At 38.0% G+C, this 144,179-nt stretch overlaps 1 protein-coding gene and 1 pseudogene across 1 annotated transcript; both read right to left on the reverse strand.

Moving 5' to 3' along the window:
* Positions 1-3,585: 3,585 nt before the first annotated feature.
* LOC149192043 (uncharacterized) lies at positions 3,586-64,478 on the reverse strand. The gene is made up of 3 exons (XM_089404463.1): positions 63,693-64,478; positions 3,998-4,069; positions 3,586-3,823 (listed from the first exon to the last, which is right to left on the reverse strand). The coding sequence occupies exons 1-3, from the start codon at positions 64,311-64,313 to the stop codon at positions 3,821-3,823; spliced, it is 696 nt and encodes a 231-aa protein (XP_089260589.1). The 5' UTR covers positions 64,314-64,478; the 3' UTR covers positions 3,586-3,820.
* A 72,497-nt stretch (positions 64,479-136,975) lies between these two features.
* LOC149192044 (serine hydroxymethyltransferase 3, chloroplastic-like) lies at positions 136,976-139,083 on the reverse strand (annotated as a pseudogene).
* Positions 139,084-144,179: the final 5,096 nt, after the last annotated feature.

Consider the following 144,179-nt stretch of genomic DNA (forward strand, 5'->3'; position numbering starts at 1 on the left):
AGCTAGCAACCCCCTAAGATGTAAATACTTAAGCATTAAGAGTCTAGTCTTGTGCAACTCAAAAAAGCCACTCATTGTCACCATAGTAGGTCTCTCTCACTTTTGGTTGGCCAAGTAGAGTTTCCCTAAAAGGTAGGATTGCTAAGGCGATAGAGTGGAGGCACAAGGTAATTTATAAAAAGTGTTAACCTAAGTAAAATATGTGGATGTGGTATATATGGAATAATGAATGATGTTAGAAGGAAAGATGAAAACAAAACCCGAGACCAAGTGCCTAATCACACCTTGGCTAAACGGAAACAATTAAGCAGCAATAGGGGTGGCTACGCACACCAAAAATCAGCCTTGGCTTGTTGATTTTATGGCAAAAACTACTTGGGAAAGCTAAAGGTGCCACACCTAATCATTGCTATGAATGTGAAGTTATGTTAATTTAGCAAAAATTGGGTTTGTACATGCAAGGTTAACAAAACAACAATAGCAATAAGAGGGATAACATCCCTACATTGCTATATCCAAATGACACATAGTTCCCTACAAGGCATTCCTAATATACTACAAGGATCTCCTTCTACAAAAATCAATATATGAAATTAAAGAGCACAATGAAAGCCTCACATAAAATGATAATCACCTCCAATGCACCATAAGGTTCCAAGCATATGATATATAAATAAAGTCCAAGGGGACAACTCCTCAATCCCCAAAGTCCTAAGCATTACAATGGAGAGAAAGCTCCTCTTTATAAAGTGGTTTTTTTCTCTCATACAATAAAATATTATTTTCTACTAAATAACTCCATGACAACTCAAAGAAAAAATATAAAAATGTAGTTAGATCATTGATCAATGGTTGACCATGTCATGACATATGAACACAAGCCTCTCAAAGAGAACTCGCCATCTTCCCAAAATAATACAGAAGTTGCATCAAAGGTCTCCAAGAGAGGGTGTACAACTAAAACAGCATGAGAACTAGGTCAACATGCAAGTTGTCCATACAAAATGTTCCCTCGAAGAATGAATGCGTGTAAAATATAATTAAATAATGTTCAACCTAGGAGGATGTGCTCAAGGGACCACCTAATAAAGCTCATAAGAACACCCTCCAAGGTGCATGAGAGATAAAACAAAACAAAAAATCCTCCAAAGAGAATGCTACATAACCAACCTCAAAAAATAGCAAATGGCCCACGAAATGCTTGTAACCAATCCATGTATGAATCCCAAGACCACCAACTTCATGGATGAATGTGCAAGGTGTCAAGTAGATGGAGTGCTCCACAAAAAATGAAATAGACAAACCCCAAACTAGCAAGTGGGCCATATCTAACAAGACAACCAAGGATCTATGGGTGAATTAGAGTTTTGACACTAATAAAACTCCATGAAATAATAAAATATACACCTCCACGAATCACAAGTGTCTCCACAAGTTTGTCCTCTGAGGATATGACCAAATATAGTAAGATGACCAAGTAAATGCATGCAATGCACCACATGTGGCTCTCTGAATATGCCACACAACTCGTATAAAAACATACATATTCCAAGTCAAATAGGTGAAGGCACTCTCCAATGAAGTTCAAATGGTAAGTGTAGCTGAAATATCCAAGTAATAAAGATGATATAGCACCAAGAAGAAGTGCAGCCTACAAAAGTGTATCATATAATCACCCCAACCACCCAATAAATAATAAAATAGCTTCATGTAAAGTGTGCCCTAGGAAGAAGTGCCAAGGTAGTTAGAAGTTATCAATATCATGTCAAAACCATGTGTTGTTTTCAATACAATTAATTGATCCCACCAAACCATGTGCACAAGTGATAGTGTACCCTAGAAGAATATCCTCTCGAACAAAAAAATAATCATAAATGCCATGGAAACTATTCCCAAGAGAGGAGCACTCCATAATAAAGCCTCAAATAACTTCTAAATAACCCCTCCCAAGTGTGGAAATCACCAAGTTGAGTGGGGCACTCAAGCTATTAACCTCCAAAATAATAAAATAGATTAATTGACCATTAAATAATTAAATCAACATGTGTGCACAAAGATTAATTTTCAAATAAAGCCATAGTCTGACCTCCCAATAATCACCTATTGATTAAAACATGAACATGTGTGCCAATGATGGAGAGTGCACTACAAGTGTTGTACCATGAAAACATGACGTGTCTTCTAGCAAAGTCCACCATAATAACAACGTAATAACAAAATAGTAGCTCCACTTAGGTTTGTACCTAGGGCAGACCACCAAAGAACTATAACATGACAAAACCTCTTCAAGACTTTAGAAAAGACATAATCATCAACGAGGCATGCTTTGTTTTCCAAACTTTGTGTATTCACTGATCTGATTTTCAGCTTATGTTCTCCTAGTGTTTAGTTTCTACGTTGGTTATGCATGTTGATTTGGCATAACATGGCAAGGATTTTTCCAAACTTTGTGTATTTACTGATCTGATTTTCAGCTTATGTCCTCTTATGTCCTCATAGTGTTGAGTAGTTTCAGTGTTGGTTATGCATGTTGATTTGGCATAACATGGCATGGATTTGTTAAATAATTTGATAAATGCATAAAGCCCAACTGAGCATATTTATAGTTGTAATAAATCTATTGCAACAAGTTATTTTCAAATTTGTTTCATGTTGGTTAGTGTGCCCTGAGGGTGGAAATCTTTAATATTATGAAGTACACTTGTTTGGTATTTATTTCTTGTATTGATGTGTATTTGATTGAAAATAAGTGAAGTAAATACTATTGTAATTTCAGAGATTCAGTGATCAGGATGAATTTACAGAAAATAGATTAGGCAAACCTCAAAGTTGAGGTAAAATTTCCGACTCTGCATTAATGTAATGAAGGGAAATATCAACAAAACTTTAGTCAAAATGTTTTGGCTTTAAATATAATATTTTGATTTAAAAACTAATAAAAGAAATGCTCACCTCAAAAGCCAGTTAAAAAACAATGTTGCTGTAAATGATGTCAATAAAACACAAAATAAAAAAAAAATAAAAAATAAAAACAAAAAAAATAACCGCCAACGCTTATAATGCGTTTGTCGTAAAAATCATGTTCTAAAATTAATTTTAAAATATGTCTCAAAACCTATATTTGCTGAAAAACACTTGAATCCCATTCACCTCGTAAATACGGTAGGAGCTTTGTACCCTTAATGGTCACAGACTCCAACATACAAAAATTATCATACCATGTTACAAAAATTTGTAGAGAGGAAAACTGTCCTATGGTATCTTACAAAATATAAATAAATGTGAATATTGTTGAGAGACAAAAAGAACTATGAGAGATTTATTTAGTAGCAGGGAGATCGATAGGAGAAACTTTCGAGACAGATTTAGACATACTAATCTAACTTTAAAACATATCATAATCTGTCCTATTTTTAATAATTTAATTAACTTTCACCTTATTATTTTCACCACCATGGCAGATTACATTTACTTTATCCTAGACTTGAACACTTTACTCCCATTTATTTATTTAAGTTTAACACTGATATGTTCTTCAATCAATCTACATAGATAACAGTAGACAGATATGGCTAAGGGACGCAGTGAAACGCAGAATAATTTTAGTATCTCCATTTAATTTACAGATCATGTTTTAAATTGAGATACGCTGAATTTTACACATCTAAACATGTTTGCATTGGAACTAAGAAATATGTTCCGTCATATACATTCTTGTATAATTCAATGGAAGATTGAATCAAACTATTTTTAGTTAGTTACTTTCTCCAAGAGCCTGCTTAAGGAATTTGGATTTTGAACCAACCTGACTTCAGTATCATTACTGCAAAAAAAATTACAAGCCCGAATAAAGATAAAAATAAATGCTGCCATCTGCAAGTTAAACTAAAAATTACAGAGACTTCCACACAATAATAAGAATATACATGCATGAGAAGGATTCATGCAATAGATGTCATCCATGTCATTGATTAGAAAAAAGGATAAACACACTCACCCCAAGTTCGCATTCCTGTCTAAGAACGGTTTGTTCATTTGTATCCACGACTACTTCACAAGACATGATAGCCTGCAAGGTCATAAAGTTTATAAGTATAAATATTAAATATGTAATTTTCTTTCTCAAATCATGATAAACTGTGGCAATGCAAGCGTCAGTGAGAAACCAAAGCAAATATTGCTTCTCCCAAGCTTCAACGTTACAATAAACTTCCCAACAAAAAATGGTCCTCGTTTTGACAAATGGTTGCTTGAATATAGACCCAGGAAGATTAATAAATGGCGGTTTAGTTGCTTTACAAAAGCCGTAAAACCATGTCAGTCAAAAGTGATCAAATTACGAGATAGCAAAAGATATGTCATAAGAGGAATAATTTGTACATATACTCCGTTGCCGTTGACCTAACAATATTCACGCTATACACAGATAGATATAAAAGGAATTCTAACCTAAGTCACAGGACACGGCATTAGGGGTCACCTGTCCCGTATTTCATGTGTCGAACACAACACGGCACATAAAACGTGTCCTAAATTCAGAACACGTGTTTGGGCAGTGTCGGACACATGCCCTAACGTGTCCTGATTTTAGGACACGTGTCCCATTAAAATCCCAAAGTAAAAAGCATTGCGTCTTGATTTTTTTCATTTTTTTTTGTCAATTTCGTGTCTCTTGTCTCTTCATGAGGCATTACCCAACATGGATCTTAATCAACAAGTGCTAGAGCCAATCACTTTTCATGATGAGTATCATGAGGAGTCATCCTCCACACCAACAAATGCAGCAGAAGATCTTGGATTGGGCATAGCCAATCACTTTTGATGATGAGTCTCTTGAGGAGTCATCCTCCACACCAACAAATGCAGCAGGAGATCTTGGATTGGGCATAGAGGAGGATGGAGCAAAGTCAAATGGCAGTGGTAGTGATAGTGATAGTGACTATGACATGGAAGACGACCTGGACTATTGGTAGAGTCGTGACTACTCTGGAGTCATGACCAGTACCACTGACGAGCTATGATATTCCTATGTATTTTGTATCTACTCTATTTTGTATCTTCAAGTAGCATTCTGTCAGCATCTATGTAATACATTTTGATTTTGATGACTTAATGAAAAATCTGCAATTTATGGTTTTAATATCTAAGTTTTACTTCTAAATTTCTAGTTTTACTTTATCAATCATGATATCTCTAAATTTCTAGTTTCTTATGTGCTTAAACAATTGTTAATAACATGAGCAATGAACATTGAACAGTGAAAATCATTGATGTAGTAAATTAATAAACTAACTAGTTCTAAAATTGTAAAATTGTAAATACTAAATTAGTAAATTACTAAATAGATATCATCACGATTCATATTTGTAGATGTTCTAATTTCTAAAAAATATGGATTAAGCACTATATTTCGGTATTTTTTTTATATATATATATATATATATATATTATGTGTCCCACATGTCCTATTTTCAAGGTCGTTGTGTCTCATGTCGAATACTCGTATTTACGTGTCCTTCATGTCTCGTGTCATGTGAGTTGGACTGTAACTGTTCAACATTTGACTAATTTTGATTGTATATGGGTCCAAAAAGTAAAGCAATCTTCTTCCTACAAACCAATGGATAGGTAAACAATGAAAAATAACTGCATGAGCGACCTTGAAAATTCCATGTTCTGGCCATGACAAATGGAGATAACTTAGGTGTTCTTAAACTACAACAAAGTCAGTGAACTAATACCTTACATGCATAAGCGCACAAGCTTATCACCTAGTCAGTACTTGCATGCTGGCCTCTAAAAATCGTATGATGTTCACGTGAAGAACTTGAATTAAAAATGCATGACATTTTAAATATCTTGTGCTTCGATCATAAACTTAAGGCGAAAATAAAGAATCCCAATGAAAATATTTCATAGGAGCACCATATCCTCAAAAGACCAGGAATATCTATCCCTTGATAAATGCCCTCAGATAGATATAAAGCATTTGTGACAAATGGTGAGTGGAAAACCAAACATTCTTAACATGTCATAGCAAGTTATTAAAATTATTCAACGTCCGAAAATGACATTTTCAGATAACAACATGCATCGTTACAGCATATAAGAGATAACAGATAGACGCAACCTAAGAAATGCAGAAAATATGCTAACCATAAACAGGTATTGTAACCCGCCAAAAAGTGGGGTACCCCTAGGAGAAATTTTCTCCTAATCATCTCATCCAGCCAGTAGCCAGAAGCGCCTGACAGCGACCGAGTAGCTGATGTGATGTGTCATTCTTATCTCTGCCACTTGCATCAATTGTATGTTTCGTCGCCCATTTGTCGAGAGCACATGTTGAAGGCGAGCAATCCGACCCAAAAGGTACTTTATTCATTATGCAATTAGGTGCTTATGCTTGTTTGTATTTGGGCATTTTGGCATGAATTATGGGGTGACTTGGAAGAAAGAAGGGTCTTGGTCGTAGTCTTGTTCCCTCACCTTAAATGGGAGGTTAATTTTCTATCCCAGTCCAGTGGGACAGCCCCTAATGGGCTATCGCTTTAAGAAGGGGCACTACTTGGGAATCCATGATTGAGATAGTGTGTCCCATCTATACCTTTTCCATACTTGTCACTTCCTTCCATACATTACAAGCCCTTATTCCACCTCCCTTCTTCGGGTCAACTGACAATTGGTTTATTGGGATTCGATGTCCACGCATCCTCATACCTTGAGTAGGGCTTGGAAATGCACCCTGGGAGGTGTATGCAGCGAAAAGAACAATTAAACAACCAACAAAAAAAAAACATATGATGGCCACAAGAAAAACAAACGAAAAATCAAAATGCAAAATATGATCCAGACTTACAAATTAGCACGTGGGCAAAAGCCAAGCATGAGCTCTACCCCTTATCATTATGGCCATCACCCGGTTCCTGGGGCCAATGTTGCCCTACCACATCATGGAAAGGAACCCTTGCATGTCCCAACCCCTGGTGGGCGATGAACTGCCCCACCACTAAGGGGGTAACCACTGCTACACATCATTCAAAGCATGTTCTCATTTCCTAGATTTGCAAGCAGTAATACAAAGAAAAATCAAGAAAAAAAAGGAAATAAGAGGGGTGCAAAAACAAAGGCCAGGGCAACTCATGCATCCACAATTGCTCCCTCCTCACATATGTATGCCCAAAATGTGGAATTCCTCATCATTGCTACCCCTTTAACCGTGGCATTTGGCCCTGAGACCCATTTCTCTTTGTTCCATCATTATTCACATGAGACCTATCGATTGAAGGGGGGCTAAGGACATGTCACTTCCCTTTGGGGGTTGAAAACACCTAATAGGTTCGGTCATCTATTAGCCACTCCTACTTAGGGAGGTAACACCATTATGTGACTAAGTCCCCAATTTTGGAAGAGACGTGTCATTATGCCCATTTCTTTCAAGCTTGGTTCACTTAGATGCAAAAATAATTAAATGCACTTGATGATATAAATGCAGCACTATATATTGTGTGTGATTAGCAGGTGGTTTCATTATGGGTTGGACAACTTAACCGGGGCCCAAGTTCACCAAAGGATCATATTAACACCCATAGATGTTGCCTTGAGAGCCATGGGTCCCCGAACAGTCATAGAGCATCATTTGCATTCATGGGAACCTTCAACACCCCAGAGCTTTTGTACTTTGCCCTACATTATTCATAGGATGATGCACCTGGACCAACATGCCCTAGCCAGCTTAGCAGTGATCACATGGTTTGGCAGTTGATCCAGGGCCCAGATGAGGTTTGTCTCACCTTTGGAGACATGGGAGGGCTTGCACCATCTTCAGTGCCCTCAGTGTTGGAGCAGAGACAGAGATTTAGCCACATGGAAACCCATGAGACCTAGTTTTGTGCCCCAAACCATACTTGGGGGTCCACAGGATGATTTGCATCAAGATAAAGGGACCAACCCCTCCATCATGATTTTAGAGGCCCTCTACATCACACATGGCACCATTTGGCCTCAACGCCTTCCCTCTAGAGGCCTACGCATGCATGACATCAGCATTTCGGTCCTCCTTTAGGAGATTTATCATTTATTCACAATGATTACTAGGTCGGCCTATGACCTAGAGGTGTTTCTTGACCATCACTTGATGATTTTAAGGGCTTGTAGGTATAATAGCACATGTTAGGACTCATTTATATTAGAGAGATGTCATTTCACCTCTCATATCATCAACTTTTAGAGAGATGTCATTTCACCTCTCATATCATCAACTTTGTGTTACAGAACTTGCACTTGTTTCTTCTAGGTGAATTAGAGATCATAGGATGCACTTTGATGTTTGGAAGCTGATTTTTGGATATTCTTTGGAGCTATTCTTGGTTTAATGGAAGGATATATTGCATGTTATCTTGTAAGTGAATCCTATTGTTGAATATCTTTTCTTGAATGTCTAATGCATGGAACTATTGATTCTAGGTTAATTTTTGTGCCCTAATTTGTTGAAGATCAATTTATTGAAGAATATCTAGATGAATGTTGTATGCATTACTCATCATAACATGTAATGAATGTTCCTAGTGGTGATCTCCTTGTAGCTCTCCCATGAAACTCCATTTTTCCATTGAATGGGTAAATGTTGGAAATTTGATAGCTAGGGCATCAAATTTCGACCTCCTTGGGAACAAATTTGGCTTATCTTAAGCATCCTAGACTCCATATGCCCATAGGACAAGGCACTAGTCCTATCACTTGGTGATCATCTTGAAATTTCCTCCATAAATTTCTCTCCTTAAATTCAGTCCTTTTAAGGCTAGGAAGGAGAATCTAGGGCTTAGAGCGAAATTCTAGGGAGAAGGGTTTTGGGTGGTTTGAGAGCCTAAACATCAAGAGGTATGTCTTGACTACATGACCTATCATTTTGATCGGCATCCACTCAAATTTCTTCCATAAAATCTCTTGCCCCAGGTGTTTCCCTAAGAGGAAAACCCTAGTTTCTTCTCCCTCAACTTGAGGGCTTTCTTGAAGGTTTCATGAGCCTTGTAATTGTTGGAGTCCATCACAAGGAACCCTTTCTCATTGCCTTGACCCTTGGGAACTCCAATACTTGCATAATATATCAAACCCTATGTCTTGTGCACCCTTCCTTAGGTCTCTCCATAGAAAGCAAAATGCGTCCTTGGGAAGCCTTGAACACGAAATTAAGTCTTTCTTGAAGGGTTTCTAGCTCATCATTTTATAGCTTATCCTTAGAATATCTTTCATAGGTGACTTTATCCTACCGAGACTCCTCCCATCCGTGAAAGTCTGTAAAGAGCAGGGGACTTTGGCTGTGGTGACAATGGGTCATTGCCCCATTGTTAGCACCTTGTTTAGCTTTTGTATTATAGGGTTTCCCTCTCCAAGGCTTGCTAGATTTTGTGACAACAGGTATGACAAAGTATAGAAAAATACACTTGTATATGGAATTATAAATTTTGCCTAGAAGATCAATTTAAGAGCACCTAAGAAGTATTTCTCATAAGCTTTGGGAGCTTACTTTTTGTATTATTTATCTCTTGCACAATCATGCATAAGGCTGCACCCAAAACTTCTCATTTTCCCCAGAATAATTACCTTTTGAACTCATTTATAGTAATTGCCTACTACCTAAAACTCACTTACATCTAAAGAAAATTCCCTGCCATAACTCATTATTTTCTTCAATAAATATGTATTTGAAAAAATCTTTAATTAAACTTTGACCCTTATATGATTAAGGGTAAAGAAAATTTTCAACACAAATGGATAAGGTTTAGGGTTTGGGCAAAGGCATGTAACACAATAGTCTACATCCAAAACTGATATCATCACAGGATCTTGGAGGACAAGACAACAGAAGAGGCATTCACTAGTGTGAAGCAAAAGGTGAGTCATTTATCCATTTTTTATTGTCCAGTTGATATGCATTTATCAGTATAGAATAGGACCAACTTGGAGCCCTCCAACAAAAATGGTTTATTTGTGGATTACAATGAGACTTAATAGGCTTACAGAGTCTGTGTTCCAAAGCAAAGGAAGATAGCAGTGAGCAAGGATGTACATTGGGGGGATTTTGAGGTAAAAAACGGGCCTCCAAACAAAAAAATGTCTTAACTAAATCAACTTTAAAAGAATCAATACTATTCAAGATGATGATGTCATCCACAGGGGAAAATATTTTGGGCGAAAGAAAGGAAACTACTACTTTAATTGCATTTTTCGCTTATCTCCTTATAGGTTTGCTCAAATGTCAAGTGCAGGCATCCGTTGGGTGTGGAATTAAATTTTGCGTTTAATGAGTAACCACTCTGCATACTTTTGAGTAGGTCCACACCAAAAAAAATTGAAAATACATGAAAAAATGTGTTCACATGTATTTTCAAATTTTTTTGGTGTGGGCCTACTCAAAAGTATGCAAAGTGGTTACTCGTTGGATGTAGAATTGAATTCCACACCCAACAGGTGCCTGCACATGAAATTTGAGCAAACCTATAAGGAGATAGGAGAAAAATACACTGAAAAAAAGTAATTTTCTTTCCTTCTTTTAAAAAATCATAACTCTTACTTTATTATTTAACTATTTTTCTTAGGAGGCCCAGTTTAGACCTAAAAATTCCCCTAACGAAGTTTGAGAAAGACTTTGCATCCAGGAAGTCCCATAAGCCTATTCCAACGACAAAGGATGAGGAGTAAAAAGCTTTGAAGGTTAAGCCAAGGTTACCAATGATTTCATGTTAGGAGGAGATAATAGCCCTTCCCACTTCTTTCAAGAGATCTTGATGATTCATTGAGACATTAGGGGATGCTTAGGAGCATGTTGAGACTCCTAAGGGTGCATTTAGAGTGAAGACCTTCAAAAACATTTCCAAAATACATGGCATTGATGAGCTACATTCTAGATTCTGAGCCTTCTAACTTTCAGGAGGCAACAAACCAATGGGTATGGTATGATAACATGGTGGAAGAGTACACCTCCATCATGAAGAATGATGTTTGGAATGTAGTGCCAAGACTAGAGGGGAAGTTAGTAGTGAGTTCTAGGTGGCTCTACAAGATCAAGCATGTAGTAGTGGCAGCATTGGAGAGTTCAAAGCAAGGTTTGTGGCGAGAAATTTCTCCCAGAGAGTGGGACTGGACTACAAGGAGGCATTTGCTCTAGTGGCCAAGTAGTTATTTCCCTTAGTTTCATTTATGGGATGGAGGATACATCAAATGGATATGAAGGCAACTTTCCTAAATGGCATCGTTCAGGAAGAGGTGTACATAGAGCAACCTCAAGGCCTTGAGGTAAATGGGAAGGAGGCATATGTGTGTAGGCATAAGAAAGCCTTGTACAAACTCAAGCAAGCACTAAGTGTATGGTATTCCAAGATCGACAGTTATTTGTAGAGTATGGGATTCACCAAAAGCCAAAAGAAAATCTGAACTTACATTACATATTTGTTGGGATTGATCTACTTTCCTCGGTGTTGTATGAATATTGTAGATGACTTGTTTCTTACGGGTGCAAAGAAGCTTATTGGAGGGTACAAAGTAGACATGACAATTGAGTTCAAGATAAAGGACATCAGCACGATGCATACTTCTTGAGTTTGGAGGTTTGGCAAGGACCAAAGGAGATTTTTCTTGGGAAGGGTAAGAATCTAGGTGAGATCCTAAAGTGGGTTCAAATGGAGGACTGCAAAACCTATGGCCACACCCATGATCACTAATTTGAAGAAGGTGATAGCTTCAGACTTAAGGTTCATGGATTCCACAATGTACAAGCAACTAATAGGTTCCTTGATGTAGTTGGGCGACACTAGGCTAGATATATTCTTTTGTAGTGAACACCTCGAATTGGTGCATGGTGTACCCAAGGTAGGAATATTAGATAGTAGCAAAGCATGTGCTCAAGTATTTAAGGGGCTCAGGTTTGAGATATATTGGAGTTGGTGAAGTTGCAAGGGTATTTAAATTCAAATTGGTAGGTAGTGCAACAGATAGGAATTCAACCCCTTAGCTCAACAACTCGCATATAATGTCTTGACATGGATTAAATTTTTTTATACTCTTTGGACTCCAAAACCAACACTCTTAACTATTAGATTTTGACATAACTTTTTAGGATACAAGATGAAAATTACTTTCACAATGATACTAACGGTAAATATGAACAATTGGTTAAGAAGTTACAGAGAGGTTGATTTTGCCAACATCATGATGAGCTATATGCTTCTCTATCATTCTCGTCTTCCATGAACATTGTATCACTAGTACCTGCGACATTCTTTGCAGGCTAACCACAAATCTTACATAATCGGTTGCCTTTGATCTTGAACCAAGCCTCTACGCACCGCATCTTCTCCAAATTTCTTAATTGGGCCATCTTGGCTTCCTAGTTATTGCCATAGCTTATGGCTCCTCCTCATCTACATTAACCTCATATGGTAACAACGATAAAAATATGGTATTTGTAAATCATCATCACCCTTATGTAGAGAAGATCATTACTAGCAATCTCTCCCACATCCTAATTTCCCACGAACAACGACTCGACACTACTAGAACGGCCCCCATGCACATAGTACCCTAATGGCATGAATTTCCTAAAAGCACCCCTTAGTCGTTGGTTAGCAAAGGCATAGTGCTAACTTGGAAATAGTCCGTAGGCACTGTAAAGGCCTATGAGATCAATAGACAAGGAAAACGAGGAAAATGTGTGGGTCCCCTAACCATTCCCAATCTCTCCCATACATCTTCAATATGTTTTTATTTTTCTATGTACCTTAGAACAACTCTACTCGACCATTGCTAAACCCCAACTCACACGACCTCCACTTAGCCTGTCAAGTGTTTTTGTCCTTTTTTTCCTTTTCAACATGCTTGACATGGATTATAGTGTCACTAACATCAAGGAGTAAAATCATTGCAAAATCTCAACCTTAATACTTTCGAGAACTGAGGATCGGACCTACACTAAGCCTTCATTTTGTCCTTTCATACACATTTAATAAGTCTTTCCCTTAATAGTTCCTTTAATTTCTCCTTTTCTCCACTCTCAATGAGCTTGAAAATGATAATTACCTGAAGTGTGGACTCTGGTTGGTATCCTCATCATGGTTGGCTATTAACTGAAGCCCTCATATCATCTTTTGTAGGACTATAAATCAATCTGTCGTTGTAACTATGAATTTTGATGGATTAGACCTAAAATCAAGACACATGTTTGGGCCGTGTCAGACACATGCCCTAACTTTTCCTGATTTTAGGACACGTGTCCCGTTAAAATCCCAAAGTAAAAAGCATTACGTCTTTTGATTTTTTTTCATTTTTTTTGTGTCAATTTCGTGTTTGTTCATGAGGCGTTACCCAACATAAATCTTAATCAACAAGTGCTAGAGCCAGTCACTTTTGATGATGAGTCTCTTGAGGAGTCATCCTCCACACCAACAAATGCAGCAGGAGATCTTGGATTGAGCATAGAGGAGGAGGATGGAACAAAGTCAAAGAGCAGTGGTAGTGTTAAATTTGGACAACTAGGTCCAAACTCCATGTTCTGATGCTCAGATTAAGAGGCTAATATTTTTGTTGGATTCCTCTTTCTGAGAGGTGTAAAATCCATATAAAAATAGTCTTAATCCGATGAGCAGAACTTATATTTTGAATTTATTATTCTTAATAAATTATATGTGCAAGGTCAGCCAGTTTTGTAATGTAGGCTCACATGCCCAACAGATGTGTCACACACCCTCATTGATGGATATATATACAGGAAAAGTTGGAGAGAATTTCAACACAACTAAAACTCACATCTTAGGGTTGTTGTGTCACATGCTGGGCTGGCTGACCTAAGGAGACTTTGCTGGTTGAAGCACCCTGTTGACCGCCGAAACGATCACATACATTTTTCTTGTTTCTGATTTGTCTTCTGTAAGATCTGCTTATATGTTCTATCTGCATTTTGCTTATCTACTTGTATGATTGCTGTGAGAAAAGTGAAATTGCTCTTAGCATAGAACATCTACAAAACTTAACATGGTATCGGAGCCAAGTTGAAGACAAACTCTATCTATAACAATCATCTCTTGTGATCTCTCTCCACTTGTCTTTGGGTTTTGGTGGTGTGAGAGATCAAAAGGGATACGCTATCCTAAAGGATGCCCTAACTAATACGCGGTCAGGGAGGAAGGTTTCATAGCGCAGCAAGGGAGTGACCTAAACACAGGTCTAATGTTCCGTTGATTGGTTTGCATATCTACTTGTTCGTGGAATATATAAGTTCGCAAGACTGTCTCACATATGATATGACCGCAATCCCTTTTCGCATAAGGTATACCCGTGTATGTCACAATCTCTGGCCCGCATATGGAATAACCGATGACTCGCTGAAAAACACAGTCACGTTATCAAATTGCATTATATATTATCACCACATTGTGTATGGCAGGGTATGGCAAACAACGTATGGCAGACAATGTTTCTTTGACATGGCAGACAATGTCATGGTATGGAAAACATCATGTTGAAACATGATATGGCAGACAGTTCTTTGACATGGCAGACAATGTCATGGTATGGAAAACATCATGCTGAAACATGATATGGCAAACAGTTCTTTGACATGGCAGACAATGTCATGGTATGGAAAACATCATGTTGAAACATGATATGGCAGACAGTTCTTTGACATGGCAGACAATGTCATGGTATGGAAAACATCATGCTGAAACATGATATGGCAAACAGTTCTTTGACATGGCAGACAATGTCATGGTATGGCAAACATCATGTTAAAACATGATATGGCAAACAGTGCTTTGACATGGCAGACAGTGAACATCATATATATACACGGTATGGCTGACAGGATTTTGGTATGGCTAACAATATAAATATATATATATATATATATATATGACATGGCAAACATGGTATCCATGACAGGGTAGTCTCCCTTGTGACATGATATAGTGGACGCAGAAATAAAAGGACACAGTCAACCGCAATCTAAATTCCACAGTCCTGAGGTGTAGCTGGAGTTATGTATACGCTGTGCAATTATACGCTGGGCAGTCATGTCATACATTGCAGTTATGGTTATATACATTCGCTGGACAGTCCTGTACACATCACATGAGGATATATATATGCACGCAGAGATCCTGTACACGTCGCAGAAGTCTTGTACGCATTGCAGAGGAGTTATATCAGCCGCAGAAGTTTTATACAATATTATATAGGTCACAGAGGTCCTGTACACGTCGCAGAAGTCTTGTATGCATCGCAGGGGAGTGATATTAGCTGCGGAGGTTTTATACAATGTTCCTGTACACATCGCTGAGGTTATATATACACGCAGAAGATGCCAAAGACTTATATATACAAACAGAGTATGCAAATGTCCCTTATGTATATTCGCCGAGGCTGCGGAGGTTTCATACAATTGCATTGGTATATGGTCTCACATTCGTCTCTTTGATGTGGTATGACATTCGCATAATATCCCTGGTTATAATGGCAAATGATATGATCGCGATACTGTGATGATATGTGATATTGCTCTGGTGTGAAAATTGATACAAGATGTATGGCATCAGCGTTATATGACAGGGTCTCGATATATATGATCTTGCTCCAGCAGTATATAGGGTCTTAATATGTATCTGGTCTTGATGTGTATGGTCTTTATATATACGGTAGACTGTACTGACGATGGGCAGTAATCGCTGGACAATATACACTATAGTACATAAGTTATATATATATGCTGGACATGTATATACACCGGGCAGTCATGATTATATATACACTTGTCATGGTTATTAATACCAAGACCAGAAATACCAGGTATGAGGAGTCTAATGTTGTTGATAAAAGAAATAAGTTCAAAGACTTTTGCAGAGAAGCTGGCATTAAGAGGGAGATTACCACTGCATATACTCCTGAGCAGAATGGTGTTGTTGAACGCAAGAATAGGACTATTGTGGAAGCTGCCCGTGCCATGCTATGTGACCAGGGTCTTCCAAAGTTTCTGTGGGGAGAAGCTGCAAATACTGCTGTGTACATTCAAAACCGATGCCCTCATTCCGCTTTGGACTCCAAAACTCCCGAAGAGGTTTTCTCTGGTAAGAAACCTGATGTCTCACATTTTAGAATTTTTGGATGTCCTGTCTATTTTCATGTGCCGAAAGAAAAGAGAAGTAAGCTGGATGCTACTGGGAAGAAAGGAATGTTTGTGGGCTACAGTGAGACTTCTAAGGCATATAGAGTCTATGTACCTGGTCAAAGGGAAGTAGAGATAAGCCATGATGTCACTTTTGACGAAGATGCTTCCCTAAAGAAAGTAGTAGATCTTCCTAGATCTGAAGAAAACCATGAAGAAAGACCTGGAAATCTGGAAGAACCCCAGGATGAGACTATGCCTGATGTTGAAGGGCCAATGGATCCTATTGATCCTTCCCCTTCTCTAGGAAAGAGGCCATCATGGCTCAGGGTCACCCTCGAAGATGCTGAGGGTCATGCTGCCCCAAGGGGAACATTCCGAGAAAGCAAGAAGCTGTGTAGATACCAAGGGTATCTAGCTGCCATGAGTACTATTATACAATCTGAACCTGGATCTTTTGAGGAAGCCATCAAGCATCAAGTCTAGAAGGATGCTATGCATGAAGAATATGAGGCTATTATGAAGAATGATGTCTGAGATGTGGTCCCGAGACCGAAGGACAAATCTGTTGTCACCGCTAAATGGCTCTACAAGATTAAACATGGATCTGATGGGAGTGCTGAAAAGTTTAAGGCAAGATTTGTTGCCCGTGGCTTCCCTCAAAAGGAAGAAATTGACTATGACGATATATTTGCACCTGTGTCTCGATATACCACCATCCGATCCATCATAGCCCTTGCTGCTACGCAAGGATGGAGTCTTCATCAGATGGATGTCAAGACCGCTTTTCTGCATGATGCAATAAAGGAAGAGGTGTATGTAGAACAACCTCTGGGATTTGAAGTTCAAGATCGAGACACTTATGTCTGCAGGTTGAAGAAAGCCCTCTATGGGTTAAAGCAAGCACCCAGAGCTTGGTATGAGAGGATGGATAGTTACTTGATGAAGCTGGGCTTCACTCGAAGCAATGCTGATCCAAACCTTTACTTTAAGGTTGTGGAAGGAAAGCCTCTCATTCTAGTGTTGTATGTGGACGACCTCTTCCTGACAGGTGATGACCCTCTCATTCATCAATATAAGAGGGAGCTTGCTGCTAAGTTCGAGATGAAAGACCTAGGACTGATGCACTATTTCCTAGGCCTGGAGGTCTGGCAGAGACCTGGAGAGATTTTCCTTTCTCAAGGAAAGTATATTGTGAAGCTTCTGGAAAGATTTGGGATGGTGGACTGTAAGTCCGTGTCGACACCAATGGAACTCAACTTTAAGAAGTTGAGTGGCAGCGCTGCAGGGCCTATCTTGGCCAATCCTACTGAGTATCGTCAACTCATAGGAGCTTTGATGTTCTTAGTGAACACCCGTCCGGACATATGTTTTGCAGTGAATACTTTGAGTCAACAGATGGTTGAGCCTCATCATTTTCACTGGGTTGGTGCCAAGAATCTTTTGAGATATCTTCGGGGCACGATAAACCATGGGCTGAGATACACTGCCGGGAGTGTGATACTCCGGGGATATTCTGATGCCGATTGGGCTGGCAGTGTGGTGGATCGTAAGAGCACATCTGGATGCTGTTTCAATCTTGGTTCTGCTTCGATCTCATGGATGAGCACGAAGCAGAAGTCGGTGGCTTTGAGCACCGCGGAGGCCGAATACATTGCTGCTAGTATGGCCTGTTGTGAAGCAGTTTGGTTGAGGAAGCTCTTTAGTGAGCTGTTCCAACATGTGCTAGATACCACTGTAATACTCTGTGATAATCAGAGTGGGATTCGTATGACTGAGAATCCTGTGTTCCACGACCGATCCAAGCATATTGATATCAGGTACCACTTTATCCGGGATATGGTACAGCGAGGCGCCGTAAGGCTCGATCATATAGGAACTGATGAGCAGGTCGCGGATATTCTCACTAAGCCCCTGGGGAAGGTCAAGTTCCTAACCTTCCGTGAGAGTCTTGGTGTCGTGGAAAGACCCTATGATGTGGGTCCTGTTGGACGATGAGCTCTGGGAGCTCTGGGGGGCTTTGGGGATAGCTTCTCAGAGCTATAAGCACTCATAATGCTTCTGCCCCACCCTTGTGATTATTGAGCTGGTTCGCCACTCATTTAATCTGTGCCCCGTATGCATCCTACCCATTGAGTTCAGGGCTCATGGGAAGTACCTCTCATTTGGCCAATGAGGTGTGGAAAAGCTAGAGACTATTAGCAAAGACTGATGGACGCATCAGAGATTGCCGTACTCTCTATCTAGGATGGCATGGTCCAACCACTTGATCTGGGATCAAGATTTGTGAGGTCTGGGACCTCTGGACTGATTATGTCAGTCGGGGAATGATGTCTTTGTGACTGACCCACTTCTGTTCTGAAATAAAGAAGCCAGCAAAGCAAGTTTCGGCGGGATGACTCACGATGTTAATTGCACTAATAGATGGAGTTCTCCCTAGTTGAGAGGGAGTGTTAAATTTGGACAACTAGGTCCAAACTCCATGTTCTGATGCTCAGATTAAGAGGCTAATATTTTTGTTGGATTCCTCTTTCTGAGAGGTGTAAAATCCATATAAAAGTAGTTTTAATCCGATGAGCAGAACTTATATTTTGAATTTATTATTCTTAATAAATTATATGTGCAAGGTCAGCCAGTTTTGTAATGTAGGCTCACATGCCCAACAGATGTGTCACACACCCTCATTGATGGATATATATACAGGAAAAGTTGGAGAGAATTTCAACACAACTAAAACTCACATCTTAGGGTTGTTGTGTCACATGCTGGGCTGGCTGACCTAAGGAGACTTTGCTGGTTGAAGCACCCTGTTGACCGTCGAAACGATCACATACATTTTTCTTGTTTCTGATTTGTCTTCTGTAAGATCTGCTTATATGTTCTATCTGCATTTTGCTTATCTACTTGTATGATTGCTGTGAGAAAAGTGAAATTGCTCTTAGCATAGAACATCTACAAAACTTAACAGGTAGTCATGGTGATTATGACATGGAGGACAACCTAGACTATTGATAGAGTTGTGACTACTCTGGAGTCATAACCAATACCACTGACAAGCTATGATATTCCTACCTATTTTGTATCTACTCTATTTTGTATTTTCCAGTGGCATTCCCTCAACATCTATGTAATACATTTTGATTTTGATGACTTAATGAAAATTCTACAATTTATGGTTTTAATATCTAAGTTCTACTTCTAAATTTCTAGTTTCTTATGTGCTTAAACAATTGTTAATAACATGAGAAATGAACATTGAACTGTGAAAATCATTTTTGTAGTAAATTAATAAACTAACTAGTTCTAAAATTGTAAAATTGTAAATACTAAATTAGTAAATTACTAAGTAGATATCATCACGATTCATATATGTAGATGTTCTAATTTCTAAAGAATATGGATCAAGCACTATATTTCGGTATTTTTTTAACATATATATATATATATAATGTGTCCCACGTGTCCTATTTTCGAGGTCATTGTGTCTCGTGTCGAATACTCGTATTTATGTGTCCTTCGTGTCTCGTGTCCTCGTGTCATGTGACTTGGGTTTACACATAATAAAACCCTGAAAAGAATAATTATACCATTCCCATGTGTAATTATGTTGTCCGAATGGTCCCTTTATATAATTGTATGTGACCATAACAATTATGTCATAATTGGACATTTAGTTCAACCATTTCTATAATTATCTGCACAATATCTCCATGAATCTCTTAACAAATCTTCATCCCTAACTTCTCTTGTTTCTTCTCATCTCTTATTCTTGCATATTCTTCTAGAATTGGTCTACATCATTACAAATCCATCATATTAATTTATTAAACATCACAAGTAGGACTTTTCCTTCACTATGCATACATACATACATGACCCCTCCTCTCTTGAAGAATTCAGGCCTATCTCATTGCGTAATCTTGTTTACAAACTCATTTCAAAGATTATTTCTAAGAGATTAAAAGGGATTTTGACGGGCTTAATTTCAGAAAAACAGTTTGGTTTCTTATTCAATAGGCAGATCCATGATGCCGGTGTAATAGCACAAGAAGATATGCAGTCTATTAGAATTCAAGAATTACTTACAATTGCGATGAAAATAGATCTAGCTAAAGCTTATGACAACGTAAACTAGTATATCTTAGCATTTTGTTGCTTTAATTGGGTATGAATCTGTAGACTCTTTACTGGATTACGGTATGCCTCTCATCTGCTACCTTTGCTGTTTTGATCAAAGGATCAGCATCATGGTTCTTCAATGCCTCAAAAGGACTTCAACAATGGTGTCCACTATCACCCTTTCTATTTTTCTTAGTAGTTGAGGGTTTAAGTATGCTGATAAAAGATGCAAAGAAAAGAGGACTTATGAAAGGTTTAAAAATAGCAGAATCTATAGTCATTACCCACCTAAAGATGCAAAGAAAAGAGGGCTTATGAAAGGTTTAAAAATAGCAGAATCTATAGTTATTACCCACCTACCCTTTGTAGATAATATAATGATTTGTGGTCCTGGTTCCCTCAGGGAAAGGCACTGTATAAAGGAGATCTTGGAAAAATATTGCAAAGCAACAGGCACGGAAATTAACATGAACAAATCTTCAATGTTCTTCAATAAGCTAGAGGAGGGGGTAAAAAATCAGATTATGAATATGTTTCCTACGAAACACTTTCCACTTGATCAAAGAGTAAAGCATTAAGGTTTTACTTAAAGCCAAATGAATACAAGTATAATGACTGGCTATGGTTGTTTAAGAAAATTGAAGCTAGAATTTCTATATGGTGTCATACATGGCTGTCCCATGGAGGCAGATTGATTCAGGTTAAGGAAGCCTTAAAAGTATCCCAGAATGTTGCCCATATCCCAAAAAGAATTCTAAAGAAATCAGAAACAAGTATTTCAGTTTTTTATGGACAAGGAAAAGGTTACAAGAAGGGATACCCTTGGTTAAATGGTTAAATTTAAAACAAGCATATGGATGGGGGCTGAACAATATCTAGATTTTCAGTATCGCTCTAGCTGCAAAGAATTTATGGAGGTTAATTTATAATGAAGGGTTGTTGGGGAGAGTGATGAAATTTAAATACTTAGGAGGCAGTCGGATCCCCTTGGTTAAATGGTTAAATTTAAAACAAGCATATGGATGGGGGCTGAACAATATCTAGATTTTCAGTATCACTCTAGCTGCAAAGAATTTATGGAGGTTAATTTATAATGAAGGGTTGTTGGGGATAGTGATGAAATTTAAATACATAGGAGGCAGTCCCACAGAAGAATGGCTTAAGATTGGAAAGAAAAAGTGTGAAGGGGGGCTCAAAAGTGTGGAAATCTCTGGTTAGGGCCTTTCCATTAATTGGAAAATGGATAGCCTAGAAAGTAGGTAGAGGTAACAAAGTGAGAATTGTAAAAACATCAAGCCCTAGATGACTAATGTCCTTGCAGATCTCAATAAAACAAGCAGATTGTTGAATTTGATTAATGCTGACATTAAATTTCAGGCCATAGCATCAATCATACAATAGCTAGAAATCAAATAGCAGAAGCATAAAAATTAATTTCACACAGACATAGGTAATTACTCCTTTAAATCAGTTTTTCACAGTGTTCCACGGGGACTCGCCCCCTCCCCCTAGGGGTCTAGTTTCCTCGCTCCCCCGCGCTCCGGGGACTTGGGGACGAGTAGGGGACGTTTCCCCACGCTCCCAAAATGGAGGAAACTCAGGGGGACGTGCCAGGGAAATGTTTCCCTTCCCTGAGGGGACGTTTCCGAAAAGGGGGACGTGGGGGGGCGTGGGGGGACGGGAGGGGACGATGGGGGGCGAGAGGGGACGTGGGGGGACGAGGGGGGAAGTGGCACACCTTTAATGCATTAAAAGCCATTTTAATTAACTAAACGTTGAACTTAATCTTTAATTAAGAGTTAATTAAAGTTTAGGGTTTTGGAAAATCGTTGTTTCATGTTATAAAAACGGCACCATGAACCATGAACAACACACTCACAGCCTTTGCAAGTTCGCTGAGCGCTCCACTCACAACGTTGGATTTCACTGTTCGGATTTTAATAAACAGTGCCTGTCTCATTATTGATTGTATTAGGAATTGTATACAAAAGGTAAATTACCTAAAAAAAGTCAGTGAATTAATACAATTCGTTGAAAGTGCAAGCTAGGAAAACCAAGACCTTGAATCAGTTCAATATGGGCTCTCCCCGTTCATGGTGATAGTAGGTTTAGGAAAAGAGCCTACTGTCACATGTTCTGAAAAGTGGATCTGACTATTTTGTTTCCAGGAACCAATTAACCACAAGTATGGGTGAAAAATCCGACTTGTAAAAACTTAAAACACTGCCTCCTTGACTACCATGCGTTGTGTTGATGAGACCTGGCTGAAATATAATATTGTTGATATAATAAGACCTAATTAAAATACAAAATGTTAATATTCCAACAGCCACCCAACTACTTTCCTATATGATTTCTCAAAATTCTGCCCTGACATCTAATTTTGATCCCATGAGAACTTAAAGGGTTCAAAATATACATTCGCTCAAAAAGAAAGAAACCAGCAGGATCTGTAAAATGGAAACTAACTAAGCAGTCTAACAACATGAAAAGAAGAAAGTAACTTCCACTTACGTGTCTATCATTTTTTGCATGAGATTGCCGTTGGAAAAATCTATGGCACAAGGTTATGGCTGTCGCAATGGTTACCTGGGAACTGAATAAACAATAGGCATTCAACCTATTACTATATTAGGCCTATGGTCTTTCCCTGTGGAAAAAGCATCCAGGTTCCGTTTAGTCCAAGTTCCAAAAATGATTTCTTTTAGACTTTTTCTCTAGGCTAGCAGTATCTAAAACAGAATTGTGAAGGTATATCAGACCTATGGGCTAGTCCTATGGAAGCATTGCCAAATAGGCTATTCATATATTAATATTATCAGTTGAAAATCTACGGCCTGCCTAACTAATATGTCAAGAACTTAGAAGTCCAGTTTCTCAAAATCATTATACATAATCCACTATAGTTCTGAGTTCTCTCTATGATTAAGTTTTCTTCTAAGAAGGACAGTTCTCTCTTTGCTTAAGTTTTCTTCTAAGAAGGATTGTGTAAATTTTCAAATTCATTGCTTTCTTGCTCCAGGAATTCATATCAATGATCATGCTTTGCAGCTTTTCAATTCAATCCAAATTGTCACAGTGGACTCAATTAATAAATTATATTTTATATTTATAAATTTTTAAGACCCTGACGCTCCCCCACGTTTCCTAAAAAATGGTAGGGAGCTTTTGCATAGGCCGCTCCCTCGCCCCTCGTCCCGGAACATTGGTTTTTCATTCCTTCAAAAAAATTACAAGGAACCCTCCACATGCTGCCCAAAAAACAGCACTACACATACCAAAAACACTTTGAAATAAGCGAAGTAACTGCTGTATGGATGTACAGCCTCTCTGTACGAACTATAGGAATGCCTATACTGACTGTCTATACAACTGTACATATACATACAGGACTGACAATACAATGGTACAAATCCATAGAATGTTGTCCATATGACTGTATAGGATTGCATACTACTTGAAACATCTCTTTCCCAGTTGCCTGCTCTCTCTCCCTCTCTATTGCTCAACCTGCTCAATTGCTCAAGCATGTATAAAGCCTCTATTTTGCTTTGTATTTATACTTTCAACAGAGAATCTATTTTAAGATTAATCCTAGTCTAAGTCATGCACGAGATAGAATTTTAGATTCAATTGCTAAACATAAGTCTTTCACTTTTTTTCACTATAAGTGAATTACAAAATCGAATTACTTTTCCAAAAAAATATAAATACTTTTTGAAAATATCTCAAACTACTTTTTACACTTTCACACTGAAACTATGCAAAAGTTTCTATCAGGGTTATAATTCTCAACAGTCCCTCTTAGCAAGAAAGGAATTCTACACCAATCCAAGTTTGTCTTTGAATGCCTCAAACTTCCCTTTTGCCAAGGGCTTGATCAAAATATCAACTAATTGCTGATTTGTGGGAATATGTAGGAGCTTCACTACTACCTTCTGAACCCTGTCTCCTAATGAGTGATATATGGTCCCTATATGCTTGGACTTGTCATAAAACACTGGATTCTCAAATGGTTTGATACAACTCTAATTATCACAGTAAATGACTGTAGGCTCCGACTCCTTATCAAACATTCCTGCAAGCAACTTGCAAAGCCAAATGGCCTCACAAATAGCAGTACTAGCTACCATGTATTCTGCCTCTGCTAACTGAAGTGTCATGGATGTCAGCCTCTTGTTGAACCAAGATACCATCACTGATCCTAAGCTAAAGGAACACCCTGAGATGCTCATCCTATCCGTTACACTGCCTACCTAATCTAAGTCTGAATAACCATGCAACTTCACTTCACCATCTCCAATATGTGTCAAACCATACTCCATTGTACCCCTCAAATACCAGAGCACATGTTTTTTTGCTACCCAATACTCCTACCTTGGCTCCACCATGAAATAACACAAGGTGTTCACTGCAAAACAGATATCTCGCCTAGTATTGACCAAATACATTAAGGAACATATCAATCACCTGTACATCGTGGGATCACCAACCCTGAATTTGAAGTTGTCACTTTCCTTAGATTAGGGATCATGGGTGTGGGCCTAGATTTGCAATCCTCCATCTGAAACATCTTTAGGATTTGAATTGTATACTTACCCTAACCAAGGAAAATTTCCCCTAGTCTCTGTCAAACCCCCAATCCCAAGAAGTATTACATCATGCCCATGTCCTTCATCTTGAACTCAGCAACCAAGTCTGCTTTGCAACTTGCAATAAGCTTCTCTGCACCTATCATAAACAAGGAATGTACATACAACACCAGAAAATGCAAATCAGTTTGAACCTTAAAAAAATATATAAGTTAGAATCTGCTTCGCTTTTGGTGACGCCCATACTCTATAGATATCCATCAATTTTGTAATACCATGCTCTCAGTGCCTGCTTGAGTCTGTACAACACTTTTTGAAGCCTGCACACATGGAAATCCTTCCTATTTATCTCAAAGCCATGAGGTTTCCTTATGCATATTTCTTCCTCAATGATCCCATTAAAGAAAATTGTCTTCACATCTAGCTGATGTATCCTCCATCCTATGAATGAAACCAAGGACATAACAGCTCTAATAGAAGTGTGTACCCAGCAACTGAAGCAAATGTCTCTTTGTAGTCCACTCCCTCTCTCACCACAAACCTCATTTTGAACTTCACAATAACCATCTACAGCATGCTTAATCTTCTAGAGCCACCTGAAACTCGCAATTGACTTCCCCTTCAGTCTTGGCACTATGTTCCAAATAGCATTCTTCATAATGGAGGTGTACTCATCAACCATAGCATCCCTCCATACCTGTCGGTTAAATGCCTCCTAAAAATTGGAAGGCTTAGAATCTAGAATGCTACTCATCGGTGTCATATAGTCTAGAAACTTCTTGAAAGGTTTGCTCTCTTTGAAAGTCCTCCTAGGAGTCTCAATATGCTCCTAAGCATCCCTCAATGTCCAAGTGAGCTATCAAGGTCTCTTGATAAAAGTAGAAGGACCTCTTGTCTCCCCCTCTTCACCTTAGAGGTGGTTGTATTGCCCTGGAAATCACTAGTGACTCTAGCTCAACCTTCAAAAATTGTTGCTCCTCATCCTCTATCATTGGGATAGGCTCATGAGACTTCCTCAAACTTTACATTTGAGCTCACTAATGTCTTTCTCTACCCTCAAATATATATCTTGTAAGCCTTTGAAGTCTCACTGTAAACCACAAATAAACCCTTCATGATGGAGGGCTCAAACTTGGTTCTCTTCTCTACTAATACATGGATATAAACTAAACAACCAAAGATGCAAAAACCAGTGTTGCAAAAATCACGATTTTATCGCAAAAACATCAAAAAATCACGATTTTTTCATTTTCCCGATAATATCGCGCAATTAATTCAGTGATTTTTTCAAAAAATCTTGATTTAAAGAAAGAAAAAAAATAATATTAATAATAATAATTAATTTTGCCAATTTTTACCAATTTTTACGATTTTTTCCAATTTTTCCCCTTGCCGATTTACTCCCGATAACGATTTTTGCAACACTAGCAAAAACAACTCACCTTTGGCTTCACACCAAGATCCTCTAGTATCGTCCTCCAAGATCTTATAAGGACATTAGTTCTAAACATAGACCACTATGTTGCATGCCTCTACCCAAAAAAACATCAAAAAGTCTTGGTCATGTATCATGGCCTTAGCAACCCCTATGATGGATTGATTCTCCACTCTACAACCCCATTCTTCTATGGGTTCTACGAAACTGTCAACTCCCTCTTGACTACTGCCTCCTTGCAAAAACCATTGAACTCCTTGAAGGTACTCTCCCCCATTGTATGATATCAAGACTTTGATCTTCTTCCTATCTAGTTTTCAACTAAAGTTTTGAACTCCTAAAACTTGCTAAAGACCTTATCCTTGGGCTTGAAGAAGTAGATCCAAGTCTTATGAGAGAAATCATCAATAAAGGAAACATAATACATAGTTCTTTTTATTAACACAACTAAGATCAGTCCACGAACATTTGAACGTACTAGCTCTAAAATTGCCTTAGACCTAAGATCGTTGCTTAGGAAACCAGCCTTAACATGCTTGCCAAGTGTGTACGCTCTAAATATGCCATGTTGCTGAATACTAAACTTTGGAAGACCTATGACAATCTCTGTCAAAATAGGCAACACCTTATGAATCATGATGCAAGTGACCCATCCTCTTGTGCCATAACTCGCACAAATTGTCACCATTATGCACCAAAGTTCAACAAGTTCACCTTGCAACCTATGCAAATGACCTTCTCTAACCCTTATTACCTCAGCGAGTTTGGGCTAGAATCATTTGGCCTAATAAGAACTTGCTAGTTCTTGAACTCCATTGCAAATCCCTTATCCTCCATCACTAACACTATAAGCAAATTCTTCTTAAGACCTAGAACAAACAAGACATTTTCAAAATGTAAAGAGATACCTAACTCAAGTTGGAAGGGAATAATACCAACACCTCCTACTAGGTACCTAGCATCATTACCAAGATCATACTCCTGAGTCCTACTTCATACCAAAAAACAATTGTAGGGCTAATGTCAATATCGAGATGCTCCACTATCCATATACCATGCATCCCTCAAAATCACACTAGTAGAAAAGCAAGATATCATCAAGTATAGACATCATCAAGAAATCCTTCTTGAACTTGGTAGCAAACTTGTTCATTTGAGTTTCTACAGAAACCGTTACTTGCTTCTACTACTACTTCCCTTACCCTTCTTCTCTGGGCACTATGATACATAATAATTGTGCTTATGACAAACAAAGCACTTGTTTTTAGTCAAGTCCTTATTTCCTAGTTGTGAGGTTGACTCCTCACTATTTCCCTTACTCTTGTTAGGTCCTTTACCTCTAACCTTATTTCACTGACCAAATAGAGCTAGGTTCCCATCACCACCCTTCTTACAAACCTTTGACTCCATCTGAATCTCCTCCTAAATACAGTCATCTCAAAGCTTATCAATGTCAAGAAAGTTATCCAGAGTGCAAATACCTTTAACAAATGGTTCCCATGAAGCTAGGAAATGATTTAGTGTTGAGTTCACTAACTCTACATCTGCAACCTTCTCCCCAACCACTACAAGTTGATCATAAATTAGTGTAATCTTAATAAGGTAGCTAGTGACTATGTCTGATCTGGTTATCTCCATGGATCTAATTTTGTTCCACAATATCAGATTCTTGTTTATGTTCTGACTTTAGTAAATACTTACCAGGGCATCAAACATCTCCTTTGTCATCTCCTTCTCAGAAACATCAGGGATCATATGGTCCTTTATGGCATCCAGGATCATCTGCTTGGTCTTCACTCCCTTCTTACTGTGAGTTGCCAACTATTGCAAATTTATAGTTGGAGTCACACCGTCCTTGACAATATCCCAGAGATCATTCTCTTTTAGTAAAAGTGTAACCCTCACCTTCCATGCTAAGATATTTGAGGTAGTAGGTACCATCCAATCCATCCTCAAGCCTCCAGTTGATGCCATCTTCAAGATCTACTGCACAAAAAACCAAATGAGAAAATAAAACTTGAAATTCTCTTACTACTGGCCACTGCTCCCTACAATAGGTTTATTGTTGCAAATCTCTGAGAATCTCAATCAGATATCAAGCTCTGATACCATGTGAAAATGTCAATCCCCAAGTGATTAATGGGATCAACTGCTAAATATAAAACTTTCAATTTTTTTTTAACTAAAGTGAATTACAAAATAGAATTACTTTTCCCAAAGCGAAAATACTTTTCAAAAATAGAAAAGAGCAATGTCAGTTAATTGTAGAGACGAAAAACTACGGGCGGAGCGGGAGAAGAAGGAGCGCAGCGGCTAGGGCTCCTCAACGAGAAGAGCTCAATTCAAATGGAGAGCGGCAGGGGAGGGAGCTCGGCTCCCTCCTACAAAGATGCAGTTGCTAGCGGAAGTAAATCTCCAACTGGAAACAGTAAAAGCGATAGGAACTACAGAAACAGGGACAATGAAAAGGAAACAGATGGATCCAGAACAAAAGAAAACAGCAGCACAAAGGACAAAGAGGAAGAAGACAAAAGTCTGGGTTCAAGAGACAAAAAAACAAAAAAGGACCCTGCAAACCAAAAGCAGAAATCACTCCTCGAGTAATATTAAATGATCCTGCTCTGCAGGAGCACAGGGAACATATGGGAAACTACGCCATTATCTGTAAATTCATGGGACTATGGCCAACTGAAAAGGCTTTACAAACATGGATCAGGTATCATTGGAAGCCCAAAGGAAGCATTGACCTACATCTTGGGTCAAAAGGATTCTTCACAGTAGTGTTCTCCAACATCGAAGATAAAGACAGAATATTCGAAGGAGGACCCTATTTTTTTGCTACAGCGGGCCTCTAATGAGACCTTGGAAAATGAATTGTCCCAGAGAGGGAGACTTTCTCTTCGGTTCCTGTGTGGGTAAGGCTCTACTGTCTACCTCTTGATTATTGGCAAATTGAATCGTTGGCTGCTATTGGAAATAAACTAGGATGCTATGTCAAAGCTTCTGAAGCCACAAGAAGGAAAAAGTATACCTCCTTTGCTAGAATCTGTGTGGAAATGGATCTATCAGGAGCACTTCTGGATGAAGTTATCCTGGAAGTTTTGGATGAGGAGTGGGTGCAGGCGGTAGATTATGAGCATATACCCTTCAGATGTCGAAGATGCCACGAACATGGGCATTTGTTAAGAGACTGCCCTCTTAGGAAAGAAGATAACAAAGAAAAACCTAATACAACGAAGGACACCGAAAGCTTTCAGAAAGTGGCAAGTAGAGGAAGGGGAGGAAAAAAGGGATCAAAACAACAACATACTGAGGGGCAAAAGGGAAGTCAGAATAAGTTTAAAGTTCTAGAAGAGCCTGAAGAAATCACAAGAGAAAATCAAGATCAGGAGGAAGATGTTAAAGAAAAAGAAAAGAAAGAGAACATAAATCACTCTCCGGACTTTGACTCTCAAAAAGAAGCCATGAAAAGTGAAACCGACATGGAAATGGACCAGGAAATGATTCAAAGTGAAACAGATCTGGAAGAACACGAACTACAAGAAATTCTTGACAAGGAAAACTTGGATCTAGAAGGATTCCTAATGCGGGGAAACAAAGGAGGAATAGATTCTCTGCCTCAAGACGAATGCAACAAAATACAGCAGTTGTTTTTATGGAAAACTCAGGAACAAGGACTGGAGAACGATAAAAACATCCACAAACAGGAGCACAGAGGGGTGAAAACAATGAAATTAAATCCAGGATTAGCCACCAGAAATCCAGGAAAGAAGAGAGGCAGAAAAAAGCAAAATGAGCTCCTGATGGAGTGTGGAAAGCTAATGATAGATTCAGGTAAGATGAAAGATCTAACCAGTTACTCCTTTACAAATCTTTAATTATGAAGTTCATCATCATAGAATATCAGAGGTCTAGGCAGTAAAAGAAAACAAAGAATGCTAAGTAACAAAATGAAACTAGCAATGTCGGACATAATCTTCATTCAAGAAACAAAATGCTCCATTCTTACTCTTTGGAACCCCCAAAAAGTCATCATTGTAGATGCGGAGGCAACGAGAAATTACTTATCAACTATCATTCATCCAATGGGGATGTCGGAGACCTTCCTGGTTACGAATGTCTATGGTCCTCAGAGAATAGATGAGAAGCTTAGTTTTCTGAACTCCCTAGTAGATCTCAGAAGCAGACATAAAGAAATCCCATGGGTCATTGGAGGAGACTTTAACATGATTAAATCTCTTTCGGGTAAAAAAAAAAAAAAAAAAAAAAAAAAAAAGAGGCACCAAAATCCTCAGTAGAGATTCAATAGGATTCCATTCTTTCACAGAAGACATGAAAATGGTTGACTCTGAAATGCATAACGGTCTTTTTACTTGGAACAACAAAAGAGGAGGTAATGCTCAGGTTGCCTCCAAGTTAGACAGATTTTTGATCTCCAAGAACCTGATGCTCACAAATTCTGAAATTTCTGCAAGTGTTCTCCCATTTGGAGGCTCTGATCACTGGCCGATTCAATTAGAAATCAAGGGAATTGATGCTCCCAAGAACAGACCCTTCAGATTTGAAAATATCTGGCTCTCCCACCCAGATTTCATCAGCAACATTGAAGAATGGTGGTCCGAAGATCTACAAGTTCAGGGCTCCAAAATGTTCCTCCTCCATAAAAGGCTAAAGCACATAAAAATCAAACTCAAAGAATGGAACAAGAAGGATTTTGGTAACATTTTTGCAAACAAAAAATCAGTAGAGATCAAAATGCAGGAACTAAACCAAGCAATGATCGCAGAAGGTTTTGATAAATCCAAAAGTGAGCAAGCTGAAAAACTCAACCTTGATTGGGAGAATTTATGCAAACAGGAGGAAATTTTTTGGAGACAAAAGTCCAGAGTCTAATGGCTCAAAGAAGGTGAACGGAACACTAGGTTTTTCCACCGTTCCACCATAGCCAATAGAACGCACAATAGAATCTCCTCAATATTGAATGAAGATGGGGAGCTTCAGACCACTCACAAGAATATTGAAGCTGTGATGGTTCAACATTTCAGAGGCATCACCAATGAAAATAACCTAGACAGAGACCATTACATCAAGGAAATTATAAAGAATATTCCCAGGATGGTGTCTAGAGAAGATAACTTCAACCTGAACAAACCAGTAACCGAAGCAGAGGTTAGTACGGTGATCAAAGAGATGCAGAATGGCAAAGCTCTTGGTCCAGATGGTTTTAATGTGGACTTTTTCAAAGCCTGCTGGAATATTGTCAAACAGGATATTTTGGATGTGGTTGAGGACTCCAAAAGAAGCAGATCCATTCTGAAAGCCCTCAACACCTCCTTCATCTCCCTGATCCCCAAACAGGACTCAGCCCTTACCCCTGATAAGTTCAGACCCATTGCTTTATGCAATGTTGTTTACAAAATAATTTCTAAGATCTTGGCCAACAGACTCAAACCTCTTTTGCCTTCTTTGATTTCTGGGGAACAGTCTGGTTATGTGGAAGGAAGGCAAATCCTGGATAATATCATTCAGGCCCACGAGGTTGTTCACTCCCTCAGCAGCAAAAAGCAGGCCAGTATCATCATGCAACTAGACATTGCAAAAGCGTATGACAAGGTGAACTGGATTTACATCAAAAAGGTCCTTTCCGCACTTGGGTTTGATCATGACTGGATCAGATGGGTTATGGCTATGGTTACTTCACCCAGCTTTTCAATTCTGGTGAATGGCTCGCCCTCGGAGATCTTCACTCCTTCCAGAGGCCTCAGGTAGGGAGACCCACTCTCTCCCTTCCTTTTCATCCTCATGATGGAAGGATTGGGCAGAACCATTAAAAATGCTAAGGTTTTAGGAAAGATCAAGGGCCTACAATCAACGGAGAACGGCCAAGCCTTGACTCATCAACAATTTGTGGATGACACCATGTTGTAGGGGATCCCCATAGTCAAAGAAGCTACAGCATACAAAAAAATCTTAAATGACTTTGCCTCGGCTTCAGGTATGGAAGTCAATCTCTCCAAAACAAAACAAAAACAAAAACAAAAACAAAAACAAAAACAAAAATAAAAATAAAAATAAAAATTCTTTAATACTAACATTGCTATTCAAAGGAACATCTCTAGAATTCTGGGCTTCCAAAGGGAGGCCCTACCTTCAAAGTATTTGGGAATCCCCCTTACGGATAAAACAATGTGCAAGAGTACCTAGGAACCGGTGCTCAACAAGATGCAAGACAAGATCAAAAGATGGACTTTTAGAGTGCTAAACCTGGCTGGCAAATTGATTTCGATGAAGGCAGTTCTTCAATCCATCCCTATTTTCTTTTTATCAGCCCTGCCAGCTCCCAAAGGGGTCTTACAGCAACTCAGGAACATTCAGAGAGACTTTCTCTGGGGCAAGGAGGAAACAAGAAAGAAATGGGCCCTCGTTTCTTGGGATAAAGTCTGTAAACCCAAAAGTCATGGAGGCCTAGGCTTGGACGATCAGGAGATTCTAAGTAATGTTTTAGGAGCCAAACTCTGGTGGAGATGGGTTAAAGAACCAGGGGCGCAATGGGATAAAACCTGGAAAGAAAAATATGCAAGCTCCTGGCAAACGAGTGATCTCATCAGAATGTCAGGGAACATAAAAGGCTCTCACATCTGGAATAAAGCCTAGGATAACAGAAGCCTAGTACAGAACAACAGCTTCTGGGAAATCAGAGCAGGAGAACAAGCTCTTTTCTGGGAAGATAAATGGCAGCAAGAACCGATGTTGTTGAGGGAGGACTTTATGAGCATCAAGCAAGAAACTGATTCCCAGGGACTAATAGAAGTCAAGGATTTCTGGAATCTTCCTCATGACAATGCGAAATGGAGAAGCTGGAGGAAAATAGAATGCAGAGGGGACGGCCCCATAAAAGCAAAAACAGAAGAACTCATGAAAATTTTAGAACAAAGGAAGATCTTGGTTACAGATGGGCAGGATCAATTAAGATGGGGACAAAACAAAGAAGCCATCTTTAATATCCAAGAAACAAAGAGAATTATCCTTAACCTAGATTCCTGCGTTTTGGCAAAGTCTTGGCAAAAACTTTGGAGCCACCAAGGATGGATGAAGATCAAACTATTCATGTGGTTAGTTCATCACAAGAAAATATTAACTTGGGAAAACATTCAAAAAAGGGGGGCTATGGGGCCCTCTAGATGCCAATTATGTGAGGCTCAAGAGGAGACAATGGAGCATATTCTCAACAACTGTACCTATAGCAACTGGTTGTGGGATTCTTTCAACATCATTTTTCAATAGACAGACAGAGACAAAGATAGCATCATTAATACCCTGAACAAGTGGAGAAAAAACTTTTCAGAGCATGAGATCCTTAATTTGGCCTGGACCTTGACACCAAGCTTTATTATCTGGAATCTTTGGAAGGAAAGGAATAAAAGAATTTTCAAGGATGAAAAAACTACTCCCCTTGGCCTGATGGAATCAATCTTAAAGCAAATTAAGGAGACTTTATCCACTGCACTTGAATTGAGAACTCTCAAGCAGCTGGGTATGCATGAGATCATCCTCAAGGGTCTTAGTAAAAAAGAAAGAGTGGTGGAGAAGGAAAAGGAATTCTGGCATCCTCCACCAAAAGGTTATCTGAAATGCAACATTGATGGGGCTTCAAAAAGCAACCCGAGGACTGCAGATTATGGAGGTGTGTTAAGAGATGAAGAAGGAAAAATAATTTTCACTTTCCACTACCACTTAGACAAAGCCACCAACAACATGGCTGAATTAATGGCATTGGAACAATGTCTGGAGCTGCTTAAACTCAATCACCGCTCGAATGTTCTCATCGAAGCAGACTCAGAGATCTCTATAAATGCAGTTAAGAAAATCAGCTATGGAACATCGCCTGAAAGGGTCTCAAAACAATGGAGGCTTATACAAGTGTACCAGAGAATCCAAAATCATCTCCAGTGCCTTCGAACGGTTAGCTTCAATCATGTTCGGCAGAAGGCCAATAAACTTGCAGATCTATTGGCCAACCAAGGAGTGATTAATTATAATTGTAGAATCGAAATGAAATGGCAGGAGATGCCTCCAAGCAAGCTAAAAGCTATCTGCGATGCTCAAGCCGCAGAGGATAAGGAAATTTACGATTATTGGGCTCGAGGAGCAGGAAATCATTAAATGGAGTCAGTGAGATGGATAGCATTGTTCATCGGGGTGAGCATAATGGTCATCACAATTCCTTCTTTAAGGGAGTGTTCCTCTTCCTTACTGGATTCCAAGGTCAGGCAAGGAGGAATAGCAAGCGCGGGAGGAACCCCGTACTTCCGGCTGTTGGAATTTTCCGTTTTTTGGGATTTGGAGAGCAAAACCGCTTCATAGGTGGTTTGCAACTAATCGCACCGCCCTCAGTCCAGAAACGGTTTTTGTGCTTTCGCAGTGATCACAATCAGCATCCTACGCGTGGCAAGGAGGGGGTTTGGGAAACCGCCCTTAATCGCACACTATCGTGGGGTCAGCTTGTTCGGGGCGATATAATTCTCCACCGTAGGATTGAGCAGAGTGGATCAACGGTCAAGTTTGCAGCTTGGAGGTTTGGTTCCGCTAAACTACGGTCGTCTTGTCGGAGCGATTTCAATCTGGGCCGTCGGTTTAAATGCAGAAATGAACGGCCCAGATCTTTGGGCTCTTCCAAGGCTTGGGCGGCGAGAGTCTTCGTGGGCTTCCAGAAGGCCAAGATTCCAAGTTTCTACAACGTTGATCATCAGTCCGTCAAAAGCCCTGAAGGCAGATGCAGGGTTTTCTTTGTCAAGAGTATGGAAGAGAACATTAAACGTTTATGCGGCAACACTTCCCATTCCTCTCAGGGCAGGGCTGCTAAACCACCCATCAGACGGTTTTGGTGCGATCGCACCGCTTTCAAGCCGAAGGCGGTTTTGTTTTTTGGGCAGTGATTCCTTTCATCGCTCGACACGTGGATGAGGGCAGGGTCGGGAAACCACCCTCATCGCACACTAAACTTCATTCAATTCAGAGTGTGCGATACTCTGCTCCACTGTCCGATGATTTCTCGTCCGATCAACGATCAGGAACGAGCGAGGGTTCGGTGGGGTCGGAGGGTTGACTTTAGGCTTCATTTTGAATTTTGGGAGGCAAGGTTTATATAGCGGTTAGAGAGCGGGTTGGCACGGGGTTTGGGCCCGCCACTTTTCATATTCGGTGCTTGAAAGTGAGCAGAGGGAATTCTTAGGGGCTAGAGTGACTTTTGACCATCTCACTTTGTTGGCATTCTGTAAAGTATTGTAAATTATGTTTGACTGAATGAAAAAGAAGGCATGACTCTTGCTTAAGCAAAAAAGAAAATACTTTTCAAAAACATCTCGAACTATTTTTCGCACATTCACACTGAACTGTGCAAAAGTTACTGTTGAAGCTATAAAATTCTCAACAAGAATTAGGAATGATCCTTGGTTCAGCTGTCAGGCAACCTAAAGCTCTCTGATTCTCTCTTGAACAACCTACACTCCTCAGGGATTTTTGGCCAAGACGAGGCAGCATATTTAGAAGGAAGAAATGGATTGTCAGAGGGATATAAATCGGTAGAAGCATTAAATTTGCAGGGGGAGGTATATGAATGGACTCACTGTGTAAGGAGGTAAAAACAGTGTTAATAAGCTTTCAGTGCAGGAAAAATCTATCAAATGGTTCAAAGATAAGGACTCTGGAGAATAAACATTTAAATCAGGCTATTCAGCGAGAATGGAGGAACAACAGGGAAGGGAAAGAGCTTGGTCGTGGAATTTAGTTTGGAACCTTGAGAGTCCTTTAAAGTCCAGAATTTTTGTATGGTTAACCTGGCCAATAAAATCTTAACAGTAAATAATTATCGAAAGAGGAATTAGCATAGACCAGCACAGTGCATTTTATGCAAGTGTATGAAGAGACAGTTTCCTTTCTCAAAAGAAGTTTCAAATGATGTTTTGCAGGTTTCAAATGGTAGGAACAAACAGAAGCAGAAATCTCTAATGAAATGCCTAAAAATCTGGATGATGGACAAATCTGGAAAAAAAAATCACAACACCTTACCTCTTTTTGTCATCTAGGATATTTGATTATCAAGGAGTAGCATAACTTTTCAAGGGCGAGAATTATTTCCTATTCAGGTAGCCCATAACATAAGGATATGCTATGGTGGGAGTTGGAAATGTTAATTTTACCACTGTTCTATGTTGTTTCAATTACTTTAACCCAATTCAATTCTTCAATTAGCAATCTTTGAACTGTAATTAATATTTCCAATCATCAACAGTAATTGAAGATAGAAAAATAAATGCAATGACACTAGGAGACAATCAACACATCAACAAGAGACACTGATTAGGTCAAAGACCGGGGAAAAACCCCAAAAGGGGGAAAGCCCTTTGAAATTCTTCTTCTATTAGATTGTCATAAAATGTTCGGTAGAGAGTACAATGAGCCAAAAATTATCCAACAAAATCAACCAAACAATATCCAAGATATGAGCCCAGCAATAACACTGACCAGTGTAACATTCAAGCTTGTGGTCAACTATTCCGATCTGCGGTCAATTGTCACCAGAAATCCTATTTAGAATATTTTTATAAGGTTTAACATAAAATTTGATGGAATTAAATTTAATATAAATCAATTTATTAATTACAAAGTCTCGACCACACGGAGAAAGTGTTCATGTGTGCGGTTGAAGCATTCCAGTTGCACGGATAGGCTTGTATGCATGCCGCTACAGCCGAAAAAATCCTGTGACAACCCTGCGGCTACAAACCAAAACCCTAATCCCCACATGCGAGCTTCGGACCCTGCAATTTCAGACCTGTACGAACCAATATCCGTGAACCAACTTCAGACCTGTGCAAGCCAAACCAAAGAAGAAAGAAGAAGAAAACGCTTGATGATGATGTCGAAATGAGGGTCACTTGACTTGTATTTATAGGCATTGGAGGAGGGGCAATTTTACCTCTAGGTCGACCTGAACAAATGTCATATTGTGGGAAACATAACAAAAATACACTTTCCCTTGTCTAAATCCAGTGCTTAAAAGGTCAAAATTGGTCCTCTCAAAAAGAGGAATCTAGTCCAATGGTTGGAATTTGTCACTGAGCTGCCAAATTAACACTCCCTCTCAGCTAGGGAGAAATTCCAACTACATCATGTAATCATCACAAGTATCCTATCATCAAGTCATGTCCCATCACTCTATCTACTGAAACATCCTCGAATCTAAAGAAGAAGAATCATCGGGGAGCTATATCTACCACCCTCTCGGGACAATGAGGAAGGTCCTATGGGACACTCTCACCTCATGACTATGACAGTGGGGAAGGTCCTATGGAACACTCTCACCCCAAGTCATCTCATCGAGCAATGGGCTAGATACAACTTACCAGCAAGGATCACAACCATCCCATTATGCAATCAATGGGCGAGATACCACTTGCTATATAAGAGGTAAGGATCACATCCATCCTATTGCCTGCCGATCTTCCCAACAATGACCCTCAAGAGTCATGTGGTAGAACACCTGCATCGTAATTCGAGCTTGGGTGAGATACCTGACTTACCAAAGGTAAGGATCACACACCCCCAAGCCTCCCCAACCCATTGGCCAGACGGGGAGGGGCAATCCCAACAAGCCCGGCTTGTGAGTATGAAGCCAACTGGGGTATACTCTAAATAGACCAAGTTAGGGGGAGATACCCGACTTGTCAAAACGGACAAGGATCACACACACCCTATGGGTGACAAATAGGGGAGATACCCTATTGTCCAGAGATCCCCCAACCCCAGGAGCCCTCAACACTCCATTTTCGCCTTGGGAGCTCAACCAACAGGGGAAGAGTTATGCTCAGTGTTCTTGATCAACAAAGCCCCTCGTTCAGAGGGGTCACATCTATCAGTCCAAGCCACTCTCTGAAGACCGAGAACTTCCCTTTCGGCAAAGCCTTGGTGAGAATATCTGCAATCTGCTCATTTGTTGATATGTGATGGAGTCTAACGGCTCCTCTTTGTATCATGTCTTGAATATAATGATATTTGATCTGTATGTTCTTGGAATTGTCATGAAATACGAGATTCTCTGCCAATCGAATCCCACTCTTATTATCGCAATATATCACTATAGTGTCCAAAACCTGATCAAACAACTCTTCAAAGAGATTCCTCAACCAAACAGATTCGCAGCTAGCCCTTATAGCGGCAATATATTCTGCCTTGACGGTACTCAAAGCTATGGACTTTTGTTTCGTACTCATCCAGATATCATAGTAGATCCAAGGCTAAAACAACATCCAAAAGTGCTCTTCCTGTCAACAACATTTCTTGCCCAGCCAGCATCGGTATATCCATGTAGTCAAACATCTCCAGCAGAATATCTCAAACCAAGGGTGAACGTCCCATGCAAATATCTCAAAATGTGTTTGGCAGCAACACAATGTGCATGGAAAGGCTCAGTCATGGATTGACTCAATGTGTTTATTGCATAGAAAATGTCTGGGCAAGTGTTCACTGTTCACTAAGAACATCAAAGCCCCAATCAACTATCTATACTTGGATGGATTTGCCAAATCGGGTCCTGCAACTTCTCCACATAGCTTCTTGAAATTCATTTCCATCGGTGTGGGCAAGGACTTGCATTATATCATTCCAAATCTCACCAACAACCTCACGACATATTTTCCTTGTGAAAGGAAAATCTCACCGAGCATTTGCCACACCTCAAGGCCTAGAAAGTAGTGCATGAGTCCAAGGTCTTTCTTCTCGAATTCAGAGACTAGCTCCCTCTTACACTCGATCATCAAGGGCTCACTACCTGTCAGAAATAGATCGTCAACATATAACTAAAATCAATGGCATACCTTAGACCACCTTGAAGTAGAGGTTGGGATTAGCGTTGCTTCTTTTGAATCCAAGCTTAACATGGTAGCTATCTATGCGAGCGTACCATGCTCTCAGGGCTTGCTTCAAGCCATACGATGCCTTCTTCAACCTGCAAACGTGTCTTTCAGTCATCTACTCCAAATCCCTATGGCTGCTTAACATAAACTTCTTCCTGTAACATGCCATGGAGGAATGTTGTCTTTACATCCATCTGATGAAGGGTCCATCCTTGACTTGCAGCAAGGGAAACTATCGAATGAATGGTGGTGTATCGGGCCACAGGAGCAAATATATCATCATAATCTTCTCCCTCTTTCTAGGAGAATCCTCTTGTCACGAACATGCCTTATATTTCTCAATACTTCCATTGACTCCATGTTTGATCTTGAATAACTAAATCGTACTCTTCGGCCATAGCATCCTTCCAAACTTATTCTTTCATGGCTTCTTCAAAGGTGGGAGGCTCTACTTGAATCATATTGCTCATTGCTACAACATATCCCTGGTACCTGCACGGTTTCTTACTTTCTCTAAAAGTCCTTCTAGTGGGAATGATTCTCTCTACATCCTGTAATGTGTCACGAAGCCAAAGTGGCCTCTATTGGAAATCATGATTGTCGTTGCACCAAAACCCACAGGTGTTAGTAAACGAATGGATCACCAGAGTTAATGGATCCACAAGAGGCAGTTAAGCACATGTCGCGAAACACACGGGGAGCATTGGTTTATCCAATGTGCAACAATCTCCCCCCAATGCAAGCCGGTTGTGATTCGAACTCGAGAACTTTGGCTCTGATACCACTTGTTGGGAATCACGATTGTCGTTACACCAAAACCCACAGGTGTTAGTAAACGGATGCATCGCCGAGTTAATGGATCCACAAGAGGTGATTAACCACATGTCACGAAATACATGGGAGCGTTGTTTTATCCAATATCCAACAGCCTCTTCCTAGCAGGGGTATCACATGAAGGAGGATCCAAGGGGTCCATGGGCTCCATCGGATCATCAACGATGTCTCTCTCTGATTCAGGCATAGAAGGACCTTCTAGAATATCCATATTATCACTTGCCTTCAAAGGAGGGGGCGGAGGAAGGTCCCTTGCTTTCCTAAGGGCAGCGTCTTCATCGAATGTCACATCTTTGCTAATTTCAACCTTCCCTTAACCAAGAATATATATTCTAAATGCTTTGGAATCTTCACAATATCCAACAAATGTACCTTTTCTACCAGTGGCTTCCAACTAGTTTCTTTTGTCTTTCGGCACATGGAAATATTAACAGAGGTGACCAATGTCGAGCTTGATACCTATGAATACTTCTTCGAGATTCTTGTTGTTCAATGCTTGATGAGGCACCCTGTTTTGAACGTATATCGTTGTATTTGTTGCTTCTCCCGAAAGAAACTTCAGCAACTTTTGATCATGGAGCATGGCTCGGACAGCATCAGCAATAAACCTATTCTTTCTTTCAGCCACTCCATTTTATCTGGAATTATAAGGCACAATCATCTCTTTCTCAATGCCCTCCTTGCAAAAATCAATGAATTCATTTGAAATGTACTCTCCACCGTTGTCAAACCTAAAGATCTTAATTTTTTCCCGTTTGATTTTCGACCAAAATTTTCGACTAAAGCCTTAAAGTCTTTGAACAAATCAAAGGCCTCATCCTTATGCTTCAAGTAATATATCCAAGTCTTCCTTGAGAAATCATCAATGAAGGTTATTTAATTGAGATGGTTTGCCAAGTGAATGAATGGGCATCAAACCACATGTCGGAATGAATGAGTTGGAGGATGTCGTTTGTCTTATTCTTGCAAGAGGGGAATGGTCCCCTTATCTTCTTCCCACTGGCACATCCTAGACATACTCCATCATGATGACCTTGAACATCAGGGATCCCAGAGACCAACTTCTTCAATTTCGGAAGAGCTTCATAGTGGAGATAAGCCAATCTGAAGTGTCGCAGCACGCTCTGATGATTAGTGTTGTTATCACTCCAAAATTTCCTTTGAAAAAATAAAAAAAGAAGGAAATAATAGAGGTAACCACAAACCGCTTTTGGAGATCAGGACCTAGCCTTCCTGATGCTCAGAGAGGGCTCTCTCTTTAAAATTTAACTTTGTTTTAGTTAAGATGCTTTTAGGCTAGTTATTATTGTTCAAGGGGTTTTTTATTTGTATTTGAGATTGGGTGGTGGGATCACTTAAACAGATGGATAGAATGATGTCTTTTAGACCATTGGGCTATGGAGTCAAACAATAAGGAAGCAAAACTGGATTAACTCACTAAAGGGAATGTTCCAAGGGCAAGAAAGCAGAGTGTTTTTCAGATCTTTAAGAAGGGTGAAAGGGTTTCACTCGGGGTGAGAGAGAAGTTAAGGGTTCTCAGACCCGGATAATGAATGAGGAATGAAGGGATAATCAATATCAAAGGGCAATTAAGAATCCTTCAACCTGGATATTCATGAAATCAATCTAAAGCAAGGAGCAATTAAGAATTCCTTAACTTGAATATCAGCAGAAAACATTTAAATATATAACTGTTAAGACAGAGTGCAATTAAACAAATTCTTAAGTATTATTCCAGTTATAACATTTAGATTCAGAAACACATTAAAGATTATGAATAACTTGAGAAAAATAACAATAACACAAGAGAATACTTCTCTGAAGTTTGCTCAACACATGAATCCTTGGAAATATCTGATCTTTATTCATCAATCCAGCTTGCTGGCTCAACAAATGATACAATAACCCTCTGGGTCCTCTAATCACAAAGTCTATAGAAATGTCTAGTAGAAGCCACCTTCAATACTTCAAATGAAGAAGTATTTATACAAATTCTAAACTGAAATATCTTGAAAAAATATCAAGATTGGTTTTACAAATATCTCACACTGTTTTACATTAATAGAATTTAGATAAAGAACACTCAAAACTAATGAATCTATTTGGCACTATATTTATGGATTGATGGTGACAAAAAAGAGAAATTTGAATTTGATAGCAACTCATAATTGATGATGAGGTTTCCAAGTCACTCACTACCTCCTTCCTTTGTGCATTATGCCCCAGAAATTCTGCAAAATTAGGGTCCAATGATACCTTTGTATATCTCAATCCAAGATAGATATGTAAAAATTGAAAGAGGTTATTGTAGATAAGTATGTTATTGAGATAAACTTCTTTCAGTTTCCCAAAATTCAGCTCCAGTTGTTCACAATATTCTTTGCAAAATATGTCAAAAACAGGATTTTGCATAGTCTGAAAACTAGGTTGTGACTATATGCATTTATCTCCCTTTTTGTAATACCTGTGTAAAAAGTGAGATAGGTTTTTGTATATTGGCCTTTTAGGAACACAAACCTCCTCCAATTTCTCAAAATTCATCTTGGATTGGCCACAATAGTTTCTGCAAAATTATGACTTAAACAGGAAATTTCTGGAAAATGTACCATTCATGCTCTGATTTTATCTTTTAACCTTTTCTTTTAACTGTTTTTACCTTTACTTTGGATAAACTCCATTGTTGCTAGTGAAAGTGTTTTCATCTCTGTTTAACCCTTACTGCCTCCATGTTTACTTTTAATGTTTACCTTGACTGCTCTATTTTTTCATCTATCTTCACTTTGATTTTTCAATCTGATACACTTTTACGGATACTCTTTCATCTTATACACTTTTACTTTGATGACCTGTCAATATCCTTCACTGTGTTTTTACTTTTACTGTGCATTTTAACTTTTTACTGTGTATTTCAACAGTAAATCATTTAGTTTTTTATATGTATCGACATATGGTAATGGATATTGATCAACTTTCTATATGTTTGTTCTGTTTGTCTTTTGACTGTATGCTCTATCTGGTTCCTTTGTTTTAACAGTCAATGTCTCTGTGCGAATGATTCTTTCTCTGTTCTGTGTATAATTGTTTTCTTCTTCTGAATGAAGGCTTTTAAATAGATTTCCTTTCGAGTCTTGGAGTAAACAAGTTTTGTGACTAGTATCAAAATTGTTTATCCAAGCTTTATTCTTCTGCCAATTACCTGCAAAATACAACAATTTGTTAATAAAACACAGGTCTGCGAGGAGGTGACTGGAGGCCGTACTGAAACTGGGAAGAACTGTGGACAGAGTCCAGAAGGTGTTCAGCAGGAATCCATGGTGAAATCATGTCTCAGAGGCTCAGGGTGGCGCCGGAAGGGTTTGATAGGTTTCGTTGTGTAAATGAGTAAAAGGCATGAAAATAAGGGTTTTCGAAAATTTAACGGGTAATGGGTAAATTAGCACAGAATTTTATATTATAACAGTGAGTGGTTTCGGGTTTAGTGGGGAGGCGGTATCGGAGGCCATCGCACCGCTTTATCGAGGAGGCGGTATTTTTGCTAGGTCACCTGATCTACCTTAACGCTTGACACATAGCAGATGGGGGCACAGACAATACCACTTTATCGGGCGGGTAAAGTTCGGATATCGAGTGAACCTGATATGGCTGTGAACCGTTGGATTCGGGTGCTGACAATCGGGCGGCAGTCGGGTGACAGGTTAGCACAGCTCAAATGGGCAAAGGTTTTGGGGAGCCTGGGGCTTTAATCCATGGTGGTTTGTGATTATTTATGAATTAAACATGGGATTAAATGATCAGACGGGGTTAATGAAGGGATTATCTTAACTTTACCGAAAATTGGTGAGTTAAGAGGGTTTTGTCGGGAGTATGGATAAAAATATAGTTTATAACTAAACTAAGGGTTGGGGTACTAAATACGGGATTTACTTATATATGAGAAAAGGTATATCAGGACCTATATTATTATGTTAAAAATTAATATGAAATGAAATGAGCGGAGTGAGCATACAACTAAGCATAATGTAATATTTTTACATTTTTTTCACATACACTTATGCTTAGGATAAAATCTTTTTGTAGGTATTTTGAATGAAATGGAATTTAACATGGGGTTGTTTACTTTTCATAGGCAAATGGAGTTTAACCTTAGGAAAAAGGGTTTTATTAGGGTAATGAAGGGAAATGAATTTTACGAAGGGAATCTAACACTTGATGTCCATAAGTCATTAAGCCTAGGGTCCGGTCCCACCAAAAGTCAGAGAAATGCTCTGAGCCTTTATGACTTGAAGGATTTTTAGAACATACTTGTGGATGGGGAAATTAGTAAGTATAGAGATGAAATGAATGAGGGGAAGTTAATTAAATCACCTTGTAAACCTCTGTTTTTGCTTTCTTAATTGCTCATGCACATTGAAACATATGATTAAGCATGATAAATGTGCTTTTGTCCAATCAATTTTATACTTCAGCACCCTTTCTTCTATTTACCCATTACTTACCCTAACATTTTTTCTTCACTTATTTGGGTGCATTTAAGCTCGCAGACCCTTTTCTTTCCTTTTCTTTTTATAAAACAAACTATTTACTTCTAACCTTATATCTTCCAAGGGCTCAGATTAAACTGATGAGCTCCTTTTATTTTCTCTACTTATCTAATGATCTGTCAAGATTAAGCTGTTTGGTCAGATTTTATTCTCTAACTATAAACATAAAATTCAAAGCATGAAATAGTCAAGATTAATCAGGTTGACTACCATGGGTTGTGGCATGTATGATAAGCTGCACACACCATTATTTGCAGAAGAAGTAAAATAGTAGTGGCATTTAGACCTGCACACTTTCATGATCTATTTTTGTGTTTGGGGTTCATATATTTTCCTTTTTGGATTTTTTCTTATTCTTTTTGTCCCTTGATATTTCTTTTAGGACACACCCTCTTTACATTTTTTAATTTTTTAATATAGAAAACATTTGCAGAAAGCAAAGGTATGTACAATATTACAAGAGTTAATCTCAGGCAATTCAAAATTATAAATCCTATCACTATAGGTCTCTAACAAGTGTCATGGAACATCGCTAGAAGGGGTCTTCCAGTGACTCTATAAAGTCCTTCGAATCTAGATCACAATGTGAAAGCATCTCTCATAGGGGATCCCACTGGCGAAGTAAGTACTTTTCCCTTAATGGAGGCAACCCTATCCCTTTGTCCTCCAAAGCAGATATAGATACCAAATTCTTCTTCAATCCCAGCACATACATCACATCATGGAGCAAAACAGATTCCCCAGAGTCCAAATGAAATTTAACAGAACCAAAGCCTTTAACGAGATGAGTGGAGTTGTCTCCAAAAATAATCTTCAAATTTGACTCCCTCTCTACCAAATTAGAGAGAACCTCCTTATACCCAAAGAAATGATGAGGCCCCACTATCAACCAACCATCCCAAGTATCTGGGGGAGAGGAACTAGAAAGGGCAGAAATAAGGATATAATCAGATTGAGTAGCAACATTACTTTCATACATGGAACTTCTTGATTTCTTTTGAGGATGGTGGTCTTCATCGCGATCATTCGAAGCATCTCTTCTTCTTTCATCGCGATCCATTCCTTCGATCACCTCCTCTTCTTCGATTATTAAACCTGTTATTGTTGCTTCTAGCGTTGTATCATGGAGCATTGTTCTTCTCAAGGCTACCTCCAACATAGTGACCTTTCTTGTGACAATTGTAGCATTCAATGTGCGATGATTCCCTGTCTCTTCCATTCCTTCTATTAGAATTTCGAGGAGGAGGCTTCCTTGAACCTGATGAACCTCCTTTTCCTTTCTTTTTCTTGTTATGAGTGACGAAAGCAGCAAGCTCTCCCCTTCTTCGTGCTTTTGTATCTTGCCTCTTGAGATCATCCTTGATTCTTCTTGAGTGAGTTTTCCAACGAGCTCATCAAATGATGGGAAAACATTGTTATTGCTTATAGTGGTAATGAAGGTTTCCCAAATAGGAGGGAGACCTTTAAGGGTTACCACCACCAACTCCCTGTCAGGTACAGTTTCCCCAACTCTCTGCAATTGATCTCAAAGACGAGATATCCTCATAATGAAGGATTGCACAAACTCTCCTTTATTCATCTTCATATCTTTAAGTTGATCTTTCAAGGAGATGATTTCATTCAAATTGTTGACTTCGTATATGCCAGCTAGCTTATCATACATATTCGAAGACTTCTTCAAATTTCCAACATATGCAAGTAAATGATCTTGTAAACCATCAGCTATAATTTTCTTTGCTTTTAACTCACCTTTCTGTTCTTGGCAGCAACGGAAGCACTCTCCGAAGGCTCAGGTACTTTTCCTTGTATGTATTCCCAAACATCATTGTCATCAACTATGATTTCCAACCTGATCTTCTAAGCAGCAAAGTTAGATGAGTCACCCAGCTTCTCATTTTCCTTGAAGTAAGAGGTTGGCATCTTGAATTGATTAGATAGGCTCCTTCAACTTCTCCAAAGAGGATTGCTTCAACTCTTGTCTCCTTTGGGCTTGTCCTTCACCTTAGCTCTAATACCATGTTAATTTTACCATTGTTTTATGTTGTTTCAATTACTTTAGCCCAATTCAATTCTTCAATTTGTTGAAAAGTGTATCTAGGTTCGGTCTTCATAATGACATGTAATTGTGATTTTATGTAAGAGATGTAAGGAAGAAAAATAAAATTATTGTAATGCTTGCATCATGGGTGTCATGAGCAAGAGATTTTATTTTAGTATAGGCTCCCATTGAGAACCCTTAGGAATTTTGTCATCTAGTCATAAAAGTCTAAAGATTCATTGTCATGTAATGAAGACATGTTACACATTGTAAAGAGTCACACTTGTCTATGTAAAGTCATCCTCCAAGACCTTGCCACTAGCCCTCTTCAAGTCGGCCTACAACGAAGAGATTATTCCAGAAGATGATGTCGGCCTAAAGGACATGGGCAAACGAGTATATATAGCAGTGCTCGGCCTCATTTCGAAGGAAGCAATTCAGTCAAGCAAGTCTACAAAGAAGTGCAAGAAACATACTAGAAAGAACCTCTATCTCAGTGAAGCAAGAGGGAAGGAGAGCGAAGTTCGTTGTGGATTGTTTTGGAGTAGTATATCCTCCCACGTGCGAAGGCAGTAGATCCGAAGGTATCAAGAGAAGGTCGAAGGTTTGTAGCTACATTGAGGTGATCTTGTTTGGGTAGATGACCTCGCTAGGAGTAGAGTAGAAGTGCAATAAGTCTCTCTCTTAAAAAGGCCATTCAAGGAAGCGAAAGAAATCTAGGGTTTATGTGGTAGGGATAAAGACCTACAAGAAGAGATCGAGATTCTCAAGGAAGCCAAGAAGGGGAAGAGGAAGAGCAGTGTTAGGGAAGAGGCTAATGACTTGGTCTTGGGAGGACTCTAGTGTCAAGGGTCTATGTCATGGTCTTGGTGTTCGTCAATTGAAGATCTATAAGAAGAATTTTGTTTGGGTTTTCCTCTTAAAGGGTGAGAGGTTTTTGCCCTAGTTGACAAGCCTATATACTGTGTCTCTTGTCTCTTTATTTGTTCATGATATGGTAATTGTCTTGATGAAAAGAACACAATAATAATTACAAGAAAGAGAAGATCATAATCAAGAAGCAAAAGTCTATCACAAGCAATTATCATAAGTAGAGAAATCACCTAACTATTGATGCCCTAGATTTCTCAACATGGTATCAGAGCTAAGGTGCTAAAGTCAAGAAGGGGCATCTAATCAAGAAGACACACAAAGATCGAGTTTCAAGGAAGGATCAAAGCGAGACAAAAGATATCAAGCAAGAGATCAAGATCTTCATCATACCGAAACCCTAGATCGAAGAAATCTACTTTAGCAAGAGTCTCGAAATCATCATCAAGGAGGAAGCAAAAAGAAAGGATTAAAACCCTAGAAACATTTCCGAGATCATCATTCATCCATCACTGAAGGAGTGGAAGCTCTTCAAAGACTAAGACTACATCAAATAACATTGTCATAATCTTCAATCAAGTTCATAAAACAAGCTCTCTCTCATCAATCTTTCAAAGAATAATCTTCTACTATCTACATCAACATCAAGATTAAGGAGGAAGCAAGTGGAAGAAGCAGCGTTTACTCGAGTAAGTATATGACTTCATCTGAAACTATCAAAATGTCTTTTTGCAACAAATTGGTTGGGGCTTCAAATTTCCTTGCATGGAAGAAAAGAACAGACCTAAACCTCATTGAGAATGAAGTCATGGATCACATCAAGGGGTCAATAACCCAACCTCCCAAAGAAGATACTCAAGCACTTGCTAAATACATGAAAGGGGAAGTGAGGGCCCAAAGGATTCTCATAGAATCCATCAAAGACTCTCTCATCCCATATGTATCAAAATTAGACACTTCAAAAGCAATATATGACAAATTGGTAGAGTTGTTTTCCATAAGTACTGCAGGAGAAGTTATCTCTCTAAGGCAAGAACTCTACAAATTGAAGATCTCAAGGGAAGAAGGAATAGCCTCATATTTTATGAGGATTTCAGAAATAAGAGATCAACTTCAGGATTTGGGTGAAATAATGTCTGACAAAGAAATGACCATTGTAGTATTAAATGCACTACCGAAGGAATGGGGCAACTTCACTTCAAGTATTTATGGGAAGAAAGAAGCCGCCCTTTCCAAGATCTATGGTCATTATGCAAGATCGAAGAAACCAGACTAAAGGCAAAAACTAATGTGGGATCGAATGAGCAGAATCAAGCATATGTTGCTATGTCAAAAGGAAAGGGAAAATTTGGAAAATTTGGTCCTCGAAAGAAAAAGAACATGGCTAAACTGCAGTGCTATGGATGTCAAGAATATGGATACAATAGAAGAAATTGTCCTAAATTCAAAAGGGACAATAACAAAAGAAACAAGGAAGAAGCTCATGTTACCGAAGAAATGGAAGAACCTGAAATGAAGAAGCCTAAGGAGGAAGTGAGAGATCTCTATTATGACTGAGATGACCTCCTTCGCCAAAAGATACTCTTCTATTGTGTAAATTATAGATAGGAAGCTTTGTAGATAAGATAGGATGCATGATATTAGAGAATGGAATCATGGTAGAAGCATTAGATATAAGAGTTCATAACATAGGTAACATGAAAGATGTCTGGGACAAAATCTATAGCAATGTAGGGTATAGCTCTTGAAAACCTCATTGAAAGATACTTATGGAAAAGGAAGAAGTCATCTAGACAAGGCTCATCATACATTAGTCAATAAGATAACATTTGCAGGATAGGATATGCTAGATCCTCCAGACTCTCTGACGGAATATTCAGGTTCACCGATTAGATACAAATGTTTCATCAAAAATTCCAAACTTATGGAATTCATGGGATGATGACATAATAGGGAAGCAGGTCAATGGAATGCTCCTTCATTCAAAGGAAGTTGTTGCAGGAAGTCTGGATGACCCAAAGGAAAGATGAGATATGAATGCTCACATGTGATATTATAGAAGTCATGTCATACAGTTGCAGACAACATGGATCAATGTTCTATCTTGAGAAGCATGATCAGAGAAAGGATCTCCTCCCAGGATGCAAGAATGCATAGATCACATATTTACTAGATGAAATCAACATAATATGTCCTCATATGAAAAATGAGGTAATTGGCTACAATTAAGGAACTCTAATTGGAATTTCCTATAAGTGAAATATGTGAAGAAAGAAAGGAAGAGATCGTGGAATGGTAAAGGCAATAAACATTCAAAAGACCAAGAAGATTTGACTATGATATCTCCCAGAAAGATATAACGAATCTTATGGAAGTCCGGAAAGGATAGAGACCCTCGACAATACATATCTTTAGGAGATGTGTCAGCATGTACGCTAGATGCTGATGCCTATAGGAAGATGTCATGAGACCATCACAACGGTAATTATGATTTAAGTTCATTTCTTATTTATGAACTAGTATCTGGATGGGCGTATGCAAGGCTACTTAAGGGAAGAGTTGTGGATGTCTTCCAATGTAGAAGGATACAAGATCCTTCCAAAGAAGAAACCATGATGAAGGTAGCATAACTTGAAGCAATGCCAGATGTAAATGGATAGATCACTTTCTGATGAGAACAAAGATGGCATGACTGACTCATGGATGAAAGTGATGTATGATCTGTGCCCTATGAAGAAGTCCCCAAAAGATGAAGACTTTGAGACAAAGAAAATTTATGACATCGAAGGGAGGAGTTCTTCTAGCAGTTGATTGTCCCATCATCTCCAACTGAGAAGCTGTTGTATGTCCCTAATTAAGAGGGAGCCTGGAAACAAGTTTCTTACTTGGAAGAAACTTGGAAATTCCTAAAGGGAGCTTAGGTACATTCCTTCTGTAGGAATGAGTACATTCCTTTATTAGAATAGTTATGTCCTCCCTAATTGAGAGGGAGAGATAGACACATTATTCTTGTCTTCACTTGGGAAGACAAAATAGTGGATTGAATAATCATTTGGCATTCGATACTCTTTGAGGATGAGATAGGGCATCCAAGATAAGAGTCGAGGAGGACTGATATTCTTGTTAGATGATCCAAAAATACAATTTTATCATAGGTTATAAAATTAGAATAAAATAGTTATTGATTTAAGATAATAAATTAATAATTATTATTCTAGAATGTTTAATTATTTAATGGAGACTTTTAGAATTAGCATATTGTTGTAACTAGATATGACTCTCCAAATGTGTCGTATCTTAGGCTCTATTTTAGGAGATTTGTTAGCTAGTTGGTTTGAATAGCATTTATTGTAAATAGACATTTGTTATTTAATAAGTGATCCATAATTAGAGGTAGTTAGGACATGGAGCTTATAAATAGCTCATTGCAAGAGGTTTGCGTTGTTCGGGTGTAAACTCTTGCAAAATCAAATTATGTAATTATTTTTTATGATTAATAAAATTACGTGTCTGAGGACACTTATGCCATTAATTCTTGGAGGACTGGGGAGTCCAAGATAAGAATAGTCCTCATGGAACACACTATGAGAACCCAAGTGGGGTATGTTCCGAGAGAGATAATGATGAGGGTGTCTATAAATCATTGGTCTCGCTAGCATTGAGCTTAGATCTTGTGGAGAGATAGAGTTGTTAGTCAAGGCCTTGCTATATAACAATGTTGATTGATATGATGGTATACAAATGGGTTACCAATCTGATTCTTCTTATGAGAAATTCTTCAAATTGAGAATGACCAAGTACCATTATGAATACCTCCCTAGTTAAGAGGGAGTGTTGAAAAGTGTAACTAGGTTTGGTCTTCATAATGACATGTAATTGTGATTTTTATGTAAGAGATGTAAAGAAGAAAAATAAAATTATTGTAATGCTTGCATCATGGGTTTCATGAGCAAGAGATTTTATTTTAGTATAGGCTCCCATTGAGAGCCCTTAGGAATTTTTTCATCTAGTCATAAAAGTCTAAAGAGTCATTGTCATGTAATGAAGACATGTTACACATTGTAAAGAGTCACACTTGTCTATGTAAAGTCATCCTCCAAGACCTTGTCACTAGCCCTCTTCAAGTCGACCTACAACGAAGAAATTATTCCAGAAGATGATGTCGGCCTTCCACAGGTGATCATGTCGACCTAAAGGACATGGGCAAACGAGTATATATAGCAGTGTTCGGACTCATTTGGAAGGAAGCAATTTAGTCAAGCAAGTCTACAAAGAAGTGAGAGAAACATACTAGAAAGAACCTCTATCTCAACGAAGCAAGAGGAAAGGAGAGCGAAGTTCATTGTGGACTGTTTTGGAGTAGTATATCCTCCCACGTGTGAAGGCAACAAATATGAAGGTATCAAGAGAAGGTCGAAGGTTTGTAGCTACATTGAGGTGATCTTGTTTGGGTAGAAGACCTCGCTAGAAGGAGTCGAGTAGAAGTGCAATAAGTCTCTCTCTTAAAGAGGCCATTCAAGGAAGCGAAAGAAATCTACGTTTTTTGTGGTAGGGTTCCAAACCTACAAGAAGAGACCAAGATTCTCAAGGAAGCCGAGAAGGGGAGGAGGAAGAGCAATGTTGGAGAAGAGGCTAGTGACTTGGTTTTGGGAGGACTCTAGTGTCAAGGGTCTATGTCATGGTCTTGGTGTTCGTCAATTGAAGATCTACAAAAAGAACTTCGTTTGGGTTTTCCTCTCAAAGAGTGAGAAGTTTTGGCCATCGCTGACAAGCCTATATACTATGTCTCTTGTCTCTTTATTTGTTCATGATATGGTAATTGTCTTGATAAAAAGAACACAATAATAATTACAAGAAAGAGAAGATAATAATCAAGAAGCAAAAGTCTATCACAAGCAATTATCATAAGTAGAGAAATCACCTAACTATTGATGCCCTAGATTTCTCAGCACAATTAGCAATCTTTCAACAATAATTAATATTTCCAATCATCAATAGTGATTGAAGATAGAATAGTAAATGTAATGATAATAGGAGACAATCAACACATCAACAAGAGACGTTGATTTGATCAAAGACCAGGGAAAAACCCCACAAGGGGGAAAACTCTTTGAAATTCTTCTTCTATTGGATTGACATAAAATGTTCAGTAGACTATTGATGCCCTAGATTTCTCAGCACAATTAGCAATCTTTCAACAATAATTAATATTTCCAGTCATCAACAGTAATTGAAGATAGAATAGTAAATGTAATGATAATAGGAGACAATCAGCACATCAACAAGAGACGTTGATTTGATCAAAGACCAGGGAAAAACCCCACAAGGGGGAAAACTCCTTGAAATTCTTCTTCTATTGGAGTGACATAAAATGTTCAGTAGAGAATACAATGAGCCAAAAATTATCCAGCAAGATCAATCAAACAATATCCAAGATATGAATCCAGCAATAACATTGATCAAAATAACATTGAAGCCTGCAGTCAACTGTTCAGATCTACGGCCAATTATCACCAGAGACCCAATGTCTCGATTGCACCAAGCAAGTGTTCATGCATGCGGCTGAAGCGTTCCGGCTGCATGGATAGGCTTGTATGCATGCGGCTACAGCTAAAAAATTCCTGTGACAGCCTTGCGGCTACAAACCAAAACCCTAATCCACACGTGCGAGCTTCAAACCCTACAATTTCAGACCTGTAGGAACTATCCTTGAACCAACTTCAAACCTATGTGAGCTAAACCAAAGAAGAGAGGAGAAGAAAATGCTTGATGGTGATGTTCAAATGAGGGTCACTTGACTTGTATTTATACGCGTTGGAGGTGGGACAATTTGTCCACTAGGCTGACCTGAACAAATGTCATATTTATTGAATTTAGACTTTTGTGATCCATATTAATAATAACAACATCTTTCAGTAAAAATCACATAGAAGATAATCTCGTTGACATGTTTCGAACCAACCAGTGTGGTACATCTTCAGACAAGATGAGGAATCAGAACTAGGCAATGAAATAAATAGATAAAGAGAGCACCTAACTAGCCGTTAGAAGGGAGAGACAAAGACACGGGGAGCGGAGAGGAGAATTTCACGCCATGGATCACAGGACCAGAGATCGAATCTCTCGAATTGCTGCTCACCTCGTCCATCCAGGGCATTCACAGTTGCAGAATGAAGGAGTACTCGGGCGCATCGATTGCAGATCGAAAGGCGGGGCGTCTGGATTCAAGGTGGCTGTCCTCGGAGCCTCAGGCGGCATCAGACAACCCCTTTCCATGCTCATGAAAATGAATCCGTTGGTCTCAGTCCTTCACCTCTATGATGTCGTCAATACCCCCGGCGTCACTGCAGATATCAGCCATATGGACACCACCGCCGTTGTGCGTGGATTTGTGGGCAAAGAGCAGCTGGAAGCAGCGTTGGTGGGAATGGATCTAGTGATCATCCCTGCAGGAATTCCACGGAAACCCGGGATGACTAGGGACGATTTGTTCAATATTAATGCGGGAATCGTCCGCACCCTGTGCGTAGGGGTAGCCAAATGCTGTCCCAATGCAATTGTGAATATTATTAGCAATCCAGTCAATTCCACTGTGCCAACTGCAGCCGAGGTTTTCAAAAGAGCCGATGTCTATCTGCATGTTGCAGATCTGCTCCCTCTCACAATGGATTGGCACAAATACTGCAGATCCGGGCAGGATCCATCCGATCTGACCAATATTAGAAGACAACCAGAACCCATGCAGCAGATCGGTGGAAATATGCATCAATCGAGCAGAGGGGATGCAGATCTTGACATGCAAATGGAAGTTCGACCCAATAAGAGGTTAGATCTGGAAGATTGCCTACAGCCAGAGCACATGGCAATCAGCAGCGACATCGGCTTAGGCAGATCAGGAACTCTGCCAAAACCCAGACTTCAGGTAACAACAACTCGTTTTCAGATTTTTATTAAAACCCCTGAAGGGAAATCCTGTATAGTATGGGTACATGCAGGAAGCACTATCATGCAGCTGAAACAGCAAATTTGGGCTTTGACCGGATATCCTGTTCAGATCCAACATTTTGTCAGTGGTAGGTGGTCTCTCCAAGACAGTAGAACTTTGGGAAGCTACGAGATTAGTCCAGAAAAAACCATTGTTTTAAACCTCAGGTTGAGAGGAGGAGCTCTGCCTCAGGGACAGCCAAGCTTCTCAGGAGGAGACAAGGGGAAAAAGACAGCATCTCAGCATCAACCCAAGGGAGGGTTCTCCTACAAGAACATTCTACAAGGTAACAGAGATTCAGGGTCCTCTCCAGATCAAGGCGGATATATATCCAGGCCATACATAGTAGATCAGCTAGGGCAAACTCCAGCCCTTAACCTTGATTCTACAGGGCTTGATGATTTCGTTAAGTCTTATGAAACGCAGGCTCTAATCTGTCGCTTCAACAGTTTTTGGCCAAAACCATCGGATCTATTTCACTGGATTTTCACTAGTTGGACCATGGAATGTGATATACATTTATGCTCCAAGGGGTTTTTCATAGTTAGATTTGCATCCAGGGAAGTCAGAGACACAATCATCAGTGTTGGACCTTGGTTCTGGGGAACGTCGGGGTTGTTCATGACTCCATGGTTTCCAGATTTCGATCCAAACAAAATGACTGTATCCAAAGTGCCGGTCTGGGTCCGTCTATACAACCTTCCCCTTCACTTTTGGAGTGAACGAGTTTTGGAAGGAATTGGGAACAGCATAGGGAAATACATCAAAACAGATCTGGAGAGGATTGATGAAAGGGTCTACACTTTTGCACGCATTTGTGTGGAAGTAGATCTAAGTAAAGGGCTGCCAGACAACATAAGGCTGATCTACAAACAACAAAATTGGCTGCAAGCACTAGACTACGAAAACACAGCTTTCAGATGCAGGCTATGCAGGCAAACAGGGCACCTGCAAAGCACATGTCCAGAAGACAAGAAAGCAAACAGTAAAAGAAAGCAGAAAGGGAAGCAGAGGAAAGGATGGCAATTTTCTCCCCATAACTCAGAAGACGAAGAATCAGAAGCAAAAGAGGAAGATACCCCCGCAGGGAATGCTGAGGTATCCCAAGAAATGGAGACACAGAAGGAAACTACATCAGACAACAAGGCTTTACAGCGTCATCCAAATCAGGCAGAGAAGGCAAACGAGGATCAGAGCATGGGAGGGATCAAACGGCATCACCACTCAGATACCTCGGATTCAGACAAGGAAGCAGGATCTCAGAAAGCAGAAACACAGTTAGTCATAGCTTCGATCGAGCCCACCCAAGGAGAGTGGCGCAAGGTCGAAAAGAAAAAGGGAAGAAAAACTTGAAGTGTGACCGAACTCAGTTTTTCTTGCCTCCTCCTTTTTTTTCTCTTTTTTTCCCTTTCTTCTTCTTCATCTGCACGTTAGCTTTGTAACGTTGCGTGGGGTGCAAAAGCACTCGAGCCCAATGGGCGTCTTATGGAAATGCTTCAAGCATCTGCTAGTGTAACTTTTCATTTTTTAAATAAAAAGTTACCGATTTTTCCACTGGAAAAAAAACTAGCCGTTGGAAAATAACAGTTAGTTTGACTAAGAAACTGAAATAGATAATTAAGCTTTGATCAAGAATTAAAAAGAATTTTAATTAATAATTAATATTATTTTTTAATTAAGTTAAAATTTATATACATATATATATATAAAATCAATTTAAGTTATAAATTTATATGAAAAAAGAATTAGAATTCTAACAAACTATTAAAAAAAAACCTTTGGGAATAATCTCAATTTTAATATTAATTATTACTAATATTATTAAATTAAATTCTATTTGTATTACAACAAAAATCAATTTTATAGAAGTATTAAACTGAAAAAATATATATTTCAGTTAAAATATATAATTTTTTCAGTTTCTATAAAATTGGATTTTATTATAATACAAATAGAATTTAATTTAATAATATTAGTAATAATTAATATTCAAATTGAGATTATTCCCAAAGTTTTTTTTTGAATGGTTTGTTAGAATTCTAATTCCTTTTTCATATAAATTTATAACTTAAATTGATTTTATATATATATATATATATTAACTTAATTCAAAAATAATATTAATTATTAATTAAAAGTCTTTTTAATTTTTGGTCAAAGCTTAATTATTTATTTCAGTTTCTTAGTCAAACTAGCTGTTATTTTCTAATGGCTAGTTAGCTGCTCTCTTCATCTATTTATTTCATTGCCTAGTTCTGATTCCTCATCTTGTCATGAAGATGAACCACACTAGTTCGTTCGAAACACATCGACGGGATTATCTTCTATGTGATTTTTACCGAAAGATGCTGTTAAATGTCATATTGTGGGCTTCATACCAAAAATACACTTTCCCTTGTCCGAATCCAGTGTTTCAAAGGTCAAAATTGGTCCTCTCGGAAAGAGGAATCTAGTTCAATAGTTCGAATTTGTCAATGAGCTGCTAAATTAACAGGAAACCCTTAAAAGCAACAGGCCAAAGAATCCCAAAAGAACCTATAATCTTTCAAGCTATGGCTTGGGTTTTTTTTATGGGCACGTGAAGGAACTCAAGGTATGTGGGGTGCTGGCGCCATTTTTTTTCCATTTTTTTCCTTGAGTCTTCTCACATTATTTCATTAAAATATGCAGCTGGTCAAGGAACAAAATCAAGCTGATTGGTTTCTACTCAAAACAGCTGCAAACAGAGGAATAGAGAAATTGCATATGTTTGGAGATTCAAAGCTGATGATGGATTGGCCAATAATAAATGTCAAATTGAAAATCTGCTTCTAAATCCCATCATGGCCAGAGTTCTAGAGGTAATAAGCAGTTTTGCGAAATTTTCCTTTGCTGATATATATAGAGAGTTCAACACAAAATCATCAGATCAGTTGTCTAAGGAGGCTTTGTCATTACAGAGGGAGATCCTATCTGAGAAAGAGTTCAGAGTAAGGGTCCTTATTTCGAATTCTGAAAAAGCTCTTTATTAATCGATGACAATGAACAGATAAATGTAGCAGGAACCTGAAAGAAGAAGCATTTATGTTTTTAGGAACTCATGTTTTTTAATTTTCTCTTTAAGAAACAAGTTGTTGTAACTTTTTAGAATGCCATGGGAAGAGTGTAATATCGAGGGCTATGATAGCTTAGATACAGCACAGCGATGTCACAGGACACGTCCTCCAAGGTCACGTGTCAGTATTTAACGTGCCGGACACGAAAACGGCCCTAAAACGTGTCAAAAACGTTTTTTAACGTGTCCCGGAAAACATAAAACGTATTTGGTCGTTTTCTTCGTGTCCTAGTCATGGAAAACGAGTATTCGGAGTCTAAAAAACGTTGCCCTAACGTTTTTCTCCAGTTGAATACGTACCCCACGAAATCGATGGTTTAAAGGCCACGCAATTATTTTTTCGGGGTTCTTTTGCCATTTTCCTCCAACGCCGTTGCTCTCCGTCGCTATATAATCGTCGTGTGGAGCCGAGTGTGAAGTCGAGTCATCTCCGCGGAGCCGAGTGGGGAGCCGAGTCATCTCCGTGGACTTGTGGAGCCGTTTGGTTGCTGGAAGGTTTGGCAACTTGGCAGCGTGTGTGAGGTTCACTGGTTCAGGTAAGCTGTGGCCCGTAGACCATATGGATAATGCCATAGACGCAGTTAAACTTAAGCAGCATGCCCATAAAAATGCGTGTACTTCAATATATCAGCCACTATGTACTTCTGAGGTTGCTTTCAAGGATAATGAGTATTCCAAGTCAATTGATAATAGTAAATACAGTCTGGGGTGTGCTATTCGATTTTCTTTCTAGTGAGTAGTAGTTTCTTCTAGAGGAACAACAGTTCCCACGGGTACTACCTTCCTTGTTATAAAATCTTATGGAGAGAACCCTGAAACATTGCTACCTCCCTGAGAGGGTCAAACATTTGAAACCCTCGAACCATAGACGCTGCATTCATTATATCACTAGGTGGATGCTTTAGTAACTCCCTCCACAAAAGTTAGTGTTAAGTGAACATCTTTCTATTGCCAATTGTAACCATTAGTGAATATACCAGATTGACTCCTAGAATTGCTACTACATGAATCATCCATGTAATATCCAAATCACCAACAGTGGAGGACCCATTTTCTCCACCAAGCACTTTTTCCAGAGGATTATCTGACGCAACACAAATATGTTAAAGTATCCAATCAAGCACCTGTATGACAAGAACTGTCTTCTGTGCCTCACTCCCTAACATGAGGGAGTATCCATCATGCTCAAAACTTTCTGAGCTCAAAACCCCTGCAAATTTGTTTGTTGTGTGTTTTCAGGTACTCTTTTTTAAGCCAAGCCAACTTGCTTCCCATAATTATTGATCAAGTATCTACGAAATTGACTATGAAGGAAACCAAGCCCCAACATGTAGGGTTTGTCCAAACTTTGTACAACTTTATTTCCAACCACAAGGCCATGTAAACAAGCCCACGCCAATGTGTCTTGACTCTTGAGCAAGCTCCTACCACTGGAATAATTAAAATTTAAAACCTTCCACTATGGTAAATATACCCCTCTCTTGGCCCTTCAAAGGTCAATGCCTTGTCTTCATCACTATCCCTGCAGCAGTAGATTCTGCTTTAAATCCAATATGAAGACAAATTTGAAAACATGTGTTGAAATAAGAAAACATGGCACATATTTATTAAAATTTAAAAGACATACCTTCAAGCTTCATGTTATATTCGAGAGAGCAGATAACTCTCAAGTCTCAACTCAACCATGCAAATTACAATCAGGCATTGGGCAGTTATTTTGATGAACCATCTTCTCAACTGATGTAAGGCGAAAAGATAAAAAAACTAGAGAAAAGAAGTCTGATATATTTATAAAATTATATATAAAACCCAGAAATTAGAATGAAGATTAATGGCTCAATCATCCAAGGCAGCGGGCAGAGGTCAAAGGAAAGACAAGGGTGGTGCTTTTCGTGGTCCCCCCCCCTCCAAGTTTTTCTGTTTCACCTTCTATTGGTCATAGTGCCCCAAGTGCTTCAAGTGAAGCTTTAGGTGCTTCTCAGCCGACATTAACATATGATGCTGTTGTAGCAAGACAACAAGCACAACTAAGAAAATACCCTCTATGGAAGTATGTAACCAAGAAACAAGGGCCAAAGGCTGGTGCGGGAGGGAATGTGCTTTGGTCTTGTAATTTCTGCAAGGGTGAATTTAAGAGCACTTACTTTCGAGTTAAGGGCCATTTGTTGGGCCTTCCTTGTGGAATTGGAGCATGCAAAAAGATCAGTCCTAAAGAAAGAATGGATTTGGAAAGGGAGGATGCAACTGGCTTTGGGAATGTGGTGGTAGCAAGCAGGAAAATTAGTAAAAATGAAGATCCTCTTCCATTCTTGAGGAATGCTAATAGTAGTAGATTTGGGAGAGGGGCTGAAATTCAGCCAACAAAAAAGAGGGCAGCCCAAACTTGTGGTGGTCCAATGGACAAGATTTTTCAGCGTGAGAAGCGAGATGAGGTTGATCTTACAATGGCATTCTTTTTCTATCTCAACTTCATTTCTTTTAATGTTGCACGGTCTCCTTTGTTTATTGAGATGTGTCGAGCTCTAGTTGATATGGCTCCAATTGGGTATGTGCCTCCAAGTTCAGAGAAGCTTAGAACCACATTGTTGGTTAAGGCAAGGAAGGAGGTGGATAAAATTCTACAACCTATTAAATCATCATGGATCTCATTTGGTGTCAGTATTGTTTCTGATGGATGGACAGATACAACACGCCATCCTCTCATCAATTTCATGGTATATTCTCAAAATGGACCGGTTTTCTTGAAAGCAGTTGATGCTCTTGGACAATACAAGGATGCACAATATATGGGTGAGTTGTTTATTAAAGTTATTGAAGATGTAGGCGTTGAAAGTTGTGTGCAAATCATCACAGATAATGCACCTGTTTGCAAAGCTGTTGGCTTGATTGTGGAAACTAAATATCCACAAATATTTTGGACACCATGCATTTTTCACTCTTTGAATTTAGCGCTCAAATCTATTGCTTCAGATGTGACATGGATTGGCAATCATATTGAAAATGAACGCCATATCCAAAATTTTGTACAAAACCATACTAATGCCCTCACAATATATAAAGAGTACACACATCTATCATTGTTGAAGATTACAGATACTCAGTTTGCTTCCTCATTCATCATGCTTAAGAGGTTGAAGGAGGTGAAGGTCGCTCTTGGGGCCATGGTTATTTCAGATCTTTGGTCTTTTTGGAGAAAGATGGATCAAACTGCTTCAAAAAAGGTAAAGGACACAGTGTTAGATGAAGGTTGGTGGGAGAGGGTGGATCTTACCATAAAGATCATGAACCCTATCATTTCTTTCTTGCGGTTTGCAGACACGAACCAACCCATCTTAGGAGGGTTTATGAGGGTTGCGATTCCATGATTGAGTCTGTGAAGACTATTGTTATGGAGAATGAGTGCCCTGGATATGCGACATCAACAGAGAGCTTATGGTCCACCATACAGGATATTCTTATCTCTAGGTGGAATAAGAATTGCACACCTTTGCATTGCTTAGCTCACTCTTTGAACCCCAAGTACTACAGTCAAGAGTGACTCCATGGTGGGACCTCACACAGATACCCTCCTCACATGGATGGAGAGATTTCACAGGGAAGGAAGATAGCATTCAGAAGGATATTTCAGGATAGAGCATCTTTTCTTGAGGTGGAGGAAGGCTTTGTAGAGTTATCCACTAGCAGCAGGAGATTTGGGGGGTGTGATGTACTTGGAGATAGGGGGGTCAAAGGTCCCTATGCTTGGTGGGCAACTCATGGGGCAGCATGCCCTATTCTACAACAGTTAGCCTTGAGGGTCCTCTCTCAAATTACTTCATCTTCTTGTTGTGAGAGGAATTGGAGCACTTATGGGAATTTATATAGTTTGAAAAAGAGCAAGCTTGAGCAATCCAGGGAGGAGACAATGGTGTATGTGCACACCAACCTTTGTCTTATTTACAGGCAGAGACGAGTGGTTGAAAGGAAAGACAAAGATGTGGGATGTGTTTCCTGATGATATGGGCTTGGACGACAGTGTTGAGTTGGCATTAGCCAACATGGATCTTAATGACCCAGTGCTAGAGCCAGTGACTTTTGATGATGAGCCAGAGTATCTTGAGGGATCATCGTCCACACCAACAAATGTAGCAACAAATCTTGGATTCAGCATAGAGGATGAGGATGGAGTACAGTCAGATGGCAGTGGCAGTGATGGTGACTATGACATAGAGGACATGGACTATTGATAGAGTGATGAGTCATGGACTTGTGGTTCATAGGCTAGTGGCTAGTGGCTAGTGACTCATGAGTCATGACCAGTACCATTGACGAGTCACGACAGTGACGAGCTATGATATTCCTACTTATTTTGTATCTACTCTTTTGTATTTTCCAGTGGCATTCTCTCAGGAGTCAGTATCTATGTAAACAGTAATACATTTTGATTTTGATGACTTAATGGAAAATCTGCATTTTACAGTTTTAATATCTAAGTTCTAAATTTATAGTTAGTAGTTTCTTATGTGCTTGTACATGAACAATGAACATTGAACATTCAAGAATCAAGACCAAGCATATCACATTCTAATTTCTAAATTCTGATTCTATTTATTTTTTTTAAATGAACTATGAACTTTGAAGTAATTATATTTTAATTTGATTAGATAAGCTGTAGCCTGCAATTTAATATGGATCAAAAACTATATTTCAGTATATATATATATATATATATATATATATATATAAAATGTGTCCCTCGTGTCCTGTTTCCGGGTCGCTGCGTTTCATATTGAATACTCGTATTTACGTGTCCTCTGTGTCTCGTGTCCCCGTGTCATGTGACTTAGCAGCACAGCTTACATGTTTTTTTGGTTGTAAAGGCTGGTCTATATAGTTTGATTTCATACTTGATAAAAGTTTTTTTGGTAAGAAAATTAAAATAAATAAATAAATACACTGTCAATTGGGTATAGAAGTGGCTGAAAAGAAAGTTTTTATCCTCCTACTCCAGGGTTCAAATCCTGCTTTGTGGCATGTTTCTTATCTTTGTGAGCCAATTGTTGACTGTTAACCTGACCTTGAGCCCTGAAGAATCCAGTTTACCATTTCTTCAGTTTACCATAGAACCATCCTCAAAATGAAAGGAAACTAACTAGTGGATTTACCCCAGGAAATGCATTATACAGGATAAAAAGTGTGTGCGTATAGCTATTTAATACCCTGCAAACTGCTCTAACAATCTAGATACTGCTCTACCCTATGAACTGCTCTAACAATACCCTGCAAACTGCTTTAACAATCTAAATAGCTATATACACACTTTTTTTTTCCTGCATAACGCATTTCCCGGGGTAAATCCACCAGGTACTTTCCCTAAGGTACTTTCCCTATAATACCCTGCGAACTGCTCTGACAATCTAGATAGCTATATGCACACACATTTTTCCTACATAATGCATTTCCCCGGGCAAATCCACCAGATACTTTCCCTCATTTTGATTTGAGGATGGTGCCAGGGTACACAGGATTATTCAGGGCTTAGGTGAGGTTAACACAGTAAACAATTGGCTCACAAAGAGAACAAACATGTCACAAAACAGGATCTGTGTGTGTATATATTGATATTGTTAGAACAGTTCGCAGGGTATTATTAAGTAACAGCATGAATTACTTATATTACTTAGACAACAATTGGCTCACAAAAAGAACAAACATGTTACAATATTGATATTGTTAGAAGAGTCCGCAGCGTATTATTAAGTAACAGCATGAATTACTTAGACAAAAATTGGCTCACAAAGAGAACAAACATGTCTACAGACAAAAATTGGCTCACAAAGAGAACAAACATGTAGCAGCGTTTATATATATATATATAAAACAGTTCGCAGGGTATCATTAAGTTACAGCATAAATTACTTAGACAGGGAAGTAACAGTCTATGAAATTATCACACAGTGGCCTGGTAAAGCCTTGATTTTTTTTGAGAAAGGTGTAAAGTTCAAATCTGCCTGTGTTAAAGGGGGTTGTTATATAGCGAGAATTCAGATTTGAGGTGCATAGCTCTCCACATATCAATCGAAAGCAAAATTGCTAATTTAGAACAGAAAGAGGAGTTAAAATAATTTAGGGTAACTGCACCTGTAAGGGCACTTTGAGAGAGAATAGGCGTATGTAGCCATCAAAATCGGTGACAGTCTGCAAAGGAATATGACCATGAGCAATGTCCTCCAGCAAGTAGATCACGTCAGCGAGGACTTGAAAGCCCTCGATGTCCAGGGTGGCATCCACGTACGCAGTCCCCCGGGGAGGAATATAAGCGCCGTTCTCACTAGTTACACGCCCGATTTTCTCCCCGCGGTAGGCAATTCCCACATTGAGATAATCATAATAAACGCCCAGGTAGTCCCTATTCGTCACCTTCACCGTCAACCCCATGCTTAAGTCCAGAAATAAGTGGGGCAGAAAGGACCCCGAAGATTTCTCTGTTCTCCAATCTATTTTGTTCAGCCGCATCCGAACCACTTCGATTCGCGGATCGGACGGCCACAGAAAATAAGCAGCAACCGCGATCATGACCATTGACAAAGCCCCGCATCCTGCATAGGTAAGAGATCGCCCATTACTCCTGCGCTGAGGAGCTGGAGCTGAATCAAGAATTACATAGCAGGGCTCTGTTGGGTATCCATATACAGTCTGTTCCTCCCGATGTTGAGGAGGAAGAAGAGGCGGGGGAGAATTGCTGGTGCTCCCCACTCCCATTTTTCACCAGAATTTGCCCCTTGCTCGCTTTGTCTGAATCAGAGGGGTGACTGGTCACCGCTCCATCAATTTATCGCAAACATCGTAATGTTTTCTGGCCGGTTGTAAGTCCTATTTTGTTTGTATGGCCCCCTTTCCTGGCAAAATGAGTGCACGCAACGATAATTTTGGGATATACCCACCGACCCTAAAGTGACTATGAACTAGCCCTCAATGGCAACCCAATTTTAAATATTAAATTAATTTATTTATACGTAGGGCCTTAATAACGTAAAAATGTTTATAAAATAACGTTATAATATCAAATAATTCATATTATATAATTTAACATGAATTTTAATAAATTAACTCTATTAGTTATACATGGTTTACGATATTATGTATTTTCGTTGATTTGTAAATAAATACAATAATATCATTAGATAGTGATAATATTATAATATTATTAGTGTTTATAAATAATATTATAATATCAAATAATAAAAAAATTATAACTTTTTCATTTTTTGAATTTTAAACATTAAAATATAACTTTCAGAAAAAGTGAATAGTTTCCAAGGCATCTTACTGATATAGATTTCTAATCGTGCTTGTCTTTTCCACGAGGAATTTCTATTTTTATCAACAAAAGCTCCACACTATATGCTTGGAGAAGGAGGGCAAATAAATTAATAATGATAGTATGTGGGAGGTATTTTGTTAGCTTGAATTTCCAGAAAAGGGGCCCACAATAATGATGGTGATTGCTCTAAGTCAATTATTTAATATATAGTTTTTAGATATTTATGTGGTTGAGAATGAAGCACATACATATCGAGCCTTACGATTGTGAAAGACGGGATCCGAAAAGTTGGTATGTAGTGTTGCACTTAATGAATTCATTATATGTACATTTGAATGAATTAATATTTTATTTTTTAGTATGGAATACATTAAATTGTACAATATTATTAATTATTAATTAGTAGTGAAATACATCTGCTATTATTACATAATAAGAGGTGAAAGAATTGAATCAATAATATTTTAGATAAATGAATTTAAATATGATTTAAAAATAATAAATTTTAATTTATAATTTATAATTTATAATTTTGGAAAAGTTTCATAAATTTTTGAACAACTTAGATTTAATGTCAACATCAATGTTTTTTTAACACGTTATTACCGTGCTGCAGGGAATAATAACATACTGTACAATAATGATAAATTAAAAATGAGTATAGGCCAAGGTATTAAATTATATTAAGGTTGGTTCTATATGGAAAAGTTCCTTTGCCTTCCACTTCAAGTTAAAGATAAGTAAAGATTTAGACTTTCTTTAGACTTTGTTTTTTTTTAATAAACTTATTTGGCTAGTTGTATTTGAACATGTGGTCCCTTCACTTGAATTAAGAGTAAGAACTACTATAAATGATCAATGATTTTGCTATGGATGAGAATTCTTGATTTTTACTAATCTTCTAGTGTAATTTTAAATGTAATAAATTTAGGTTGAAATCATATTTCAATATTTATGTGAGAATGTGTATTAAAGAAAATAAGGAGAGAGTATTTTTATAAGTTTTGGAATTAAAATTTGATAATTGGTATATTAATAAATTTTATTAAATGTCAATATTATTATGAATATGTTCATGTCACACTCAAGAATTTATATTAAAATTGAAGGATATAGAATTTTTTATTAAGAAATTGTCAGGCCAGGGTAACTCCACAATGAACAGAAGACAACTGAGATAATATTTCATTAAGAGAACTATTGTTTATATACAAGAAGGAGACAGAACAGTTCATCTTCTTGATCACTGTTCACGTTCCAGTTCACCCATCCGTTGAGGATTAGGTGTCAACATTCCCCCCCTTAATCTGAAGGGATGTTGGTGAGTCCAAGCATCGTTCTGAATCTTTCAAGCTTTTCTCTTCCAAGCGCTTTGGTGAAGATGTCTGCAATTTGCTCGTTTGTGGAACAATGACGGAGATGGATTGTTTTGGCCTCAACATGATGTCGGATCAGATGATATTTAGTATTGATGTGCTTAGTACGATCATGGAACTTTGGGTTCTTGGCCAACTTTATTGCAGAGGTGTTATCAATCATGAGTGGAGTTGATTGTGTTTGTTTTACCTGCAAGTCTTCAAGAATTTTCCTGAGCCACACAATTTCTTTCGTTGCTTCAGCTGCTGCCACGTATTCTGCTTTTGTTGTGGAATCTGCTGGTACTGATTGTTTGCGTGATCTCCAGGAGACAGCTCCTGATCCAAGACTCATAGCATATCCTGAAGTAGATACCCCAGTTTCTTTGTCTCCATCGAAGTCTGAATCAGAGTATCCAATCAAGTTGAAGTCGTCCACCTGTGTATACTTGATTCCAAGGTCTTGAGTTCCCTTCAAGTACCTTAGAACTCTTTTTGCAGCAGACCAATGTCCCTCACAAGGCTTTTGCATAAACCTGGAGAGGATTCCAACAGCAAATGAAACGTCTGGTCTGGTAGTAGTGAGGTAGATGAGACTTCCTATAAGCTGTCTATACTTTGTTGCATCCTCAAATTGCTTTCCTTCAATAGATGTGAGCTTCAAGTTTTGTTCCATTGGAGTAGAAAGAGAATTGCACTCTGTCATGCCAAATCTGTTTAACAAATCTCCAATGTATTTCTTTTGAGAAAGAAATATGGATTTTGGATGTTGGGTTACTTCAATGCCAAGATAGTAATGAACATAGCCCAAATCAGTCATTTCAAAACTTTTTCCTAATTCTTTCTTTATGGGTGCAATATAGCTTTCATTGTTCCCTGTCATTAAAATATCATCTACATATACCACAAGATATACAATTGTTTTGCCAACTTTCTTGACAAATAAAGTTGCATCATCAAGATCAAAATGTTTGAAGTTGAGTTTCAGAAGATGCTCAGTTAGTTTTTCATACCAGGCTCGTGGTGCTTGTTTGAGGCCATACAAGGACTTCACAAGTTTGCATACTTTGTGTTCATGTCCTTTCACAGCAAATCCTTTAGGCTGGGACATAAAAACATTCTCTTTTAGATCTCCATTCAAGAATGCAGTTTTTACATCCATTTGATGGACTTTCCAACCGTTCTGAGCAGCTAGTGCAGAGAGTGTCCGGATGGTTGCCCATTTTGCTGTGGGGGCAAAATTTTCTTCATAATCGACCCCTTCCTTCTGTGCAAAACCTTTTGCCACAAGCCTAGCTTTGTGCTTGTCAAGTGAGCCATCAGCTTTGTACTTGTTCTTGTAGACCCACTTGCAGCCAATTGGTTTGGTTCCAAATGGAGGATCAACCAACTTCCAAGTGCCATTCTTTATGAGGGCATCATACTCCTTCTGCATCGCTTCTTTCCATTCATCATGAGAAGCAGCTTCTTTGAAGGAAGTTGGTTCAAAATCTGTAGACAAGTTCAATTCACAATCATAAGTAACATCCATATCAACAGGTGAATTAGAGTTATCTACATCACCTCCATCTTGTCGGTTTGTATTTCTGGTTCCTGTTTTTCCAATTTCATCAGGATGAACACTTTCAAGTGTCTTTGTCAGCCACTTTGGGGGACCTTTCTGAGATGGTCCAGGCTGCTCTGTTGATTGAGTTGGGTCTGAATCAAGATTGAGTCTCCCAATTCTATCAATTACATCACTTAAAGCATCATCCGTTGTTGGAGTGTCATGCAGGGGAGATTGTTCTTCAGAAGAAGATTCCACATGTTGATCTAGTATAGGAATCCCCCCTTCAAGATGTGGAATCTGATTATCAAACTCTTGAAATGATTTCGGTTTTGTGAATCTATCCAAGCGATCAAGTTGCCGCTCAACAACACTGTCAGATATGGATGATTCAAGAAAAATGACATCTCTAGATAAAACAAACTTTTTATTTACTTCATCATAGAGGCGGTATGCTTTAGATGTGTTTGAATACCCCAGGAAGATACACTTACGACTTCTAGCACCAAGTTTGTTTCTATGTACCTTTGGTATTAAAGCATAACAGGTGGAACCAAAGATCCTGAGATGTTTTACCGAAGGAACATGTCCATACCACAATTCATAAGGAGTCTTGTTTCTTATAGCATTAGATGGACATCTATTCTTTATATATGCAGCACATAGAACAGCATCAGCCCAAAACATTGTCTTTACATTTTTGAAGAAAAGCATGGATCGTACCATATTCAAAATTGTTCTGTTCATTCTTTCAGCTACACCATTCTGTTGAGGATTATAAGGCACAGTTGTTTGATGTTTAATCCCATGTTGGCGAAGATAGTGTTCAAATTCATTTGATGTATATTCTTTTCCATTATCAGTGCGAATAGACCCAATATGAGATTGTGCATCATTTTCAATCCATTTATGAAAATTCTTGAATGTTTGAAAAGCATCAGATTTGTTCTTCAATAAATAAACCCAACACATTCTGGTGTAATCATCAATAAATGTCATGATATATTTATTTCCATTTGCAGAAGGAACAGGCATTGGACCACATAAATCTAAATGAATGAGTTCAAGCTTCCTATGTGCTCTTGAATGTGAATCATGAAAAGACTGTTTGCTATGCTTTCCTAGAATGCAAGCATCACATTGCTTATGTTTTCTAGGAATTGTAGGCAAACCAGCAACACCATTTTTCTTCAACAAGCGGAGACTATCATAGTTTAAATGTCCAAATCTAGCATGCCATAATAAACTTGACGGAAGTGTACCTTCTTCATGATGAGAAATATATGAGAAATGTTGTGCATGAGCAGAGGTTCCTTGCAGTTTAAGAAGTCTTTCTTCTTCTATACCCCTCATGACAAGTGAGTGGTCAGATGCCTTTCTTACCTCAAGCTTTCCGTCAAACATGTAAATGGAGTGACCTTGCTGGCGGATGTGGACCAGGGACAACAAGTTTCTCTTGAGCTGTGGGAGATATAGAACATGATCCAGAAGAAAGTCTGGAAGACCAGGCAGTTTAAGCCTGATTGTGCCAAGCCCTGATGGCTTGATTTTTGACTGATCTGCAAAGTATACTGCTCCATCAACATTATCAGTGAAATCTTCAAAAAATCTTTCCTATGAGTCATATGACAGGTTGCTCCTGAATCAAGCAACCAGTCATTTTTCGAAGAAGCAAGTGAAGCATTAAACAAATCTTCATTTACTCCAATGTTACATTGTGCCTCAATATAGTGAGCGGATTCAGGTGTTTTACCTTTGTTTGTGTCATCAGTTTTACCTTTGTCTGTGTCATCAGTTTTACCTTTCTGCTGATTTCTTCTCTGCTCAATTTTGTCCCATGGTAGCTTGCATGTAGAAGCATCATGTGATCCATTTCGTTTGCAGCGAATGCAATGCAGATTTGCCTTTTCTGCTTGAGAATGTCTGCCCCCCTGCCTCTGAAGTATCTTCCTCTTCCTCTTCGTCCACCTCTTCCTCTGGTAGAATCTTGAGCAGGATGCTTTTCTTTATGAGCAAGGCAAACAGTCTCTTCAGAAGATTCAGGGACTGTTTTCTTTCCAAAGGCTTTCTCTCTTTCAGCAAACTTTTTCACAAGAGACTCAAAGGTTATGTCTTTAAGATTTCCATTTGCTTGTAAAGACTCAAGATAATTGGAGTAGGTAGGATAGAGTGCTTTGAGAAAGGCAATAAGAGAGATATCCAGCTCAACCTTAGTGTATTTAATATCATGCATTATAGACTTTATTTCAGATGCAAGAGCAAGAGGATCATTATTCTTCAGTTCAAGAGTGAAGAGTTTAATCATGAGCTGAACAACTTCAAGTGCAGAATGTGAATGCCCCCCAGAATCATAGAGTTCTTTCAGCTTTTATAAAGTTTCAAAGGCAGTGGAATAAGATGAAATATGACGACTTACTTCTTCATTTACAGATGTTGCGATCAATGCATAGGCTTTGTTGTTCTTGTTTTCCCAAATGACAAGTTCTTTATCTGATGTAGGCTGCACAGGGTCTTTGTCTTCTTCTCCGACACACACTCCCTTCCATAACTCATTGTAGATGAGGGTGTTTTTTACCATCCGGGACCATTCAGAATAGTTCTCCTTGCCAGTGAGAACTATTCCTACCATAGAAATGATTGAATGCATTTTGTAAAAAAAATACTTCTGCTAAAAAACTTCTGCTAATAAGAAATTTCTGCTGATAAAAAAAACTTTTACTGATGTACAGTGAAATTGTACTCAAAAGATTTCTATGGGAAATAACTTTGCATTAGCGTCTTCAATATAAATCCCTTTGATTCTCTAGACCAGCTGTTCATCCATACATTCACTCATATCATAACTTCAATATCTGAATACTTAAAAATTACAATGATGCAAACTCGGAAATGTTTGTCAATATTTGAACAGTTTGTTAAAAAAATGCTAAAGAGCTGCTGCATCGCATCTCATTCATTCCCGATAAAAGAATAATAAAATAAGGTATTCACAGCAATCGAACTCAAAATCCATGGTTACAGTGGCCTTCGAACCACTAACCCTACACGCACAAATCATCAGAGCATTCGATGAGTGTGGTCAACTATTGAAGAACACAAACTCCCATGTGAATACGAATGGGTTGGTCTTAACAATTTGGGGCTTCTCAGACTCCCGCAATTGTTAGCCGACAGGTAATGCGGAGATGCATTAGCGTCTACAATATAATATTTGTGCTTGTTTTTACACCATTGCTAGCATTTTTTAATGTCAGACATCGATATTGATATGAAAATACAATGACATCAATAGAAAGTTCGAGTTCTGCTTAGAAAAACACCGATATTCTTAAAACACGTGAAGCATATACAGCCAACCTCATGTAGCTTCTTTCTGCGCCCTTTAGACTCAATTGGAAACCGCCTCAGTATTAAAAATATCCTTCCTCCATATAGCAGGAAACCCAACGCTGCAAAAAATGATATAACTGCAACAAACAGTTTTGCAATTGCCTCCGCAACATAGCTGTCATCAATCCAAAGTTATATCCAAATGCAAATCTGAATAAATTACACCATTTATAATATAATAGGGAACGGCGCCAGGAAAGTTTCAGCAGAGGGAGTGAGCGACACGGCTTCGTTTCCTTCTTTGAGAATCGCAGTAGACTCCAGAAAAGAACGAGGGACAGAGTGTAAAGGTTCGGCGTCAGGGAAGTTTCAACAGAGGGAGTGAGTGACACGGCTTCGTCAGGACAGATTATCAAGGGTATATCAACGCTTATGCTTCTCAGATGCATTCAATATCAAAAACACATCAACGCTTAGGTGCATTCAATATCAAAAAATGCACATTCAGCAGCGCAGAGGCACGCAGTCTCAGGTGTAACCGAAACGCACATTCAACAGGGTAGAGGGCGCAGTGTCAGGACAGAGGGCGCAGTCTCAGGACAGAGGCAGGAGTTACAGCTATTTTAGGGACTGGGACCTATGCTTTGATACCATGTCAGGCCAGGGTAACTCCACAATGAACAGAAGACAACTGAGATAATATTTCATTAAGAGAACTATTGTTTATATACAAGAAGGAGACAGAACAGTTCATCTTCTTGATGACTGTTCACGTTCCAGTTCACCCATCCGTTGAGGATTAGGTGTCAACAGAAATGATAAAATAAATAAATAAATAAATATTTGTTATAGATAATAGAAAGAAAAATTGAGATCATTTTACAACTAAAGATAAAAAAATCACAAGCATCACTTATTAACCTAGGTTCGAATTAATTCAATATCGGAAGGTCTTTACTTCTCATTATGAGAAGCCTTGTAGTTCTCATAACTTGAAATCATAACAAATATATGGAAAGAGAATAGTGAAATCCCCTTGAGTAAAAAGAATAAAGAGTGAGATACTCCATGAGCATAAAAAGGCATGTACATACAAGCCAACTTTGAGGAGGTTTAGTCATTAGTAGCACAAGGACTAGCAACCACCACTCCAAGAATAGATTTCTCGTATAGAATATGGACCATGGCATTATACTGACTAAAGATCTTCCTAAGTAGGATACATCCCCTCTTCAATCTCATATGACTTGTCTAGGATCACAAACTAGGGGAGGAAATAAATGGGCCACCCTCTTAATTCTCAACCAAAGGAACATAAACTTACAAAAGGAATGAAACTCATGAAGATGAAGTTGCAAACAAAAAAAGCATTAAGTGTGGTTGTTACTATTAACCCTAGATTTCCTCATGCAAATTTGAGTGATATGTTGAAGCACATGTTCATGAGTACATTCTGGATACGGTTGGACTTCTCCACAATCCTCTTGATCAATTTAACCTTGAATTTTTATGGACACCTTAATGATGGTTTCAACATCAACAATTCATGGAAAATTTGGTCATGTTTGGTACGTTATTGCAAATCTCTTTTCCAATGAGAATGTTTCCTAGAGTTGTGTGTATGAGTTCGAGGGTTAGATTTAATGATGAGCTTTTTCAAGGGAAGATCAAGTCGTGTTGTTATTTTTAGTAGGTTTCTATCTTCAAAACTTGTCATTTCCGCTAGAGGATTGCATTTTCAAGGACCAAATTGAGAGAATACTAGTATTCAGATTATTTTATTTAACCTTTTGATTAAAATTAGTCCCCATAATTTTTTAGGTTTGATTTTAGAATGGTGTAAAGGTTTAACTTTCTTCCTATTCACATATTTTTTTTTTATTAGTGATTTCTAATTATCAATTTGTAGAACTATTAATGGTTTGTGAGAGATTTCCCTAAAAGTTTTCCTAACAATCTTGTTATAAATTTCATACCAAGGTTGACCAATCAAGTTTTGTTTTTACAATAAGTTTCAAAAGAGTCCTTGCTCATGTACAATGAGAGTTTCATGGTAAACTTTTGACAACGGTCTTCAATGTTGTTGTTACATATTGGAGGATTTAATTTGTTATCTAAATCCATTAGAAAAAGGAAAGGGCTTTATTTTTGTGAAAGATAAGTCATTTTCATTATTAGAACTATCTCCCTCACATTTTTACACAAGGCAATGTTTAGACATAGATTTAAAGGGTTGGCTTATCCTTATTTAGAACCTTTGTTAACTATCAAAACTCACTCAATATAAAGTGCAATGAGTGACAATGATTTGACATGACTCTTTTATTTAGGTGCACCCACTATGGTCATATTTATGGGGAGTTTTCAAGGTAGCGACTATGTCAACCAACAAATAGACTAGAATGGTACCAAATAATCTTTATTCAAACAAGTTGTGATTCATTAGTGATGAAATTTGGCAGATCAAGGATGAATTTCTAAAAATAGAAAGTCTCAAGTATGACTTTCCAAAAATAGTAAATTACCTTTTATCAATTGGTAATCAAGTATTGTTGATGGAAAATCTCTTATGATCATCAATGAATCCTAATAGTTCAATTTCTACTTAATCATAATCATCATCACCATCATTATTAGCAGCAGTAGTAGTAGTATTAAAAATAAATTCAAGCCTCTCAATCATGAGATGCAATCATGTGATATGTAACTCCCCTCAATTAATGCATATGTTACTCTCTCTCTCTCTCTCTTAAAGGATTCATTCCCCTCTCTCTCTTTAATGCTCTTATGCACCTCTTACACTCTCTTACACACTTTAATGACTTGTCATAAAAAGATTCCTCTTACACCTCTTTAATATATAAGTTACACTTCTCTCCTAAATGCATAAGTTACACTCCTCTCCTTTATGGCATAAGTTACACTTCTCTCCTAAATGCATAAGTTACACTCCTCTCCTTTGTGGCATAAGTTACACTCATATTTTGGCATATGTAACTCTTCCTCAAGGCATAGGAGTTACTCCCTCTTGAATTTGACCTACTTGCTCTTCCTATATATACGTGCCTCTCATTCTCACTTGATACACTTACATGTGATTATGAAAGGAGAATTTGAACTTGAGAAAGAGAGAATCTAGAGGAAGATTGAGAGAGAGAGAGAGAGAAAGTCTTGAAAAGCAAGAGAAAATCTTGGGGAGCCAAAGTGATTCTGTGTTCGCATCAGCTACTGCTATTAGAGATATTCCTCAGATTTGGGTGAAATTCTTCATTCTCTCATTGTACTTTGTATATTTATTGAACAATTGATTTCTAATAGAAGAAGAATCGGGTTGGGTTTTTCATTTGTGGGTTTTTCCTTGGTCATTGACCTAAATTCTTTCTATCTCATTGAGTTATTGGTTGTATTCCATTGTGCATATGGTTTATGGTTTATGTTCTATCTACAATTACTTAACTTATTTTGCACTAAAAAAATAAAAGTAAAAATTGGATTTAAGTTATTGTAACAACATAGAACATCAAAATTTCAACATGGTATCAGAGCTTTGGTGAGGACAAGCTCCATTTCCAGCTATCTTTCTGCTGAAATATCTCTTGTTATCTACTCCATTTGCAACTCTCTTTCTACTGAAATATCTCTTGTTGTTCGCTCCACTTCCAACTCTGTTTATGTTGAAATATATCTTGCTTTCCACTCCATTTGCATCTCTCTTTTTGTTGAAATATATCATGTTGTTCCTTCTACTTGTTGCTCATTTTCTATTGGAATATCCTTTCTCATTTGCTGCTGAAATATCACTTGTTTCCCCTTATTTCTTACTACTGAAATCTTATTTGTTTCTCCTTCCTTGCGGCTGAAATATCACTTGTTTCCCCTTATTTATTACTACTGAAATCTTATTTGTTGCTACTTCCTTGCTGCTGAAATAAGAAGATCTTATTTGAAGTCGTCTTTTCTACTGAAAGCATAACCAAAATCAAAGTACTTTCTTATTTCTGATCTTTCTAGTTCCTCTCCTGCAAATTCTTTTGACAACTGGTTGGTTGATAGTGGTGCTTAAAGGCACTTTATTGGTGAGAAAGAAGCTCTCTAAAAATTGGTGGAGAGGGAGACAGATCTGAAAATTATACTACATATCTTATAAAGGGATCTGGTTCTATCTCTTTTTATTTGGATCAAGAAGTTTTGTATATAACTGGTTTAAAATTAAGGTGTTGCATGTGTTTGATAATTATGGTTTTGGTATTTGTTGATGCATGTAAAAGTAATGAATAGTTTTACTTCTATTTGTGCATGTGCAAGGAAGTGTTGTCTTGAAAAGAAGTATAATGCATAGAAGGTTATGAAAGAATAATCGATAGACATTGAATGTTGAAGATAGATTGATTGTGATTCTTTCACATTATATGAGAAAGGACATAATCTTATGGGTTTTGGTCATTTTTATATTAGGGTTTACTAACAATACTGGTTGTAGGTAAGGATCATGACTTTTGTAAAAAATTGAATGATAGTTTTCTAAATTGACCTCTTTTGCAGTGATCAAAGATGGATTATATCTAATATCATTGCAGACAATGAAATCAATATGTATAATTATTATTACATGTCTTCACTATGGGATCAAGCTTTGAAGATCTTTATAAAATTAATGGAAGACCTATACATGCATTGATTCATGATAAGTAATCATCAATATAATTTGTTTCACCGAAAGTTAACTCATCTTCACTATAAAGCATTACCTCGTACGAAAAAGATGGTTTCTGAAATGCTTGAGATTAGAGTGGATCATGATGGGTTTGCTAAGTCGTGTTCAAGAAGATGCATTTCTTCTACCAATGACATATCACTAATGGATGATGGTAACTTATAGAGGTCGAATCAAGAGGGAGCTAACATTAAAAAATAAGTATTTTCAAGTGTTGTATTGTTTCTTTGTGTCACTGTTCTTGTTATATTTATCTTTATAGATCATTGCTTACTCTTCCTGCATGAGTATTTGATTGATTCTTTCACTAACTTCTTGATGAGGGCGCGATTAAGGATTAAGAAAAACAAATCCTATAGATCATCAAGGTACAGAATAGTTCTAGAAGAGTAAACTCTAAGAGGAAGTTGGTGCAAGGATAAAAGAGCCACTCTCACATCTAGAAAAGAAAGAAATACTTGCCTCATCACCAAGTATACTTTCATTATGTTTATTTACTTTGTTACTATTGCTCTCTCTTTTTTTTGGATCAACATGTACATTTGATGAATGAGAGAACAAAGTCCTTTGTATCAAGATTGAGGAAGGTGTTGAGCCATCCCATGACTTGAGTGGACATGAAGTGGACAAAAGCTCAAGACTTCTCCAAACAAGTTGAAAACGGGAAAGAGATCACCGTATGATATAGCCCAGAAGAAAAATGGGCACTTAAGGATCTTTGGTTGCCCTGTCTACTTTCATGTGCCAAAGGAAAAGAGTACCAAGCTGGAAACTTCAGGTAAAAAAGGTATGATTGTTGGTTATTATGAAAAATATAAAGCTTATAGAATATATGTACCTAGACAAAGAAATATAGAATTTAGCATAGATATAACATTTGATGAAGATGCAACTCTTTGATAATCTATAGACACTCCTCCTCCTGCTAATGTTGAAAGACACGATGATGCCTTAGATGCACAAGAAGATCCCAAGGCTGAGCCTGATCTTGCTGATGAACCCATGGACTCCTTGGATCCTTCTCCATGTGCTAGAAAATTATGATTATGGTTTTGTGACATTTTATAGGATGTTGATAGACATGATGCTCCCCAAGGAACCTTCAGAGAAAGCAAGAAACCATGCCGGTTCTAGAAATACATGGTAGCCATGAGCAACATTATTCAGGATGAACTGTGCACTTTTGAAGAAGCAGTGAAAGATCAAGAATGGAAATATGCAATGGCTAAAGAATATGAGTCCATCATTCATAACAATGTATGGGAAGTGGTTCAAAGACCGCAAGGTAAATTTGTTGTGTCTTCTAAATGGTTGTATAAAATTAAACATGGTGTTGATGGTAGTATTGAAAAATATAAAGCTAGACTTGTGGCCAGAGGGTTCTTTCAGAAAGAGGGAATAGACTATGATGAAATCTTTGCATCCATTGCCCATTATACAACCCTCTGATCTATTGTGTCTTTAGCTGCTAGCCAAGGATGGTCCCTTCACCAAATGAATATGGAGATTTTTTTTTGCGTGGCTTCCTCAAGGAATAATTATTTGTGGAGCAACCATAAGGCTTTGAAGTACATGACCGGAAACCTCATTTGTGCAAACTGAAGAAAACCCTCTATGGTTTGAAGCAAGCTCCAAGAGTTTGGTATGCCCGCATTGGTAGCTTCTCGATGAAGCTTGGTTTTACTAGAAGCAATGCTGATCTAAATCTTTATTTCAAGACAGTCCAAAGTATGCCTTTTGATTTTGGTACTATATGTCTATGATTTATTTCTGAGTGGTGGTGAACCTCTTATCCTCCAGTGTAAGAGGGAGTTTAATGAAATAATGGATCATTTGTCAAATATTAAATAATTAAAGTTGTTATTTTTTAGTGAGACATTTATGGAGAAATTAGTGGAATGACAAATGAGATATTTGTGGATGATTGTAGAGAGAATTATGTAATTATTGATTGAGAAATTTGTGGAGATGAAAAATCGAGAGACCTCTGCTCATGTATAAATATATGCCTATGTTAATGAAATTTGATTGAGTTGGTGTGTGTGAGTTTTATTTTCAAAATATCCTTGCTATGTTAGTTCTTTTGATAGTGTATGTCCTTCATTTGGTATCAGAGCCGAGCGTAGCATGGTGAACTGAGGCCAGTGCATGGAGATGAGAATTTAATCGTTGGATTGAACTTGTGTGAGAGCTGATCTGTTATTGTTAAATATTTTACGCTCTGTAATTTATTTATTTGTTTTACTGTGTTTTATGTAATTTGTATTCGTGGAGTAGATTAAAGCGTAAATAGCTAACCAGGCAACATAAAGCAAACCAGTCTTAAGCAGTGTTCGTAGAAGCAAATTTGCGTTACAAGAACAACTTCCTGTAGCAAATTTGTGTTATAAGAACAACTTCTTGGAGGAGACTTGCGTTGGAGAAACATTGTGTTGAAATCTGAAAAATTGGCGTATAATTTGTGTTCTTGGGTGCCTACGCACATGCTTGGAGAAGCATTGCGCTCTGGAATGGAGTTGTACGGCATGAATTCCGGTCCCAATTGACCTGTGGTGCAAGTAACATGTAACATGCGTGGATTAATAAAACAGTGTGCCTGCGTTGAAGTTTCAACATTATCTTTTTTTGAAGTCGTAATAACATGTTTTTAACATACGTACGAATGGAGTGACTTATGTGAATTTTATAATAAAAAAGGTTTTTTTTTATATATCCTTCATACGGTGTGGACAACGGTGAGATGGAGCTAGGAAAAAGACTTTAAAATTTAATGTGTCTGACTTTAACATTTTTGAGTTTGAGAATTAGTGGAGAACACCAGCGTGGATTTTTTAAAAGATCACTACTACAATATATGTTTTTCAAAGCTCATTTTGTACGCGTGAATAAAAAGATTGTTTATTTTTTAATGTAAGGAGAGGGAATTAGTGGGAAAATGAAGGTAGGGAAGAGAATTAGGGAGGAGAAAATGAGAGTTAATTGTGTTTGTATTTAATTTTAAAATGGAGGTTATATTAACTTTTTAAATGGATATTTTGTAAAAAAAAAATTAAAGAAAAAGGGGATTTGTAAGTGTGATGAAAATAGAAGGTGAGAAGTATTAATCACTTTATTTTGTTTTTATCAGTACTTTTTTTGAAGGAGAAATTGATTGTAATTGTGTATTTGTTGTGTCATATTGTATTTTTCCAATTAATAATAATAAAAAAATTGTGGTGGTGGTTGAGTCTCAATTATTTGGGACATTGGTTCTTGTCTCGGGTTAAAGTGGGACACATTGTGTTCATTGTGCACTTTCTCTCTCTAATTCTCTAATTTTGTCTTACTCTCCTCATGGTGACAAGCATTATTGTATTGCCTAAACTTGTTGGCACAAACTATTTTTATTGGAGCAAACACATGCAACCTATATTCATCACCAAAGATTTATGGGAACTTGTATCTGATGGATACACTATGCCTTATCTTGATGAATTCAAAGCATTAAGTGATGATGAAAAGAAATCTCTTAAGGAACTTATTAAGAAAGATAATGAAGCACTTTCACTTATAGGAAGCGCTCTTGAAGAATCTATATTTCCAAGAATCAGTGGTGCAATATCATCTAAGGAAGCATGGGATATCTTAAAAAACACACATGAAGGTGTTGTTGTAGCTGAACTGGAAACATTAAGGAGGAATTTTGAAAATGCTCACATGCAAAGTAACGAATCCATTCATGATTACATCAAAAAAATGCAAGATCTTGTTAATCAAATGAGGTCATTAGGTGAAGATGTTCGAGAAAGAAGGCTAATTGAGAAGATTTTAAGAACTATTTTGCCTAAGTTTCAGATGGTCATTACCAATATTATGGTCTCCAAATATTTAAATATCATGAAAATTGATGAATTAAGTGGATACTGTTGAAGAGAATTAACCATCTGAGCAAGTAGAAAATGCCTTTTCTACAAAGCATAGAGGAAGAGGAAGGAGTAGGGGTCAACATGATAATCAAAATCAAAATAGAAATCAACAAAGTTCACAAGGAAATGCATCACCTTCGAGAGGTAGAGGCAGGAACCCCAATCAATTTAGAGGAAGAAGTAGAGATGGATCTCGCGGAAGAGGACAAGGAAGAGATGGAGGTAGAAATGGAGGAAGAGGTGGAGGACCATAATGTTATTATTGCCAAAAATTTGGCCATCTTGAAAGAGATTGTTATGCAAAAATGCAAGATATGGAGCGTAAGGGTGCTAATATAGTTGTTGAAGAAACTAGGAATGAGAAGTTACTCATCTCAAGTTTGATGGCAAAGAGTGAAGGAAGTGAAGCATGGTATATTGATTCAGGATGTTCAACCCATATGACATCTCAAGAGGAGTTGTTTACCAAAATTAATGACAATTATTATGGTAAAGTCATATTTGGTGATGATAGTGTTTCTAAAGTGAAAGGGAAAGGCATAGTTGCAATACCAACATTACATGGAAAGAAGAAGTTAATTGAGGACACTTTGTTGACACCAACATTGAAGAAGAACCTACTTTATGTAGGAAAAATGATGGAGCAACCCTACAAGTTAGTGTTTGATAATAAAGAATGCTTAATCATGGATAAGTTCAATAAAAATGCAATTGTAGCAAGAGGTGAAATGATTGAAGAGAAAATTTTCAATCTCTCCTTTGATTCAAGTAATTCACAAAGTTTGAATACAACAGAAGAAGCAAATAGTAAGCTTTGGCATTATAGGAAGGGACATCTAAATTTTCAAAGTTTGGTGTTGTTGAGAAAGAAAAACATGGTGAATGGTCTTCCTTATATTAAGTTGGATGATGAAGTATGTGAAGGGTGTATTTTTGGGAAGAAAAACAGGGAAATTTTCTCAGATAGAACGTGGAAGGCTAGAGAACGTCTAGTGTTGGTGCATTCAGATTTGTGTGGTCCAATGGAGACTGTCTCTTTTGGAAAGGCACGATATTTTCTTACTTTCATTGATGATTATTCTAGGAAGACATGGGTGTATTTTCTGCAAGAGAAGTTTGAAGTGTTTTCTCATTTTCTTGAGTTTAAGGCTTTAGTTGAAAAGCAAAGTGGTCTGGAAATTCTCACCTTAAGAACAGATAATGGGGGAGAATATAAGTCAAATGAGTTTTTAAATTATCGCAGGAAGAATGGAATAAAGCGAGAGTTTACTAATTCATACTCTCCTCAACAAAATGGTGTTGCATAGAGGAAGAATAGGACCATAGTTGAAATGGCTAGAAGCATGTTAGAAACTAAGTCACTTGGAAATGAGTTTTGGGTTGAAGCAGTACACACAGTAGTATACACTCTTAACCGATGTCCTACAAAGGCAGTGTTGAATTTGACTCCAGAAGAAGCATGGTCAGGATACAAACCAAATGTTACACATATGAAAGTTTTTTGTTGTACTGCATATGCACATGTTCCTAAGGAAAAAAGGAAGAAATTAGATGATAAGAGTTTGAAATGTATCTTTATTGGATATCGTACTCAAACAAGAAGTTACAGGTTGTATGGTCCTACAGCAAAGAAGGTGATAATAAGCGGAGATGTTGTGTTTGATTCCAGAGCCATTAGGACAGGTTAGAGAGCAATCAGAGGTTGTTCGCAGGTGTTTTTGCTCCGTGGAAGTTCTAGGAGCCACCAGGGCCCAACATTGTGAGAGTTGTATTGGGCTGCAGGTACCCATTGGATGAGAACCAATAGTCATTCCTGATTGATTTGAGCATTCTGAATCCATTTTTACAGTAAATTTCACCTATTAAGGCTTGTATTCCACTGTACAGCCATTTTGAGCTTTTAATCAAATCAAGGACATGCCCATTTGGGAGCCTTGGACCCAGCAGATGTAGCCACAGATACAGTTTGAATTGAAGAAAGATGTAGTGAATATTGGTGAGGAATCAAATTCCAAGTCAATGAAGATAGATGAAGTTAAGAAGAATCCTAAGTGGCTTGAAAGGGGTCATTCAGAAAGCAGTATGTTGGATAGAAATTTTGAAAGAAGGGTTACTAGATCTCAAAGTTCTCTAGTAAATTATGCACTTATGGTATAGGTAATGAAAATGGATGAACCACAAGATTGTGTAGAAGCATCAAGAAAGAAGGAATGGAATGAAGCTATGGAAGCATAATTGAATGCCTTGGTGAAAAATGATACACGGGACTGGTCAAATTACGAAAGGGAAAAGATGTAATTGTGTTAGGTCCTTATACTACTAGTGTAGCCCCTTATTGTTATTGTTGTGCCCATGTAATCCCCATATTGTTATTATTGTGCCCCATAAAAGCTCACTATTGTTATTGTTGTGCCCTTACATTATTATTGTTATGTAGACTCTAATTATATTGTGACCCCTTATACTCATATATATAGAAATAAGGTATTGTCATTTGTATCATTTAAGAATTGTTCATTTATGTGATGTAAAGGAGGTTCCCCCCTTAAAGAGGCTAATTTTGAAGTTGTTGATCTATCTCTTTTTTTATCTGGTTACATACCATTTGGTATCAGAGCTTTGGATTCTAGGGTTTTGGTGCTGCAAACAGGCCATCGTGGAATTTTCACTATAGATTTTTTTATACAAAAGCTCAGAAGCTTAATTTTTTACCGCAAGGAGCCTTAATCCCGATGAACTTCGTGTAAAAAATTCATATCCTGGTTTGCTATATTTTCGGAGATATGATCCAATGAATTTAGGGTTTTTGTATGCTCTAGAATTTCATCTCAAAAAGGCAACCTTGGGAAAATCGTCATATATTCCTCTATGAGCATTGGAATTGAATTTCATAAAAAGTGGTTGAAAGTGCACAGACTATAATATCTTGTGTATTGTTTTTATGGCCTAAGGTCGAAACAGTGACATGTGGCACTATGTACAAGTTCGCTCTATTAAACTAGTCCATAATCAGGCCATCATGGGAGATTGGACATAAATTTATCTTGAAGAATCTAAATTTGGTCTAACTTGTGGCATTGGAAAGAAGACTCATAGGGCTACTACAAGACCAAATTTTAGACCTTGGAGCTTTGAATTTATAGAGATACAATAGACTCAATATTGAGCTCCTACAAAGCAAGAAAAAGGTGTGTAATTTTTTAAAATTTCCATAAGTTATGTTTGAAAAATCAGTTTGAAGTGATTCGAGGGGCATAGTGAAGCATAAATATCATTTTTTTATTCCAAAATGACTTGAAGCAAGAAAATGGAAACACCTAGTAAGCAACCAGAAAGATCTACTGGAAGGCGAATCTGATGGTGGCCGAGAGGGTTTTTGCAGGATTTTTTCACGCGATATGCTAGTCCAATGCCCAGGGAAACAGCCAAGAACTCAACCCCAGTTCTGCGGGCCATCACAACATTTCCATAGTTACTAACTTGGACTTGCCCGACTACCCCATGAACGTTCTTACCATGAATCATATATTTTTTCTTTTATGTGGCCTAAGTTTAGATCCAGGTTGATCCTCTCCCCCACGAAGCGCAGCATGATCCCTAGATCTACCAAAGATCCAATAGATATGGTCATCCAAAACACTATTTAGATAACATTCTACCTAGATCTAGAGGTTAGATCATGTCTGCACGCTGTTCTACTCCAGATTCCAGCCCCAAAATGTAAGGTCCTCGAGCGCACATGTGGTTGGGCACCGGGCGAGTCGGGGGCGGACGCGGTCATGTGATGAGTGCGCGGGCGAGTTGGGCCGCACGACGGGCGCCCGGGCGAGTTGGAGTGCATGACGGGTGTGGGCAAGTTGGAGCACACGACGGGCGCGGGCGCGGGCGAACCAATGAGCTGGAGCACACGGGAAAGCGACGAAACGATGAGCTATGTGCGACGATACAAATGAACTTGCGGTGGAACGATGGGAAGTTTATACGACCGTTTGGAGGATGGAACGACAAACTTAGGAGGCCGACTTACATCATGGGTAGGCCGACTTGTAAGGTGGGCGTTCAAGCATCATTCAGGGGTGTGTAAACGAATGTGTGGAGGTCGGCTGGGCAAGCCACCCACAAGTTGTGTTCCATATATATTGGTGCGTTTAGAGAGCATCAAAGGATTCATTCAACACTCACATCTTCGCACAAGAAGAAGGACGCAGGTCTAAGTGCGCAGAAGACAAGGAAGGAAGGCACATATCTCATGCGTTGGTTCTTGGTTTAGCCGCATGGTAGAGAAGTGTCATACTTGGAGTTGGGTGAAGGTGTTAGGCAGGGAGTACCTGTTTGTGCCAGGACTTGGCGTGGGTGTCTTGGTGGCTCGGGTGAGCACCCGCCCATCGTGCAAGGTGTGCACAAAGGTGAACGGAGGTTCACCTTGATTGTAAAATTGACTAATTGTAAATTTGGGATTTCCCAAGATTTAACTTGTACATTGTAAAAGTGAAGATTGTATAATATATTGATTCGGGCAGACTCATATTGCAGGGAGTTGCCCCTCCCTTTATACTGTTGTGCATTTCTCTTGTATAATGCTGTTGATAATGAATGTGTATGGGTATTCATTGGTATAAAGGAACACACATTAATAATACTTGGTTGCGAAACACAAACTAGGTAGGAGAAAGTGAATTAAGGCGTAGTCCACGAACATAAGTATTGGTGAAAAGAAAGTGTTCGGTGGTGCCGCACCTCGCTAAGAGCGGTTGAAAGACTACCGCCGGCTTGGGGGCGTGACAGGTGGTATCAGAGCAAGGTTGCTTGTGACGAAGTGACAGTGGAAGTAGGTACTTGTAGGTGAAGGAAGCTGGTTTCACATATAAGTGGGACAAGGGATGGTTCATGGTTGCAGGGAACTTGGTGAAGCTGGTGATTGGTGAAACAGGTTTAGCAGAGGTGAAGCATTGTGCTCGGACCAAGCTAAATGACAAGGCATGGCAAGTTTGGAAGAATGCGAAGGGAAGCTCTTGCTTACCTTATACAGGTTGAAGAGGTTGAAAGAAGAGAATCCTCGGATTCTAAAGGAACTTGAAGTCTGGAAAAGAATGTTGAAGGTGAACTTCTTCAACTTGGTTGGACAATGGAGCAAGGTGAAGTTGCAGATTGTGCTAACCGGGAAGAGGAAGTCGTGATGATTGAAGATGTTGCAGATGTGACAACGATGGAGGATGAACTTGAGATTGATCAAGTTGGACCAGGATCGTGCAATTTGCGGACATGGATGGATGAGGATACTCACATAGAGGAGCCTCATGATGATGATGTAAGTACTATTGATACTTGTGTTTCATTTGAGCATTTGGAAGATGGACCGTATGCAGGGAAGAGCAAAGTCAGTTTGCCGATGCTAGGGAGCATCTTACCATGGATGTCTATGATGAGACCTTGTATGGAGAAGCAAGGATTGTTGATTGTTACAAGACTTGTTGGGGTTGTTTGTGACCTTATGGTAGAAGGTGCAAAGGCCCGTGACAAGGGAGGAACATGATGATCGTTGTGGAAGATTGGGTCGTGCTTTAGCCACATGAACAATTGGCTAAGTGCCCGGCATGACTCATGGATAGATTGGAGGGCACACACTTGAGGTATGATGTTACTTGGGTGGACTTCTCATGGCCGAGACCAAGAGCAAGTCTTGGTGGAACCTTTAGTGGGGGAGCTATGATGGAAGGGACTCGTGATGATGATGATATGGTTGGGTGACCGAGTTCACTAGACCGAAGATTGCAGACTTGGATGAGGATGATCGATTGTTGTGATGAGTCTACATGGTTGGACTACATGGGCAACTTAGTCATGGACATCAGGTTGGAGACATGGAGCACGACAATCTTATGCAGGGACATTATGCAGGAGCACTTGTAGAGGTGTCACTTATGGGCATCCAATGAGGAGTGCTAAGGCAGGGATGTTGTGCAGGTGGATTTGCTAGTGTGACATGGAGATGTTTTACTTATGAGCCGATGGAGAGGTTGTGCACTCTTGTACAACAAGGCCATGGACTTGGATGGAGTTGTGAGCAGACTATGGAGCATTCCTACTACATGGAGAGCTGAGGCATCTTGTAGAGACCTTTGGGTCGAGACTTGTATGCTTGCTGAGATGTTGGTTGGAGGTGACTCATGGAGCTCATGATGACATGAGATTGTTGTGACTTTTAGAGGGACTTCATATATGGTGGACTTGGAGGAACTGATGCATTGGGGAGCTGAGGTCAGGGACTTTTATGCAGGTGCATACTTTCAAGTACATGCATGGGTGTGGCTTGAAAGAGTGACTTGATGTGGAGGATCGATATGAGACACTTTGGAGTGATGGAGTTACAACGATGATGATGCTTTGGTGACTATACTTGGGCATGGGTTAAGCCGAGACTCAACCACCTTTTGACATGGGAGCTGATTGATCTATGATCATGGGCAACACATGGATAGATGAGACAGGTGTATACTTGTTTCTATGGCAGACTTTAGGGATGACACATTGTAGATATGATGGAGGTTGCTTCATGGACCTGGATGTGACACACCGAGAGTTGGAGATTGATGAGATGATCTCTTCATATGGAGGAGACACACATATGGATGATGATGTCGGGATAGATGTGGCCGATTTCATGTAGCACATTGATACCAAACATCAAGGACAACATGTTGCAAATGAGATGAGGACTACTTCATGGACCTGAGCATGGGCTACTTATATAGAGATGGATTCTTGATCGAGTTGAGGATGTGGCAGGATGTTTTGAGAAACGACTGATGGTGGCATGAGGATGTGCATTCTCATGGTTTGGACGTGACAGTTGGATTAGCTACCCAACTAGTTCAGACATGGGGGGCTAGCGATGTACAGAGATGTGTTAGCATTGGGTTGGAGTATCATGGTAGCAGTTCACATGATGACACATGATGAGGTCGACATGAGATGTTGCAGTCAGCATGTAGCTTGAGATGGAGGGGCCAGCCTTCCATGATGGAGAGCAGCATGTGGAGATTGTGACAAGGTGATCAATGGTCATGGATCGGGATGATCTCTGATGTATGACATACCGATGAGGTGTATACCTTGGTATGGTGATCTTGGTGACAGATGGTTGCCAAGGCAAGACATGATGGAGATGTAGTTCTACATATGTTGCAGGGATGATTGCCGTATGTGGAGGAGTCGACATCATGGATAGTGATGATCTTGGTGGATGACTACCGGGATGGTATGTTGTCGAGGATGACAATGATTTTAGGTGGAGGAGGATGTAAGGTCCTCGGGTGCACATGTGGTTGGGCGCCGGGCGCGGCCATGTGACGGGCGTGCGGGCGAGTTGGGCCGCACGACGGGTGCGCGGGCGAGTTGGAACGCACGACGGGCGCGCGGGCGAGTTGGAGCACACGACGAGCGCGGGCGCGGGCGAACCAATGAGCTGGAGCACACGGGAAAGCGACGAAACGACGAGCTATGTGCGACGATACAAATGAACTTGCGGTGGAACGATGGGAAGTTTATACAACCGTTTGGAGGATGGAACGACAAACTTAGGAGGCCGACTTACATCATGGGCAGGCCGACTTGTAAGGTGGGCGTTCAAGCATCATTCAGGGGTGTGTAAACGAAGGTGTGGAGGTCGGCTGGGCAAGCCACCCACACGTTGTGTTCCATATATATTGGTGTGTTTGGAGAGCATCAAAGGATTCATTCAACACTCACATCTTCGCACAAGAAGAAGGACGCAGGTCTAAGTGCACAGAAGACAAGGAAGGAAGGCGCATATCTCATGCGCTGGTTCTTGGTTTAGCCACACTGTAGAGAAGTGTCGTACTTGGAGTTGGGTGAAGGTGTTAGGTAGGGAGTACCTGTTTGTGCCAGGACTTGGCGTGGGTGTCTTGGTGGCTCGGGTGAGCACCTGCCCATCATGCAAGGTGTGCACAAAGGTGGACGAAGGTTCACCTTGATTTTAAAATTGACTAAGTGTAAATTTGGGATTTCCCAAGATTTAACTTGTACATTGTAAAAGTGAAGATTGTATAATATATTGATTTCGGGCATACTCATATTGCAGGGAGTTGCCCCTCCCTTTATACTGTTGTGCATTTCTCTTGTATAATGTTGTTGATAATGAATGTGTATGGGTATTCATTGGTATAAAGGAACACACATTAATAATACTTGGTTGCGAAACACAAACTAAGTAGGAGAAAGTGAATTAAGGCGTAGTCCACGAACATAAGTATTGGTGAAAAGAAAGTGTTCGGTGGTGCCGCACCTCGCTAAGAGCGGTTGAAAGACTACCGCCGGCTTGGGGGCGTGACACAAAATGTTGAGAAGGGTATGTAAGGGAAGCACTATCGGGAGCCTGGAAAACACATATTCTTTCGTCGTCCCTAACAACTTACAAAGATCTTGGCTCCTCTGTGGAGCTTTGGCACTTGCAGTGGACAAAACTGGAGTATGCCCCAATGCAAAGCTTCCATGGTCCAGATCCGGTGAATCAAGGAATAGATAAGGTACCGCTCTACCCAGATCTATCAAATCCAGAACTATTGGCAGCAGATCGATCCCTTTCTCGAACAGATCCACTCACTACTGATCTGGATCTGATTCAAATCTTCATCAAAATGCTGCAAGGAAGGAATATCTGCAAGCGGATCAGGAAGGGGAGGCAGATTCAAGACTTAAAGTTTGAAATCTAGACTCACCTAGGCATACCAGCATGCATGCAAAACTTGATTTACTCAGGACAAAGTTTACAGGATAATTGCACACTACAAGATTATGGTATTGTCTCATATTCGACCATCATCCTCAATATGAGATTGTGAGGTGGATGCTTCGGAACCAGCTCAAAGGGAATAGGCTCTTTTAAAGATGCAATCAAAGGGAAGGATAAAGCCCAAACCAAACCAACATCACCTCCAGAACTACCTGGGCCCTATATCATGGAACAAAAATCTCAGATTCCAGCCTTAACAGTCTCAATGCCTAAGGTAAATGAGCTATATTCAGATTTTTATACCAAAGCAGTCATATGTAGATTTAATGGATTTTGGCCTAAATCAAATGCTCTACACCAATGGATATTTTCTACATGGACTCCAAATTGTCAAATTCATTTATGCTCCAAGGGGTTTTTTATTGTCAGATTCAGCACAGTTAAAGATAAGGAATATGCCCTCAATGAGGGACCATGGTTCTGGGGCAATGTAGGACTCTTCATGATCCCTTGGTTCCCAGGTTTTGATGCCAATACTATGGTGGTATCTAAAATACTTGTATGGGTCAGGTTACACAACCTCCCACTACACTTCTGGCATCATAAAGTTTTAGAAGGAATAGGGAACTCCCTGGGTAAATTTCTCAAGATTGATGCGGATAGACTTACAAGAGGCATATTTACTTTCGCTAGAATATGCGTCGAAGTAGATCTTAGCCAAGGTCTACCAGATTGTATTATATTGATTCACAATAATATACAGTGGACTCAACCATTAGATTACGAAAATACGGCTTTTCGATGCCGTGGATGTCTACAAACAGGTCACCTTCACAGTGCCTGCCCACAAGCTAAAAAAGACCCCAAAAGGAATAAGAAACAATTCAAAAAGCCAAAAGGTTGGAAATGCACAGAGCCCCTGGAAGAAGAAGCAGAAGAAGAAGAGACAACAGAAAATAATGCAGAAAAGGATGTACATAACGTTTAGAACAGCTCACAAAAGGACAAGATAGATCACACCTCTGCCTGCATTCTGAGGCCCAACAACCCTTCACAGCAACATGAGACACACACATCAAGAATGGAAGTAAGTGGCAACAAACGAACTCATGGATCAGAGGGATCTGATTCTGACAAAGAATATCTAGCAAATTCAAAAGAGAATCAAATGTCCATTGTAACATCCACTCCCAACATTGGTGGTTGGCGAAAAGTGGAAAAGAAGAAAGGTAGAAAAGAATAGGTTAGCTATATTTTTTAGTTTTTTATGGATTCTGTGAAAACAGGATCAGATAATATGCATATTCTCTTCAACATCTACAACATGTAATTTTGCTCATTATGAATAAAATTATGTTTTTTCCAGGGGGGAAAAAATAAGAAAGCTCTACTATGATGCATGAAGAAGAGGAAGAAATGCAATATGATATATCAAAATTACGAGACCAAGTGCAACAAATTTCTTCCTCGCAAAGAGTAACCAAAAATGAAATGGAAGCTAAGATGGATGTTTTGAAGAATGGTTTAAAATCATACATGGAAGGTTTGAAGGATGAATTAAAAGCAGACATGGAAGGTTTGAAGGATGGTTTAAAAGCAGACATGGAAGGTTTGACAAAGTTTCTACAAGAAATGCTTCCTAATGGCGAAAAGATATTAGATGAAACTCATGATGAGAACAAAAGAAATATTAATCATGATTTCATAGACTCTAATATTGGATTGAAGACCCACCATATTCCAAAGATCGATATGAGGAAGTTTGATGGCAAGGATCCGGTAACATGGATATTACAGATGGAGCAATATTTTGATCTCCATAATGTGCAACACACACAAAAGGTATGCATTGAAACTTTATATTTAGAACCCAATCAATTTGTATGGTATCGATGGATTTGTTCTCATAAACCACTTGTTACTTGGTCAATTTTTATGGAGGAAATGATAGCACATTATGAGGATACAAAGAGAAATACCTTCTTTAGTCATTTGATAAATCTCAAACAAAAGGGTTCAAAGGCGAAGCACACTGAGGACTTCCAAAAATTGAATATAAGGGTAAATGATATTCCAGAGGAACATAGGATTTATGTCTTCATAGGGACTTTAAATGATAACATCCAACATGAGGTTTGCCTTTAGGAACCCAATTCATTGGAGAAGGCATTTAGGGTGGCAAGAAAAGTTGAAAGCAAAATTATGGCAACCAAGAAGTCTACCACTCACAACTATAAAGATGGAAGTGTTGTTGCTCCTAGCCTTCCACAACCTACAAGGTTGACACCACAATAATTGGAAAAAAAAGAGAAAAATGAATTTGTTACAGTTGTGATAGCAAATACACTAAAATTCATAAGTGTGCCGAGAAGAAATGATTTTACATAGATTGTGAAGAGGAGGAAGACAAGGAACAAGAAATGTCAAAAGAAGAGGATATACACCAGGAACCAACCCTAGAGAAAGAAGAAATGAATCTGACCATATCTTGTAATGCATTGGTAGGAATTACCACTCCTAAAACTCTCAATATAGAAGGACATATCAAGAAGAAAAATGTAATAGTGTTGATTGATTCGGGTAGTACCCATACTTTTATTCATTGTAAGATATCCAAGGAATTGAATTGTTTCCTATATCCAACACCAGAGTGTCAAGTGATTGTTGCAAATGGAGGAACTATAAATTACTTTAGAAAGTGCCATAATATCAAGCTAACCATGGGGGAATATGTATTGAATAATCCAATTCTTTCCATTCCAATGGGTGGTGTTGATGTTGTATTAGGAGTCTAATGGTTACAATCTTTGGGTACGATAGATTTTAATTTTCAAGAAATTTTCTTGAATTTTTTTTGGGAAGGAAAAGAAGTTGAATTAAGGAGTGTCGCAGGGAAACCAAGAAAGATGATCAACTCTAATGGCATGATAAAGATTCTAAAAAAAGAACAACAGGGCGTAATTGCACAAGTATGCTCACTAGAGATTCAAACATCGAAATCATCTATTTCTGTATATCTCCAAAAGTCTTGGACAATAATTTCCAGGTATTTGAGACTCCGAAAGGCCTCCCACCTATTTTTGATCATGATCATGCTATTCATTTCATTCCAGGAAGTGTTCCTCCAAAAAGTAGGCTTTACAGATATCCCTATGCCCAAAAGAGTGAAATTGAACATATGGTTGCAGAAATGTTAAAGGTCGGTATAATTCAACCTATTCAAATTTCTTTCTTTGCTCCGATAGTATTGGTGCATAAGAACGATGGATCATGTTGCATGTGTCCAAATTATAGGGAGTTCAATAAGCTCACTATTAAAGACAAATTTCCCATTCCTATCTTTGATTAATTGTTGGATGAATTACATGGAGCAATTTACTTCACCAAGATGGATCTTCGTTCAGGATATCATCAATTTAGAATGAATATTGAAGACATTCTGAAAACAACATTTATAACTCATGAGGGTCATTATTAATTTTTGGTCATGCCTTTTGGCCTTACTAATGCACATTCTACATTTCAAGGTTTGATGAATTCCATTTTCAAACCCTTCCTTAGAAAATTTGTGTTAGTATTTTTTGATGATATACCAATATAAAACAATTCTTGGAAGGATCATGTTCAACATGTTGACAGCGTGCTAAAACTATTGGAGGATAAACAATTATATGCAAAAACCTCCAAATGTTTCTTTGGAGTACAGGAAGTGGAATATCTAGGTCATATTGTATCTCATGAGGGTGTTAAGGTAGGCCCTAACAAAATTAAAGCCATTAAGTAATGGAAAATCCCCACAACCATAAAGCATCTTTGAGGATTTCTCGGGTTGACAGGGTATTATCACAAGTTTGTTAAGAATTATGGGAGAATAACAACACCTCTAACAACATTACTGAAGAAAGATGCATTTTCTTGGACTCTAGAAGCAAATAAGGCTTTTGAACATCTTAAAGAGGCAATGTGCCAAACACCGGTCTTAGTCACACGAGACTTCACAAAAACCTTTATTGTGGAATTTGATGCCTCAGGAAATGGAATTGGTGATGTTTTAATGCAAGAAGGAATACCCATTTCTTTTGAAAGTTGTCCAATCAAAGGAAAGTATTTACACAAACCTATTTACGAGAAGGAAATGTTGGCAATACTACATGCACTAAAGCAATGGCGACCTTACCTAATGGGAAGACACCTCGCGGTAAAAACATATCATGATAGTCTTAAATGCTTTTTAGAACAAATATTATATTCAGAAGAGCAACGAAAATAGGTCACAAAGATGTTGGATTATGAATTTGAAATCATCTACAAAAAAGGGAAGAAAAATGATGTTGCAGATGCACTCTCAAGAAATGATGAGGATGTGGAAGGATTGCTTTGTTCCATTTCTATTATCCAAACAGATTGGATAACCAAAGCAAGGGATGAATGGAAGAATAATGAACAAGTTTGGACGCTTATTCAAAAGTTGTAGCAAGATCTCAGTATATTTGATACATTTAGTTGGAAAAATGATTCATTATGGTACAAATATCTCTTATATCTTTGTAAGAATTCTGAACTCAAACAAAATATTCTTTTGGAATTGCACACCTCTCCCTTAGGAGGGCACTTAGGATTTTTAAAAACTTACCACAGGGTTAAGAACAATTTTTTTTTTCGGAGGGCCTTAAATCTAATATTCAAAAGTTTATAGCAGAATGTTTGGTTTTCCAACAAAATAAAGTTGATACAATTAAGTCCCTGGGTCGGTTACAACCTTTAGCCATTCCAAGTCAACATTGGGAGGAAGTTTAAATGAATTTTATCACGGGTTTATCCAAGTCCAAAGGAAAGAGTGTCATCATGGTGGTAGTTGATAGACTTACCAAGTATACACATGTTTATGCATTATCTCATCCATTTAAACCTAGTACAGTTGCTACTTAATTTATGGAAGCAATTCAAAATCTACATGGAAAACCAAAGATTATTATAAGCGACAAAGATCCCATTTTCACTAGAAATTTTTGCATGGAATTATTTTCTTGACTGGGTGCTCAATTAGCTCATAGCTCATCTTATCATCCTCAATCTGATGGGAAAACTGAGATAGTGAACAAATGTTTGGAAGGATATCTTCATTGCTTTGTATATGATAAGTGAACATAATGGGTCAAGTGGTTACTTCTGGCTAAATGGTGGCATAATACTTCCTTCCATACTGCAACAAAAATGACCCCATTTATGGCACTTTATGGATATCATCCACCATCCATCACATCATCTTTAAGAGAAAAATTCTAAGATTCAAGCAGTGGAATATCACATTGAGCATCAACAACAAGTTCTCCAACTCTTAAAGGATAACCTCACTTTGGCGCATAATCGAATGAAACAACAAGCATATCAACATCGTAGCGAAAGAAGTTTTGATGTAGGCAACTGGGTATTTTTACAGCTACAACCATACAAATAAATGTACCTTAAGCAAGCTAACAAGGACAATAAATTATCACCAAAGTAATATGGTCCTTACAAGGGGTTGCAAAAGATTGGTACTGTTAGCACTCCAGGAAACTCTCCTAGGTTGTAGCTCGGAGATGCCTGGTAACATATAAATCTTCAATATCGTTCTCTGAACTATTGGAATGGATTGGGGTTTGGATCAAGTCAGATGATTGTTTCAACTCTGTTTTCACTCAAGACATGCATGAACACCCTCATCTTCACAAGGCTTTCGACCACTAATTCTCAATAATTTATAGATTCAATGAATAGATGGAGTATCCTGACTATACCAACAGATACATACATAAACACATATGAATGACTAGCTACAGAAAGTAAATGAAGCTTGCAAATCTAATTTATCAACGCAGAGATAAGATGACAGTTATCTGGCATTAGACACAAAAGAAAACATGAATAACCTATTCAAGTGCAAGCTTAGAACAGGGGAGAAGATGGTAATTGAACATGTAACAACAAAAAAATCTTGTATTACTGGAATGAAGATGAGACACTGGAGGAACAAAGTATCCATAGTCTCCAAAAGTTGAACCCCTATTCCTTCAAACTTTCAGCCATTTATAAGATTTTTACAATGCTCTCGAACTCTCTGAGGCTCGAGATGTCTTAATCTGTCCCCTTTGTCTTCTAACTACTTGTGCCATAACTAAACAAACATGAGCTCAGAGAGCTCTGTTTCTAACAAACGCGGTAATCAAATTCTGGTAATTTTGCTGCGCTGTCAGGTGGTTCACTCGTGCCAGCGCATTCCATGATCATTTCTGTTGGTTCAGCTGCATCGTGCTTTTTCTTTTTCCCCTTTCGGCCATGCATTTTGTTATTTCAGTTCAATTGTCTGACTGTCAAAAACACTGACAAAGCCAACAAATTTCCTCCCCGGGTGACTAGTGGGAAGTGGGGTACGAGGGCTGTTGGATCGGGAGGAATGGGTGGAGGAGATCAATCCCCAGAGGCTTGAAGTCGTGGCGGGAGTAGAATAAGTCCGAGTTGTCAGATCTTAGATGGGTAGATCGAACGGCTATCGGGCGGAGGAGGTGCTTGAAGGATAATGCCCAGGAGCGATTTACTTAAGCGGAATGTGGTTTATATCATATAGTCATTTGGCAGTAATTGGTAAAGGTCGGAGCCTACCCAATTCCACTCATCGGGTGCCACATAGTAGCTAAGGAGAGAGAGGAAACCGCTTTATCGGGTGGGTATCCCTCTCTCTTGTTGCCCAAGCGATATGCGCGATAACCATTAGATCTGCGGAAATGATCTAACAGTGGTGATTGGTCGGAGTGGGTGAGCGTAAATCATTAGTCGGATGAAGTGTGGACCGTCAGATCAGTGGGAAGATCGATTGCGAGGATTGGAAAATGGAGAGCACAGCGGAAAGGAGATGAACCGAGAGCGGACCCGCCGATATTTATGAGCGCGAGTGCACAATTTTTGAAGTCCGACTTATGGCCAAAGCGGAGCAAGAGGAGACGTGGACCATCAGAGCTAAAACAAAGGATACTTCCATTAAAATAGTAGCAGTGTACCTTAGGGCTAACTGGTACTATGGCATACAAGTTGGAGCTTCGTGCATCTTCTCGAGTGCACCCAATTTTCCATGTTTCATGCTTAAAGAAGGTTATATGTGACAAGCTCCCAGTTCAAACAATATTGTGAGAACTTGATGAGGAAGGAAAAATCATATTAGAACTTGAATCAGTCACAGAAACAAGAACTCGACAGCTACAAAATTGATCAATTTTAGAATATCTCATCAACTAGAAGAACTTACCTATTGAAGATTCCACATGCGAGGATGAGAATTTTATACGAAAGCATCCAAAACTACTCAAGTGTTGAGGACCACACTTTTCTGAAGGAGAGGGGAATGTTAGGTCCCTATACTACGAGTGTAGCCCCTTATTGTTATTGTTAGTGTATCCCCCTTATTGTTATTTGTGTGCCCATGTAGTCCACATATTGTTATTATTGTGTCCCCATAGAAGCCCACTATTGTTATTGTTGTGCCCTTACATTATTATGGTTATGTAGGCTCTGATTATATTATGACCCCTTAGACTCCTATATATAGAAATGAGGTATTGTCATTTGTATCATTCAAGAATTGTTCATTTATGTGATGTAAAGGAGGTTGCCCCCTCGAAGAGGCTAATTTTGAAGTCGTTGATCTATCTCTTTTTTTTATCTGGTTATATAACAAATTAGAACTAAGTGGGTTTATAAAACCAAGTATAAATCAAATGGCACAATTGACAAGGGTTATGCACCAAAAGAAGGTGTTAACACCCAGGTTGTTCCCTTTGACTCCTGAGGGAATACGGCCGGGGTAACCACTAACCAAGCTTTGGATTATAGGTTCTAGCCTACCTGTAATCAGAGAGGGCTCTCTCTTTTAGTTTTAACTTTGTTTTTTGAAGATTTTAGGCTAGTTATGAAGTGAAAGTTTTGTTGGAATTTTGGTTGCAGGCTATTGTTCAAGGAAGGGCATGCAAATATCAAAGAGAGTTCAATCCATTGGGCATGTGGAGTCCAGAAATGAAAGTGTTTGATATATGTGATAAAGAGAGGTTCACTGCAGGGCCAGATGGGTATTCATGATACAGACTTTGATTTTTTAGACAGGAGACAGTATAAATTACACCAGGAAAGGCAATTAAGAGTTCTTTCACAGTGCAACACGAAATGAAGAACAAATCCTATTCAGCAGCAAAAGAGAATTACTGAATAAAGACTTATCATGTGATTGGAGCAAATAGGAGCATTTAAGAATTCCATGGTTGCAGCTAACCTTGAAGAAAACATATTTAGTAGTAAGGATTGAGTTTAGGGTGTCTTTAATGGACAAATCCTGAACTAGTCTTTTACCTTTCTACCAAGATTAAACACCATACATCACAGACACACTATGCAAGAAATAAAACACAAATACAGTTAGAGAAAACCTATTGTATCACGCCATAACACGAGAATCCTGCAGCAGTCAATAGTTTCATCACAGCACTTCCAAGCCAAACATATCTTCTGGAAACCAACAACTCCTTTGCATTATATCTTCAGAGGATATACAGCCGAGTTCTCTTGAAAAAATGAGTAACAACAACAACCCCCAATAAACTGTGCGGGGGTGCATATATACAAAATATCATAGAAATATCTCAATAGTGAGTTATTGCACAATAACTGCTCTTACCAACTTTCAAAGATATTTCTTACAAAATTAAAAGCTACTTTAATGAAAATACAACAGCTGCTAGCTGTTTGTCAGAAGTTCTTGACTTTTGAGGGCAACTGGTTCTGCAGGGTGCTTTGCATTGATTCTGAATAATACGCCCTTTATTGCTCTGTCGTGCTGCAGCTATCTCAGCCCCGTCATCTGCATCTGTCGGTGTTGCTTTAGTGGCCAAATTGGTTTGCTGAGTTGGCTCTGTCCACTCTTTTCCAGTCATAGTAAATATATCAATTTTCTGAACATGATGACCTATAATTGATGTACAAAAATTTGGTGAAAAATTTGTTTCTTCATAGCAATGTCTGTATCATGCTTGTCCACCATTCCTGAGTAGGCAACTGATGTCTCAAAATTGTGCCTAAGGTTTCATCTGCCTCAGTATATTTGTAGTAATTTGGAGGCACTTCAAATAGATGTCTAATCTCATTCATGATAAAAAACAAATTCTCTATTCTGTCATAGAGACTCTGCCCAGATGCAGGCCCTGTTTCCTCTGGGGCACTTGATGCTGCAGTGATCTGATTTGTAGCAAATGTATTTACCCTCTTGGCATAGTTTTCATGGGATAGTAACCTTCCTGCACTGTTTAGTAAGCTGGGAAGGCCTCTGTTATGCAATGCTGTAAATTTCTCCATGAATTTGTTCACCTCTGTCTGCATTTCCTGGCACCTTCTATCCAATGTTTGCACATGATTTCTCAAAGTGAGCACCCTTTTTATTAGCAAAATGGTATCAGTTCTGTTAGAGATACCCATGGCTGCCAGCTGAGGGCCTGTGCGGTTGTTAAGGACATTGATCATCCTATTGGCTATCTCAGGCATATTGCCTAGAGATGCCCTTGCTCTTTGACTTTCTTTTTGGGCCCTGCCTATGAGATCTATGTGCTCATGGATGGTTTCAATATATTGCCATTGATCTGTTATAGACTGACCAATATTGGCCCACAGGACTTTCTTGATTTCAGCCACCACTTTGTCAAGAGAGAGCTCTTTCTCCAGTTCTTTTATTTTCTTCTCAAGAGCCCTTACCTCTCTTGTTTTTTCAGCTACACTTTGCTTTGATTTATCATACTTTTCATTAAGTGTAGCCAATTTTTCCTTGGCTTCATTTAATTCTGCCATCTGGGCCTCCAGAGCTTGAAGTTCTTTCATCATATTTTGCATATCAAGGCTGGGTGCCTGTCCTGATGTTGTTGCTGGTGCTGCTGCTGTATTTGGTGCTGATGTTGAAGGGCCTGTCCCAGCTGTTTGTCCTGTGGGAGGACTTATAATTTGAGGAGGTTCCTCAAGGTTAATCACTGGCTGAGGGGGCTGAGATGTCTGCCCTCCTTCTTTCTGTTTCAGGGCTGCCTGTAATGCACCCTCTGTTGCTATCAATCTCCCTTCTGTTTCTACTAATTGCTTGTGTAATGTCAGCAGCATGGCTGCTACATCTTGATCCTTTCTCTGTTGAGCAACATCTTCTGTTTGGGGGTGAAGGGTTGCTGGAATTTTGACCATCTTCCTCAAAGCTGCTATATCTTCCTCTTTTTTCTTTAGTAGTGCCTGCACAGCTTTGGGATCACTTGGGTCATGCCCAAGCTCTATAATGATATCTTCCAAAGACCTAATCCTGTTGTCTTTGGCTTGAGAAGATGCTTTCTCCAATTCTAATTGGGCAGTAGTATTATGAAGAGAGTTTTGCAGTTTGTGGGCTAGAAATGTTTTATCTGCAAGAGTGGAGTAGACCATCTCACCCGTTTGCTTATGTAGCTCTATTTGGTCCATTGGGTGGATGTCTTTTGCAAATACTTCCAGGTTGGTTCTGATATAATCTGCAGCTGACTGTGGCTGCAGCATGGTAGGCATGAAATGGCTCATAGTCATCTTCCCTTCTGTAATGTCATATGCTGACATGAGCCTCTATTGGTTTGTGGGAGCCATCTTGAGCAAATGATTGTAAAGCTGGAGTCTGACTGGCTCATTCCTTTTCTTCATATCAATAAATTGCTGCTTAATGCTGGATTCTGCCCTTCTTTGCTGGCTTGAGGAGCTGACCTCTCCTCCAAGTGGTCTTTCTTGTTCCTGTTGGAAGGAACTGGCTGATGCTTCCATGCTAGGGGGGCCCATACCTATGGATGGCCCAATAGGCATCTCTTCTTCAGAAAAATGGTTTAATCTTTGCCTTTTCTCCCCTTGTTGACTTGCTGATGTAGTGAGGGGAGTTTCTTGCTGTCTATCCCTCTTCCTAGTTCTTTCTTCATTTATTGGGGTTTGAAGTACTGAGGTATCCATTGTTGTTTCCTGCCTTGGAGGCACACTTTCTTGAGCCTGTTGCTCTGTAGATACAGGGGCCTCAGCCATTTCTTCTTGTTGTTCTGTTTGTTCTTTCTGCTGTTCTGTTGTTGGGAGTGTCTGCTCCTGCTCCATTTCTTTTCCCTTATCTGTGCTAGCTGCTTGAGGAGTAGTTTGAGCTGCTTGCTGGGGAGCTGTAGAAGATGAGGCAGCTGCTCCAAGTTGAGTATGATAAGAAGAAGAAACCTGTCCACAATATTCCAAGTTAGCTTCCTTCTCAAGTTTCTTTGCTTCTTTTTGTGCTATTTCCTCTTTAGTACTTGCCTCTTCTAGAGTGCCCTCTTTCCATCTTAACAGATTTGCATATTTTTCAATATAATGCAACCTGACATGATCATAGCTAGCCAACTTATATTTGACCCTTCTAAGACTAATGAAATGATTGGGATCATAGGGTATCCAGAGGAAACTGGTTTGCAACTCGAGGCACTTTAGGATCTTATCTGCTTCTTGCCATGCCTCTTCTCTTTTATTATAAATAAATGGGCCTAGCTGGTTTCTGACTTTGAGTTGTACCTTCTTATTTTTGCTGTGGAAATGGACCATGTCTGCATTTCCAAATTGTCTGAAATATTCTAAAGCAAAAAGTCTCATAGGGACATATCTTGGTAGCCTATATGGGGTCAACTCACAACCATATATTCTGATCACTGTATGGTGTTGGTAAAAGTACCAATCCCCAATGCTATAGGCCTTTGAGAGCTGGAGGATTCTTTGCATCTCATCTGTCAATCTTGGAGGAGGGGAACTCAACAGCAAGGACATGGCTGGATGGATAAAAAGGTCTATGAATTCACAATAGCTGTATGGTGAATAAGATGTGTGATGAAAGATTGAAGACCAAAATACCACAGACCTTTGGTTTCCCTGAGCATCAAACTTCTTAAGAGTAATAGGGAAGCTATCAGGCTGATAAAATAGGAACAAGTGATAGATGTAAGAAGTGTACCTAAATATCCTTTACCTCTCTAGATTCATCAATTGCTCATGAATTTTATTGGCAATGTATGCAGCATAATCATAGTGAACAAAAGGAGGCTTTCCAGGGGAGAAGATAGACATCATTGCCAGAATGGTTTCATCAACATCCTCAGTTGACCTGTAACCCAGGACATAACTGATCATATCCACAAGCAACCTGCCCAACTCATTGAAATATACATTTCCTATAGGAGGGGTCCTCACAGTTTGAGAGCCTGATTCAATGAATAACTGATTAATCTTTATGATTTGGGCACTGGACAACTTGCCTCCTTGGTCTATTAAGTGCATCATGGACAGAGGAGTCAATGGCTTTGTACTGTGAAAGTGCAGCATTTGATTTATAGCCTCAGGGGTGACATGGAACAAAACTGAACCTGAGGGATTGAGGACAGCTCTTTGACATGGATCATAGTTGGCACTGCATCAATGAATTAAATCTAGGAGGACATTGACTAGAGGAAGATTGAAAATGGGCAAATTGGAGTCCCAAATCCCTAGAATATCAGTTCCATTGAGATGTTTGGCTTTCAGCTCATTGAGTACATGAATATGATACTTGCTGTACAGTGGAATTACTTCTGCCATCTGGTAGTCTCTGTCAGCCACGGGCTGCCATTCTAGCTCTCTTTGTGGGGCATTTAAGGGTGCAATGTTCAATGCCACTGGAGTTTCCACGGTAAATTGGTACTTTGAATTGTATTTGAACTTGTTTTTCTGGGCACAGCAACACAGAGTAATGAATTTTGTAGGAACAGGGAAATTTGCAGAGGGGAAGAGGCAAACTGGGGTGAAACTGAGTCCGAATGCACTTAGGATAGATTCAGAGAGCAAATGCCAGGATTTGGGACTTGCTTTCCCGGTGAATTCATCTAGCAGAGGTTCAGATTTGCGAATGCGCAAACAAAACGGTGAATTTGTGGAAATTGGACACAATGGGGACTTCTGTGAGGGAAATTGGGCTTACAGAGTGGAAGAGGATCACTGGTTCATGAGAATTTCTTAAACTTACTGTGTTCTTCTTTTCTTAGTTTCTTCAGAGAATTATGTAAAAAACCAGGCGTGGAGGGGATAACTTGATGAATACCTGGTGCAATCGGCCGATGGTGGAATAGCAGGTGATTTGAGGGCGCCCACGGTATTTAAATCAATTTCTGCAGGTTGGCGGCGAGAACGTCGTTAAATTTCATGCAGGAGGCATAACAGTCTTTTGGTGAAAAAATGCGAAAAATGTGATTTTTGGCGAAAATATAGGAAATTTGGCCTTTGGCGCGCTTTTCTTGGATGTCATCAGCATGACGTCATAGGTGGGGTCATGGTACGAAATGATGACGTGGCGGTCTGTGAGTGGTCCACGTGGACGGGGGACGTGGCAGACAGGTCGGAGCGATGGTGGGTCGGGCGCTGATGCGATGCTGACTAGGCAATGGCGTGGAGCTGACGTAGGGCCGACTGGGCGGGCGGTAAGCGGAAGGCGGTAAGCGGTAATATCGGACCGCTTAAGGTACGAGCGCGGTATTGGCAGGAGGCCACCCGATATAACCCAGGAGTGACGCGTGTCCGAGCCCTGACGTCACCCTCTGACAAATTTCGGGCGCTATCGTCCGGGCATCGGAGGCGGTCCGATATTGATGTGAGCCGTCGAATGGGAGGGCCCAGATCCGACGGTTGACGGGAGAGCAAACTGCCAACATGATACGGCGGGACCCGGCGGCATTTAAATAATATTTCTGGAAATACGCGCCAGGGCGGGACTTTAGCCTTCGGCGGGGTTTTTGGGTTTTTCAGTGTTTTGTGGGCGAAAATGGGTTTTTTGACACTTTTGCAAAATGGAGTTAGGGCTGTTAAATCAAGCGGATCTTGATTTAATCCCAAGGCATAATGTTAGCGCTATTTTGCCTATAGCGCTTTAATTTCTTTGCATTCCGACCTTTTAGAACTATAAGGCTATATTGCCTAGGGGAAGGGATATATACACTTTCTTGGGGTTTTTTATGTACACTAGTGTTATAATGATAAGGGAAAGGGAGCATAGGGAGTTAAGTAATAATGAAGTTAGTGGTTAGTATTGGATGGGAGATATGGAAGGGAGAAGGCAAATACTAAGTTTTTAAGGAACAAACTTAGTTAGGAGAGTAGATCAAAATGAAAATATTTTTACACAAGAAATGTGGCTCTTTATGAAACAAGAATCAACAAAAGAGTTTGACTTCTCTTATGAACAAAGGTGGTATTGGGATGTTAGCAAGGAGTTTGATGGGGAATGATTGGGAAGTTAGACATGCTTCACTTTGTTGGTACAAAACTGCTGAATAGGAAGATCTGCACTAGCCACCATGTGTTTCCTTTGCTTAGGCCAGTGATATGAAATAAATCTTGCTTCTGCAACCCCATCTACCTACCCATTTTATTTCCTAGCATTTTTTACTTCAAGGAGGGTGCACTTAGACTTGCAAACCCTCATGTGCCCTTTTCTTTTCCTTTGGCATTTCCTTTTGATTTTCTATCTAAGGCTAGCCTTATTACTTCCAAGGCCCCGGATTAAGCAGTTGGGAACCTTCATTCTCTACCTAATTACTCATCTGCCAAGATTGAACAATTTGGACAGATTTCTTTCTCTAGTCTACAACAACAATTGAAATGTGGCATGACCCAACTTAGACTGTTGGATCACCCATTCAGAAGTAGGACATGCATCGAACAACTGTAGATATGTGTTTTCCACAAAATATGAGATCTTTGCATCACCAAAGTAGAACATGTTGGCACTACCCCAGCCAATCATGTAAAATGAAACCTATTAGTATAGGTAGCTAACAGAAGGAATTGATTATATTCAGACATTTTCCCAAGTGGCAAAGTTCGATACGATCAGGATGGTTGTTGCATTAGTTGCACAATACAAGTGGCCAATTTTTCAGATTGATGTTAAATCATCTTTTCTAAATGGTTATGTGGATGAAGAAATTTGTGTGGATTATCATGAAGGTTTTGAAGTCCCAGGAAAAGAAGATTATGTTTATAAGTTGAATAAGGACATACATGGTCTTAAGCAAGCGCCAAGGGCATGGTATTCAAGAATTGATAAGTATTTTCAGGACCATGGCTTAGTTAAAATTTTATCTGAGCCTAATCTCTATATCTTTCAGTCAGGACAAGACATTCTGATAGTTGTCTTATATGTTGATGATTTGATCTAGATAGGGAGCAATACGAAACTATTTCAAAGGTTTAAGTCACATATGATTGTTGAGTTTGAGATGATAGATCTTGGTGAGTTGCATTATTTCTTGGGTATTGAAGTTTTGCAAAAGGAATATGGTATTTTCATGTCACAAGCCAAGTATACTTGGGACATTCTAAAGAAGTTTAGAATGTTGAGTTACAAGCCAATGATAAATCCTTTGGAAGTTGGGCGAAGTTATACAAACATGATGACTCTAACTCAGTTGATGTTACTTTGTATCGTCAATTGGTTGGAAGTTTGATCTACTTAACTACAACTTGACCAAATATTTCTTTTGTAGTTAGTATGGTATCAATATTTATGGCAGAACCCAAGGAATTGCATTGGAAAGCAACAAAGAGGATTTTAAGATATCTATGTGGAACAATTGGTTATGGTTTGGTATATAGGTCTACAGAAGATTTCAGGTTGATTGGTTATACAAATTCAGATTGGGCTAGATGTATGGATGATAGGAAATCAACTTCAGGGTATTCATTCAGTGTGGGTTCATCAACAGTTGCTTGGAGTACTAACAAGCAACCTACAATTTCTCTCTCCACAACAGAAGCAGAGTATAAAGCGGCAGTGACAACAACATGTGAAGCAGTTTGGTTAAGAATAATTCTAGAGGATCTACATGAACAACAAAAGCAACCCACTTAGTTGATGTGTGACAATCAAAGTGCTATTCAGATGATCAAGAATCCATTTTTCATAAGAAGACCAAATATATTGATATTCAGTATCATTTTGTGCAGGATTTGGTTCAACAAGGAGTGATCGAGATCGAGTATTGCAAAACAGATGAATAGGTAGATGATATATTCACCAAAGCATTGTCTAAAAAAAGTTCTGCAAATTCAGAGATGATCTTGGAATATTTCTAAACGATCATTATGGGGGAGAAATGATGAAATAATGGATCATTTGTCAAATATTAAATAATTAAAGTTGTTATTTTTAGTGAGACATTTATGGAGAAATTAGTGGAATTACAGATGGGAGATTTGTGGATGATTATTGAGATAATTATGAAGTGATTTGTGGAGTTATTGATTGAGAAATTTGTGGAGATGAAAAATCCCGAGACCTATCCTCATGTATAAATATATGCCTATGTTAATGAAATTTGATTGAGTTGGTGCGTGTGAGTTGTATGCATTATTTTCAAATTATTATTGCTTTTTTAGTTCTTTTGCTGGTGTAGTTCCTTTAGAGTTAACTTCTAAAATTGAAATGAAATATCTTCATTTGATGCACTGCTTTTTGGGTCTTGAAGTATGGTAGAGACCTAGTGAGATATTCATTTCTCAAGGAAAACATGTTGTCAAGCTACTAGAATGATTTGGTATGACATAATGTAAGTCTATGAAATCTTGAATGGAAATGAATTTCAAGAAGTTATGTGGTAAAGTTGTAGGTCATGATTTGGAAAATCATTTTGAGTGTCGTTAACTGATTGGGGCACTAATGTTCTTAGTGAACACTAGACCAGACATATGTTTTGTGGTCAATACTATGAGCCAATATACGATTAAGCCATCACATGCACACTGGATTGCTGGAAAGTGTGTGTTGATATAATTGCATGGGGCTATTGAAATTGGATTGAGATATACTACTAAAAATGTAAGACTTCGTGGATATACCGATGTTGATTGGTTTGGTAACTCTGTTGATAGAAAGAACAATTCTAGGTGTTGCTTTAGCTTAGGATCTGCAATGATCTCTTGGATGAGAAGAAATCAGAGGTATGTTACATTGAGTACAACTAAAGCTAATTATATTGTTACTAGCATGGCTAATTATGAGGCAATATGGCTGAGGAAGCTCTTTGGAGAGCTATTTGCGCAAGTTCCAAACACAATAGTTATATATTGTGACAATAATAGTGGGATTCGTCTTGCAGAAAATCCTATGTTCCATGAAAAGTCCAAGCACATTGAGATAAAATATCACTATATCTGGGATATGGTGCAAAGAGGAGCAGTGAGGCTCCATCATATTGTGACTAATGATCAACAATTGAAATTCTTACCAAGCCTTTACCGAAAGGAAAGTTCTTGGTTTTTAGAGAGCATATTGGACTTGTGGACATGACCCTTCCAGGAAGTAGTCATAGCTGATCGAGAACATTGAGTTGCCTTTCCCCCCTGTCAGAGCTCACAGGATTAGGGAATGATGTCGGAAAGCTCCTAAGGATGAGCGACCTCTTGTGTAGTGTGTGCCATAAGAGTAGGCCTCAGTATGCATCTGACCCATAGTTTGGGACGTGGGAAGAGCCACCTATCTGGCTAATAGGTGTAGTGAGACTTGTCTGTGTGACTTATATAGGATGCAGGTGTTCCACCACTTGACATTTAATGAGACTTATATGTGCAAGATCATTTTCATGTGTTGACAAGTGGATCCCCCTAAGCAGTGATGAGCCTTGAATGTGTGAGATCCTTGTCATGTGTTGACAACTTGATCCCCCCATTGTAAACACCTCCTCCCACATTTACCCACTTTCACCAACCTACAGGGGTAAACATAAGTTGAGGGATACTATGACATAACTCAACCTCCTAAGTATAGTTAAGGAAGTGGAATCGAAAAACTGGAACCTTACTGACCTTCCTGAGGAGCTACAAGGCACCCAAGAGCTAAACAACCACTCCCAGTGCCCAAACCATGAGCTGGAATGCTTTTCCAGTGACCTGGGTTCCCAACTGCATGCATGACAAGGCCTCCGTTTAGTTGAGGGCCTCCAACCACATAAATAAGCCTACCAGGTAGCAGTTGTGACCTAAACTCATTAATTCATAGGATGTGGTCCCAAATTCTGAGCCTAAATTCCAGGTCAGCCTTCAGACCATTGCCCATAACTTAGTGAGACTTTCCAGAATGATAAATAACATCAGTACAAAGTCATTCATACAAAACTTTTATCAAAACTTGACCTAACCATGCCTAAACATGAGAGTCATTTCATCAAACATATTGAGAACATGTAATCTACATGTCATGAATGCATATTTGAACATAGGGGTATGATACTTATCTAAGAATAATCAAGAAGATCTAATGCCTCTCATAATAACTATAATAACATTTGTTATCTCATGCGTTCATTAACCATTCATCAACAAGTCAAACACATCAAAAGTCATAGCTAGAACCTATTATGGAACCATGCTTATAACCAACATATAACCAAAATAATAACCATGATAGAACAACCATCAAAGCCACATAATAACAAGTACAAGTACTCATGAAATACAAGAGGAAAAGAGCTCTTATTAACATATGAAAAATACAACCAAGTTAGGGACTTCCATGTACCACCCAACCCTAGATTGAGTTGAACCAAATCTTTCTTTTAGCCAAACACCCCTGTGCCATATCCCAAGCATGAATGTGGGACTCAAGACAAAAACAACTAGGGCTTCCCGCATATTAAACCACCTCCACCCTCAAGCTCTTGATATCCCATCAAAATTGGCCAAGAGATCACATAAGAAAACCAATAATAACTACCAAGGCTTCCGAGAGATTAAACCACCTCCACCCTCAAGATTTACCGCAATCCCTCCAAAACCAGTCAAGGGACTAAAAGGCCAAAAACAAGCTTGGATGACTTAGAATTTCTTCACCAATACCTTGAATACTTTGCTTGTCTCCACCTTCAAACTTTACCGCAATCCCGAAAAAACTGGTCTAGGGATTCCTAGGCCCTGTGGGAATTTTCCTGAGACCACCTCACCCGGTTCCAACACCATCTGACAATCCAAAGCTCAATAAAATAAAAGAACCCCATCACACCATGGCTATTTGGAAATGGCAAGGCAAGGCTGAAAAACATTGTCACACTTGGTAAACCCCATGCCAATGACAACAAGAGAACCAAATACACACATACATGTACCACACATTTACAAACCAACTAGGAAATCACACATGCAACTTGTTACCTGCAAGTCTTCCACTAAATCTACTTGATACAAATTTTCCTTAATTGTGCCTCACTTTCCTTTTCCTTCTTTTCCTTCCTTTGCTTTCCTTTCTCCAATGCGAGAGAGCTCCAAGAATGCTCTAAGTGTGCAATAGTATGAGCGAATAGAGAGAGCTCCAAGCTAAAGCTGACAAAAGGTTGTGAATTGATCCTCATAAGCCTTTTTATCATTGAGGCCTCTATTTTCTTTAATTTCCTCTAATTTTCCTTCAATTTTCCTCTCATGCAAACCTGTGACCTTTCGTCTCCCTTTACTCCTATTTTCCTTTATTTTCATAAATAAAATGCCAAATAATGGCTCTTTTCATTTGTTAATGTCTTTGCCAATTTCCATAGCCATAATAAACCGAAATGAACACCCACTAGGATGTTTTTCCCAACATTCATCTTGGAATACATGTCCAATGACCTTGGTCTTATTTTGCTTTTATTAACCTTATTACATGAACTTTAACCTAGGGTTGTTATAGACCCCTTCCCCTTATGGGAACACCGCCCTTGGTGAAATATGACACCAATGACTAACAAGACAGCTGAAAACCAAACATACTACCCGTGGAGCTTTATAACTTAGCTCGATGCAACATTTACAATGAATAACCTATTGAAAATCAAAACCATCATGACAAACATGACATCACAACCATACTTCTTATTGGAGATTTATAACATAACTTGTTGTGGTATTTACAATAACAACCATACATAAATATGTACATATGCCAAAAATCCTTTCCCTCAAATGAAAAATAATGAAGGATACATAGCTCGCATCTGATCATCCATCTCCCATGTAGCTTCATCGGGCCCAAAGTGCTTTCATTGCACAAAATTGCTTGATTGCTTAGTTTTGTAGCATGAATTGTTTCTGATACAATATGCACTGAGGTTCCGATTGGAATTCTCCTTTTGGCTCCACCTATAATACAGACCAATAAATCACATGATCAACATCCTTCACATATCTTTTAAGTAATAAAACATGAAAAACATCATGAACTTTCATTGTCGAAGGTAGTGTAAGTCTATACACTATTGGTCTAATCCTCTCAAGGATCTCGAAAGGCCCACATTACCGAGGTGCCAACTTAACACATGAACCAATCCTCAAGGAGCTCTTCTTGGGCTTGATGCACAAATACACATGCTCCCCAACCTGAAACTCCTTAAATGCCTTGTGTTGATATGCATAACTCTTTTGCTTGTCCTATGCTGCATTTAAATTCTTCTTGATAACTTGCATTTCCTGTTCCATCTCTACCAACATGTCTGGTCATATCAGTACCCTGTTCACTGGATCACTCCAACTAATGGGATTATTACAACTCCACCCATAAAGTGCCTCAAACTGGTTCATCCTCAACGACTCCTAATACCCATTTTTGTAGGCAAACTCTACCAGTGGAAGATACTCTTCTCACCTCCTCTGCTGGTGCATAACATACATTATCAACATTTCCTCTAGAATCTGGTTGACCCTCTCTGTATATTCATATGTCTGCAGATGATAAGTTGTACTGAAGGCCAACTTTGTACCCAAACCTACAAATAACTCCTTCCAAATCCTAAAAGTGAACTTGGCATCTTTGTCGAATACAATTTTCCTAGGAATACCATGCAATCTCACTATCTCTCTGATGAAGACATGTGCTACCTCACCAGTTGAATAAGTAGACTTCACTAGAATGAAGTGAGCTACCTTGGTCAAATTGTCAATTACAACCAAATGGAATCATGCTTTCTATATGTCCTCGACAAACTTGTGATGAAATCCATGGAAATGGCCTCCCATTTCCATTCTAGAATCATAACCGGCTACAGTAAACCACCTGGATGCTTACATTCTGCTTTTACCTATTGAAAATCCAAACACCTTGCAATGAACTCAACTACCTCTTTCTTCAGATTCAACCAGTAGTAGAATCGCTTCACTGTTGTTAGATCTTTTTGATATCCCATATGACTTAAATATGGCTTAACACGAAATTCCCTCAAGATAAGCTTCTTAAGCTCATTTTTGTTCGACACATCGATCGTGTCCCTAAATATCACCAAACCATCTGCTATGAGATGATAATCCACATCCTGATCATATGTGCCCTTTTATTGTAACTTGTGCTTAAGATACTAGTACCTGTCATCCTGTGTTCCTTCCTGTAAGATCTGATCCTATAAATTTGTCCCATACGAACTCATAGTTACTATGTGATTCACCTGCACTCTTCAGTTAAAAGCATTTGCAACCTTGTTCTCCCTATCCTTGATGTACCTAATCTCTAAGTCGAACTCATTGAGCGTGGCCAATCATCTACCTTGCTTGACATTCAAATTAAGTTGGTGAAACAAGTATCTCAGCCCACTGTGATCACTCATCAAGACAAACCTCCTGCCAAGAGGATAATGCCTCCACATCTTCAATGCATGAATGATCACTACCAACTCAAGATCATGAGTCACATAATTCTGCTCATGCTCATCCAGTTTCCTTAACTCATAACATACCACCTGTCCCTCCTGCATCAGGACTCCACCAAGTCCTCTCTTGCAAGCATATGTACACACTAAGAACTCTTTTTCTAAATCTATAATCTTTAGAACTTGAGAATTTGTAAGCAATCGCTTCAATTGTTGAAAACTAGTTGCACATTCCTATGTCCATTCAAATTTCTTTACTTTCCTTTGAAATGATGTAATAAGATAGGAAATCCATGAGAAGTTCCTAATGAACCTCCTGTAGTAACCTGCTAACCCCATGAATGCTCTGACCTCATCCACATTCCCAGGAGTTTCCCATTCAATGATAACTCTTATCTTTTCCGGATCCACTGTTATGCTTTCCTTGGAGACAACATGTCCCAAGTAATGTACCTCTATCTGAAAGAAACTACACTTACTAAGCTGGGCATACAACTGATGCTCTCTTAGCAATCTCAATACTACTGTTAAGTGTTTGACATGCTCTTCCTCATTCTTAAAATATATCAATATATCATCAATGAATACAATCACAAACTTGTCCGGATAAAGGCACATTACATTATTCATCAAACATATAAAAGTAGCTAGAGCATTTGTTAGACCAAAAGGAACTACAACAAACTCATAATTCCCATACCTAGTCCAAAAAGAAGTATTATAGATGTCCTCTTCTTTGATGCATACCTGATGATATCCTCACCTCAAATCAATCTTCGAGAACATTGTTGCTCCCTTCAACTGGTCAAACAAGTCATCGATCCTTGGTAAATGGTACTTGTTCTTGATCATCACCTTGTTTAGCTGCCTATAATCAATACATAACCTAAGGGTACCATCCTTCTTCTTAAGAAACAATATTGTTGCACCCCAAGGTGACACACTTGGCCTAATGTATCCCTTGTTAAGAATTTCTTTCAATTGCAACTTCGATTCCACTAGCTCCCAGAGTGCTCCTCTTGTAAGGTGCCTTCGATGTTGGTGTTCGTCATGGTACCAACTTAATAGAAAATTAGACTTACCTGTGAGGTGGAAACTATGAAATCTATGTTGGACATACATCTTGAAACTGCTGCAAAATTGGGTACCTATTCAAAACTTCAACATCCTCAACATCCTTACCTTTATCACTAGAAACATGCACTACAAATAATACACACCCTTACCTACAAATGTGCTTCACTTTAATAGTTGTAACCATTCTCACCGATGTAGGCTTCTTCTTACCCTGCAAGATTCCCTTCTCTCCATCATCATCCAAACACTCTATAGCCTTCTCATAACAATCCACCTTAGTCCTATGAAGGTACAACTAATCCATACCCAAAAACATGTTGTATGATCCCAATGGAAGTACATTTAGATGCACTAATGTAGGCATATCATTCAGCTCAAATGCACAAGCTCTTACCCAATGATGATTTTTTTTCTTAGTACATGTAGCCAACTGCACCAACCAAGACTCTACATGCACTTCTTTTCCCAAACCACACTTATCCAACATGTTAGCATTAACATAACTATAATTAAATCCAGAATCAATCAAAATAGAAACAACTCGATCACAGATCTTACCTTCCATCTCAATGATGGATGCCTGGTGATCCGTTTGCTTGTTATCAAATACTGCATAGATTCGAGGAATGCTCTATCCAACATCCCCAACTGTCCGTGCCTCATGAGCATTGTAGATCTGGGCCTACCATGCTAATATGATGGACAATCCTTCTTGAGATGATCCTTGCCACATATCCAACACTGCAATTGTCTCCTACCATCACTTCTATTCTGCTGCTCTCCAGGTTGAGGTCCATGTCCCTTCTCTACTACATTAAACTTATTGTAAGGAGAAACATTCTCTTTCTCACTTGCATCCTGAGGTCTTGTTCGCTTCGGTGGCCATTTACCTTTATTTTTTTCATTCCCTTTCCAACCCTACTTAGACTCGGTCTTACACTTTGATTGCTCATAACAATGCTTCAACTTTCCAATGATTTCTTCCAGTGACCGAGGCTCATCACACTTAATCTAATCCATGAATGCTAATGGAAGTCCATTGATAATTCTATGAAATGTAATCTTCTCATCCTTAATATACAACACATACCTCAAGAACTCCAATAACTTAGTCATGTACTCCTCATTCATCATCGATCCCATCTTCAACTCATAGATCTCCTTGGCCTTTTCCATCATAGAACCTTTCTGAAAAATACTTCTTCCTTAAGGGTCTCTTGAATTCATGCCAAATCAAATCCTATGTCTTGATGTCTCTGTTTGGTCAATTCAATGTCCTTGAATGGGCAATCATAAATTGTCAACCAGGGTGCGTAGACTGACGAAGTATAGGTGCACAATATGTTCTTAGAAGTTATTTTAGTATGTCTTTATGTATTTGTCAAAGTCTAGTCCTAGGACGGAGGTGATGTTGTTAGTTGTACTAATATTGTCATTCTTAAGGATAAGTTTCTTAGGAATTAATCACTATTCAATCAGTTTGTGGATGATGTGAGGGTGATTTTACTTATGTTAGGTTGTTAGAATTTGATTTTAAATCTCTTTTCTGCAGCTCCTAATCCTCTAAGTGTAAAATATAATCTTACTCTAGCATGTATGAAGGAATACTGTTGAACTCAATTGTCTTAGGAGAAGTCTTCTCACTTGTTCAATTTTTGCTCAAACAATGTAATCCAAGCAACATTTCTGAATTAAACACACTTCAATTATACTGGATAATAAGCAAAGGAAATTATTGTGCAGTACCAGGTATAAAGCAAAGTAAACAACAACCTAATATAGGTATAAAGAAAAGTAGAATTCTTATGCAGATAACAATTTGAAATCATTATACAACATGATCACACAAAACAGAGCAATTGAATAATTGAAGGAAATCAGATTGTATTCGATCAAAACCTGACACTGATTGCAAGGGCCCTCCACATAGTAGTTTAGAGCTTTAAACCAGTACAATACTTGCACACATAAACCAAATTTATTCACGCGAAAGTCACAAATTGTTCAGAAAACATTTCATTCGATGCACACCCAAATAACAGTGCGGCCATTAAATTTATACATGTCTCTTGCATAACTGTATGAGAATTCTAAGCTTAATATCTCTTAACCCTATCTAATATTATATTGTGAAACCATCATTTTGCTATTTCGAAAGCAAAATGATAAGGTTTCAGCTGATCTTGGCTCTGTTCTACGTTAATCTGGCAGTTGACTTGGGGTTTGACCGCGATCTCCTGTGCCACCTTTGGAAAACGGTTTCGAGTGGATAGGAAGGTATCCATGAGGGAGTCACCTTCTATCCATACGCACCTTTCGTTGCTGAACTGGAGCTCTGGAACCTCGCGAACAATGAAGGCAGCTACGGAATCCTGGACTAGTTGCGGAAACAGGTCGATTCGGTAGCTAATTACAACTTTAATTAAAACAATAGGGTATACAGATGAATATGAACAAGAAAACATACTAATGCATACCTTCATTAAAACCTTCGAGATATGGCTTTATTAAGTGGTAAATATATATGAAAAAGAGAGGATTATTGGGCAAAAAAGATGTCATGGTAGGGCAATCTTTAGACTCTACATTGCCCCAGACTAGAGATGTTGTATGTCCTCATACACTTCTTCCTTGTCTTCTGCTTGTGTCTCTTGTTTGTTATTCCCCTTTTCACTATTTTCTTCTTTTTGGCAGAGATTGGAATTCTAGGCTTCCTCAATAGGATTTTGTACTTTAAATTGATTATCTCTCTCCACATTATTTTGTTCTCCTTCTTCAACTTCTTGTTTTTCTTATACCACATGCCTAGATGTAGGATTAGATTATCATTCTTGGCGATTTGTATTTCACTCTGTGTCTTTAGGGCTTGATTTTCATTTTTAAGATATCGATTCAGTGTTTCCAGTTCAAAGATCTCCCGCTTCAAGATGTTTGAGGCCGATTGTTCATTTACCTGGTTGCTTCCTTCTCCAAAGCTCTGTATTGTCTCCTTTGTTGTTGTCGCCTTCCTTTCCAGTCATTCTATGTAGTCATATATTTCCTGCTGTGCACAGTCAATACTTGGACTATGTATCGGGCTTCCTAGAGGTGAGCTGTAGGGATGTGGTGATGATCTTGGTGACCCTCTTGGAGAATTCCCAAGGCTTCCAATTGGCTCATCCTCTACTGGCTCAATCTCTGTCGAAGTGTTTTCTGTTGGCTCCTCTTCTGTCAGCTCCTTTTCCTCAGGTTGATGTATTCTGTAGTTTTTGGGTTGTTTGTTGAGTCGTACTCAACCTTGTGCTTCTTCGCAACCATGGGGTTTGAATTTTCTACACTTTCCTCCTCTTATTCTCTGATTTTCTTTTTAGAGAAGAGGTTTCAATTTGTGAGAGTTCTTGTTTTCCTGGGCTAGCTTTCTTTCTTCTAGGGTTTCCCCTCTTCATCCTCTGCAAAATATTTACTATGGGCAACTCTTCTTCTGTTACCTCTGTCTGAGTTTGAGGTGCCTATTCCTTTGTCATTTCTATGGTTCTTTTTCTCCCTCTGACGATCCTGCTACTACTTGGTTTTTCTGGGGATTTTTCCTCGAAATGATTCCTTATCAGGAAACTTTCCCAGTCATCCCTTGTACTTCGGAGGTGAAATTCGACCAATATTTTCACTAGACCATGATGGTACATGGTGTTTTCTATGCATTTAACTTTCTTTTGAACATTTGTAGCCATTTTCCCGAGGCTATTTAAGAGAAAATAGGGGAGATTCATCTGATGATCCTCTAGGAAGTGCATAATCATTCTAATATGATAAAAGTACACTTGTCCAAACCTACCCTCACAAGTGATAAACTTCTGAAGCACAAGCAATAAGTTTCTCCATTTACTTTTAAGAGTAGAGATTGGAATACCTTTTTTGTAGACCGTTGTGTCCATGCTTGGATTCTTAAGAAAAACCCTCCAGTCTTCACTATCAATCCCTTTGTTTTTAAACCATTTTTCTCCATGCCTTGGCAAACTGGTGGCCTCAGCAATCATGGACTCCATTACTGTGAGTTTGATGTCCCCAATTTTGGCCTCCATTCCATCAAAGGAACGTGTAAATGTCTTGGTTACCTCTTTGTGGAAACAGCTAAACTTCTCAATGAATTGTAGCCATTGTCTTCTTTGCAGCATCTCCCTAGTTTGTGGGTACCCCTCTAGGAATTGCTTCCCTGTTGGCTCAGTCCGAACAATTACCCCCATGCTAAAGGATGCTTTGTCGCAAAAATTGGCTACCTTGATAGGAAAATGGCAATGGTCAGGTTTGTTGGCCGGTGGAAAGATGGTATGATTGTGAAAGAATGGAGGAGTGTAGGAATAGGGAAGAATGGATGGGTTATCAAGAGGATTATGGAAATGGATTCGACCGTTAGGCGCATTCAAACTTATGATTTGATAATTAATTTGGTAGATTTGGCACAAGGTCATGACATGACCTTTTAGAGTGGTGGCATATGATATTTCGTTAGACAGCCATTACCCTTAGGTTATAATGATTGCACTTTAGTACTGTATTTCCTTACTCATACATGCTATATATCTTTCCCTATTGTTAAATTAAAGCAACATGTACCTTTAATTTTCTGTTGCTAACCTCATTTGTTGTCCTTTGATCTTCTGCAGGTGCATCATTGTCAATTGTCCTTTAATCCAGATCATCAAGCATTCTTATAGACTTCAAAATTATTAGGCTACAAAAATTTGTTTCGCTGCGGAAACTTGTCCAAGCTACAGAAAGTTGGACGAGCTGTGGAAAGTTGTTGTTTCTACAGCTTAAGAGAAAGAAATCTTTAGTAGATGAGCTTTATTATATTTTTTTTTTGAAAAGAAAATTTGAAGTGCTAATAAATTGGTTTTCACTCTAAATTTTCTGCGTAAACATGCCAACAACATGTTGATTTTCATGTTTATACAATTTTTTTTTTATTATATGTATATATATATATGTATATATATATATATATATATATATATATATATATATATATATATATATATATATATATATATATATATATATATATATATATATATATATATATATAGATATGCATATATACACATATAATTTATTCATAATATTTTTATTATATATATTTTCCTTTTTTTTTTAAGAAACAAACTAAATGAAAATATCTAAGGTGGACAAGAAGAAGAATTCTTCTTGTCCATCTTTAGTTCTGAATTATCTTGAAATATTTTGACAAATTCCTCTCTTGTTAATGGTTTTTGGTAAAGCTTGAGTCGGTGTCCATTTACTAATAGAGGAGTTCTTTCTTCATCAATAATCTTGATTCTAACTGCACCATTATCAAAGATATTCTCAACCTCATAAGGTCCAAGCCAATGGGTTTGGAATTTCCCTTGAAATTTTTTGAATTTTGAATCAAAGAGCAATGCCCAATCTCCCAGATGAAACTTCTTTTCTTTAATATACCTATCATGCCATCTTGACCTTTGTTGTTGTACTAAGATTGTCCTCTGAAATTCTTCTTGTTTGATCTCATCGAGCTCATTTAATTGTGTCATCCTTTGCTTCTAGGCTTCTGACAAGTCAAGATCTAACTGGACTGCTATCTTATAGGTCTGGATCTGGAACTCTATTGGAAGTAAGACTTGCTTCCCATAAACAAGTTCATAGGGAGTATGTCCTGTAGTATTCCTACATGTAGTCCTATATGCCCATAAGGCTTCTGGAAGTTTCTCCACCCAGTCTTTCCTGTGTAGATGTACAGTCTTTGTAAGGATAGCTTCAATCACTTTATTTGTGGACTCAACTTGTCCATTGGCTTGTGGATGATATTGTTGAAAATGGCAAAAAGAAATGCTATAAATAGAATCTCAAGTACCAGTGTTGGATATAGCAACAAAATGAAAAATGGAAATGCTAAAAATAACATTGCTATAAATCTTATTTCGGGATAGATTCCAATTTTAGTTAGTCCCTGAATAAAATTGAGAAGTAAAATTCGAATTGATCTTAGCAGCTGTTTGTAAAATAATTAATTAATTCATCTTGAGTTAATTAGTTGTAGGAAATCAAACATGAAGTCTATGTGAAGACGTGCAACAGTTTCTCCATTGATTGAGGAAGTTATCCCTTGATTAAAGGAGATCAGGATGAGTTGTACTTTGAGTTGTAATTAGTTAGCTCAGTTATCTAAGTTAAGTCTAGTTAGATTAGTTCAAATAGTTTGTTGAACTAATTATGAGTTCAGTTAGTTAATGCATGCATGCATGTAACTACTGAACTTCAGATAACTAAATATTCTCTCATAAATAACTCATGCATGTCAGTTCAGTCAGAGACCTAGTTGAGATCAAAGGAAGGGACAATTTACTACCAATTGGAGGATTTTTCATATATAGGAAACTCATCCATGCAGAAGGAATTATCTCCTTTATGATTGCGCAGTTAGATCAGAGGTTAGTGAGTGTGTGAAGAGGCCAATTCACACATGTGGCAGCATTGGACCCCAAGGAAAACTGCACAAGGAAATAGGAGGCTTGGAGGGCATACGAGAAGGTTTGTGAGAAGCCTTTGACTGTCTATGAGCAGCAGTTGGATTGCAGAGAGAGCATGATAGCTTGTGAGCTGTTTCTTTTTGTAATCTGAACATATTTCCACTTGTATGATAATAGAGAGATTGGGGTTTTAGGCTGAGGCTCTTCCCAGTTTATTCTTCTGTGTTCATGTGTGATTGTTTTCTCATTCTCAGTTATATGTGTTCTATTTGATCTTTTTCATATTCGATTAAGCTTCCGCAAGTTTGTTGTAGAATTAGAGCTTGTATTTTGCTTTAGTATATTGCATAATCTGTTGATCTACAGTGGGAAATTCTATAGATATGGAGTTGACTTCCGATGTTTTATCTTGTATTGGTCCACAAGCTTCTGCACTAGTTTGGATGTGAACTGTGTCCCTTGATCTGTTACAATTTCTATTGGCACACCAAAACGAGTAAAAATATCCTAAAAAAGAAATGAAACTACAATATTTTCAGTAGCAAAAGGAAGTGCTTTAGCTTCTACCCATATAGTGACATAATCAGTACATGCCAAAATATACTTCTTTTGCTTTGAAGGTGGGCTGATTGGTCCAACAAAATCCAGTGCCCATTTTTCAAATGGTTCGATAAGTACTTGTGGTTGCAATGACATCTCATTTGAAGGAGTAGGTTTGCCCATTCTCTGACAATTGTCACATCTCTTAACATATTCTTTGGTGTCCTTAAAAATGGAAGGCCAATAATATCCTAGAAGCAAGATTTTGTAGGTGGTTCTCTTGTCAGAAAAATGTCCCCCACATGGCTCATTGTGACAAGCTTTTAGTATCTCTAGTATCTCGTCCTCCTGAACACATCTTCTGATGATGAGGTTTGGTCGTGTCTTATACAATTCTTCATTTATCCATGAGTAGGATGTGCTATTGTGGACTATTCTTCTTTTTTCTTTGGGAGTTAAATGAAATGACATTTTTTTTGTGGCCAAATAATTAGCAATATCTGCATACCAAGGTGATTTAGTAGATACTGCAAAAAGATATTCATTAGGAAATTTATCTTCTACAGGTTGATCATTGTTTTCATTTTGTATTCTAGATAGAAAGTCAGCAATTGTGTTTTGTTTTCCTGGCCTATCTAGAATGGTTATGTTAAATTATTGTAAAAGTAGAAGCCATCTAGTTATTCTTCCATTAGTGGCTGGTTTATTCATTAAGTATCTAATGGCAGAATGGTCTGTGTGGACAAAAGTTTCATAGCCAATTATATAATGTCTAAACTTATTAATGGCATGAATCACAACTAAGAACTCCTTCTCAGTTATAGTATAATTTAACTCTGCAAGGGTTAAATTTTTACTGGTATAATAAATGGCATAAGGAGTGAGATCTTTTTGTCCAAAAACAACTCCTAAGGCTGAATCTGAAGTATCTGTTGAGATATGGAAAGGCAATTTCCAGTTAGGTCCTTTTAAGATGGGTGCTTAAGAAATTTTCTTTTTCAATGTTTCAAAGGCAACTTGAAATTCAGAATCCCAACTGAATTCACAGTCTTTTGTAAGTACTTTAAAGAGTGGGGATGCAATCTTTGTGAAGTTTTCTATAAATCTTCTATAATATCCGGTAAAACCAAGAAAACTTATGACATCCTTTTGACAACTTGGAAATGACTTCCACCTTAGATGAATCTACCTTAATTCCATCTTCGGAAATATGGTGACCTAAAACAATTCCTTCGTTAAACATCATGAAACATTTTTCATGGCTTAATGAGAGGTTTGTTTCTTGACATCTTATTAAAACTTTCTCCAGGTTCCCTAGTGCTTCATTGAAAGAATCCCCATAGACTGTGAAATCATCCATGTATACCTCCACACAATCATGGATAAGGTCAGAGAAAATACCAAGGACTGCCCTTTGGAATGTTGCAGGAGCATTACATAACCCAAAGGGAAGTACCTGGTAAGCATAGGTTCCCCATGGACAAGTGAATGTGGTTTTATCCTGATCTTCAGGGGCCACCTGAATCTGGTTGTATCCACTAAACCCATCCAGGAAGGAAAAATATATTTTTCCTGCTAAAGTGTCTAAGACCTGATCTATGAAAGGTAGGGGAAAGTGGTCTTTTAATGTTGCTTTATTCAATTCCCTGTAATCGATGCATACTCTCCATTTTCCATTATTTTTAGGGACGATTACTAGGGTGAAATCCACTGACTATTAGATATTGGATAAATGAAATTTACATTCGATAATTTATGCAATTCTTCCTTAACAATCTCTTTTAGATTTGGATTCATTCTTCGTTGAGGTTGTCTAACTGGTCTTGCATTTTGTTCAATGTAGATATTATGTATGCAGGTTTTAGGATCAATCCCTCTCATGTCAGTATATTCCCATGCAAAAGCAGAAAAATGTTTCTGTAAAATTTCTATCAATTGTTTCTTTTGAATGTCTTCCAAGTTTTCATTGATATTTAAGGTTTTTCCTGGAAAGATTTATATTGAGGAATTCCCAAAAATTTTCATGGACAACAATGATACTTGTTTAGAAAAGAGATATTTATTTCGACTACACTCATAATGTGAGGAAGATTCATTATTCTCTAAAAAATTTAAAAGTTTGTCTTCCTCTTTTACTTGTTCAGTGACAAAATAGGCTGTATGTCTTCTCCATCTTCTATCCATACTTCAATTTCTGTATCTATTGTTGTTCTTGTAGGGGTGTATAATGTAAATTTCTTTGTAGAATTTCTATCTGAGATAAACATATCACCTGACCTACAGCCGATGAAAGCATCTGCTGTAGCCAACCAAGGTCTTCCTAGAATTAAGGGATGTCCTCCTAGAATGTTCTTGGGTGTTAAGACCATGAAATCAATAGGATATTCCCAAGAATCTAAGGATATGCAAACATCCTCTAACATATCATCTGGTTTAATAATAGATCTATCTGCTAATTGCAACAAAGCTTGTGTGTATTGAAGATTAGGAAGCCTAAGTGTGTCCATAACTTGTTTGCACATTATGTTTATGGCTGCCCCTACGTCAATCAACGTGTTTGGTATTTCAGTTCCATTAATGTGAATTTTTACAATGGGGCTTCCTAGGTCTAGATATTTTTGGATTGTCGTCTTCCCCATCATAATGTCTGCAATTATTCTGACTAACTAAATTCTTTTTATATATTTTCTTTTTCTTCCTAATCGTTGTGTACTTCATTCCTTAATTGTTTTTGCAAAAATTGGTATTTCTTTTATGGCTTGCAATAAAGGAATCTTAATACAGACATTTCTTAATTCGTCCATCATATTATTATCAGGCAACATAATTTGTTTCTCTAATCCTTCATCGATTTTTAATCTTTATGGGAATGGTGGCTTAACTGATATTGAAGGTTGTTCTATGATAAGAGCATTTATTGGAATTTCTTTTGTTTGTATAGTTTCTTTTTGTGGAAGAGAGGTCTCTCCCTCTTCTGACTGATTCTTATGTTTTCGAAGATCTGATTTTGTTTTCTGAATGACAACAGGAGTGTTTTTTGGTAATACCCTTCCAGACCTTAATTGGACATTGTTAAGGTCTAGCGGGGTTATTACATAAGTTCTAGGATTCTGACCCTCCATGTTGTATATTGGTTGTTGCGGTACTTTATTATTAGGATTTGGAAGTGGTTGAGCGGGTAGTTGATTTGATTTTTGTGGAAATGGTAGGGAAAGTTGAGGGTTTTGACTCTGTACTGGGACTTGTGGCAATTGATTAATTTGAGGAATTTAATTGGACGAGGTTAAGAATTGTGGTGGAATATAGGATGGTGAATATTTTTGATATTGAGCATAGGCTCCATAAGGATTTTACCATCCTTGATTCCAAGGTTGTGATTATGGTAGAGCCTAAGATTGTCAAGCTGGATTCCAATTACTTTGTGAAGATTGGACAAATTGTTGTGGTCTAAATCCTTGTGGTTGATTTGGTTGGGGGTTTTTCCATGGTATTTTAGCTAAAAAGTAGAGAGGGTCTACTGGTTCTAAGATTCCTTCGTCATTGAATACAGCCTTGAGACCTGGTAAGGATGGACATTCCTTTGTATCATGATTATCAGCACATATGACACATGTTTCTATGACTTTCGAGTCTAAGGGACATTCTCTCAGAGCATGTTTCTTTCGACATTTGGGACAGAAGATAGATAATGCAACATTGTCAGAATTTTGCTTGTTTTGTATTTTAAGGGTGTCTATTTGTTCACTTAAGCTCCCTAAAATATCTATCTTAAAGGTATCAAGCAGATTCCCTATTTCTGCCCTACTAATTGTTCCAGTTGCAGACTTGTTTATTATTGATAAGAGAGGGTCTCTAGGACTCTTTCCAACTCTCGCTTTGCCCCTTGAGATATGTACACACAAATTACAAATATCTACAAATGGGAGTTGGGATATATCTCCTTTCCCTTTTAGGTTAGGTAGATCGATCCATTCATCTTTAACGACTCTGAGTAAAAGAACTTTTAAGGTTTCTTCATCCAAATTATCCATTTTTTCTCTTTTAACATTATAAACAAATATTTCTACCAAGTCTTCAATATTCTCATCTTCTTTCTGTGTCATTTTGAAGACTTCATCTTTAAGGTTACTAGGCATACAATAGTCTCTGTACTTGCCCAAGAAAGCCTCCTTCATTTGTGCCCATGTTGTTATGGAATGCACTCCTAGACTCATGAACCATTTTAATGTTGAGTCTTTTAATGTGGCAGGAAATAATTTCAACTTTTGAGCATCATGCAGATAGTCATATGATCTGCACAATACTTCAAATTCGAAGAGAAATGTCTCTGGATCTTCGTTTCTTTTCCCATGGAAATTAGGAAGAATCGAGGGTGATATATTTTTCATTGTGAGGGTTGTATCCTCATCAAGAATAGGGAATCTTGAAAGATTTTGATTCCCCCTGCCCAAACCCCCTCCTCTACCTCTTCTTCCTCTTCCTCTGCCTCCAATCCTATCCTCTTCATCATGGACATTATGTACTTCTCCTTCTTGTTCAACCATGATAGATTCTTCAGAACTAAGATAGTGTTCTTCTAATCTTTCTGGTTCCTCTATCAATGGTTGTTTAGAATAAGTTTCCAATCCCTCCTCTTCACTAGGAATTTCTAATTCTTCTCCCACGATTTTTTCACCAATGGAGGACAAAAAGATTACTCCTGTGGTTGGGGATGTAGGATTTTCTTCAATTACAGCCTCAATAGAGGAAGTAGGTGAAGTTTTGGATTGAATTTTCGATCTTGAGACCTCAGGAAGTCTTTGTCGACCCCTAAATGGAATTTGGGTTTGAGTAGGTGGTGTTGAATCTCAAAATCATGGTGGAGTGAATGGATTTGTGGGAATTAAACTTCTTCCTCGTCCTACAAATCTACCCCTAGAGTCTCTATCTCTATGCATGTCATGTTTTTAAATTAATGATGGTTTTGTTTGTTTTTTTGTTTTTTGTTTCTTTTTATGGCTTCTAATTATACTTCCTCGACAACAGCGCCAAAATGTTTGTTCAATTCAATGTCCTTGAATTGGCAATCATAAATTGTCAACCAGGGTACGTAGACTGATGAAGTATAGGTGCAAAATATGTGCTTAGAAGTTATTTTAGTATGTCGTTATGTATTTTTCTACGTCTAGTCCTAGGATGGAGGTGATGTTGTTAGTTGTACTAATGTTGTCATTCTTAAGGATAAGTTTCCTAGGAATTAATCGCTATTCAATCAGTTTGTGGATGATGTGAGGGTGATTTTACTTATGTTAGGTTGTTAGAATTAGATTTTATCTCTTTGCTGCAGCTCCTAATCCTCGAAGTGTAAAATAGAATCTTACTCTAGCATCTATGAAGGAATACTGTTGAACTTAATTTTTTTAGGAGAATTCTCGCTTGTTCAATTTATGCTCAAACAATGTAATCCAAGCAACATTTCTGAATTAAAAACACTTCAATTATGCTGGATAATAAGCAAAGGAAATGACTGTGCAGTACCAGGTATAAAGCAAAGTAAACAAAAATCTAATCTAGGTATAAAGCAAAGTAGAATTCTTATGCAGATAACAATTTGAAATCATTATACAGCGTGATCACACAAAATAGAGCAATTGAATAATTGAAGGGAATCAGATTGTATTTGATCAAAACCTGACACTAATTGTAGGGGCCCTCCACATAGCAGTTTAGAGCTTTAAACTAGTAAAATACGTGCACACAGAAACCAAATTCATTCACACGAAAGTCGCAAATTGTTCAGAAAACATTTCATTCGGCGCACACCCAAATAATAGTGCGGCCATTAAATTATAACATGTCTCTTGCGTAACTGTATGAGAATTCTAAGCCTAATATATCTTAACCCTATCTAATCTAATATCATGAAATCGTCGTTTTTCTATTTCGAAATCAAAACGATAAGGTTTCAGCTGATCTTGGCTCTGTTCTGCGTTAATCTGGCGGTTGACTCGGGGTTTGACCGCGATCTCCTGTGCCACCTTTAGAAAACGGTTTCGAGTGGATAGGAAGGTATCCATGAGGGAGTCACCTTCTATCCATCCACACCTTTCATTGCTGAACTGGAGCTCTGGAACCTCGCGAACAATGAAGGCAGCTACAGAATCCTGGACTAGCTGCGGAAACAGGTCGATTCGGTAGCTAATTACAACTTTAATTAAAACAATAGGGTATACAACTGAATATGAAAAATGAAACATACTAATGCATACCTTCATCAAAACCTTGGATATATGGCTTTATGAAATGGTAAATACATATGAAAAAGAGAGGATTATTGGGCAAAAAGGATGTCATGGTAGGGCAATCTTTAGACTCTATAGTCTCTGAGATGCTTCACGTCTTCCCACCAGATGTTTGCTTTCCCTTTGAGATTGAAAACACTATCTTAGCCTTCATGTTCTCTGTATAATCATGTAACTCAAAGAACTTCTTCTTCCCAAGGAACCATGCTTCTGCATCTTCATCTTTTGGCTTCTTCAACTCTCCAATGAATGTAGGTGGCTTGGCTTTCTTGAACTCATTCAACAAGTGTCCCTTGTCACTCCTCCTGTAAGGATGATAGTGATGATGACCATGTTACCTATCTGAACCAGAACTAGAGTAGAAGCCATATCTACTGCCTCTCCTATTAGGTGTATCGAAAAACTTTCCATCTACGACTGTGTCATCCCTATCTGACCTGTGCCCACCATGAGACCTACTGCCATATGCTCCATTGGTCTTGTCCTCCTGTCCATAACTAATATGTGGTTGTCCATGTCTCTGAAAGTCTGAAAAACTCCGAAGGATAATTGCAGTGACCTTTGTTTGTTTCCCTTGTTCCCTAACAAGTCTTTCTTGTGACTAAATGATCTTGTCATTATCTGCTTTGCAACTTCTGATTTTTGTCTTTAAACTTATTAATGTATCTGTTATGTCTAGAGAGTACCCCTCTCTTGGCTTCTCATTTTATATGTAAGGAGAGTCTCATGAACTGTAATCCATCATTTTGCTAGTAATCTTTGATCCTCTTCTTCCTGCAAACAGACCATGTGATATAAACCATATATAAACATGATGAACATACCTTAGTGAAGTTCAGGGGAGGCTATCTCATCTGCAAAATCAATCCATATTTGCATAATACATGTATATATACATAATCATATCAATATATTGACAACATGCATGATAACACCAACTAAATACAATGAACTCATGCATGACAACCATAACACTGATACGGCATGCATAACAGCCACCTAGACCCTAACATGCATACATGAAAAACACATTCCCCCCATCCAGTCCAAGTATTGAACCATGCTCTAATACCAATCTAGGATTAGATAACACACAAAGAGAACATAACCCACTCTAATACCAATCTATAATGCGCTCTCCCACATTTACCCACTTTCACTGGCCTACGAGGGTAAACATGAGCTGTGGGCTACTATCAGATGAATCAATCTCATAAGTATAGTTAAGGAAGTGGAATCAAAAACCTAGAACCTTACTGACCTTCCTTAGGAGATACATGACACCTAGGAGCCAAACAACCACTCCCATTGCCCGAACCCCGGGTTGAAAACCGCTTGATAAATAACATTGAGACAAATCCATTCATACAAAAATTTGATCAAAACTTGACCTAATTAGGCCTAACCATGATAGTCCTTTCATCAAACATATTGAGAACATGTAATTTAGAGGTCATGAATGCATATCTGAACATAGGGGTCTAATACTTATCTGAGAATCATCAAGAAGCTCTAATGCCCTCTCATAATATCTGTAATCACATTTGTTAGGTCATGCATTCATTAACCATTCATCAAGAAATCAAACACATCAAGAGACATAGCTAGAACCTGTTATGGAACCATGTTTATAGCCATCATATAACCAAAATAATAACCAGGATAGAACAACCATCAAATCCACATAACAACAAATACAAGTACTCATTAAATACAAGAGGAAAAGATCTCGTATTAACATATGCAAAAGCCAACCAAGTCAAGGACTTCCACGTACCACCCGACCATAGATTGAGTTGAACCAAATTTTTCTTGCAAGCAATCACCCATGTGCCATATTACAAGCATGAATGTGGGACTCAAGACAAAAACAACCAGGGTTTCCCGAAGATTAAACCACCTCCATTCTCATGCTCTGACGATCTCGCCAAAACTAATCAAGAGATCACATAAGAAAACTAATACATAAACAACCAAGGTTTCTAAGAGAATAAACCACCTCCACCCTTAGGATAAAATCCCGCAAAAACCAATCAAGGGATTACTAGGCCAAAAATGAGCTTGGATGCCTCATAATTTCTTCACTAATACCTTGAGGAATTTTCCTATCTCCATGTCTCCACCCTCAGGATTTACCGCAATGCTGCCAAAACTGGTCCAGTGATTCCAAGTCATATGGGAATTTTCCTGAGACCACCTCACCCGGTTCCAAAACCATCCAGCAATACAAATCTCAACCAATAAAAGAACCCCATCAAATAATGGTTATCCAGATATGACAAGGCAAGGCTAAAAACCATTGCCACACCTGGAAAAACCCATGCCAATGACAATAAGAGGACCAAATGCACACATGCATGTATCACACATTCACAAATAAGATAGGAACACATGAAACCTTTTATGTACAAGTCTTCCTACTGAAGCTGCTTGATCCTTCCTTTCTTTGCTTGTCCCTCGCTTTCCTTTGCCTTCTTGTCCTTCCTTTGCTTTCCTTTCTCCAATGCTAGAGTGATCCAAGAATGCTCTAAGTGTGCAATAGTGTGAGAGAATAGAGAGAGATCCAAGCTAAAATTGACAAAAGGTTGTCAACTGATTCTCAAAAACCTTTTTATCATTTAGGCCTCTATTTTCTTCAATTTCCTCTATTTTTCCTTGAATTTTCCTCTCATGCAAACTTGTGACCTTTCATCTCCCTTTTCTCCCATTTTCCTTTATTTTCATAAATAAAATGCCAAATAATGCCTATTTTCCTTTGCCAATTTCCTTAGCCATAATAAACCAGACTGACACCCACTAAGATGTTTTGCCCAACATTCAACTTGGAATACGTGTCCCATGACCTTGGTCTTATTTTTCCTTTATTAACTTTGTTACATGAACTTTAACCCAGGGTTGTTACACCAAAGCAAATTTGAGATTTAGATGTGTGATATCCTTGTCATGTGTTGATAAGTGGACCCCCCCAAGCAATAATGAGCCTTGGATTTGCAATATCCTTTTCATGTGTTGACAAGTGGATACCCCAAGCAAAGATGAGCCTTGGATGTGTGAGATCCTTGTCATATGTTGACAAGTGGCATCCCCCCCAAGTGAATATAAGGTGATGGATGAATCTCCCCTATGATGATTCTTCTTCATTAGAGAGAGATATCATTGTTCTAGATTATACAGAGTATAGATGAACAAAGATGAGTAGAGAAAGATATTTATTGCAGAAAGAAATTCCTCCCTAGCTGAGAAGGAGTGTTGAAAAATGGTAGCTTAAGGGTGCATTTCTAAAAATAGAAAGTCTAGAAATAGAATTTCTAAAAATATAAGGTCTCAAGTATGACTTTCCAAAAATAGTAATTCTCCTTGCATCAATTGGTAATCAAGTATTGTAGATGGAAAATCCCTTCTAATAATCAATCAATCCTAATAGTTCAATTTCGACTTAATCATCATCATCATCATCATCATTATTATTATTAAAATTAAATTCAAGTCTGTCAATCATGTCATATGTAACTCCCCTCAATTAATGCATATGTTACTCTCTCTCATTCCTTTCTCTATTTAATGCTCTTACACACCTCTTACACTCTCCTACACACTTTAATGCTTCGTCATAAAAAGATTCCTCTTACATCTCTTTAATGCATAAGTTACACTTCTCTCCTAAATGCATAAGTTACACTCCTCTCCTTTATGGCATAAGTTACACTCCTGTTTTTGCATATGTAAATCCTTCTTAAGGCATAGGAGTTACTCCCTCATGAATTCAACCTCCTTGGTCTTCCTATATATTTTTGCATGTCATCCTCACTTCATATACTTACTTGTGCTTGTGAAAGGAGAATTTGAACTTGAGAAAGAGAGAGTTGGAGTCTAGAGGAAGATTGAGAGAGAAAGAGAGAGTCTTGAAGAGAAATAGAAGATCTTGGAGAGCCAAAGTGATTCAATGTTTGCATTAGCTACTGCTATAAGAGATATTATTCATATTTTGGTGAACTTCTTCATTCTCTCATTGTACTTTGTATCTCTGCCAAATAATTGATTTCTAATAGAAGAAGAATCTAGTTAGGTTTTCCCCTTGTGGTTTTTTCCCTAATCATCGACCTAACTTCTTTCCGACTCTTTGAGTTCTTGATTGTCTTCCCTTGTGCATATGGTTTATATGATCTATGTTCTATCTATAATTACTCAACATATTTTGCAGCATAAAGAAGTTCTAGATTTAAGTGGTTGCAACAAGATAGAACATCATAATTTCAACAACTAGAGCTCAATTCAACTTACTAATTATATGAATTTGTTCAAAACCCATGTGTCATTTAAAGGTTTTGTATTTTACCAATCCTAATTGGAATAAAAAGATCATTCTCGAATCAATAGGATAAGTAGTACAAGACTCCCTAAGGATACTTACACAAAGATGACGTAAAAAATGTGGCAATGGGGTGAGCACAAATGCGCTCATGAACGGATGCACGAGCATTCTTGATTCACACTTTTCATGGAAGAAATAAATGCAAGCATTTATGAATTTGTTCATATTCTACCCATTATTTCCAATGAACCATAGTATCTAGCTACTACCTTGGTGTAGCTTCCCAACTTTAGAGAAACCACCTTTGGATTCACTAACAAAAATTATGCCCCTCAACTTTAAACCCCCCTAGTGATTTTCCTTTATTTTCATAACTCTTTTGTTTGTCATGTGATGCTTTTAAATTTTGTTTAATCTTGACCATACACTCTTCAATTTATTTGAGAAACTTTGGATTGAGTACTACTATGTCTACTGGATTGTCCCAACTAATTGGAGTATTGTGCTTTATGTCATATAAAACTTAAAATGGACTCATTTTGAGTGAACCTTGATATCCATTATTATAGGAAAATTCAACTAAATGCAAGTAGCCCTTCCTCTTGGATGACTTATCCATCACATGGATTCTTAACTTGTCTTCAATCACTTGATTAAGTCTCTTTGTTTTCCCATCTATTTTTGGATGATTAGCAATACTAAAATTCATATTTGTACCAAAACCCTTAAATGATCCTTACAAAAGTTTGGAGTGAATTTTGGATCTTTATTTGAAACAATTGCCTTATTTTCCTTATGACTCAATTTAATTGGAAGGAAGTGGGCATTTTTTGTTAATTTATCCACCACTACCATTATTGAATCATGTTTCTTTCTTATTTTAGGCAAATTAATGATAAAATAAATGGTTACTACTTCCCAATTCCACTATGGAATTAGTAATGGTTATAGCAAACCTACTAGATGTCTATGTTTATCCTTTATTTTTTGAAATTTCATGCACCTCGCTATATAATCAACAACATGCTTCTTCATTCTAAGTGAAAATTATTGGCTTCTTATTGTTGTAATTTTCTTATTATATCTAGGATGTCTAACATATGGAACATTAAGCATTTCTTTCAATACTAGCTTCCATAATTCATAAGAATCAGGAACATGTTACACCTAAGATTCACATTAATGCACCCTATATTTTTTTAATTAGATGTGTCCCATCATGTGGGCAGATTGTTTGTATATATTGTATTATGATGAGCTAAAAGTGTGACTATTGTTGTACTCATATATTGTATTGGACCATGCTTGGATGATTTACGTAAAAGTGCTTGGCCTAGGTTGTAGCCTACATATCCCAAGGCACTAGCCACATCCTTTGAGGCACTTTTTGGTTATTTTCATTCACATGGATCTCCTCTTGACATGCCACTTTGAAGATCCTAGATCACTCCCCGATGTTGTTATATTTTGAGTCATTTATTGCTTGATATTAGGACCAACTTCACATGTGATGGCTTTATACTAGCCATTGGGGAATATTATGATTTGTTTTCACTTAGAGGGGCACTTTCTATTGAAATTGAAGCGAGAAAAGGCTTCATTTGACTAGTGCCTTAGTCAAATGGAGAAAAAATGATTTTCCACATCAGCAGGATGACTTGGATTGCAATTAGCTAGAGTGACATGGCCTTGTCTACTAGTTAAGTCAGTGAATTTTAATTTGTAGGGTATAAGTAGAGTTATGCATGAGTTGATAGTTGGTATCTAGAAATCTAGTTGAGTTATTGTTAGTTGAACTCAATCAATTGAGCTCTAGTCATTAGTTGAGACAGTTGAGTAGTTATGACTATTGTTAACTCATTGATCTCTTAGTTAACTAGTCAAGCATGGAATTCAAATTTCCTAGTTGAGTGGATGGAAAAGGTACATTTGTATTAATAATTGTATATTGTTGAGTGTATGATGCTTTTGTACTGAGCAGGTGATCAATAACCCTTAGATTTGCGCAAGGAAATAAGAAAATTTCCTATTATTTAGGAGCTTAATTACTCTGGGATCGCACAAGGAAATAAGAGGTTGGATGAGGCTTGAATTGGCCAAGTGTTGGCCAGAGTAGGTCAGGAAGCAGGAGAACAATTTTATAGTGCAGGGTTTGCTTCAAAGTTGAAGCAAGACATTGTAATTGTTTATCTTTCTCATCTGAATTAATGCAAAGCCATGGAGGGGTTTTCCTAGTTGGGTTCCCCTGTAAAATAATTATGTTTGTGTTTTGATGGTTTCATGTTATTGCATGTGTTTCCTTTCCATGGAATAGTTAAATTTCTATCTCTTGATTTCAATTTGATTTCATTAGCAGTAGCAAATTTCTTGCAATTTCTACACTTTCCATGCTTTGTAGATGTAATTTACTGGAGATATGGATGTTGTCACACCTTGGAGACATCATTTGAGGATGTATGAGCATGTTTCAAGGAGGTTTCCACTTATTTGGTGCTTATTAACTCATTCCACAAGGTCATTCCACCTTTGGAGGCTAGGCCTTGACTAATTCTTTACTTGGGAGGATTCTACACCATGTTTTGAGGCTTGGACTATGTACATTCAGGGGAACATTGAGATTCTTCACCAAATCAACCTCCCTTTTGTGGGATGGCACCCTCTCTTAGAGGGTTTTATGTACATGTGGTATCTTTTATCGTAGCTTGACTAGGTATCCTTCCTAACATGGATGACAAGTCACTTTTGTACATCTCCTAGTATAATTTTAGGGAGAAAGAAAATAATAAATTACGGGAATGATGTAGAATCATCAAATATAAATAAAGGTTGTTCTTTCATTCTCATTTGTTTGTTTTTGTTGGATATTATTTGAGAATACAATTTGTTGAAGATTTAGCTTTTAGAGTTGTGGTGTCAATTTTTGGAGCTCTCTATTTCTCGGATTAAATATTTATTATGATAATTCTAGACTTTTACTATCTTTCAAGATCAATTCATTTGAAGGGAAAGTCTACTACTTGGAAGGAAGGAATATAGGGTTTTATCTCTTCCGTATTCCTTTGTTGGTTCAGTAAGTGCTCAATCTCTTGCCTTTTTTTCCTTTAGTTCCTTGGCAAGGGTTCCAAGTATTTTATTCAAGCCATAGCAATCTTGTTGGTGAAATATTTTTGTTCGTGGAATCCCTTATTGTAGGGCCTTGGTCTTCATACCTTATCTTGACAACAAATGAGATTTATCTACCTTGAGGTTCTATTCTCTTACCCTAATCCTTAAAATAGGAGTAACCAATTCTTAGAGGGACATCTGTTACCCTAATCCTTAAGATGGGAGTGGCTAATTATTAGAAGGGCACACTTCTTGACCCAATGAGCCCTATTTGAAGAAAGGAACTTAGCTTCTCCTAACAACAAACCAAAAACCTAAAATTAAGATCCTTTTATTTTTGTTTGTTTAGAAGAAATATAACCATTAAAAATCAAAGAAAAATTATGATTTGGATTTCTTTCCTAGTCTAGTTTAAATTTCATTCTTTATATTCTTCCTAAACTAGCACATTCAAGGGTCCATGCTTAATTGTTTATTTCTAACCCTAGTAAGGGAAAAAAGGTCCTATAATTTTTTTCTTAAAGATTGTAACACCCTCCTCCGACATCTATCCAAGCAACAGGCCAGCCAGGGTAAACATGTGAAGAGAGGCCACTATGATATGATTCGACCTCCTAAGTCATTTTAAGGAAGTGGAAAAAAAACACACCATACAGACATTCAACATCGGCTTTAGGACAACCAGGAACCAATCCAACACTTTAGACAACTTGCCCTTGGGTCCCACTGAGCTTTTGGACAACTTAAGCCTCGATCACTCTCATGCTATAAGCATGACAATGTCCAGAAACCCAGAGTCACTCTCATAGGATTGCCTGCCAATGTCCAGAGACTCATTTAGCCAGTGCTATGCCAACATCCCCGAGATTTGAGCCAATTTTTCAGGTTGATAGCCCGGGTCACTGGCCAAAATTGAACCATCTCTTAAGATCAGTAAAATAACATGGAAATGAAAATACTAAAGCAAATACTTGTTTAAGACCTTGATTGGACCCCTACTAGCCATGACATGAATTTCTTCAAACATGTTACGAATATGTAAATTACAGGTGTAAATAACATATCTGAGCATAGGGGTATCATACTTATCTGAGATTCACCATAAAGCATTGATGCCTCAACATATTAACTGCCATTCCATCCATTAGTCCATAGATACATTGATAATTTGATTACAAGTAAAAACATGATGAGAGCCATACATAGATACTGTCATAAAGCATATACATAACCAACATAATAGGGATAGAAATACTAATGAACTCACTGCCATATAAACCTCATATAACCCAATATAATGATACAAGAAGAAATAACCTCTTATTGATGATGCAAAATCCAACCTGGGATGGGACTTGCACGTTCCACCCGACCATAGAATGGATGAGCCAAATCTCTCTTCAACCATTCACCCCCGTGCCATATTCCAAGAATGAATGTGGGATCTCATAGAACACATCTATCAAAACTCATCCAGGGATTCCAGGGGCCATCCACATCAACCCATCAAATAATGATTCCAGCTCACGGTTGGACATCACAAAACCATTATCAGTTTGGTCTTTGTCCAATCCTTCCAGGGCTTTAGAGCGTTTTTCCAACAAAGGCTCCAGGACTAGTAACTCAACCCACAACTTTTACCGGGCTCTAGAGCGTTTGTCCAACCAAGGCTCCAAGACTAGTAACTCAACCCACAAAGGGCTCTAGAGTGTTTGTCCAAACAAGGATATGGGACTAATAACTCAACCCAAGCTAAGGAAACATGAGAACAAACCAAAAACACAATAATTAAAATAAACCCACAATCACCATGGCTATCCAAGAAATGGCAAGGCTAAGAAATCCACTGTCAATCCCGACCACCCTCCATGCCAATGATAGATCACAACCAATAAACCACATGCATATGCCATGCATGACAAAACTAGGGAAGGAAACATACATACAACTCACTACCTGCAAGCAAATCTCCAATAATCCAAGTATGCCACACCCTCCAAGAGTGCTCCAAGGAAACTATAAGTCTCGAAGAATATGAAAGAGAGAGAATAGAAGAGAGTTCCACTAAAGCCTGTCAAAATCTTACCCATTGATCCTCAGAAGCCTTTTTATCAATGAGGCCTCTATTTTCTTCATTTTCCATTATTTTCCTTCAATTTCCTCCTCACATGCAACCTGTGACCTCTCACCTTCCGTTTTTCCTAATTTCCATTATTTTCATAAATAAAATTCCAATTAATGCCTCATGCCTTTCCAAAGCCTTAGCCATTGCCTTTTCCAATCAGGGAAAATTTTAAGAACCACACTAAATTTATATGTATAATAAATGGGTGAATCCCCATGATACATAGGAAAAATGGAAGGCGATTTTATCAATAATATAATATGTATATATAATTTTTTTGGTGAATCTCTCACCAGATTATATTATCTTGTAAAGTCATGGCGAATATTTCACTGAATTATAAAATCTTGTAAGATCTTGGCAAATCTTTCACTGAATAATAAAACATTGTGAAGTCTTGGCGAATGTTTTGTTAAAGTATGAAACCATATATGATAATAGGAAAACATATTCATTAAACTGTAATATACTAACATACATGTTTGGAAAAAAGAAACATAATTTTCTCTTCCTACAAACAATGTTGCAAGTTTCAGTGGCCGTGTTTGTGAAGGTTCTTATTGTACACTCTTTCATATCCTTCTATTAGTTTTGATAATATTCCACAACAAAGTTCTTGTAGGTGTTGATCTTGACCACCAGTTCTGTCAAGGTAGGAGAGATTAATCTTTTCTCTACCACTTTTGTCAAGCTATGAGAGATTAATGTTTGTAAAAATTTTGTTTTAATTTTCTCCCAACTTTTATTTCCTTGAGTGTTTCCATCACTACCTTATTGATTCCATATCAAACCAATTTCTCAAATGCCAGTGTAACTGTGACAAAGGACCTTCTTGCTTCTACAAATTTGCAGCCTCATTGTAAGAAGAAGTTGTTATATTTGCAGGGGAAATTTATAAACATTTTCATTCGCTCTCCGGGTAGTTTTTAAGCCATCGACCTTCAGGTAGTTCATCCTTCCATATGATATTTGGTCATTACACTCTGTTCTTCAAGAAATATATAAGTTATGAAAGTCATTCTACCATGTCATGAAGTGTTGAATCGAGGGAATCCCATACCCATGAACCTTACCTGTGGTCTTATGATGCAATCTTTTGTTTTGAGCCATTGTGTTAAAGTCCCTCCCCTTCAAGTAGGCTTTATGCAAGTAGGAAAATGAAACATGGCCCCCTTACTTACCGAACTTCCTTTCTCTTACCTGCATAGTTGTATCTTACCCAACCAACAAATGGTTCCTACCTTGAATTATGGAGTTTAGTAGACCAATAATAAAATATTTATGTAACTCTGGTCCCCACCACCTGAACACCTTATGGCCCAACACGATTGAAGGCATGTTAAGGATTTGTTCATTAGTCTTCGTAAAGATAATTTCAATTCATATTCATCACGGCTTCCGCTAACCACTCATGTAGGGTCACTTGGCTTGGCAATGAAAATTGCTCATTAATGCTTCCCATCGCTAGACCACCTTCAATCATATCCATTTTGATTAGCATCTGTAAAATTTGTATGTGGTTTTTGTGATCAACAACTACTATTTTTTCTTGAATTGCTCCATCATATTCTTAAGTAGCATTGCGATGTTCATCATCATCACCTAATAGATGATAACATCCTTGAGGTAGAATCAACATGTTTATAACAACTTTTGCATCTTTATCACTAGGTATTTCAAAAACTTGGCTACAAGCCTCATCATTTGTAAGAACGTCATAATTGACTAGTCAAATTCCATTGCACATACATTCCACATTAATATTAGAGGGTGTCAAGGTCCTTTCAATAGATATGCTAGCAATTTCAATTGTTTCAAACCTTTTTACCTCTCTCCATGGGTTCTTTGCCATCCAATTTATTCTCTCAAACCTTAAATAATTCTTGAAAGGCCCAAACACACTTCTAGGGGTTGCAACTTATGAGTAATGTCTAAGGAGTGCCAACACTATGTATGTCTATCATGTTTGCCTCTCTGGTTTGTAAAACTATGTTGTTGTGATGGCCATAAAAAATTAACAAGTATATGTTTGTAAGATAGATGCCTCCAGGTAAAAAGTGACAAAATGGTATAGCCAAATCATAAACAATTATTTAGTCATCCATGCATTAGGATGTGCAACCATGGATATTCCTTGCTCACAATTCTTAACATGGTTCTTCATATTTTTATTTCCCTAAAACAAATATAGCCTAGACATTGATAAACCAATTGTAATTTCACAACAAAATATAGTTATCCACGCTGTTGTTAGGAAACACTTTGGCACATTTTCACTCATTCTCTTAGCATTTATCCACATGCCACAATTCCTTCCAACTTGGAAAGGAAACTTGTCACAATTGCATATATAATTTGTAAACTATATGAATGATCTTTGTATGCTTTGGATAGGGTGCAATAGAACTTGGTTAGAATCGTGGGGTGCAAATCCATAGCTTTGTCTTTATTTAGGATTTCAATTGTTCACAGTGCCAACTCTTGACATATTTTTTTAACTCCTTCACACCTTGATTTCCCAAAAATCCATCTTTGAATGAACTCAAAGTGGAGCAACGTTAGCCTTAAGTCATATCAACCCTAGGTAATAGCCAATTTCAAGTGTCTCCTTACACCAATCAACTATTTCCTCCTTTTGTTCAATTAACACTGTAATAACCCCTTTCTTCTTCTTCCTTTGCATGAGGTATTTAGCCAATAATGTATTTATGTTGGCGAGTTCCATATTTTCTCATTGCAAATCTTATTAAGCATCCATTGAAGTCAACGTCATCAATTTCCTTTAGCATATCCTCTTTAGTTCGGCCTCTGTTAACACTAATATTCTTGGTTAAACTTGCACCTTCCACTATAATTCATGCAGAAGCACCACCTTCAACATCTACATTATATGCTCTTCAGATTTTATATCATTACGCTCTTCAAAACCTACCAGATTTAACTCCTCATTTGAGGAAGAGTTTTGTAGAATATCAACCCTTGTCACTTGCATTCTTACCCTCACAAGATCAACCCCCTCATGGATAAAATCTGTAACCTTAATAAAGTCATCCTCAAGAAGCCCACGGGTGGTTAATGCAGGAGTCCCTATGCGTATACCACTAGGAACCATAACAATTTTATCACCTGAAAATGTAAGGTATTAAAGTAAACTATTTCATCCCATGGAGAAAGGAAAATCAATGAATCCCTTACATTTAAATATACAAAGAAAAAATTCAGGTAACTTGGTACAAAATTCTTGTTCAATGTGATAGAAGCAACATCCAAAACGTCCTCTACTCTTGCACCATCAATGACCTGCCAAAACCCATTAATATATACCATGTTACATTCAACCAACTAAATCCAATAGAAATCAATATACAAGTAGGTTGTGTACTCCAACATATGAACAAAGGATCCTTACCAAGGGCCTCAAATCAACTAGAACTAGGTGATTTTCACTACCACCAGACACCAAATTGTAACCCAAATCCATTAGGCTCTTTGCAAGGGCTCGACAATTTGCTACAACTTACTAAAACTATTTTACCTTTGATAAGAAACAAAATCCATTCAAAAAATAATTCACATGCATGAATTTTACAGAAGCTTAGACATGTGAGAGTGCTACACATGTACTTGATAAGCCTTGAACTTTGTAGTTACATCATGTTTTAAACAAACAACCAACCCTCCTATGGTATGGTTATGTGGTCCTCCCTAGAAAGCCACAAATTATTTCATGTATCTTTTAGAAACAAAATGATACAAAAAATTGATATATCCAATATTATGATATTAGTGAGCAGGAGAACAATATGGATGATGGAGGAAAGGAAGGAGAACTTAGATTGACCTGTAACCTTGGAAAAACTACATTTTTTATGGTTGTCTCTAGGTCGACCCCCAATACTGGTTCCTTCCTAAAGAATATCATGCCTCCCCAAGGACCTCGTAAAGACTAAAAATCACAACCCTCCAATCCAAAAATATTTCAGAATGAAAAATATCAGAAAGATAAAAATGAAAGGAAAAAGGTTAAACAATTGACAAACAATTCAAGGAACATAATGAGTTTCATCGAAGCTTTGATCTAGTAGTGATACGAAACATAAAGAACATAAAGAAAATGAAAACAAGAAACTGAATCAAAGAACATGTAAGAGAATCAAAAGGAAATTCTACACCTCTTAACTCTATAATAACTCCCCCTATGATGGGAATGGCATATTTGTTTTAGTTCTTTGTTGTTTCTTGAACATTAATGGGATTCTTTTTCTTCTACAAGGGGGGAATGGCAAGAATATATAGCAGTAAGATAGATCCAAAAAAAGGTCCATCTAATATACTCATATTTTTAATCCAAAGGGTGAAGTGCAGAGAAAATTAATAGCATCAACTCACCTTGTGCGTTGTAGTTGTTACTACATCACAAAAATCAAATGGACTGACCATTATAGAAGCAACGATGAGACCATTTATGTGTTCCATGTCCATCATTAAGGATGCCCCAACTGTATTGGCAATCTTCCCAAACCAAAAACTTTTTAGTACTAAAAATCATAAAAAATCAAACGTTACATACTATAAGAACATATTAATAAAATATGCTAGAATAAACATTGCTGGAGAGAGAAAATTTTGAAAGGATTGCCATTATAAGATCTAGAAATACCCAACTTCCATACCTGCCTCATGCGAGGGTAATCAATATCTCAGGGATATGCACTAGCACCAGCAATGATAAGGTTGATCCTAAAAAGGGTGGCATTCTTCTCAAGCATCTCATAGTCAATGAATCCTATAACCCAAGAAAAGAAACCCGACCATTAACACTTTGAACACTTCCCCAAAAAATTGGTTCAATATTTGTCAATGATGGAACTGTTTCCCTCCTAATTATTATTAGACTGGAAATGCGAGCTCACCTGTGGACTCATCTAGACGATATAACATTGATTCAAAGTAAAATGATGTAGCAGATACTCGCTTTTTTGCTATCATGAATCCATGAGACAAATGCCCTCCATGTGGTAAGCCCAAACCCTAAACGTTGCAAAGGAAATTTTCACAAGTTACATGCCCAAATAGGAATGATAATATTATCAAAGGAGGTTTGTAGTTCAGAACCATACACACCATAATGCGATGATGTGGTTGGAGGAGAGTTGTATAAATAACAAAATTAGTTGGGGATCGAGATAATGGTTGAAATTAACACCCCATGTACTGTTGTCAAGATGGAATGCTTCTAGGGCCGTCTACTAGCAAAGCCTCTCACTTTGTTCAATGAATTCATTGACAGCATATTATAAGCATGGCATAAATCCCAACCCAACACAGTAGCGAATAGATATAGAAAAGTGTCCAACTATTGTATCCATCATTGTGATAACAGATACTCATGCAACAACTATAGGTATCTACACTATAACGTTGAACCCATAAACCATTACACATGTGTCAAACATCAAACTAAAAAGTACATGTCCAAAAGCTAAGAGAAATTGAGTTTAACAAGAAAAAAATACCAAGTGGCAAGAAGAAACTGCCAAGCAGCTCAGACACAATCACAATCATGATGGTGTCATTCTTCACATTCCAAGTTATATCTTCAGGTACTTACCTCTTACCAAGTAGTCCTTCTGAATACTTGTTTGTTAGACATGAACCAACAGCTTCCATAATCACCCAGGATGTAAATTTTTCAGAGGAAATAAGTTCCAAGCCACTGAATTGCGATTGCTTTTCTTTCTCAATTATCACATTCATTTCAGGGTTGAGCTCACTTAGAGGAGGATCTACAAAGCTCTGCTTTCCCTTTGCACGGAGTAATTTACAAACTAGATAAAGAAATCACAATAAATTTAGTACCCTTGGTAACTGAGGCACGGTTTGACAAGAGCATTAATTGTATTATTGAGGTCTACAATTTCTATTTGCTAGCATCCGAGGGGAATCCAGATCAAGAACAAAGTCTTTATCAATCCATTCACTAACCATTAACTCAACAAAACTCTAAATAAACCGAGGTATTTGACATAATTCATTAAATGAAGATAAGAAGCTTATTTGCAGCAACTCAATTCACAAATGAATCTTCTAAACCCCTCCAAGTTGAACTATATTCAACTATGATCTGTGCTTTATTCACTTGGTCTTCAAATGGCAAGATTATCAAGGATGTTACATAGGTTATCTATACATGTAGCAATTTCAACCAAAAAAAAATACATAAATAAATAAATCATAGCGTGAATTGTGAACAACAAGCACACCTGGGAAGTTGCAGGGTTGCACAAGCATGAACACCAAAGGATTTCCCATTTTCAAGCTTGTTGTGATACAAAAAGGTTTATATGATGGGCACAACCTCAAAGTTTCAAACCTCTTTTCTACTTTTCTGTTGCCAGGGAACCCCCAAAACTAGTTATGGAGTTTTGGGCATCAATTTTGCGGTTGGGTTCAAGTTATATTGACCCAACAAGCCCATCCCTACTGCTCCACTGCCCATTATGACCTGCAATGAAAATGTTTGCACCTGAAACAAGAGTTATCCTCTGTGCCTACTTCAAAATGTGAAAAATAATCAAATATGGGGAGACATGTGAATCTAGAACGTGATGTATTCTAGATAATTCTCTGGTAGAGGTAGACATGAAAGACACCAAAAGCAGCACTAGTTCGAATTTGCCTCCTGCATGTTGCTGACTTGGGTTCGAATCACAGATAATATATAGAACAAGAATATCACACATGCAGGAGTAGCTGACTTGGGTTCAAATCACAGATAATATATAGAACAAGAATATCACACATATTCACAAATAATATATATAACAAGAATATCACCTTGGAAAGCACCAACAAAGAAAGGCCATGGATAAGTTTTATCAACCTCCAGATTGCAACCCACCTTGGAACTTTAACCTTTGGAGTCATTTTTATGCCTTCATATAGGTATTTTATTTGATGATGTACCTGAAAAGGAGGGATCTCCTTGTCTACAAAATTGTTATTCCTTCTTTCCTGTCCAAATGGCTCTAGAGGTAATCAGGGGCAATGATCTATGTTATTTGAGTGCTCTATCATCAAACGGTCCAACAAGGAAGCCTCTTGCCAAGTACCCTATCCTCAAATAAGGGGAGAATAACACCCCATACCTCCTGAGAAAAAATACAAATGAACACCAGCACGTGGTCTATTATTTCCCCTTCACATTTGCATAGAGTACAAATTCCAGGACCCTATCTTGCCCTATTTTATAGAACCTCTCACGTCAAAACATTATTCGTTAGGGCCAACCACATAAAAATCATGGATTTCATTGAATATTTAACTTTCCAAATCTTCCCCACCCCAAGGTGCTATTATTGCTTCATCATCAAAGATAGCCTTGTACCGCAAGCTAGTTGTCAACAGTCATATGGCAGGATCGTTGGACCATACAATTTTCTTGCATGAAGAAGACATGAAGACAACTCTTTGCTCCTAAATGCAACCAATGTTGAGTTAAAAAAAAAATGCTTGATTTTGTATTGAGCAACAACAAAATATAGTGAATTTCCTTGTGATAGAGTTGCTAAGATGGAATCTTCATCTACAAAAATTTACCTATCAGGATGAGAAAATGCAAATCAAATTTCTTTCTTATTCCATAGACTCCAATTGTGAGATAAAAAAAAACACATCAAGTTTGTTTACCCCGACACGCTAACAAGTAGCAAGCCCCAACTATATAATAAGAAAGTAGCAGGTATCCCAAAGGCCTGAAGGGGATCTAATGGAAACAAGTGATCGTTGTCAGAAGCCTTCCAATCAATATATAAATATATAAATGTAGATTTATTATTATTTTAATTGGAAATCTTCAATTAAATAATAAAATTTAATTACGTCTCTTCCAATATAGATTGCTTATTAGCATAATTTGCTACCTTCATACGTATTGCATTTTTTAACAACGTTGTAACATGTGAATTAATTTCCTTTTTGATGCACAATCTCCGCCTTTTAGGACAATATGGTGCAGTGGCCCAACCCCTATAGATCATTACGACAAACTAAGAATAACAGAGAAGATGAAAGGTTGTACAAACCAACATATTTTTCAAACAACTAATCCAACATCAGTACCTTAACTTTTTCATGAAGATATCATATTGAGAACGTTTGAAAATGGTGGGAAATATGGGCAGCGACTATCTCTCTTCTGTGAGGGTGATGCGGAAATAATGATAAGATTTCACTGTTTTTTTTTTTGTTAAATCAGAAAAACCAATATTAATGGAGATATTGGTATTTTTTTACTAAATTTTGTGAAGTGACTAAATGTAGCTTTAACCATTCACCTTAAGATGTTTTTTACAATATAATTTCCTAAGTCTATTTAATATCTTCATTATCATAAAAACCAACCTATATCCATCTTAACTCCACATCTACCACTCTTAGAGGGATGAAATCTATTTATCCCTCTCAGCACTTGGTAGACCCAAAATTAAGATTAGTCTATGCTCACATGAATACCATGGTATTACCATGGGTTGTCATAAACCTGGAGCTTAAAAACTATTATTAGTAATTTATAAAAATTAATAATTGATTTTATTTTAAGCGAGTTAAAATGTTTAAGTGACATTAAATTACAAGATCCATTTTTACTCTTGATCTACCAAGCCATGAGAGGGATCAAATATATATATTTTTCACTCTATGCTAGTTTGCATATCACTATATTTGATAGTAATTTATAAAAATTAATAATTGATTTTTATTCTATTTTTTATTTTAATTGAGTTAAAATGTTTAAGTGACATTAAATTACAAGATCCATTTTCACTCTTGATCTACCAAGCTCAGAGAGGAATCAAATATTTTTCACTCTATGCTAGTTTTCATATCACGATATTTGATCCCTCTAGGGGCTAAGTAGATCCAGAGTAAAGATGGATCTATGCTGGTTTAATTCCCCCCTTTAAATAGGCTACATTCCACGTGAATAGCATGGGGCAATACCATGTGCCATCTTTATTTTTATTAATACTAATATTAGGGTTAATAATGTTTTTTTCCATGGTATTAATAATAATTTGGCCCATAGGCTTCACCTAAATATAACACATTTTTTAAAGTGTTCGTAAATATAAGGTGACTTATGGAGTAAACATAAAAAAATGTTTTATTAATTTACCATACCTCTTTTATAAATATGGTATTTGGCCCATGGGATTCACTTAAATAAAACCTCTTTTTTGAGCCTTCTGAAATAGAAAGAGGGTTATGGACTAAATATAAAAAAAGGTTTAATTTATTTACCATACCTCTAATTTATTTATATTTTTATTTATTTACCATACCTCTAATTTATTTATATTTTTATTTATTTACCATACGTTTGGAATACGTATAAAAATAGGTTTTATTTATTTACCATACCTCCACTTTATTTATATTTTTATTTATTTACACCCTTGCCTGTTCCTGAATATAAGGTGACTTATGGACTAAATATAAAAATATGTTCTATTTATTTATCATACCTCTTGTTTATTTATATTTTTATTAATTTACCATACCTCTTTTATAAATATGGTATTTGGCTCATGGGATTTACTTAAATAAAACCTCTTTTTTGAGCCTTCTTAAATAGAAAGAGGGTTATGGACTAAATATAAAAAGGCATTTTATTTATTTACCATATCTCTAATTTATTTATATTTTTATTTATTTACCATACCTTTGGAGTAAGCATAAAAAGAGGTTTTATTTATTTACCATACCTCCACTTTATTTATATTTTTATTTATTTACACCATTGCGTGTTCCTGAATATAAGGTGGCTCATGGAATAAATATAAAAAAAATTGTTTTATTTATTTATCATACCTCTCGTTTATTTATATTTTTATTAATTTACCGTACCTCTTTTATAAATATGGTATTTGGCCCATGGGATTCATTTAAATAAAACCTCTTTCTGAGCTTTCTTAAATAGAAAGAGGTTTATGGACTAAATATAAAAAGAGGTTTTATTTATTTACCATACCTCTAGTTTATTTATATTTTTATTTATTTACCATATCTTTGGAGTAAGTATA

The sequence above is a fragment of the Pinus tabuliformis genome, chromosome 2_2, assembly GCF_031772625.1.
Source record: "Pinus tabuliformis cultivar Carrire ecotype Pingquan chromosome 2_2, CPIR1, whole genome shotgun sequence".
Taxonomy (NCBI): Eukaryota; Viridiplantae; Streptophyta; class Pinopsida; order Pinales; family Pinaceae; genus Pinus; species Pinus tabuliformis.

Bases quoted from the DNA above. Each gene is read 5' to 3' on its own strand.
- LOC149192043 (XM_089404463.1), bottom strand. From the start codon at position 64,313: ATGGGAGTGGGGAGCACCAGCAATTCTCCCCCGCCTCTTCTTCCTCCT. The intron at 4,070-63,692 runs GTGCAGTTACCC...ATGACCTTGCAG, and splicing joins CTCTCAAAGTGCCCTTACAG to GCTATCATGTCTTGTGAAGT.